General features: G+C 37.4%; 3 protein-coding genes and 2 pseudogenes across 5 annotated transcripts; 4 read left to right on the top strand and 1 right to left on the bottom strand.

The window, feature by feature from the left end:
* Nucleotides 1-5,732: 5,732 nt before the first annotated feature.
* On the bottom strand, nt 5,733-8,737 carry LOC128561659 (calcium-independent phospholipase A2-gamma-like; annotated as a pseudogene). Its single transcript, XR_008373310.1, has one exon. The product of XR_008373310.1 is annotated as a calcium-independent phospholipase A2-gamma-like (transcript).
* A 12,570-nt stretch (nt 8,738-21,307) lies between these two features.
* LOC128561430 (C-type lectin domain family 2 member H-like) lies at nt 21,308-33,863 on the top strand. 2 transcript variants are annotated; one of them, XM_053555638.1, is made up of 7 exons: nt 21,308-21,371; nt 22,053-22,169; nt 25,327-25,426; nt 29,668-29,793; nt 30,507-30,685; nt 31,204-31,310; nt 32,261-33,863. In XM_053555638.1, exons 3-7 carry the CDS (start codon nt 25,351-25,353, stop codon nt 32,397-32,399), a joined length of 627 nt encoding a protein of 208 aa, XP_053411613.1. In that variant the 5' UTR covers nt 21,308-21,371; nt 22,053-22,169; nt 25,327-25,350; the 3' UTR covers nt 32,400-33,863. The 2 variants fall into 2 exon arrangements, with proteins under 2 accessions (XP_053411613.1, XP_053411612.1); XM_053555637.1 differs by lacking the exon at nt 21,308-21,371 and having other exon boundaries at nt 21,649-22,169.
* Nucleotides 33,864-46,980: 13,117 nt separating this feature from the next.
* Nucleotides 46,981-55,605, top strand: LOC128561953 (60 kDa heat shock protein, mitochondrial-like; annotated as a pseudogene).
* Nucleotides 55,606-61,146: 5,541 nt separating this feature from the next.
* Nucleotides 61,147-62,337, top strand: LOC128561431 (cytochrome c oxidase subunit 5A, mitochondrial-like). Its single transcript, XM_053555640.1, has one exon. The coding sequence runs from the start codon at nt 61,764-61,766 to the stop codon at nt 62,121-62,123; it is 360 nt and encodes a 119-aa protein (XP_053411615.1). The 5' UTR covers nt 61,147-61,763; the 3' UTR covers nt 62,124-62,337.
* A 5,399-nt stretch (nt 62,338-67,736) lies between these two features.
* CLEC2D (C-type lectin domain family 2 member D) lies at nt 67,737-74,934 on the top strand. Its single transcript, XM_053555641.1, is given in 3 exon segments — nt 67,737-68,061; nt 68,064-68,081; nt 74,605-74,934. Coding segments are annotated over 3 exon segments (312 nt in total). The 5' UTR covers nt 67,737-68,024; the 3' UTR covers nt 74,862-74,934.
* The last annotated feature ends 32,049 nt before the right edge of the window (nt 74,935-106,983 follow it).

Genomic DNA, 106,983 nt, shown 5'->3' with positions numbered 1-106,983 from the left:
TTGAAGATTAAAGAGTGTGTAGCAACACTCACTCCACTTCCATTCTACCTTGCCTGTGTGGACAATAATTAGCTCATTCGAATGCACAACTCTTTTTTTCCTCCCATTCTGCAGGTTGTCTGTTCACTCTGTTCATTATTTATTTTGCTGTGCAGAATCTTCTTAGTTTAATGAAGTTCATCTCTTCTTATAACAATACCATCATTAATCTCACCTTAATGACATCATTTTAACTTAATTACCTATTTATTTATTTTTGAGACAGAGTCTTACTTTGTCCCCCTCAATAGAGTGCTGTGACATCTTAGCTCACAGCAAACTCAAACTCTTGGGTTCAAGTGATCTTCTTGTCTCAGCCTCCCAAGTAGCCGGGTCTACAGCCACCCGCCACAACGCCTGGCTATTCTTTGTTGTAGTTGTCATTGTTGTTTAGCAGGCCTGGGAGGGGTTCAAACCCACCAGCCCCGGTGTATGTGGCTGGTGCCCTAACCACTGAGCTATGGGAGCTGAGCCTTAATTACTTCTTTAAAGACCCCATGTCTAATACAGATGCATTCTGATGTACTGGAGGCTAGAACTTTAACATATGAATTTTGAGGAAGTGGACAACTCAGCCCATAACTGCTGCATTAATCCAGGCTAATGGCTATATTTGTCTGCAAAAGATGATTTTCTCTCTCTCTCTCTCTGTATGTGTGTGTGTGTGTGTGTGGTTTGGCATTATAAATGAATTTATAGTTCATGATATAAGATGATTATACAACAAATTTCATGACTTCTAAATACCTGAACCTACTGATTAATACAAAACATCAAATACAAACTCTTTCAAATAGTGAGTTCACTTTCTACAATTTTTTCCACAATAGATTATACCAAAATTCACAAGATTTTCAAAATTCTGATAAGAAAATGATAGTGCATACAAGTTTTAATGTGCAAAGTTCAGAAATTTCCATTGCAAACAAAATTAGGTCAGTTGCACAGGAAATACTCACCACAAAAGTTTTCACAGAAACAAATTTTTATAAATTATGGTAAATTACCACATCAACCATCAGTGGGCCTAGTAGCATATGTCTGAAGTCCACATGCTAAAATGGAAACCTGAGAGTTGTGTTTATTTTTAGAATGGCATAATTCTTCTATCATTTTTGTGTCATCAAATACAAAGGTTGGAGTTGGGAGAAAATGAAGCTGCTGGAAGTTAAATTCTCCAAGTATGAGGCAACATAATCCTCCTCTTACAAGATTCTGTCATCTAGCTAATTCTTCCAATTCTGTCATCTAGCTAAAATTTATAAGGCATATAAATTTCCTCATCTTACAAGATTCTGTCATCTAGCTAATTCTTCCAATTTTGTCATCTAACTAAAATTTATAAGGAATCTAAATTCCCAAAAGAAAGATGTGGAGCTATATACCATGCACACAAAGATAACAGGGAGATACCATAATATTTGTTGGAAGGGTTATGTGAAAAAATTTAACTATAAAATACAAATGAATAACACAAACTTAGCAACAACAAATGTAAAGCTGGATTTTCAGGAAAATAAAGAGTGAGATAAATTCTAGCTGGTGTTGTATGACTAAGTGTGGTGTGGGGTTAGTGGTGAAGGTAAGATAATTTACTTGAAGCAAAAAATAGTTCTTAACATAATACCCTCTGGTTGCACTCATGTTGTTGCAAATGACAGGATGTCATTCTTTTTTATGGGCGAATAATATTTCATTGTGTACATATACCACATTTTCTTTACCCATTTATCTGTTGAGGTATACTTAAGTTCATTCTGTACCTTGGCTGAGTGAATAGTGCTGCAAAAATAAGCCAGGCACAGAAAGACAAATATTGTGTGCTCTCAATCATATGTGGAAATTAAAAGTTTGATCCCTTGGCCTGCAATTAATCTCCCACAATAAAAATAAATAAGTAAATAAATAAATAATAATGATAATCTGTGAATGGGAAGGATTTAGGATAAAAGTAAGTCTCTTTTTTCCTACTACCTCAAGAGGTAGGGTTACCCAGTGGGGCGGGGGGGGAATGTTGATCCCTTGGAACTAGAGAATGGAATGATGGCTACTAGAGGCTGGGAAGGGTAGTGGGCAGGGCATAAAGAGGGTTGATTAATGGGTACAAAAATACAGTTAAATAGAAAGACTAAGACCCAGTGCTCAGTAGCATAATAGGGCAACTATAGTCAACAATTTTTTCTTGTATATTTCAAAATAACCAGAAGAGTAGGATTGGAATATTCCCGAACAAAGAAATGATAAATGTTTAAGGTGATGGACAACCCAATTATCTTGATGTGATTATAACAGATTGTATGCTTGTATCGAAAGATCACATGTATCCCATAAATGTGTATAATTATTAGGTGTCCATAAAAATTTAAAATAAAAAGTCACTCTGTACCCTGGGCTAGAGTGCAGTGGCATCATCATAGCTCACAGCAATCTCAAATTTCTGGGCTTATGTGACTTTCCTGCTTCAGCCTCCCAAGTAGCTAAGACTGTAGGCATGTGTCACTGCACAGCCAATTTTTCTATTTTTAGTTGAAATGGTGTCTCACTCTTGCTCCAGCTGGTCTCCAATTTCTGAGCTCAAACAATCCTCCTGCCTTAGCCTCCCATAGTGCTAGGATTACAGACATGAGGCACCATACCCAGCCAACAGTTTTTTGTTGTTACTGATGTTGTTTTGTTTTGTTCTTTTCAGACAGAGTCTCACTATGTTGCCCTTGGTTGGGTGCCATGGTATCACAGCTGGCAGCAACCTCAAATTCTTGGGCTTAAGCGATTCTGTTGCCTCAGCCTCCCGAGTAGCTGGGACTACAGGCACCCACCACAATGCCCAGCTTCAGGCAACAGTTTTTTAATTTAAAGTTTATTTAAATAACTTACAGGTGAGGCAGCTTATACCAGTAATCCTAGCATTCTGGAAGGCCTAGGTGGGTGGATTGCTTCAGCTCAGAAATTTCAGACCAGCCTGAGCAAGAGTGGGACCCCCTCTCTACTAAAAATAGAAAAACTAGCCAGGTGTGGTGGTGTATGCCTATAGTTCCAGCTACTTGGGAGGCTGAAGCAAGAGGATCTCTTGAGCCCAGGAGTTTCAGGTTATTATGAGCTATGACCCTCCAGCAGTCTACCCAGGGTGACAGAGTTAGACTGTTTCAAAAAAATATAATAAAGTTTATTTTGTCTGAGATAAGTATAGCCACCCCTACTCTCTTTTGGTTACATGATATTCATATGGATATCTTTTTCTATCTCTTTGTTTTCAGTGTATGTGTGTCCTTAAATCTAAAGTAAATTTGTTATAGACAACATATAGTTGAATCTTTAGAAAAAAATCTATTTTGCCTCTATATGCTTTTTGATTGAGAAATTTATTTATTTACATTTAAACTAATTTTTAATAAAGAAATGTTTATCATTGCCATTTTGCTATTTTTCTGTCAGTCTTGTAATTTCTTTGTCTTTATTACTCTATCTTGCTGTCTTCTTTTGTATTTGTTCATATTTTATGCATATGATTTTCTTTTTTCTTTACTTTTGTATAACTTCTATAGATTTGTTGTTGTTGTGTATGTGTGGTTACCTTGGAGCTAACAGTCTATTTTAAGGTGATAACAACTTAAGTTCAATTTCACTTTACACTTTTACTTCTCCTCTCCTGACACAGTTTATGTTGCTATAATTTACATCTATTCATATTGTGTATCATTTAAAATATTTTATAGTTATTTTTAATAGTTTTGTCCTTCAATGTTGTTTTTTTTTTTGCAGTTTTTGGCTGGGGCTGGGTTTGAACCTGCCACTTCTGGCATATGGGGCTGGTGCCCTACTCCTTTCAGCCACAGGTGCCACCCTGTCTTTTAACTTTTATGCTAGAATTAAAGGCCCACCACCATTACAGCATGGTGTATGTTAATTTTTTTCCACATGGAACAAACTTTATATAATACTTAGATAAAAGTTCATTCTAATTTGCTTAAATTTTTCGTTAAAAGTAAAACTACTATTAATCATTTAATTAAATCAATACAAGCTACTAATCTAAAATATACCTTCTAACCAGAACAAGAGAAACTCCAATGTGGGGCTAGCTTGGAGCCCCCAAACAAAAAACTCGAGCTCTCTTCTCCGATAGTTCCCAATGAGCCACGGTCAGGCTCACGCTCAGATGAATCAGAACTAAATCCTGTTACCAAAATTCATGTCCAAGATTTATTTCATGCTACTCAAGAAAGTGCAGCTTTGAATCTCCCTATAATAACCAATATTATTCTCCACAGTGGAAAATCTCCTAAAAAATTACCTACTGGAGTTTATGGTCCAATACCTCCCAGTATGGTAAGATTAATTTTAAGAAGAAACAGTTTTACTATGAAAGAATTTTGTATACACCCAAAAATAATTGATGAAGATTACAGAAGTGAAATTTTAATAATGACCTCAGCCACAAAAAATATCCAATTGTTTACTAAACATTGGGTGACTCAAATATTAATTTTACCATATCATAAGGGCAAAACAGCTCCCATTACCAGGGAAGGTGATTTTGAAAGTACAAGCAAACAGGTTTTTTGGCATACTTTTAAAAGTGATTCTCGCCCTCAATGTACTGTAGTTTTTGAAGACAAGGTTCAAATCAAAGGACTAGTTGACACCGGAGCTGTGATGTTTCTATAATTGCCTCTTACTTGTGGCCTGAGGGCTGGCCTAAAGTTAAAGTAAAAGCAACATTTGTAAGACTAAGAACAACGTATAATATTGAACAGAGCACTGTTACTTTAAATTGTAAGGAGCCGGATGGGCAAATAGCTAGCATACACCCCTATATTGCACCCATTGCTATCACTTTATGGGGAAGAGATTTATTAAAACAATAGGGGGCCATGCTTACAATCCGCATGATTTCAAAAGCTGCTAAAAATATTATGTTTAACATTGGCTATGATCCAACTCAGCCCAGTTCTCCACAGGAGCCTGAAATAACTCGAGTTGGCTGTGACAAAACGGGCCTCGGATTGCCTTCTTTCTCAGAGAATTTTTCTTAGGGGCCCCCCGCCCAGTGCTTTGCCCTTTCCTTGCAGTGGAAAACAGATAAACTGGTTTGGGTGGAGCAGTGGCCCTTCCTTTGGTAAAATTAGAAGCGCTACATCAGTTAATTGGTGAACAATTACAAGCTGGTCATATAGAACATACGACCAGCTCCTAAAATTCCCCTGTATTTAAAGAAATATGGTAAATGAAGAATGTTAACATTAAAAAGAAATATGGTAAATGAAGAATATTAACAGATTTAAGAAAAATTAATGCAGTTATCCAACCAATGGAGTCTTTACACCCTGGAATTCCAAATCCCACTTTGGTACCTAAATATTATCCAATAATTATTATTGACTTAACAGATTGTTTTTTCAAAATTCATTTACAACAAAAGGATGCAGAGCATTTTGCTTTTACAGTCTCTTCTTTAAACAGTGAAAAGCCCACTAGGAGGTATCATTGAAAAGTGTTGACTCAAGGTATGCTAAATAGCCTCACCTTGTGTCAATTGTTCCTTGATCAACCTTTAAACGAACTTAGAAAAGCTTTTCCAGAGAGCATGTGTTTGCGTTATATGGATGATATATTATTAGCTCACCCATGTACTAATAAATTACAAGAATTATATTCATTGGCATGTTCCAAATTTATTTATTTTTTTATTTCAATAATTTTTATTAATGATATGAATATTTTCCCAGTAAATTCAAACAATTTTGTAACAGAAAATGATAAACCAGAGCTAGAGCTATAAAAGTTAACATACAGAATTATCTTGAAATTTCAGGGGAAAAAGAATGGATGATTAGAACCTCGCCTTTTTTTTTAACCAAATGATGTTAAAATAAGCAAATTTTGAATAGAAAACTGTATTTGGTTCTTTCATATTTCAATTGTAGAAGTAGTAGAGAAATTCCGTTTTTCTGCATCTATTTGGGTGTAATACATTAAAAGATGGCATGTATATTGTGGAATGTAGCTAGTGAAAACATTAAATAATGTAAATTTAAGAAATTAGCTTTCCACATGAAATAAAATCAATGATCACATAAATTCAACATGATTATGATGACTACAGCAAAAATAAAAAGAGAATATGAATAGTTTTCAGTTTCTTGTTTGGCACATATATTAATAAATTTTCAAACATCAAACAATATAACACTAATATCTACTAAAACCAACTAGCACAATAATAAGATTCCTAAAGTTTAGTTAATTATGAACATCTTAGAAACCTAATTCCCACAGAATTCTGTAACCAAGCACATCCTCTGTGCTGTGCAAGCTAGCCGAAGCACCGCCTTTCTCAGGATTTGCCAGAATTCATAAGTACTTCAAAGTCTACTCATGTCAACCCCCCAAATTCCTTATTGAATTTGGTGTATTTTCTGAACATACCTTCATTTATGAGAAAGTATACACATACTCATCACAACTTTGAAAAGAATGGAAGGCCTTCATACATGTCAGTTTTTAACTTTAACCACTCATTAATTTTCTGCAGAGTTGTTTTTTCTTGATTTAATATTTTTGCAACTTTTTTCATTTTGTGTTCATTTCTTTCTATGTGCTTCATCCCTTCCAACTGCAGCTGATCCAGCTTTTCATTTCGACTTTCATCTAGAGGTATGTTTTCACACATTACAGGATTGAATCTAAAATAGGTGTCAGGAGGTAACAGACCATCAAGCATTATATGGATTTCTTCTGTATCTGTAGCACTGTTGATAACATTAGAAAGTTTGGTTTTCAAGCTTGTGTGTGTTGTGGTGTTTCTCACGTCACTCTCATAAGGTCCAGTGCCCAGGGATACTATGCACTCTAATGGGACATCTGGCCAAAGACATTTACACTCATACATCGCTAAGGCTGAAGGGTTATTCAAAAGCAAACCTCCATCTTGATGAAGATCATTTCCCAATGCATATTCTGCAAAGTAGCCTGGAGCAGCAGATGAGGCTCTGATGGCCTGCCACATTTTATATTGGCAGCCTCCCAAATAATGAGAGTTGATTCCAGGAAAGTGACCATAGTTTCTGAACACAAAAGCTTTTGGTGTTATCCCTCTGTTTACTATGGTACTTACAGCCGCTACCTTAGGACAGGTGGGATTTCTTGCTGTTTCAATCATTAGTGCAGATCCCATTCTATCCTTAAGAATATTTTCCCATGTTTGACGGTCATAAAATGCATGGCTCCAACTCATTTTGACTGTTCCAACAATGACAGTTTGTGAAAACACATCTGATCCTAATTTTCAATAAAGTTCCTCGCATTCATCCAAGGGCATATGAAACAATCCCAACATGAAAGCTAATATGGCACCTGTGCTTACATCACAAATGTAATCAAAGAGCTGATGAACTGGTTTCTGAGTAAGTTCAACCAATTTCCCTTGTGTCTGAAGAGCAACCACACCGCTTGTTCCTCCACCATCAATTGTAAGAATTCAGATTCCTCTCCCTTTCACTGGATCCATGTAGCCAATTAATGCCAAAATTTCTCTAACTGCAGCCTGAAGAGTTTCATCCTTAATTTGTCTCAGTCATAATAAATATGGAAATTCTAGAAGATGAAAAGTCAGTTCTTCAACCTGAGTAATGCAGAGCTCTGGGTCAGCTGTTCTCAATGCCTGAACTAATGCCCGGGCTCTGTTATCAATACTCACCCTTGCAATGACCTTTTCTCACTGAAGAGATAATCTTTTTTTCTCCTCTGCATTTTTGTCTTTGCTGACAGCCTGCTCAGTTTTAGCAGGTTCTTCCTGAGCTTCCGACTGACTCTTTGAATCATACTTTAATTTCGGGACAATTCCGCCAATATAACTGCCTACTAAAGCTTGTACACCTTCAGTAGGATGAGAAAGAAAGTTAGCAATACTTTGTTTAGCAGACATTGGAGGAACCTCAGGTACCCCACTGAGACTTGCAGGCTTGTCCACAGGATCTGAAGAAGATTGTGAGCCTGGCTTATCAGTCAGGATACCAGTATCTGGAGGATTTGATTTCCCTTCTTCAACATTTTTACCTTCAAGTTCTAATTTTTCCTGGAAATGTTTATTTTCCTTTTCTTGAGACATTTTTTCCTCACGTTTGAAATATGAATTAATGTGATTTGATAAAAAGTAGAATGACTCTCCAAATTTTTTGCTTATAATATTTGTATAATGAAAAAGACTTTGTTTACTTACATCTTCTTTATCTGGAACATGACTTTTTTCTTCTGGAAAAAGATCCTTTTCTGCTGATTTGTCACTATATTTTTTCAGAGATTTGATAGCTTGTTTAATGTTTTTCTGTTTTAACCAGCCACTATCTGTTACTTTTCATAATATTCGATAACTTGGCTTAAATTGAGCTAACCGTGAAATCATTTCATTCTGGTTGCCAAAAACAGCCTTTGAAACAGAGCTCAAAGTACTTTTAATACGGGACATATGAATGCTCACTTTCATAAGTCCCTTGGGAGCAGAAGTACTAAGTTTCAAAATTCCAATATGTAAACCATGGTTGCTTGGAGAGTAACAATGCTTAGTGCAAGAATGTGCTTCACTTTGGGTCCATTTACATCGTATGTTGCCTGTATGAAAACCTCTTTGTAGACTGATGTGGCTTATCCTCCAGTAATGTTTAGATGAACACAAGAAATGCAATTTCTTGCTCCTCTGCTTCCCACAAAGACTGCTTGCATTACTTTAATCAGTCATGAGGTCTGATGAGTCTTGCTGCAGAAGCTCTGGAATCTTCCCTCTGCTCTACATTCTCATTTCAATTGCTTCTATTTAGGCTTCCACCCTCACTCTTCAGAATCCTCTAAAACTCAGCATGCTCCAAATTTAAAGAGTATGGTCTTCAATTAGCAGAAGATAAAGTTCAAACTCAAGAACCTTGGGAATATTTGGGATATCGTATAACTGCTCAAAATATCATTTCTCAGAAAGTTCAGATTAGAAAAGATTCTCTTTGCACTTTAAATGATTTCCAAAAACTATTAGGTGATATTAATCGGATAAGGTCAACTTTGGGAATTCCTACTTATGCTCTTAAAAATTTATTTCCTATCCTAGAAGGAGACTCCAATTTAAAGAGCCCTAGACAACTTATGTCTGAGGCTGAAAAGGAATTACAATGAATTAAAGAACATATTCAGAGTACTCAGTTAAATCAAATTTCTCAATTTAGTAATTTCTATATTTATGTGTTTCCATTGAGGCACTCTCCTACAGGATTAATTATATAAGAAACAGCTTTTGTAGAATGATGTTTTTTACCTAATAAACATCTAAAAGAATGGAAACTTATGTACATAAAATAACATTTATAATATTAAAGGAGAGACAACATCTAAGGCAATTAGTAGGAAGAGACCCTAAGAAAATCATTGTCCCTTTAACTAATAACCACATTTCTGATTTACTCATGTTAGATACTGAATGGCACATAGCTTCGTCTGATTATATAGGAGTAATATATAATCATTTTCCCCCAGATAAGAGAATTCAGTTTCTCAAAAACACTTCCTGGATTTTACCTAAAGTAGTAAAATTAGAACCAATCCCAAATGCAGAAACATTTTATACAGATATAAATAAGATGGGAATGTCTGGATATTTAGGCCCTCGTTCTCATAAAGTCCAACAATCTACATATAATTCTGCACAAAAGGCAGAATTATTTGCTATAATTAACAGATAACCCTAACCAAGCTTTGAATATTATCAATAATTCTTTGTATTCCACCCATATAGTGCAAAATATTGAAACTGTTACTTTACCTACTAATACTAAAGAACTTACTTTACTATTTTCATCTCTTCAGCAATTGATTAGAAATAGAATTTTTCCTACTTATATTACTCATGTTTGAGCTCATTCTAACTTACCAGGACCCATTTCCATGGGAAATCAAACAGTCAACCAATTAATAGGATCAATTTTATCAGCTCAACATGAGCATACTGTACATCATACTGATGCTCAAGCTTTTAAAAGGAAACATGATATTTCATGACATACAGCACAAGTGATTGTACACTCTTGTCCTACCTGTCAACCTTTAACAGCTCCACATTTACCTGGGAGTTAATCCTAGAGGATTGTTATATAATCAATTATGGCAAATGGATGTTACCCCATTTTCACAAATTGTAAAACTAAAGTATATACATCATTCTGTTGATACTTATTCTCATTTTTCATGGACCTAAGCAATGTCATCTGAAAAAAAATACTGTAATTTCTCACTTACTAGAAGCTTTTTCAGTTATAGACAAGCCCCTAACTATAAAAACAGGTAATGGATCTGCTCACATTTCTAATAAATGTCAACCCTTTTTTAAACTACATAACATCAAACATATTAATGGTATATCTGTTAACAGTACAGAACAAGCCATATTTCAAAGACAAAATCAGACATTTAAAAAATGCTTTTAAAACAGAAAAAGGGGGGAGAACAGTATAATGTCACCCCAAGAAATAGATTATACTCAGCTCTTTCTACTTAAACATTTTTTGAACATGAATGATGATAATAAAATGCCAGTCCCAAAACATTAAATAAAAATAACAACAGAACCTATTAATCAACCAGTTTTTATTTTATTTTATTTTATTATGGGTGGGTGCATCCGGTGAATACAAGAGATAAAAGATTATATTTTCTTTTTTTTATTGTTAAATCATAGCTGTGTACATTAGTGAAATCAAGGGGTACAATGTCCTGGTTTCATATACAATCTGAAAAATTCTCATAAAACTGTTCAACGTAGCCTTCATGGCATTTTCTTAGTTATTGTATGTAGACATTTGTATTCTGCATTTAATAAGTTTCCCTGTACCCATTCTAAGATGTACCGTAGGTGTGGCCCCACCCATTACCCTCCCTCCACCCTAACCTCCCCCCTCCCTTTCCCTTCCTTGGACCTTTCCCCATATTCTTGTGCTATAGTTGGGTTATAGCCTTCATGTGAAAGCTATAAATTAGCTTCATAGTAGGGCCGAGTACATTGGATACTTTTTCTTCCATTCCTGAGATACTTTACTAAGAAGAATATGTTCCAGCTCTATCCATGTAAACATGAAAGAGGTAAAGTCTCCATCTTTCATAAGGATGCATAATATTCCATGGTAAACATGTACCACAATTTGCTAGTCCATTCATGGGTTGATGGGCACTTGGGCATCTTCCATGACTTAGCAATTGTGAATTGGGCTGCAATAAACATTCTGGTACAGATGTCTTTGTTATATTGTGATTTTTGGTCTTCTGGGTATAAACCTAGTAAAGGAATTATAGTATCGAATGGTAGGTCTATTTTTAGGTCCCTAAGTATTCTCCAAACATCCTTCCTGAAGGAACGTATTAGTGTACATTCCCACCAGCAGTGTAGAAGTGTGACCTTTCCTCCACATCCACGCCGACATCTCTGGTTTGGGAATTTTCTCATGTGGGCTACTCTTACTGAGGTTAGGTGATATCTCAAAGTAGTTTTGATTTGCATTTCTCTGATGATAATGAGCTTTTTTTCATGTGTTTGAAGATTGTGCATCAGTCTTTAGAGAAATTTCTCTTCAAGTCCCTTGCCCACCCTGAGATGGGATCCCTTGTTCTTTTCAAGCTAATACGTTTGAGGTCTCTGTGGATTCTGGTTATTAAACCTTTATAGGAGGTATAACCTGCAAATATGTTCCCGCATTCTGAGGGCTGTCTGCTTGCTTTACTTACTATGTTCTTGGCTGTACAGAAGCTTTTTAGTTTGATCAGGTCCCAGTAGTGTATTTTTGATACTGGTTCAATTGCCTGGGGAGTCGTCCTCATAAAATATTCACCCAGGCTAATTCCTTCAAGAGTTTTCCTTGCACTTTCTTCAAGTATTTTTATAGTTTTATGTCTTAAGTTTAAATCTTTTATCCAGTGAGAGTCTATCTTAGTTAGTGGTGAAAGGTGTGGGCCCAGTTTCAGTTTTTTACAGGTCCACAGACAGTTCACCCAGCACCATTTGTTTAATAGGGAATCTTTTCCCCACTGAATGTTTTTAGTTGGCTTGTCAAAGATCAAATAATGGTAAGTAGCTGGATTCATCTCTTGGTTCTCTATTCTGTTCCAGACATCTACGTCTCTGTTTTTGTGCCAGTACCATGCTGTTTTGATCACTATCAATTTATAGTACAGTCTCAGGTCTGGTAGCGTGATTGCTCCTGCTTTGTTTTTATTGCTGAGTAATTTTTTAGCTATTCAAGTTTTTTTCTGATTCCATATAAAACGAAGTATTATTTTTTCAAGATCTTTAAAATATAACAGTGGAACTTTAATAGGAATTGCATTAAAATTATATATTGCTTTTGGTAGTATAGACATTTTAACAATGTTGATTCTTTCCAGCCATGAGCATGGTATGTTTTTCCATTTGCTAACATCTTTAGCTATTTCTTTTTTTAAAGTTTCATAGTTCTCTTTGTAGAGATCTTTCACATCCTTTGTTAGGTATACTCCCAAATATTTCATCTTCTTTGGCACTACTGTGAAAGAAATAGAGTCCTTGACTGTTTTTTCGGCTTGGTTATTGTTGGCTACAGATTTATGGGTGTTGATTTTGTAGCCTGAGACAATGCTGTATTCCTTGATCACTTGTAAATTTAGTAGTACAATCCCTAGTGTTTTCCAGATATACGATCATATCATCTGTAAAGAGAGAAAGTTTGATCTCTTCTGACCCTGTGTGGATACCCTTGATCACCTTTTGTTCCCTAATTGCAATGGCTAAAACTTCCACTACAATGTTAAAGAGCAATAGAGACAATGGCAACCTTGCCTGCTTCCTGATCTAAGTGGAAATTATTTCAATTTAACTCCATTCAATACAATATTGGCTGTGGGTTTGCTATAGATGGCCTCTATTAGTTTAAGAAATGTCCCTTCTATACCAATTTTCTTAATTGTTCTGATCATGAAGGGATGCTGGATATTATCAAAAGCTTTTTCTGCATCAATTGAGAGAATCATATGGTCTTTTTTTTAGTTTCTTTATGTGCTGAATTACATTTACAAATTGACATATATTGAACCAGCCTTGAGACCCTGGGATAAATCCCACTTGGTTATGGTGTATAATTTTTTTTGATGTGTTGTTAGATTCTGTTCGTTAGGATCTTATGGAGTATTTTTGCATCGATATTCATTAGTGATATTGGTCTATAATTTTCATTTCTTGTTGGGTCTTTCCCTGATTTGGGGATCAAGGTGATGTTTGCTTCATAGAATGTGTTGGGTAATATTCCTTCTTTTTCTATATTTTGGAAGAGGTTTAGTAATACAGGTACTAGTTCTTCTTGAATGTTTGGTAGAATTCTGACATAAAGCCATCTGGTCCTGGGCTTTTCTCCTTAGGAAGATTTTGTATAGTTGATGGTATTTGAGAACTTGATATAGGCCTTTTCAACATTTCCACTTCATTCTGGCTAAGTCTTGGTAGGTGGTGCACTTCCAGGTATTGGTTGATTTCTTTCAGATTTTCATATTTCAGAGATAGAGTTTTTTGTAGTATTCGTTAAGGATTTTTTGAATTTCTGAGGGGTCTCTTGTTATGTCATCGTTCACATTTCTGATTGATGAAATTAAGGATTTTACTCTTTTTTTCCTTGTTAAGTTGGCCAAAGCTTTATCTATTTTATTGACATTTTCCAAAAACCAACTTTTGGATTTATTGATCTGTTGTGTAATTCTTTTGTTTTCATTTTTGTTTAATTCTGCTCTTATTTTGGTTATTTCTTTTCTCTGTGGGTTTGGAGTTGGGATGTTCTTCCTTCTCCAGTTGCTTGAGATGTCCCATTAAGTTATTAACTTTCTCTCTTTCCATTTTCTTGAGGAAGGCTTGCAGTGCTATACATTTCCCTCTTAGGAATGCCTTTGCAGTATACCAGCGGTTCTGATAATCGTGTCTTCATTATTATTTTGTTCCAAAAATTTGGTGATTTCCTTCTTAATCTCATCTATAACCCATCTAGCTTCCATGTTTTTGTATGAGTATGCAGACTCCTGTTGTTATTGAGTTCAACTTTTATGCCATGATGGTCTGAGAAGATGCAAGGAATAATTTCTGTTTTTTTATATTTTCTGAGGTTAGACTTATGGCCTAGGATGTGGTCGATTTTGGAGTATGTTCCATGGGCTGATGAGAAGAATGTGTATTCAGTTTCATTGGGATGAAATGTTCTTTAGATGTCTGTTAAGTCCATATGTGGAATGTTTAAGTTTAAATCTAAAATTTCTTTGATTAGCATCTTTTTGGAGGATCTATCCAGCACTGCTAAAGGGGTGTTAAAATCTCCAACTACTATGGAACTGGAGGAAATCGAGTTGCTCATGTCTGTTAGAGTTGCTCTTGTAAATTTAGGTGCGTTCTGGTGGGGTGCATGAATATTAATAATTGAAATCTCATCATGTTGAGTATTACCTTTGACAAATATGAAGTGTCCATCCTTATCCTTCCTTATTTTGGTTGGTTTAAAGCCTATTGCATCTGCAAATAGGATTGCAATGTCTGCTTTTTTCTGCTTTCCATTTGCCTGGAGTATAGATGACCATCGCTTCACCTTGAATCTATATTTGTCTTTTAATGTAAGATTAGATTCTTGTATGCAGCAGATATCTGGCTTGAGTTTTTGTATCCAGCCAGGCAACCTGTACCTCTTTAGAGGACAATTTAAACCATTCACTTTAATTGAGAATATTGATAAGCCTTTCAAGAATCCAGGGGACATTTTTAATCCTTTTGTGATGGTGGAAGTTGGAATTCGATCAAAATTTTCTGGGTGGGTTTCCTTTTGTGGTGGAGGGTTACACAGGTCTTTGTGAAGGGTAGGTGTGAGAATATTCTGGAGAGCTGGTTTACTTGTGGCAAATTTCTGCAACATGTGAATGTCGTTAAAGTATTTAATTTCTCTGTCATAAAGGAAACTCAGTTTAGCTGGATACAGGATGCTTGGTTGAAAGTTATTTTGTTTTAGGAGATTAAAAGTCGATGACCATCCTCTTCTAGCTTGAAAGATTTCAGCAAAGAGATCAGCAGTCATTGCCCTTGTAGGTGATGGTTTTCTTTCATCTGGCTGCTTTCAGAATTTTCTCCTTCATATTAACTTTAGTGAAATTGATTATGATGTGTCTGGGGGATGTCTTATTTGGGTTGAGTCGTGCTGGAGTTCTGAAACTGTCTGCTATCTGAATTTCAGAATCTCTTGGCATGTCTGGAAAGTTCTCCTTCATAATCTCATGGAGAAGAGACTCTGTGCCTTGTGAAGCCACTTTGTCACTTTCAGGGATCCGTATAAGATGAATATTCGTTTTCTTCTAACTATCCCAGAGCTCTCTGAGAGAGTGATCTGTTTTTGCCCTCCATTTCTCTTCATCTTTGAGAGTTTGGGAGCATTCAAAAGCTTTGTCTTCAATGTCAGAAATCCTTTCTTCTGCTTGCTCTGTTCTGTTACCTTGGGATTCTACTGTGTCTCTCAGATCTTTGATTGCTGTAACTTCTTGTCTCAATGTGTCAAAATCTTTGGTCATTTGATCTTTGAATTCGTTGAATTCTTGAGATATCTTTTGGGTTACTGCTTGAAATTCTAATTTGATCTTATTTGCTATTCAGATTCTGAATTCGATTTCTAACATCTCAGCTATTTGTTTGTGCATGGGATCTTGTGCTGTTTCTGCCCCATTGATCCTTGGGGTAGTTGATCTACTCTGATTATTCATATTTCCAGAGTTTTTCTTTTGATTTTGCCTCATGATTGTTTTTCACCATTGCCTCAGAATTGGGGAGGTGTCTCTCCAAGATTAGACCCCAGCGGGATCACTCTATTGTTGCTGGATCTTTTTAGGAAGTGACCCTGTGTGGTTCCTCTGCGGCTGCCCCAGCCAGGGAGTTCTGGTTGTGGAAGCAACTCCAGAGTGTGAAACCCCTGGATCCAGCAACAGGGTGGGGGGTGGTGCACATGGTTCTGAGAGTGTCTGGTGCCCAGTGACTTTAGCACAAAGGGCCCATGGCTCCAGCAGTTTCTGGCCTGGAGAAGATCTCCGCACAGAGGCAGGGAGGATACAGGAGTGAGGACGCAGGGTTGCGTGGCTCCCGCAGTTCCTGGTCAGGGCGTGCAGAGGCCCAGCGGGCGTGGGTCGGGAGTCGCAGCACAGCTCTTATGGAGGTCCAGGTGGGCCCAATCACGGTTGCGGTGCAGTATTTACAGAGGTCTGGGCGGTGCAGCCCATCAACCAGTTTTTTATAAAGATGTTAAAAAAAAAAAAGAAGAATGAATCGCAGCTCAGGTGTTGCATTGGGGAAGAGAATATGCTTATATCTCAACAGGTTCATCAAACTTTTAGATCTCTGACAAAGCTTTGAAATTGAGGGATGGCACAGAAAAGACCATACCCCCAGGCTCAGAATAAGCAACCTCTGACCACATCCACTTTGTTTTTGGCCATGATGTCCCTCTTCACTACCCAGTTAAGTGCTCAATCATATGAATATTGGACATACATCCCAAATATTCTTCTACTGAGGTGAGTCAGCTGGTTTGAACCTAGTGTACTAATTTATGTTAATAAATCCAGCCAGCTTCCTGGGCCTTATGACACTCGTGGTCCTTTAAAACCTAATAAGGAAGGAATGACATTTTTTTAATTACAGTATTGGTGTCAGTGAACCTCCCATTTGGTTTAGTAATCAGCCCCATTGTTTAACTTTTCAGTATCAAATTTGGACAAGTATAGACCATCATTCCAATGAATCTCCACAGAGAAAATGTATTTTTTAGTAGCACTTTCTATTAAAGGAACAAAACTTAATGATACTTTGGCTTCTTCTGAGTTACCTCTTTGTCAGATGCATGGCTTTTTACAAGTATACGAATGAGTGCATTGGATGAAATACAGAGGTAAAAGTGCATTCGTTATTACTAATACTTCCTATGGAAGCATCATAGATTAAAGTCCCAAGGGTTTCATGCACTCTCAGAATTCTTTAAAATCTTTAAAATGGAAAGGAAATCATACATCCATTTCCACTACAATATGTAGTCAAATAATGTGGAGTGATGAAGGATTTTCTCTTCCTTCTCCTGGCCTATCAAAATATTGTAAATAAAATTATTTATAAAAAATTGGGGCTGTATTCTGCCCTTTTCAAGCTTAGATAAAAAAATCATATCATAATCAACAAAACAAAAAATATACCTTATCTTTTACTAAAAATGCAGCTCATAATGTTCAAGCCTGTTTAAGGCTGCCTTTTGTATGGCTTAAAGGTTCTATATATTAAAATCAAACCAATGAAGAAATCCAATATTTGCAAAACTATACTGTGCATACATGCATTAACAGTTCTGTTCAGTTTGATGTTTCCAAAAAGCAGTTATATCACAAGAACAGGTGTGTGACTACTGGTTAAGCTGACCCGCCTGTGGCAAGAGTCTCCAGCAACGTTCATACTTCAGATGATTTCTGAGAAGGTCCTGAAGAGAAGCAAATGTTTCATTGAAATGCTGAGACTAAAAGCATCAAGACTCAGGACTTTGTTACTGAATAGGACCACAACTCTGAGCAGCTTTGAATAGCTCAAAGGCAAATTGACACTGAAATTCATAATGAACTTTCAGATTTAGAATAAACTATTGTTATGTTAGGAGATGAATTGATCAGTTTAAATAAACTGATAAAATTGAAATGTGATTAGAATATGTCATCTTTTTGTATTACTCCTGTTGTGTATAATGAAACTAAGTTTCCTTGGGAACAAGTGAGAAAGCATTTGTTGAATTATGAGAATTTAACCACTGATATTGTGAATTTACAAAATGAGGTTTATTCTACTTTCCAACACAAGTTGGAAAAAGTGGATGGAGATTCTATTTTAAAAGGAATTGCTGATGGAATAGAACAGTTAAATCCATCACCCCAAATTAATGGACTCATTGGAAGTTCCATTGGTTCATTTGCATTATTGTTAATTTTGTGTTTGATTTTATATATCATATGTAAAAAGTTAATCACGCAAAGAAAATGATAGACATGCCGCAATCTTTGCATTAATGATGAATGATTTAAATTATTGTGATAAGAAAAAGAAGGGGCGGGGGATATAGGCAGAAAGCCTGTATGTGCCTTTACTTGAGCCATGCTGGAAAGGCAAGTAAAAAATCCTTTTTAGAACTCTCTGTGAGGGAACAGGATAGAACTCCATAAAAAAGCCTAGAGCTTTATAACAGAGGCAGTAAATTGCCTGGGAGACAGAGGCTGGCTGAAGGTGGCAGAGGCTTGCACACAAGCAGCTGTATATCTTAGTTTGTTCTTTGAAGATGATTTACTACCTCCAGATGGTCCAGTAAAAGGTTAAGGTATTCAAGCAACCTTCTCCTCCTGAGTTCTTATCTTTGTTTTAGTGAAGTAGTTTGCCATGAGAGAGTGAAGCCCCCTTTATTACCATACAATTTCAAAAGCAGGACTTATCCTCTGTGTCCCCGCCCACATGTGAGAAACCTTCATGCAACATACATATATATGATGATCAGGCCCACTAAGTTCCTCTCAGCTTGACTAACCTTTAGACAGGTTTTTTTCCTGACTAGGACCCCTTGACCTCTCTTAAAGCATTTACTGTAGAAAACTTACTGTTGTTAAGTTCTTTCTCTCTTCACATAGAGATTTAAATCTTTCTCTCTAGCCTCTTGACAGTTTTACAACTCAGGAATATCTTCTTCAGGACCTGGGAGCCATATCTTTGAAACAATTATCAAGATAATTCCACTGTCTCTCCATCTTTGTTGGAAGGTAGGAGTTTAACTTCCATAGGTCCAATTAGCAAATACAAATGGGCAGATACCTTAATCATGTTGTGCCACCTTCTCTCTCAACATTCTTCTAGACTTTTCCACTACCACACTCCTAGGGTGTTTACAAACTCTCCTGACTTTTGTGTAGCAGAGTGGAATTCAATCTCTCTGCCTTATGGGAATAGTCCTGATCCCCATTCCAATAGTCTTGAATAAAATCTTCTCCCCTTTTCGAACTCTAATGCAGTGCAATTTTTTTTTTGATAGTGGCCTATCATGACACAAATAACAATAATATTATTGTTATAATTCTATAGTAATACTATTGTATTAGCTCCTTACATGGTATTTGCATTCTTTATGGCTCATTATTAAAATAAATTATTCCCCAAAACAACAAGTGGGAAATTTAGACATTTCCCCTATACTTTAATCTGAAGAGGAATCCTATAAACAGTAGCCCCTGTCAATGTCTTTCCATTATGTCTTCCCCAAAGCTTCACATTGTTCTACTGCTCTTCCTACTTCAAGCATCACAGTTTCTCATTTGTTAAGTTTTTATCTCTTTTCATCTAAATGTGAAAGTACTTTATCATTTTCTTCTTGGCTGTCTTCACTTCTGTATTTCCATGTTCACACTAGACTAATAGTTGTTAGTGTGGTTTCCCCCAGGACCCTGCTATAAACCATTTCAACCTACCAGTCAGAGTTATTTTCTAAAATATTAAGATAAAAAAAATCTTTACTTACAACCCTTCAACAGCTCCCCCATTGTCATTAGATAAAATATCCTCTATTTTACTAAGTCCAATAGGACCTTGCACCTTTGTGTGTGTCCAGCCTCAACTCTTACCACTTGTCCTTCTCCATACCTGTCTGTGTTGCCATGTTGATCATATTAGACCCCCCCAAAAAACTTTCTGTTCCTTGCACAGGCCAGCTTCTCCTTCCTCAGGCCTCTTGCTCCTGCTTAGTCTCAAGGTGTGGGACACTTATTCCTCAGATATTCACATTTTTCAAGGAAGCCTTCCCTGATGACTTAATCTAATGTAGCTTCCCAGGTAATTCATTACACCAACTTCATAACCTTATGAAGTTGTGCTTACATGAGAGGTGTAAGACAGCAAACACTCTTCCTCTTTTGTCCATAGCTCTTTCGTGCCCAGAGTCTAGAAGACACATGGGAACACTTATCAAATAAAAGATTGTATACATTTCCAAATGATGCAATAACACTGTCTGATGAGGTATAAAGTAGTACATTAATACTTTGTCTTGTGAATGTTTGATATACTTCAGCCTAGTAGTACAATTTTTATCTAGAGATTGTTAATCAGAGTTGGTTTTACTAGTGATCCACGCTGTTATACAGAGTGAATTTTAGTTTGCAAAAGTTCTGTGGCTTTCAGGGGAAGTCCACCCTCCCTGGATTCATTTGAAACCTACTGTACTAGACTGAAATGAAAAGAAAATGTACCACTCCATTTGTGGTAGTGTTGGTCAAACACACATCATAATGGCCAATGTATGTGCATTATAATTGGACAGATTTAGCTTTGGATCAAGCCTTCCCATAGTATCTATGTAACAATGAGAAGGTTATTAAACTTGTCAAGCTCCAATTTTCTTTAACAAAATGAGAATAATGTGAGAATTAAATGAGAGATAAGATTTTTATGATGAGAATTAAATAAAGTACCATTACATTTTGATGTGTAAAGATATCTGTTTGATCCCTAATCCATCAGAGGTTGATTATTTTTGTAATATACCAGTAAATAATTACTATAGAAATAGAAAATTTAAAAAAGACATACAAAATATAAATGCATTTACAAATTTGATTCCACAGGCATGAAATTGTACCTCAATAAATATAACCAAATAAGCATAAAATAGAAAATAAGAATTATAAAAACCATGTACTTATAGGTAACTGTCATAGAAGATTACTTCTACATTCTGAACTATGCCATTCTAAAATTGTAACTGAATGATGTCAGTAAGATGACTGACTAAAGACAACTGATGCTCTAGGCCAGGAGATGACCAAGGCAATGAACAAACAGCTCAGATTTGACTAGAATGTTGAAGGGAGAGCACTGATGGGCAGCAGGAGAGTGGAGATGCATCTGTGGTGTTTGGGAGCCCAAGAGGGCAGCAAGAAGGTGCCTGGCCTCTGTAGCCTTGTCTTTGCCATCAGGAGCCAGATGTGCCCAGTGTCAGGATGGACTTCCTATTGTGGGGAGAATGTAAGCAGATCTTCACCAGCCCCCCTTTGCAAATAATCATTTTACTCAAAAGCCAAATAATTTACATTCTATGTATATGTATTAAAAAAAAGTTCTAGGCTATGTGCTTATTTACATAACCTGAGCGTTCTGTTTTAAATAGGAAGGACAACAAAGGCTGAAGTAGAACAGGCCTTTCTGCTGAGGACAGAATTCTGAATGCAGTTCTAGGTACTAACAAGCCTATGCTTAGGTATTTAATTTTTTCTCTCTCTACATATGTAATAGTACATAATAATTACATAATAATGTAATATTGCATTGTACGGTATGTTACTTGTATGGTAACATCTGAGAAACATGGTCAAAATGCAAGGCCCTGAAATCAGATTCTTCCATGTCTGTTTTTTGGAGTTTGAGAAAGAAAAGAAATAAAAGGAAAGGAACAGAAGGTTGAGGGGGGAGAGAGAGAGAAATGAGAAGAACAGAAAGGGGAAGGGAGAGAAAAAGTAAGGAAGGAGGTAAGGGAGGGAAGGAAGGAAAGAAAGGAAAGAAAGAGAAAGAAATCCCGGACAGGCGCTGGAGTGAGGCTCCTTCTTTCCGCCTGAGGGAAGGAAGGTAATGAGACACCAGGAGCCGGCAGGTGTCCGCGCCTGCTCCGCTCAGCCGCCGCGAAGAACACAAAGTGTCAATGCCACCGCTGGAGGGCTCAGTGCTGCTCCGGCTGCGCTCCGCACGGCCATGACCTCACATCCCCGGAGCCGGGACTGGTGGGGGGGGGGCGGGGGCGGGGAGGCCGCTCCTTCGGCGGTCGGGCGAGGCTTGGAGCTGACGGGACTGGGAAGCGCTTAGATGGGCTCCAGGAATCCCAGTCCTAGGGAGGAGCGAGAGTCCAAGGTCCCTCTGTGGGAACTCCCGCGCTGCCTTTTCGTAGTGCTCCCGGGTTGGGGTGAAAGAGAAGCTGTCACCTGGAGAACAGAAAAGCGCAAAAGAATAAGGCAGCTTCTCCTGGAGCCGAAGAGAGCGGCACCAAGCCAGGGCCTTCGTAGGGGTGAGTATCTGTCCATACCAGGCCATTCGGGAGACACATCTAACCAGACGTCCAGGGCATGTTACTCCTCCCCTCAACTTGAATTAAATGAGTTTTTCTCCTTTGCGGGCATGCATTAAATTATCTACTGGCTTCATATTAGTAGAGAACATTAGATAATTTCCATGTATTATTTCTTAAAATCTCATGTGGATCTACAGTTACATCAAAATATAGTTTGATTTAAAAATAAATACCAACTTGATCTCTCATTTGGATTCAGATTTTTATTTTGAATTAGGAATCAGAGTATACTCAATACAGTACAGAGATGTTTTTTGTACCTTATTAAAGGGAAACCTGAGGCACAATAACAATTTTTAAAAGTTTGAGTAAGAAGCAATTCATGAATTGGGAAACACCAAACTGAAAGAGGTTTAATGTTCTAATTGACAGGAGTAAGCACTCAAGGGGAAAATGTGGAAGCAGAACAAAGAAATTAGTGTCTTATTTGTTCTGTTCTGTTGAAAGTCCCTATTTCTGGGCTGCTCTCTGGTTGGTTGAGCTTAAGTTCTGTTTTTCTTTAACAGAGGCAATTTCCAAGAAACCGCTCAGAGTTCAGTTTCAGTTACGTTTTCAAATCAAGCAGGGTTTAGGTCACTTCTGAAATCAAAGTGATTTTGTCTCCTTGGGGATTCTTCATGCTTGGTTTCCATTTTAATTTACTTCAACAAACTATACATATAAAGAAAAATTCTAAAGCTCTTTTCTGGCCTACGGGGTGGGGGGGGGGAATATATATATGTATGTGTGTGTGTGTGTGTGTTTTTAGAGACAGAGTCTCACTTTACCACCCTCGGTAGAGTGCCATGATGTCAGAGGACTCACAGCAACCTCCAGCTCTTGGGCTTTCGCGATTCTCCTGCCTGTGCCTCCCAAGCAGCCGGGACTACAGGCGCCCGCCACAACGCCCGGCTATTTTTTGGTTGCAGTTCAGCCGGGGCTGGGTTTGAACCCGCCACCCTCGGTATATGGGGCCGGCGCCCTACTCACTGAGCCACAGGGGGAAAATATTATTGTAGGTCAGAAGATAAATGTATCAAATTGCAAATGTGACAGTTACCAAGTGAAAGCAAAGGATTATATTGCAGTCTTTTACAGGACAGAGCTACATTTTCGGAAGTCTAGGCGTCTTGGAAGACCCTTTACTGTAAAAAAAATGTTACTGTGATATTACATAACAAAAAAGCAGTGCATTGGGCAGTGCCTGTGGCTCAAAGGAGTAGGGTGCTGGCCCCATATGCCGGAGGTGGTGGGTTCAAACCCAGCCACGGCCAAAAAAAACTGCAAAAAAAGAAAAGCAGTGCATTACATTTTTATAAAAGTATATACACTTAATCAGGAAAGTAATACTGATACTTTTGTGAATGTTATCAATTTGCTGTTTTATCAGAACTAGATTTCAGGGTTCAAAATAGTGAATTTTTTTCTCTCTCTTGAGGAAAAGAAATTGTTAGCAGTTAGTGATAGAAGGTCCAGCATTTGAAGCATAAGCTCCAAGAATGGACTTAAGAAGCTTCAGACTTACAATACAGAAAAAGGGAAGATCATAAGAGAAATTTTTACAAGGGAAGTATGTTCTTCTAGTTTATATCTAGCTTCTTCCACCTCTATTCCATCCTATAATCATGACCACGCTAAGTCTGAAAGTACAGTTTTGATTATTGATATCCCTACTAGGCAACTACCTTTCCTGGTTCCTCAGTGGCTATATCATGGCCAATCACTGTCTTTACCTTTATGACATCGCTGCTACTAAGTTTTAAACTTCCCTTCTTGATGCATTCTACACCAGTGATTCTCAGGCTTCCTTTAAGTATCATGGGGGAAGGACTTCTTCAGAAATGTAGATGCTCAAATTCCACCCCTGGAGATCCTGCTTTAATTAGTCTGTTGTACATTGGACTTGTTTTGTAAAAGTCCCCTGGTGACTCACATATGTAGGCAAGGTAGAGAATCATTGTTCTGCCTCATTCTATGTAGCTGAAATGACTTCATTTCACCTTCATCTGTTGAAATCCTGCCATTTGTTTAAAATTCAGTAAATGTGTCATCTTGTAAAATTTTTTTCCAAAAAAAAAGACTCCGTGCCCCCCCCCCCCCCACCACCACCACTTGGGCCTTAGGTAGTGCAGCTGTAAGTTCATTGCAGGTCAAGTTGGCCTCATACTATCATCATTGGCCCTTCTAAAGCCTCCGTTGTTTTATTCTCTATATAATCCCATTTTCATATCCCCTATAGGTACTCATTCTAAAGCATTTAATGTGTACTATTATATTTTTAAAACAGGGTTGTTTTTTGTTCAAATATAATTATTTAGTAAATATTTTTATTTAGCAAAGTGAACAATTACTAAAATATATCACAAGTTTATACTGGATTATCATAAAGTTTGCACCATCCTTCCATCCACCACGGTAATCATGAAATAAAATGTTGCCAGCAGTGTTCAAACCTTCTTGGGCCCCTGTTAATACCTTTTCCCCTTTTGCTTTACAAAAGAATCCTATTTATTGACTTCACAGACTACTTTGTCTGTTTTTGAACTTTATATAAAAGAAACAGTTCAAGATGTATTTTATAGTGTTTGACTTCTTATACTGAAAATTATGTTTTGAGATGTTGTTGCCTGTGGTAGGAACTTGTTTGTGCTCATTGCTGTATGATATAGTCTACCATATCAATACACCACAATATGTTTCCATTCTAGTATTAATGGGCATTTGAGTTTCCATGTTGGATACTACAAATATTGCTGTTTCGACAATTTTGTACATGTCCTTTAGTGTGCATATATTTATTTTGTGAGGGTGAAAATATTTTTATGAGTAGAATTACTAGATTATGATTCAGTTATGTTCAACTTTAATAGTAATGTCATAAAGTGTTATAAAGTTGATAGAAATATTTATTGTCCTACCGGCAGTGGGTAAGAGTTTCAGTGGTACCCTAATCCCCTTAAAAAATGCATACTTGTCTTTTTCATTTTAGCCATTGTAGGGGATATTTGGTGATTCTGTAGGCTGCAAGCCAGACAAGCTAATTACTCAAAGTTCACCGATACACACGTCATCTCACAGTGTTCATGCTCTCACTTTCCTTCCTGATCTACTTCAGACTGTTCCTCTAAGCGAGAAGATCATGGCTTCAGAGACTTCTGTGAAAATGCTTCAGACAGATCTTACATTCAGAGATTGCATGGAAGAAGGACAGTCTGGTAATGCAATTGATAAAATTTGAAAAAGTACATTAGCATTTCATAGTCAGTCTCTATATGAAAAACGTGTTTGGGTGAGAGAATTGTGCAATTTTTCATTAGTTATTATATTACTATGTATGTTACTTAAATATTTCTGGGACAAGAGAGATGAACAGTGAATTAGATGAAGAAAAGGATGAAGAAAGAAAATGTTCTTTGTGTTTCTATTTTATCCTGTAGTTTCCCAGGTCTCTGGCAACTTGCACTCTGGCAAGTCACAGTAGGATGTTAAACAGCATGTCCTTTATATGCCAGAGTGATGAGGAACACAACTCTAACAACCTCTGGAGTTGGTTTTGTGGATTATTTGTAATTTAAAAGAAGATATGAGGATCTGAGGGTGAGGGTGAGAAGCTGAAACTAATCACCAGCAAGTTTAGCATTTCAGTTTATGACAAATTTTGTAAGAAAGAAGCAAAATAAAGCGTGTGTGTTTGTAATTCAGTCCAGCAGAAAGGATCCCTTTTACTGAATTTCTTTTGCCTTTTGAAAAACTTTTACTTCATTCTTTTTCTTTTCTTTCCTTTGCCCTTCCTCCTAAATTTTATTTATTTTTGTCAGTGAAGAACATTGGATTTCCTGGAAAACAGGGTTCATATTTAAAACAAAAAGAAAGTTTGTAAAGAATGTTAATGTTTTTCAGCTAACCTTGATGATTACAAAACTAGATGTTTGACAGGAAGAATGTTACACAATGCAATTATGGAGCTTGTTTTTAAAATGCATACTGTTTTTGTAAGTTTTTTAGATCCTAAAACTGAGTTAAAACTTCACCAGCAATATAGTTTATTTCTTTGTTCTTCTGACAGATAATTCCAAATTTATTTTCCAACTAGAAATTTGAAGGAGATGTGTTTAGTGTGTACTTTTTATTTTTGAGACAGACTTTTACTATGTCGCCCTCAGTAGAGTGCTGTGGCATCAGAGCTCACAGCAACCTCAAACTCTTGGGCTTAAGTGAGTCTCTTGCCTCAGCTTTCCAAGTAGCTGGGACTACAGGTGCCCGCCACAATGCCTGGCTTTTTTTTTTTTTTTTAAGAGACAAGGTCTCAGTCTGGCTCAGGGTGGTGTTGAACTCCTGAGCTCAGGCAATCCACCTGCTTCTGCCTCCCAGAGTGCTGGGATTACAGGCATGAGCCACCACACCGAGCCGACAGTGTGTACTCTTAAGTGGCATATGAATTGGGAGGAAGACAGGAATAGGTACTATACTTGATCTTAGCCAAAAGGCCAAGAAGGGATTGAGAAATAAGAATAGGAAGCACAGTTAAGAAAAGTAGAAGAGAAATAAGCAAGAGAGAGACATGGAGCATGGACATCAGTAGGAGGAAGTGGAGACAGGGGAAAACCAAGAGAAGGCAGGGACCTGAGAGACTAGTAAGAGAGGCAAATGGGAGATTTGGGGGGAAACTTAAGTGAAGATTTACATATTGTTCTAGTAACAGTGGAAAAATTGTAGAAATCATAATGTACTGAGTTTCAAAGACACTTTTGCTTTACTGTTGAGCCAGAAAGAATGAAGGTTGAAATTTTTTTTATTAGATCATAACTGTGTACATTACTGCATGTATGGGGTATAATGTGCTGATTTTATATACCATTTGGAATGTTTACATCAAACTCGTTAACATAGTGCTCACCTCTCTTATTTAATTGTTGTTTTTAGACATTTATACTCTACTATTAATATATTTGACATGTACCCTTGCAATATGCACAGTAGGTGAGGTCCCACCGATTACTGTCCCTCAACCCGTCCATCCCCCTCTCCTCCCCTCACTCCCCTCTTCTCTCCTCCTTTCTGGGCTATAATTGTGTTCTATATTTCATATGAAAGTGTGGGTGATTATGAAGGTTGAAATTTTTATAAGGAGTCAAAACCCTAATGATGTACACTGCTTAAAACCATGCAATACTATTTAGATTTTCCTTTGTCTGAATGCAAGCTGAGGCTCCCTATTCATAGAGATCTATGTGAAATGTAGTGCTTGAAAGAAAATCATCAGGAACATTTTTTAAAGTATAAGTTACATTCAGTAAATTTGCTTTTGGGTACATTTCTATAGGTTTTGACAAACACACATTGTTATGTGACCATCATCAAAATCAAGATATAGAACTATATTCTCCCTCCCAAAAAACTTCCTTCATGCCCTTTTTCTGTGCTTGGCAACCAGTGATCTGTTTTCTGCTTTGCCAGAATGCTACCTCAGTGGACTCCTGCAGTAAACTGTAGAGTCTGACTTCATTCACTTAGTAATAATGCATGAGAATCATCCACAGCGTAGTAGGTGCCAACAGTTTATCAAAGTCCAGAGTTGGATAAGTGAAGATTTTATTCAGGCCTGCTACAATAAGAATAACACTCTGACTTCAAAAATAATCAGACATCTTATCTCAAAATCAAACAGAAACTGGCTTTTGTTTTAGCAAGAAGATAAGAAGGGTGGGTGGCACCTGTGGCTCAAGGAGTAGGGCCCCAAATACCAGAAGTGGTGGGTTCACACCCAGCCCCAGCCAAAAACTGCAAAAAAAAAAAAAAAGAAGAAGAAGAAGTTAAGAAGGGTTAGGAAATAACTTGTGGGTAAGAGAGGGTGGGGGAAAAGAACAGGTGGTAATATCTAAGGCGTTTCAACGGAAACCTTTGCTTTTTATAGTCAGATTCTGTAGATAAACTGCAAATGTGAAGTGTTTTTGCACGTTAGTGGTTTAGCACTTGTTGAAATTATAAGTGATGGGTATATCCTTCCAGTAGTTCATTATGCAAATGCAAACTTATATTCTTTTTATTTTACAAAATATGTCATGTTATACTCACCCTTCTACACTATCCTTTTTTTTTACTTAACAATATATCCCAGAATCACTATAAAGTTGTGGCTTCTCAATGCTATGGATGTTACCTAACAAACACAATGTAACCTAACCATGTGTATCCTTATATGAATCTGAAATTTTTTTTTTTTTTTTTTGGCTGGGGCTGGGTTTGAACCCGCCACCTCCGGCATATGGGACCGGCGCCCTATTCCTTGAGCCACAGGCGCCACCCTGAATCTGAAATTTTTTAAAAAAGAAAGAAAAAAAGTCAACAACCTTGGAACATGTGGATGTTCTCTGGTCCATCCATGGGGGCTAGCCTTGCCATTGCTCCATTTGAAAACTGGCACCTCATTTTTCTCATGACAAGATAGGCTGTGTGGACCAATGCTGAGGTCCCCAAGGCATGTACACAGTCATTCCCAGCTGAGGTTTTGCTACTCACCCATAACTTCCATATTTGTGGGGACTTTGGTCCTTGTACCTCCTATGTTATATTTTTTGATGTTACTATAATTGGTACTATTTTTATATTTTAATTTCCACTTGATAATTGCTAGGTCATGGAAATACAATCAATTTTTATATATTAACATTGCATTGTACAGCTTTGCTAATAACCTCCTTTATTGTAGTAGCGTCCTGGTAGATTTTTTAGAATTTTATATGCATACAACCATATTGTCTATGAATAGAAACACTTTTATTTCTATCAGTCTCTATGGCATTTAATTTTTTTCCTTGCCTTGTTGCCTCTGTTAGGACCTCCAGTAAAATGTTAAATTGGGTGGATGAGAGGAAACATCCTTGCCTTTTTCCTGGTCACTGGGGGAAAGTGTTCATTCTTTGACCATTAAGTAAGATGGTAGCTGTTGTTTCTCTGTAGATGCCCATTCAGGTTGAGGAAGGTCCTTCTAATTTGTCCAGAGTTGTTACTATGGATGAGTAAATATTAAATTTTCACATGTTTTTGTTGCATTTGTTGAGATGTTTGCAGTTTTTTCTTCTCTTAATCTATTCTGTTAACATGGTGAATAACATTGATTTATTTTCTAATGTTTCCCTCAGTACTTTTCACCAGGTTTGTGGTTATATATTATGGAGGTAACTCTGAATTACTTATGTTCCTTTTCATACTAATTTCTATACTTTTTAATTTTTTTCCTATTCTAACTGAAAGATTCCTTGGGCAGAAATTCAGTTTTATTCTGGCTAGTTTATTTGGGTCATGGCTATCATTTGTGGACCAGGACCTTTTGTGATACAGATTGGCAAAAGGAGATTTAAAGTATAGCTGAGTTTAGAGTTGATTCTATGATGAATTTAAGTTTCTGTCCCGAAGATCTTCATGAGATTGAGATTGTGATATTTGTATTTTATAGGTAAAGATCTCCAAAGAAAATGTCTGGCAGTTCTATCTCCTTTAACACCTGCCAAGGTTTTTTGTTACTTTTTCATCATTGCAGTCCTAACTGCAGGTGTGGTTGCACTTTCTACTGTTTTGTCAGGTAAGTTACTTTTTCTCCAACTTGTATGATATTCTTAACACATGTATATGGTCAGTATTATTGGAGCTCCATTATTTGCTAGGCACTATGTGAAATGCTTGAGGTATATCACTGGGCAAAATACATTAAAAAATATATATATTTATAACAAAATTATATATATATATCCATGCACATGTACATTGTATGTGTATGTCACACACACACACACACACACACACACATACACACACAAAAAGCCTACAAGAAACTATAGATTATACTTTGGTACCAAAAAATCATGTTTTGAATTCTGTTATGTTCACTGATAGGTTTTGTACCCCGTAAGAAATACAGCATAGTAAAAATCCAAGACAGGCAATGAGGTTGCCTTTCTTTTACCAAAAGGAGGAAAGGCTGCTATGAAAGAAGATGTGGAAAAGGAAGGAAAAAAGGAAAGAGTATCGTTCTTGCTATAAAAATTGATTTCCTTGAAACTGTTAGTGTCAACGTACACCTTAAAAAGTCAAGGGTCCAGGTACCCTGCTGGAAGACCACTGGGCTGATGCCTATTGTGCTTAGAATAAGACTCTTGAGTGATCAGTTAGGAAAGCAACAATCCAACATAGCTACTTCAGAATTGCCCTCAGGATAGTAAACAAAAATAAAAAAAGGAGAGAGATAAAAGAGATAAGAAAATGTATTGATTGTAATTCATTGTGATTGTCTTTTAGTGAGACAGGAAAAGGTGGTCTTAGAGTCCTCTCTGTATGCTGCCTGCCCGAAAAGCTGGATTGGATTTGGAAGTAAATGTTTTTATTTTTCTGAAGACACAAGGAATTGTACATTCAGTCAAACCTTCTGTGCCTCCTTAGAAGCCAACCTTGCTCAATTTGAAACTCTGGAGGAATTGGTAAGAAATATTTTTGAGTCCTGTTTTCTGTTACTTACTTGGCCCCCTGAGATGGGTAAGCTGGGCTAAAGCTGAAATATGAGGAAGGATCTGATTTTAGGGAAAATTTGAGGCATGAGAGTGTCTAACATTTGTTGAGGGTATAGTCTCTTCCTAGAGACTTTTTAGATAAATCTTCTTATGTAGACCTCATGGTTAACCTGCAAAATTACTATTCTCATTCTGCTAAGAAATATAATCGTATAATTTGTCATTCAAATTGGGACATTTGGAGCTTTGAAAGTAGGCATTAATTATGGTGGAACAACAGATATAAACTGAAACTTTCCCTTATCACACTGGGATATATTGTCCTCTTAATGTAATTTAGGGTCAGAGACATTTGTCATGAACTGAGAATTGAGAAGGAGTCTAACTCCAACGTGTATGCTTCCCAATTATACCATGAGACTCCAAGAGACTCAAGAATAATATGAAAGAGAAAGACATATTTTGTCATTTTCTGTGTTTTGTGATAGAATTTTCTGAAAAGATACAAAGGCCCTTCTGACCATTGGATCGGCCTTAGCCGAGAATCAGCACAGGACGTTTGGAAGTGGACAGACAATACTGAATACACCCTCTCGTATGTTTGAAAGTTCTTTTCCTTCTACCGTTGTTTGTGTGCTGTTGTATGGGTGAGTTGTGTTCATGAGATGAGAAATGTAATATCATGGGAAGCTCACTACACCATGGGGTAAGAAAAGTAAATCCTCTTTTGTGATGTGATTTAGTAGCTGTGCCTTTGGGAAAACTTACTGTGATTTCAGTTGAAATCTCTAACACGATGGTGACATATGGGATAGTACTTGCATTTATATCCACCAATTTAAAGCTTTTCTTTGCTGAAATGCCTGTTTAGAACGTAGACAGAACTGGTGGGACACCCCAAAGGTTCTATAATCCTAGGGAGCCACTGAGGAACTGGTGTCCACAAGGCTTTTGAGTTCACTCTTACAGCAGCTGCATCCACTCACAAAAGGAAAGTACCCAGGGTACCTAAAGGAATCTCCCCCAAAGTTATATTGCCACAAGGACCCTAGTAACAGTTACTTGGATTGTGAACATTTTAATAGGGTATTTTGAATGTAACTGTTACATTGGAGCAGATAAAAAGTAGGAACTCAATCATTTTCCTTAAAAGCCTACTAAGACCTTTTAGGAACTTACAGAAAATATTTTTTATTTTCACATATTTATGAAATAGTTGAGGAGAAGGCTGAAAACTGAAAGCCACTGATGGCAACATTTCATTTGGGTACAGTAGCAACCACCAGCTAAATACCTAATCAACAACATAACTGGGTTTGGTATGAATGAATAATGAACTTATGATTTTCAAGCAAGGAACCTGAAAACATAAAGGAAACGAAATACAGAAATGGTTCATCTTCCTAAGAAGCAATATTAATGACAAGCTTTTGCTCTTCTATTCATAGTAAAAAAATACGGAGTGGGGGTGCTGGAGATTATAGGAGAGGAACAAATACAAATATAGAACTTAGTAATATTTAATATGTTTTCATTTGGTTTTAGGTTTGGCATCAGAGGAGTTGGAGAATGTGCCTATCTAAATGACAATGGAATCAGTAGTGCCAGGACCTACACAGACAGGAAATGGATTTGTAGCAAGCCAAACAGTTATGTGAGCAGCTGCCAAATTACAGATGCTTAAGGGGGATGCATTGCAAATTGTTGTATATAGCTGCTGCTTCTATTTTTGTCTACCAAAAATATTATCAATATGCATCATAATTTCTGTTAATTGGAAAGATGCAAACAATTAAAGATTGAAATAATACATAGTAGAATAATACAAGTATTTGGAAGACTATGTTTCTAAATTAAATGTTTGGGTATGAGCTGATGCTTACATTTGGAATGTAGAGTACAGTAAATATCAGTGAACGCCTCTCCTTTGACCAGGTATAAAATTTCTAGATAGACAGTCTTTGCTTTGCATGCATGGAATGTAGAAGTGAATATGCTGACTAAAACCATGCAAAGTGACTTTTATAATCAGTGAGAATAATTATAATTGGTCCATGACTTTAAAAATTTGTTAACACATTCAAAATTCTCTTACAGAATTTAGTTACAAATATAAAGAGACATTTATAAAGTCCTAAGACTAATATTTATTTTTTACTCTGCAATTTGAAACATTAGAAAATCAACAAAGTACTTTTTACAATTTCTCAATGTTTGTGTTTTAAAATTACAGTGTACTAAATAAATGCATCTATAAGCAAATACCATTCTTCCTTTTACCTTTTATTAGATTTAAATACTGCTTTTATCTCAGATAAAATCACAGATATTTACTGGAACTCTTTAAACATTCAATAGCCAATTTTATAACTTCCTATAAACTGCTGAGTTTTAAAAACAAAATAATTAAAAATTTATAGAAGCGGCTACGCTATACTGATGAGTCTCAAAGAAGATGAAACAACAATTTACAATGCATCTTTTCCCTTCTGTCTTCATCAATTTGTTTTTATAATTTTATGAAATTTTGTTTTATATGTTTTAAGGCTATGTTATCAGATGTATGCAAGTATATTTCATTTAGGAAGCATGTCTATTTTTTAATGAATAGTCATTATTTACCCTTAATCATGCTTTCTGCCCTGAATCATTTTATTACACATTTCCTAATAGGCAGGAACTATGTTTAGTTCACTTCTGCATCCTTAGAGACCAGCATAATGTCAAATATACGATGTATTCCAAACATATGTCTGGAAAGAAGAAATGCTTCATGATAATAAGCCTATTTGTTTAGTTTCAGCTAATGTTCTCATAAAGATGGGCAAATTGATACACAAACATAAATGCAATGAAAAGCAAGATTTTATATTGATAAACTGTGTGTGACAAACTCACAAATGAAGAGCCAAATTGTGACCCTAACTGGCCTAGTATTCTTTCACAAACCAGTTTCAAACTCATATACTACCTAAAGCTTGTATTCCATTACTTAACCAGCTGCAACCTTGATAAAGTATAGTTATCCTTCAGCATCCCTGGAGGATTGGTTCCAGGATCCTGAAGATAGCAAAATTTGTGGATATCAAAGTCCCTAATGCAAAATGGTATAGAATTTGCATATAACATCCCTCCAAATTTGACATGCGTGGGCGGTGCCTGTGGCTAAACAGAGTAGGGCGCTGGCCCCATATGCCGGAGGTGGCGGGTTCAAACCCAGCCCGGTCAAAAACTGCCAAAAAAAAAGAAAAAGAAAGAAATTATGTGCTACGTAAATTTTCTTCTAGTGCACAGCATCCCACCTGTACACTAGAAAATGCAACATCTCAAGGCAGAATTTATTTAGAGACTCCGTGGTGCTCACATTCATTGACAATAATGTCGCTATTTTAACAATTTTAGAAACAATTAGGGCACAATAATTCATGGGATTTAAGCCATAACAGCAGCTGCTGTTCCAAAGATCTAAATGCCAATGTAGAGGAGGCAGACAGATGGAAAACGTAGACTTTGTGTGTGGCAAATGAGTAGGGAGCTGCAAGTACAGAGAGGCAGTTTGGTTTGCTCACCCTTGCTCTTCAATTAATCATCACTTTCTGTGGATTTATGTTCCAGGGATGTATGTGCTTATATATACAGAACAGCCATAAAGTTTGTGTGCAATTTAATACTTATTGATAAAAGTATTATATATTTTGTAAATATTATTTGTAAATGTATTATATATTTGTATGCATATTATTTATTTATATTTCCCATCCCTAATCTCTATTGTAAAATAAAGAATGTAGAAATTCATTTTGATTTTTGTTCAGTGCAAGTGAATGTACAACGTATGTACAGTGGTTGTTTTCAATGTGTGAAGTAGATTTAGTACTAGTATTGAAATCTTCGTAGTCAGAATCCCATGTAAAATGTTTCATTTTGTAAATGGGATGTCTTCATACTCTGGTCAGAACTAGAATTGGACTTCTCACATCGCTCAGAATATAAGGTAATCACCAGAGAGGGCAGAGAATAGACACCTCAGGAGCAGAAATGACCAAAAAATAATGGAGAGCAAGAAACAGAAAGACACCAAGTAATAAAATGAAGCAGAAAAGAAGCCAGGACTAAAAAGCAATTATATGATTATTGCAACATGAATTCAGGTGGAAAATATGGGTGGGATCACAACTACTATTTGAGACAAATGTGTAAACTCACCTTTTCCAGCCCTCTCCTGAAAATTACACAAAAAACAACCATTGGAAAATTTTTAAAGATAGTATTGTAAAAGCAAACTTGTCTGGGACCTTGGGACTGAACACCAAGCACAGTCACAGGGCATCTTGTGCCTTCTCCCCACAGCCCAAAGAAGGCCAGTATGACCAGGTACTTCATAACCCCCTAGTCCAGGCATCCTCAAACTTTTTAAACAGGGGGCCAATTCACTGTCCCTCAGACCGTTGGAGGGCCAGACTACAGTTTTTAAAAAAAAAAAAAAAAAACTATGAACAAATTCCTATGCACACTGCACATATCTTATTTTGAAGTAAAAAACAAAATGGGAACAAATACAATTCACACCACCTCATGTGGCTCGCAGGCCGTAGTTTGCGAACCCCTGCTACAATAGAAGGTTCACCCTTTCTATACCCCAGGTGACACCTGCTGACAACATGGCAAGCTCAGTAGCACCAGCAAAAGGCCTCCATTAGGAGCTTCCTCAGGTAACAAGTAGTCAGGTAAGCACTTGTTCCTGCCAGGTCAGAGGCTCCCCTTTCCCACCTAGACGTAACAACACATGGCCAGGGACACCAGCAGAGTCATGCACCCCAAAACAAGCACACTGTCTGGATACCTTTCTTTCTTTCTCTGGGATAGGGAATCCCTTTGTCCTCCTAAATGCACCACATAGAAGAGCTTGAGGAAGCTTCTCCTTTCCTCTCAAGCAACACCAGCAGGGACCAGAGGATATGGCACCTGTAAACTGAGGGGACCAAAGTAAGATTGTAAAGCCTCTGTGTTACTAGAACCACAGCCCACAAAAGTAGGTAGGAACATACATGTTAAACCTAAAATAGTATGACAGGCTGCTAAAATTAAAAGCAAACAGGATCCAGAATCTTCAAGTTTAATAGCCAAAGTGTCTAGGGTATAATAGAAAATCACCCATCATGCCAAGAACTAGTGAAACAACCTGGTTAAAAAAAAAAAAAAAAAACAACTCATAAAATTGGAATTTGGAAGGAAGTACCACAATTAAATAAAAAGCATCTGCAAGAAACATACAGTTAACCTCATATTTAATGGATAAATATTAATTTTTCTCCCCAATATCAGAAACAAAGTATGTTCTTTTTTACCACCACTATGCAATGTCATATTGGAACATTATTACACAGGCAATAAGATAAGAAAAATAAATAAAAGGCATACAGATTGAAAAGAAATAAAGAAAAGTATCCCATTCGTATATCATAAGGTTGTCTATGTAGAAAACCCCAGAATTATAACAAACAACATCCTAGCCCTAACGTGAGTTTAGCAAGGTTACAGGATACAAGTTCAACACACAAAAATCGATCACATTTCTATACTAACAACATGTGGAAACAAAATAAGAACATAATAGCATTTATAATCATTTCAAAGAAAGTAAAAAATATACATAAAATTAAAACAGGACATGAATGATGGAATTTAAAATGCTCCTTAAAAAACCTGGTAGCACACACTTTGTTCATTAATTAAAATGCTCACTATAATAAAATTACCAGTTTTTCTCCAAGTGATCTATAGTCTTAATGTCATTATTATGGAAATCCCAGCAAGATTTTTTTGAGACATAGATCAGCTTACACCAAATTTTACATGGAAAGGGAGAGGAACTAGAATTGCTATAACAATCTTGAAAAAAGGGAGGTGGAGAAAGATGGCGACCGAGTAACAGCTTCCTTGCAACTGGGCACAGTGAGTCTGGGGAGATAAGACTCCAGGCATCGCTGCCTGGTGGGATCTGCCTATGATCATCCCTTTGAGGAAATAGGGAGTCAGCAAGGGACTTCTGGACCCCAAGACGAGGACAAAAACAGTGGAAAACTGGCAAGTGGTTGCATGTGTTTGATTGACCTAATCCCGCCGGAGGCCGTAAATACAGCAGCAGTGAGACTGCAAACTGGAAAGGCCTTACCTGTGAACTGTTTCAGTGTTTTTGGACTTGGCACTCAGTTGAACTGCCTTGGGGAGAGCTTCAGCAGGACTCCGGAGAACTTTGGGCATTGTCTAGGGCCCCAGACTGAGCCACTGAGCTGGACAGAGCTAATAGTGTTCAGCTGTGGACCACAGGGAGCCATTGTGAGAAAATTGCCTCGGCAAGCTCTGCCCTCAGGATCGTAGAGCAAAGATGGGGTGGGAGCTAGTAACCTAATGACTAAGCAGCCTAAAGGCGGGTCTGAGCTGCCTTATAGCCTTAACCCTCAGGGGCAGAGTGAGACTGGTTTTGGCACACTGGAGCCTCGGACTGTTGCCCTGGGTAGAGTGCTGTGGCATCACACCTCATAGCAACCTCAAACTCCTGGGCTTCGCACTGCCTGGACCTCAATAAGAGCTGCGCCGTGACCCCAACCCATGAACCGCAACTACCAGGCCTCTGCATGCACTAACCAGAAACTGCAGGAGCCATGCAACCCTGCGTACTCCCTCCTGTACCCTCCCTGCCTCCACACTGGCCCACTAGTCTGGCCAGTGACTCTGGTAGTCGCAAGCCCCCCGGGCCCTCCCTGCCTCTGCACAGAGCCCTTCTCCTGGCCAGAGACTGCTGGAGCCTTGGGCTCTCTGTGCCAAAGTCACTGGGCACCAGGCACTCCCAGAACCATGTGCACCACCTCCCACCCTGTTGCTGGATCCAAGTGTGTCACACTCCCCACCTCCCACCCTGTTGCTGGATCCAAGTGTGTCACACTCCGGAGCTGCTTCCACAACCAGAACTCCCTGGCTGGGGCAGCCCCTGAGGAACTACACAGGGTCACTCCTGACAAAGATCCAGCAACAATAGAGTGATCCCGCTGGGGTCTAATCTTGGAGAGACACCTTCCAAACTCTGAGGACAGCCAGAGGCAACGGTGAAAAACACTCATGAGGCAAAATCAACAGAAAATCTCTGGCAACATGAATAATCAGAGTAGATCAACTCCCCCAAGGATCAATGGGGCAGACACAGCACAAGATCCCATGCAAACAAATAGCTAAGATGTCAGAAATCAAATTCAGAATCTGGATTGCAAATAAAATCAAATTAGAATTCCAAGCAGTAACCCAAAAGATATCTCAAGAATTCAACAAATTCAAAGACCAAATGACCAAAGATTTTGACACATTGAGACAAGAAGTTGCATCCCTCAAAGATCTCAGAAACACAGTAGAGTCCCTCAGTAACAGAATGGAGCAAGAAGAAGAAAGGATTTCTGACATTAAAGACAAAGATTTCGAACACTCCCAAACTCTCAAAGAGGAAGAGAAATGAAGGGCAAAAACAGATCACTCTCTCAGTGAGCTCTGGGAGAATTCAAAGAAAACCAATATTCATCTTCTAGGGATCCCTGAAAGTGACAAAGTAGCTTCACAAGGCACAGAGTCTCTTCTCCATGAGATTCTGAAGGAGAACTTTCCAGACATGCCAAGAGATTCTGAAATTCAGATAACAGACAGTTTCAGAACTCCAACATGACTCAACCTAAATAAGACATCCCCCAGACACATCATAATCAATTTCACTAAAGATAATATGAAGGAGAAAATTCTGAAAGCAGCCAGATGAAAGAAAACCATCACCTACAAGGGCAAGAATATTTGAATAACTGCAGATCTCTCTGCAGAAACCTTTCAAGCTAGAAGAGGATGGTCAATGACTTTTAATCTCCTAACACAAAATAACTTTCAACCCATGATCCTGTACCCAGCTAAACTGAGTTTCATTTATAACGGAGAAATTAAATACTTCAATGACATTCACATGTTGAAGAAATTTGCCATAACTAAACCAGCTCTCCAGAATATTCTCAGACCTATCCTCCATAAAGACCAGCATAATCCTCCATCAGAAAAGTAAACCCACCCAGAAAATTTTGATCAACTTCCAACTTCCACAATTGCAAAAAAATTAAAAATATCCACTGGACTCTCGAAAGGCTTATCAATATTCCCAATTAATGTGAATGGTTTAAATTGTCCTCTAAAGAGGCATGGGGTGCCTGACTAGATACAAAACCTCAAGCCAGATATCTGCTGCATACAAGAATCGAATCTTACATTAAAAGACAAATATAGAATCAAGGCGAAGGGATGGTCATCTATACTCCAGGCAAATGGAAAGCAGAAAAAAGCAGGCATTGAAATCCTATTCGCAGACACAACAGGCTTTAAATCAACTGAAATAAGGAAGGATAAAAATGGACACTTCATATTTGTTAAAGGTAATACTGAATATGATGATATTTCAATTATGAATATTTATGCTCCTAACCAGAACGTACCTCAATTTATAAGAGAAACTCTAACAGACATGAGTAACTTGATTTCCTCCAGTTCCATAGTAGTTGGAGAATTTAACACCCCTTTAGCAGTGCTGGATAGATCCTCCAAAAAGAAGCTAAGCAAAGAAATTTTAGATTTAAACTTAAACATTCAACATCTGGACGTAACAGACATCTATAGAAGATTTCATCCCAACAAAACTGAATATACATTCTTCTCATCAGCCCACGGAACATACTTCAAAATCGACCACATCCTACGCCACAAATCTAACCTCAGAAAATTTAAAAAAATAGAAATTATTCCCTGCATCTTCTCAGACCATCATGGAATAAAAGTTGAACTCAATAACAACAGAAACCTGCATACCCATGCAACAACATGGAAGCTAAACAACCTTATGCTGAAGGATAGATGGGTTATAGATGAGATTAAGAAGGAAATCAGCAAATCTTTGGAAGAAAACAACAATCAAGACACGAATTACCAGAACCACGGGGATACCACAAAGGCAGTCCTAAGAAATTTATAGCAGTGCAAGCCTTCTTCAAGAAAACGAAAACAGAGGAAGTTAATAACTTAATAGGACATCTCAAGCAACTGGAGAAGGAAGAACACTCCAACCCCAAACCCAGCAGAAGAAAAGAAATAAGCAAAATCAGAGCAGAATTAAATGAAATTGAAAACAAAAGAATTATACAACAGATCAATAAATCCAAAAGTTGGTTTTTTAAAAAGATCAATAAAATAGATAAACCTTTGGCCAACCTAACCAGGAAAAAAAGAGTAAAATCTCTAATTTCATCAATCAGAAATGATAATGATGAAATAACAACCGACCCCTCAAAATTCAAAAAATCCTTAACGAATACTACAAGGAACTCTACTCTCAGAAATATGAAAATCTGAAAGAAATTGACTAATACATGGAAGTAAGACACCTACCAAGACTTAGCCAGAACGAAGTGGAAATGTTGAACAGGCCTATATCAAGTTCTGAAATAGCATCAACTATACAAAATCTCCCTAAAAAGAAAACCCCAGGACCAGATGGCTTTATGTCAGAATTCTACCAAAACTCTAAAGAAGAACTAGTACCTATATTACTAAACCTCTTCCAAAATATAGAAAAAGAAGGCATATTACCCAACACATTCTACAAAGCAAACATCACCTTGATCCCCAAACCAGGGAAGGACCCAACAAGAAAAGAAAATTATAGACCAATATCACTAATGAATATTGATGCTAAAATACTCAATAAGATCCTAACAAACAGAATTCAACAACACATCAAAAAAATTATACACCACGACCAAGTGGGATTTATCCCAGCATCTCAAGGCTGGTTCAATATACATAAATCTATAAATGTAATTCAGCACATAAATAAACTAAAAAATAACAACCATATGATTCTTTCAATTGATGCAGAAAATGTTTCTGATAATATCCAGCATCCCTTCATGATCAGAACACTTAAGAAAATTGGTATAGAACGAACATTTCTTAAACTAACAGAGGCCATCTATAGCAAACCCACAGCCAATATCATATTGAATGGAGTTAAATTGAAATCATTTCCACTTAGATCAGGAACCAGACAAGGTTGCCCATTGTCTCCATTGCTCTTTAACATTGTAGTGGAAGGTTTAGCCATTGCAATTAGGGAAGAAAAAGCAATGAAGGGTATCTACATAGGGTCAGAAGAGATCAAACTTTCACTCTTCGCAGATGATATGACCACATATCTGGAAAACACTAGGGATTCTACTACAAAACTTTTAGAAGTGACCAAGGAATACAGCAATGTCTCAGGCTACAAAATCAACACCCATAAATCTGTAGCCTTTACATATACCAACAATAACCAAGCTGAAAAAACAGTCAAGGACTCTATTCCTTTCACAGTAGTGCCAAAGAAGATGAAATATTTGGGACTATACCTAACAAAGGATGCAAAAGATCTCTACAAAGAGAGCTATGAAACTTTAAGAAAAGAAATACCTGAAGAGGTTAACAAATGGAAAAACATACCATGCTCATGGCTGGGAAGAATCAACATTGTTAAAATGTCTACACTACCCAAAGCAATATTTAATTTTAATGCAATTCCTATTAAAGCTCCATTGTCATATTCTTAAGATGTTAAAAAAAATAATACTTCTTTTTAAATGGAATCAGAAAAAACCTCGAATAGCCAAAATATTATTCAGCAATAAAAACACAGCAGGAGGAATCACACTACCAGGCCTGAGACTGTACTATAAATCGATAGTGATCAAAACAGCATGGTATTGGCACAAAAACAGAGAGGTAGATGTCTGGAACAGAATAGAGAACCAAGAGATGAATCCAACTACTTACTGTGATTTGATCTTTGACAAGCCAATTAAAAACAGTCAATGGGGAAAAGATTCCCTATTTAACAAATGGTGCTGGGTGAACTGGCTGGCAACCTGTAGAAGATTGAACCTGAACCCACACCTTTCACCATTAACTAAGATAGACTCTCACTGGATAAAAGATTTAAACTTAAGACATAAAACTATAAAAATACTTGAAGAAAGTGCAGGGAAAACTCTTGAAGGAATCGGCCTGGGTGAATATTTTATGAGGAGGACTCCCCAGGCAATTGAAGCAGTATCAAAAATACACTACTGGGACCTGATCAAGTTCAAAAGCTTCTTCACAGCCAAGAACATAGTAAGTAAAGCAAGCAGACAGCCCTCAGAATGGGAGAAAATATTTGCACATTATACCTCCGATAAAGGTCTAATAACCAGAATCCACAGAGAACTCAAACGTATTAGCAAGAAAAGAACACGTGATCCCATCTCAGGGTGGGCAAAGGACTTGAAGAGAAATTTCTCTAAAGAAGACAGACACACGATCTACAAACACATGAAAAAAAGCTCATCATCCTTAATCATCAGAGAAATGCAAATCAAAACTACTTTGAGATATCACCTAACCCAGTAAAAGTAGCCCACATAACAAAATCTCCAAACCAGAGATGTTGGCATGGATGTGGAGAAAAGGGCACACTTCTACACTGCTGGTGGGAATGCACACTAATACGTTCCTTCTGGAAGGATGTTTGGAGAATACTTAGAGACCTAAAAATAGACCTGCCATTCAATCCTATAATTCCTTTACTAGGTTTATACCCAGAAGACCAAAAATCACAACATCACAAAGACATCTGCACCAGAATGTTTATTGCAGCCCAATTAATAATTGCTAAGTCATGGAAGAAGCCCAAGTGCCCATCGACCCACGAATGGACTAGCAAATTGTGGTACATGTATACCATGGAATATTATGCAGCCTTAAAGAAAGATGGAGACTTTACCTCTTTCATGTTTACATGGATGGAGCTGGAACATATTCTTCTTAGCAAAGTATCTCAGGAATGGAAGAAAAAGTATCCAAAGTACTCAGCCCTACTATGAAACTAAATTATAGCTTTCACATGAAGGCTATAACCCAACTATAGCACAAGACTATGAGGAAAGGGCCAACAAAGGGGAAGGGAGGGGAGAGGTTAGGTTGGAGGGAGGGTAGTGGGTGGGGCCACACCTACTGTGCATCTTAGAATGGGTACAGGTGAAACTTACTAAATGCAGAATACAAATGTCTACATTCAGTAACTAAGAAAATGCCATGAAGGCTACGTTGAACATGATTAGAATATTTCAGATTGTATATGAAACCAGCACATTGTTCCCCTTGATGGCACTAATGTACACAGCTATGATTTAACAATAAAAAAGTCTTGAAAAAGAATAATAAAGAAATCATTCCACATTACATTAAGTTTTATTCTATTCTAAGGTAATTAAAATATTGACAGACAGCTGGTGTTTAGATTAACTAATGGGCTTTATCCATTTCTCTCAAACCCTTTTTGTGATGCACTAGGATGAAGCAGACCATTTTCCCTCCCCTTAAAGAAACATCCATCCATATTCAAAAGATTTAAACCTAGGCGGTGCCTGTAGCTCAAGGAGTAGGGCGCCAGCCCCATATACCAGAGGTGGTGGGTTCAAACCCAGCCCCCGCCAAAAACTGCAAAAAAAAAAAAAAAAAAGAAAGAAAGAAAAGATTTAAACCCAGGCACTGGCCAGCCAGAGCCTGTCTCTGGCCAGAGTTCTATACTTAAGAGAAATGATATTATTTGAGCCTGGCATTATTTGTAGGTATTCTCCAGATCAGAGCTTCACAAGGAAGATTTTACATGTCAGAGTTTATAATATTTCCTTAAGTATATATGAATTACTAGTAAATTATTTAATAATTATACTAGCAGGTGAAGTTTATTGGGCACCTTTACCTAAATCACACATTTCATTTTGCAGAATAAACCTATCAGTCCTTTTTGTCATGACAAGGGATAAAGCAGCTCCTTCATTGTCTATGGCAAATGTATATTGTTCTGTAAACCTGTTTCTTGCTCTTACTCTGCAAATTCATTGTTCTCTCCCTCAATAAACCTCGTTTCACTCTTGTAAAAAGAAAGAAAGAAAGAAAGAAATCTGTCAGGGTGCTATGATACTCTTTTGTCCATATAGGTGTTAAGGCTGAGTGAGCTTAACTAATATGCTGTAACAGTTTGTATCATAATAATAATTTGCCATTAAATAGTGTACTGCTATGTTCTGAATATGTTTGTCCCTTCATCCTAAATCCACATATTTAAATCTTACCCTCCAAATTAAGGGGTTAAGAGGTGATTAAATTAAGAGGTGAGAGTTTGGGGCAGTAATTAGGTCATAAGGGTTATGAATGGGCTTAGTACTCTTATAAAGTCTACCATGTGGAAATAAAGCTAGAAGGTGCCATCTGTGAACCAGAAAGTGGCCATCACCAGATAGTAAAGCTGCCAGTACTCTAAATTTTCCAGCTTCCTAAACTGCGTAGTATAAATTTCTGTTATTTATACTCTATCCATTTTCTTTTTTTCCCCTCTCTTTTCTTTTTTTTTTTTTTTGAGATGGAGTCTCACTATAGCACCCTCAGTAGAGTGCCATGGTGTTACAGCCCATAGCAACCTTGAACTCTTAGGCTTAAGTGATTCTCTGCCTCAGCCTCCCGAGTAACGGGGACTACAGGCACATGCCACAATGCCCGGCTATTTTTTGGTTGCAGTTGTCATTATAGTTTAACAGGCCCAGGCTGGCTTCAAACCTGCCAGCCTTAGTGTATGTAACCGGCACCCTAATCACTAAGTTACCAGTGCCCAGCCAAATATTGGTATTTTGTTATACAAGCCCAAATGTCCTAAGACAAGTGTTTTAAAAACAATACAAATTATTATTTTGTAGTTGAGGAGGTCAAAGGTTCATAATGGCTAAAATTATGTTGTTGATAGGGCTGTGCCTCTTTGGAGGCTGAAGGGGAGAATCTGTTTCCTTGCTTTTTATAGTTTCTAGAGCTCCCTGTGTTCCTTAGCCTATGGTCCCTTGTTCCATCTTTAAAGCCAGAAGCACCACATCTTCAAAGCTCTCTCTGACTATGACACCCCTGCCCTCACATGATTAGGTTAGGTGCACTGGGATTATCCAGGATAATTTCTCCATGTCCTGATCCTTAACCACATCTGCAAAATCACTTTTGCCATGAAAGATAATATATTCACTCCAAAGCTTGGAAAATTATGACACGGGTATTTTTGAGAGGTTATTAGTCTACTTAGCACATATGTGTAAAGTTAAACAACTCTCAGTCTAGAAGAGTCAGATTTGAGTTGGGCTTGTTTTTCCCCAAAGGCTGTGTTCCTTCATATCATAATGTACTGCCTTTTCCACTCCTCACTCCTTTGGTATCACTACCATCCATGCCACTGTCAAAGGAAGAAAGGCCCAAGAAAAGTGGGAGAAAGGTCAACTGAGAATTAATAATTGTCATGATTTATCGCTGCTTCTCATAACATTTTTTTCAGTCAGTTCTTCCAATTAAAGAAAATCTAATAGTGTAGTTTTATACTAGTCACTCAAGATACCTCTACTGAGTAGTAATGGATTTGAAGGTGATTTTTCATTTCCTTTTATGTCTAGCCAATTAAGTCACTAATTTTTACCTCCTAAATACAGCCTCAATTAAAAAATTACATTTTGAAAAAAGGAAGGTATTTCTTTCATAAGTCAAATTAAAATTACTCTATCCATGTAGCTCTTTCCCTCTAAATACATGTGTGTCATACATGTCTTATGCACAGAGGGTCGCATAAGAAAGCAGACAGAGCGATATGGGTTAAAAGATATGAAATCACATAGTTTAATACAAAGTCCTTGTGACAGTTGGAAAGTTATTTTATCACCTTTTTCCTTTTATAATTTGGGCTCAAATCATCTCAAGTTCCAGGTGCTATTCTCTTCTCTCTTGGGCCTAATTGAATATAAAGTTTCCTTCAACTTGAAGACTTCTTCCTCCACTGAAGATGGGCGTCCCCTTCTCATTTAGCTAGCACTCACTCATACTTTGGGTTGTACATTTAGTTAGCACTTCCTTGGGAAAACATTCTGGCTTAGGTGCCCTCATTGTGTGCGCTCATAACTTAACTCTACTTCCTTTCACAGCTTTTAACAACGAATCATACATATCCATTTATTTTTCAGTTTCATATTAGGAAGGACATTACTATATCCTTAGAATCCACTGGGAATGATGGATGAGATCTTAGCTTTTTAAAAGTACTTAAACTGCTAAATAGTAAGTGGGGTATGCATTATCAGTATGACCCCATGAGATAACTTTTGGTTTGGTTTGCTCATAGTGAGAAACTGTTACAGCAATATAGAAACTGACAGATTTTATTAACAGACTGTGACTAACTCAACAGTGCCATGTCAGTTGATATTTGAGTTTCATGCTTCAAAGTAGTTTCAAAGCAAATAATTTGGTCATGAGCTCTATCACTTTCTGCTAACTAGAAAAAATTACTTATTCCCTCAACCAAAGAGGTCATCTGAAAAATAAAAGTAATAAAAGTCAGTTTGATGTTAAATGAAAGCATATATTTTAATCTCTTATTAATGTGCCTAGATCATGATAAACAATAATAAACTATAGTTTTATGTTGTCATGTCAGGATAATAATAGTAAAGGTAATGTTATTAATTTTTTCACCACATGGGAATTCCAAGATGATGTGAATTTTTTTTTTTGAGACAGAGTCTCATTGTCCATCTTGGTAGAGTGTTGTGGCATTACAGCAATCTCATTGTCTTGGCTTAAGTGATTCTCTTGCCTCAGCCTCCCAAGTAGCTGAGACTACAGGCACCTACCACAATGCTGGCTATTTTTTTTGTTGCAGTTGTCATTGTCGTTTACCGCCTGGGCCAGGTTTGAACCAACCAGCCTCCATGTATGTGGCCAGCACCCTAGCCACTGAGCTACAGGTACCAAGCCTTCACCCTTAATTTTTTAAATTGTTCCCAACCAGGTATTATACCAGGTGAAAAGCCTTTCAGCCCATCTGAAAATGGGCCTAAACCTTTAATGTTGTATAAAGAGCCACCGTGTGATCCTCAGTGGCTAGGCCTGGTATAGTTGTTAACAGGGGGAAGGGGGTATACAGCAATTTTGTCTTCTACATGGCCTCTATGGGTACCTGCCAGACTAATCAAACCATATCATGAGTTGGCATTAGGCAGAAAGGAACCCTCTCCTGGAACTACACCAAATGGTGATCAACAGCCCATCAGTGATGGACTTGCCAGAGATGCTGAGATTCTGGATTAAACATGGGAACCCTGAAACCCTTCACATCTCTGGAGCATGAACATCACAGTGTAAGGAAAATGTCATCACCTGGGGAGACCTAAAACATCTTGCAGATCATGCCCAAGAAATCCTGGAACACACTGGCTCCCCCATGTCTCCGTAAAATATTTTTATTTCCATGTTAACAAAGATCACAGTTAGTTCCCAAGCCAGTCAGGTAATCTTCATTATTCTAGCCATTCTAACTTCTTTATTAAGTCAGGTAATTACTGAGGTAAGTGCCTATTACATTTATATTGAGATGTTGGGCCTCTTGTTATAACCCTCTTTTCTCATTTGTCACATGGAAAGATCCAGAACCCGGCATTTCCACAAATGATTCCAAGGTTACCCAAGGAACTTGGTCACCATCCTCTGGCACTTTATGAGATTATAGTTCAAAATATTATGACAGCTGCCAGTTTAGCAGTGGGTGGCATAAGTTGACTCACAACTGGTCCCTTTTAACAGAGGACTTGCCCTCGTGTTTACAAAAATACGTTTCAACTGATCCCACTTACTGTGTTCCATTTAGGCCTTAGAGATATATGAATTACATATATCACAATAACTCTAAATTAACTGACATTTCTTACCAGATATTCACTCAAACTATGGGAGTGGGAGAAAACAGAGTTTCAGGGAAAGGTTTTCATAAGCCATTCATTCCTGCTTGTGATCATCCTCGGATAACTAACCATCAACTCCCTGCTTTAGACATAACTTGGACTTACTGTTCCTCACCAAAACTTACCAAAAATTATTTGCCAAATAATTTTGGATATTAGAAAACCGTGGACATACTGGGCCATCAATCTTGAGTCTGGCCAAATGTGGGGATTTGCTATGTCTTATGTTTATTACGAGGCTCCTAAAGAAGGGATCCTGGCCTGGCAGGGCCACTTTTAAGAATTCAGCATCCCTTCTTACAACCCTCTTATATCCTTTAAAAAAGGAAATATGGAGAATAGCTTTACCATTTCTCTCCCTAAACATTGGTCACTACTCTGAAGTTTTGAAACTATTTTATTTTATTTTATTTTATTTTGATGGAGTCTCACTTTGTTGCCCTCAATAGAATGCCAGAGCATCACAGCTCACAGCAACCTCAAACTATCAGGGTTAAGCGATTCTCTTGCCTCAGCCTTCTGAGTAGCTGGGACTACAAGCACCCACCATAATGCCTGGCTATTTTTAGAGGAGGTCTCACACTGGCTCAGGCTGGTCTCGAATCTGTGAGCTCAGGCAATCCACCTGTCTCAGCCTCCCTGAGTGCTAGGATTACAGGCATGAGCCACCATACCTGGCCTTGAAGTTTTAAACTTTAACGATTCCCGCCAATGGACAACTGAAGACAAAAACCAATGAAGTAATGTTATGCACCGCCAAGCCCTACATATTTGCACTAACTTCTCAAGCTGCCTCTATCCAATTTATAAAGAACCCTTAGGTACAAATCAGAAACTTTAACTTTCCAAGCTTGCAAAGCTTGGTTAACTCTCTGTTCTACTTAACAGAATGTGATTCAACCATGTTTACAGACTCAGGTAATGAGCTGAGACCTGGATTCTAGTTAACCTTACTCATCCCTGGATTAAAACAAATCAGTAAACAACATTAGCTCTGAGTAAGCTTTCCCAGGAGCATTTCCTTGGAATTTTCATTGCCTCTATTATCACAGCCTCTATTATTCAGTGGAAGCAGTGACCTTATCAAGGGATATTCATGCTGCTTCACAAGTGAATGGTTATTTACAAAACACCACCACTGAGCTTCAGTTTCTAACAACTGTTGACCAGGAAATTCTAAAAGGCCTTAATGCTCTTGATGCTGCAGTTTTATAGATGAGAGAAAGACAGGAAGCTCTATGAACAAAGTAAAAAACTTGTTTGTGACACTGATTACCAAGCCTTGTGTATCACTCCCAACCCCTTTAATGCTTTATAAAATTGGAATGCTGTAAATCTGCATCTGCAAAAGACTTTGAAAAACCTCTGATTCAAGAGCCATTCAGCTTTATAAAATCAGCTATTGGTGCCTGCTGTGGCACCCTGTCACCACTTGAATAAAAACAGCCAGGACACGGATTGAAGGTACATGCCTGCAAGAGGCGGGCTTCCCAAAGGTGCAGGGAGAGCCCCAAGTAACCTCTGTTGTGGCCTTTTATTGAAGCATAGTACAATAGGTGTGGGGCACCCATGTACTAGGACTACAGTGCTTAATGATTGCTATATGCTTTTTCCTTATTGCTGGACTCCCACCCTTTTGCACCCCAAATGTCCAGAGTATAACACCTGCTTGCTAACAAGCGACCCATCTTATCTCATTAACACATGCAGCTGCTTGAGGTCAGAGCTTGTCTCCAGGCTGCAAAACATCTCCATGCCAGCTAGGTGATTGTCTCACTCCCAGTGCCTCCCTCAGCAGCCTTGCCGTGGGTGTAAACTCGCACCTGTAATTATTATTATTATTTTTTTTTTGTAGAGACAGAGTCTCACTGTACCACCCTCAGTAGAGTGCCATGGCATCACGCGGCCCACAGCAACCTCTAACTCTTGGGCTTACGTGATTCTCTTGCCTCAGCCTCCCGAGTAGCTGGGACTACAGGCGCCCGCCACAACGCCCAGCTGTTTTTTTGTTGCAGTTTGGCCAGGGCTGGGTTTGAACCTGCCACCCTCGGCATATGGGGCCGGCGCCCTGCTCACTGAGCCACAGGCGCTGCCCGCACCTGTAATTATTAAATCAAGAAACAGACTACACAGGCTGGGATGGCATGTAGTGAAATTCTTTATTCAGGGTTTTGATTTTATACCTTTCTAGTCACATACACACTTAATCTATTATCTGTTAGTTTCACCATTACCTCATTTTACCTATCTGAAATTAACTTGAAAGGAAATATCCTGTTATATATCAACACAATCACTTTTGCAGTAAACATTTTCTTCTAGACACTGACTATCTCTGGGCAGGTATCTAAATAAAGATCACAAAGAAGAAAGTAGCCACAGGAGAACAGAGTTAATGGAAGAGTATCTTCAAGCGTTCACTCAGTTTACTCAGTATAAAGTAACGACAGTGTCTTTTCCTCAGGGGAGAGCACCTCTGACAATATGTTGTTAACATACGTCAACCTTCCGGCCTGTATCTCTGAGGAAGAGTGGCATGCCCTTTGATCTCAGGCTTCACGGGGCGCACAGCTTCAGAGAATGGGCTTGTGGAATTTTTAACTCCAAGAAAGTCAACTCTGCATGGGTCCCAGGGAGACCCAGGTCCCTTAAGACTCTGGAAAAAAAGCAAGCCATTTTAAACTCACACTGAGTTCACTTTGTGTGCTTGATGTAGGATATATTTATTTCTAAATATTATCCTACACTCAAGAACCAGTGTCTGCTTCTGTAAGTCTGATGCTTGGTCTCCTACACATTCCCCCCGCTCCTTTCTGTTTAAGATAGTCTCATACAGGGTAAGAGAGAACCCCACAGTTGTCTGTTTCATCTGTTGTCATCCATCAGCTTTCCTTCCAGCTAGGCAAAAAGCACAGCATCATTAGTAAAATTATTACATCAATGAAAACTAGTGGGGGTAATTAACAAAATTACATCAATGTGGCATTGAGTGGAGGAACCTCGTAATAATCCCCCCTCTCAGAAGCTCCAACTGCTGTTAAGGAAAAGGGACACTGACTGCTCTAAACTACTTCCTGCTGAGAATGGACGATGTTATGGGGAAAGCAGTTAGAGCATCAGTTCTCAACCTGGGGGTTGCGACCCCTTTTGGGGACAAATGACCCTTTCACAGGTGTCTTCTAAGAACATTCTGCATATCAGATATTTACATTACAATTCATAACAGTAGCAAAATTACAGGTGCGAAGTAGCAATGAAAATAATTTTATGGTTGGGGCATGGGGGAACTGTATTAAAATAAGGGTTGTGGCATTAGGAAGGTTGAGAACCATTGAGTTAGAGGTTTTTCCGAGGAGGTTGATCCAGGGTTCACCATAAATGAAAATCCAGGTTGATTATTTAGATGTATGGATACATACTATTCATACTTTAAAGTAAAGGCTAGATAATGATATCTTTGAAAGGAAAAATAGGTTTAAACTGTATAACTAGATAAACAATTTGGACCATGATATGTTCACTTGTATATGGTATCATCACTGTAGTTACTAGACTGTAGTGTGGTTAATGGAAGTCAAGTGTTTTGTGTTTCGCTTGTTAGGTAGCAATCTATATTTTTCAGACAAGCAAGAAACGATATGACTGTGATTTCAGCTTCCTCAATAAATACAGGTCTATTCAAGTTATTTCTTCAATGCTCTTTGGTAGTTTGTATCTTATAAGAAATTAGTTTTTCTCTAATTTGCTAAATACATAAATCTAGAGTTGGTTTTAGGGTTTTCTAATTATCCTTTTAATATTCTAGTCAGTAGCTAAAGGCTAACCCATACTATGAATCTGAAAGTAATTTTGATGCACTCAAGACAGTTATGCTAGAAACTTTAACTTAGTAGAACCACACCATTAATACCTAACACAATTTCTTTTAGCTACTAATTATGGTATCTAATTTATAATAGGATATCTTAAGTCTCCTGTTATGTTTAAATTGCATCCAATTTAAATTATGTTTAGCGTAAGACTGACCTGCCAAGCCAAACTATTGGAAAAGATTACATAAACATTACATAAGCAACATTAGTCATAGATGTGCCCTACCACACATGAACCAATTAGTCAGTTGCAAAAATCAATATCTATAGACACGTAATTGGATGTTACTTAGAAAATCCTTAAGGCTGGTGAGGTCTCTTGCTCATGTTGAGGTTTGATTCAGCAGGCAGGCAGTTGCCACTTCTCTTGCTGTTCTGTAATGATATAAGCAAAACCTCGACCCCAATGTAGCACATTACCAGATTAGCACATTATCAGGTTCCCATTCAAATATATCAGGTTTTTTTGTTTTGTTTTGTTTTTTGGCCGGGGCTGGGTTTGAACCTGCCACCTCTGGCATATGGGACCGGCGCCCTACTCCTCGAGCCACAGGCACCGCCCTGTTTTGTTTTGTTTTGTTTTGTTTTGAATAGGAAATAGGTTGTTTAAATCCCCATGCTTGTGTTTTTTGCCCTTCAGCCCTGGGTTGGGCCCAACTAATAGTTTTTTTGCTGCCAAGGTGTTCCATTCTTATCAAACAGAAAGCAGCATTCATTTGCCCAATGGAACTCACAGGGCATACACCTGAGGGTTTACATTCTCCTTGTTTCCTTTGATTACCAAATGAAAAATTGCCATTGTGATTGCTATTCCTCCTCCAACACTCCTTTCTCACACGGCCTAGCTTTCTACAATTATGGCATTTAGTAGTTTTAACTGTGAGGCTATGTACCCTGTCTTCCAACTGTTTAATCTGGGTTGCCATAATAGTTTTAAGGTATCTCCTTATCCATTTATATCACATTCTTCCTCCTTTGAGGAAGAACTAGAAGTACTCTCATAAATTTTGTGTCTTTTATTTTGCAGAAGTTTATTCAGTTTATCGTGTTTTTCACTGAAGAGCAGAGGTGATAATGAACGAGAGGACACAAGGTTTATAGTCTTGTATCTTCTAAACTCTTTCTTTTGTCTCTGAACCTTCTGTACTATATCGTTACCCTACTTATCAGTTTTGACTTGTTGTGATTCTGTTGTCAGGAAATTAGCCATTTTCTTACTGTTTGACAAAAGGTCTCACTACTTTGTAGGAGTTCTTTTGGTTTACAGAATGAGATCTCACAATTTGACAGACAAACAAACACAGACACATCACCGAGATGAACAAAATGACTCCACCTATACACTACTGTTTGCCAAACGTCACACTTAATCCAAACGCAGCTCCCCCTTTGTCTAAAAGAGGCCAAAGGTCATACTTAACCCAAGCCACCTCCCCCTTTAACTAATACTTCCTCTTGCTATTTGCTGAAGGTTTCACTTACTCTGAGTGTAGTTTCCCCTTTCAGTTCATGACCCGGTCCCAATCCTGCTGACACTGTGGCACCCCATCACCGCACCAATAGTAAAAGCCAGGACACAAATTGAAGGTACATGCCTGCAAGAGGTGGGATTCCCATAGATGCAGGGAGAGCCCCGAGTAACCTTGTGGCCTTTTATTGAAGCATTATACAACAGGTGTGTGTGGGGGGCATATACTAGGACTACGTGCTTAATGATCCCTACATGCTCTTTCCCCATGGGCTTGACTCCCACCCTGTTGCACCACAGATGTCCAGAGTATAACACCTACTTGCTAACTAGTGACCCATCTTATCTCATTAACACATGCAGCTGCTTGAGGGCTTTGTCTCCAGGCTGCAAAACATCTTCATTCCAGCCAGGAGGTTGTGTCGCACCCAGTGCCTCCCTCAAGAACTGGTGGCTGCTTTTATAAGCCTGGTGCTTGGTCTCCTACAATCAACTTACCAAACAATTAAAAAAATTACAAGATGAGGCTCAAAAACAAACCCTACAACAACTAGAGCATGTGGCTAATTGTCTGAACCCCAAAACACGGTTTTCTGGTCTCAATTTAAGAATCTGGATTTTTGGTGCTTTATCGATTCTTTTAGTAATTTGTTTTTTCTCAGAGTCCAGGTTACTCAAAACATAGGGGGTCTGGCAACCAGAAGCTCAGAGCTGATGTTCCAGAAAATCCTGTATGACCAGAGTCCAGGATACTACCCAGAAGGAGCTGCAGACAAGCTGATTGCTATCTTGTAGCTAAAAATGGAATGTTTAGCATAAAGATTGCCTGCCCAAGTATAAGATAAAGATCTCTAAAGTGAGTTAGGAAAGTCAAAATTTACTCCCTAATTTGTATTGTGTTGTAATCACACAATGTGTTTACTTGATTTCTCCTCTGTTGTCTTCCTCTCTTTTACTGGTAATGATTGCTTGGGGTGCCTTACCTAGAATAACTAAATTAACTTTATTCTCTCAGCATGATTCATGGATTTTGCTAAATAAAAGATCCTTGAGAGCTCTTTGGTGGGGCTGTACTTGCTAAGTTGCACTACCCACGTGCTGCTACCAATGGTCTATTCCTGTCACAGGGCTCCATCGCTTTTTTTACCTGATATAACTGAGTCAGAGTCTTTTCTTATGTCAACTGCTCTCAGTGTAGATTCTGGAAAAGGTAGTGGGGACCCAGGTCCCCACACTTGCTCTTAAAATTGTCAGTGGTTACAATAAACCCTTGGTCATAATTGCTGATGATACTGATGGAGAAGTTCTAAGTACATTTGTTTTGATTAGACTAAAAGTTAGTATTAAAGCTGTACCAGTCAAAGGTCCAAGTTTTGGTGATAATAGAAATAACCAGCTTAAAGACCTGGCTATTGCTACTAGTGTTGCAGTGTTCAGAGAAGAGGGGTGGATGATAAATCTTGAAGACATTCAGCCTCACGGCTTAGGAAAAGTTGGAGAGGTCATTGTGACCACAGATGATATCATACTCCTGAAATAAAAATTGAAAGCCAATTCAAGAAATCATGGCTGGGTGTTATGGCTCATGCCTGTAATCCTAGCACTCTGGGAGGCTGAGGTAGATGGATTGCCTAGTTCAGGAGTTTGAGACCAGCCTGAGTAAGAGTAAGATCCCATCTCTAAAAAATAGCTGGGTACTGTGGTGGGTGCCTATAGTCCCAGCTACTTGGGAGGCTGAGGCAAGAGGATTACTTGAGCCCAGGAGTTTGATGTTGCTGTGAGCTATGATGCCATGGCACTCTACTAAGGGCAACAAAGTGAGACTGTGTCTCATCAAAAAAAAAAAAAAAAGCATTGAGCATTTAAAGATAACAACTAGTGAATATGAAAAGGAAAGACTGAATGAACATCTGGCAATCTTTCACATAGATTAGCTGTGCTGAAGGTTGGTGGAACAAATGATGTTGAAATAAAGGGAAAGAAAGGCAGAGTTACAGATGCTCTTAATACTACAAGAGCTGCTCTTGTAGAAGGCATAGTTCTGGGAGGGAGTTGTGCCCTCCTTTGTTGCATTCCAGCCTTGGATTCATTAACTCCAGCTAAGGAAGGTCAAAAAATGGATACAGAATTTCTCAAAATTCCTGCAATGACCATGGCTAAGAATGCATTGATGGAGAATCTTTGATAGTTGAGAAAATTATGCAAGTTCCTCAGAAGTTGGTTATGATGCTATGATTGGAGATTTTGTGAATATGGTGGATAAAGAAATGACTGACACAACAAAGGTTGTAAGAACTGCTTTATTGGATGCTACCACAGTGGCCTCTCTGTTAACTACAGCAGAAGCTACAGTCACAGAAATTCCTAAAGAAGAAAAGGACCCTGGAATGTGTGCAATGGGTGGCATGGGAGGTGGAATGGGAGGAGGGAAGTTTTAATTCCTAGAATAGCACTTCATCACTAATGAACTGTGACAGGAAGCTCAAAACTGTGTTTCTCACCAATAACTGTCATGAACCAGTGTGGTGAAGGAGAGCAAATCAGAGTGGAATTGGTGGGGAACGAGGAAAATACAGCACAAGAGCAGACGTGGAAACAAAGGATGGGACTGGGAGGACTGACTAAGCTGATGGCTACAGCCAGCCCCAAAGCACAATATCAGCTTTATAGTATCTCTACAGGATTGTCCAGGGGGAAGTAGCATAGACAAAATGGGGAAATAGCATAAACAAAAGACATAATTTTGGTCTTACAGTACAATAGGAAAATTTAAATGACTTTAACAAAGGCAAATCATCTTCTTAATGGTTTCTGCTCAACTTTGTTAACATACGATAAGGAGAAAGAAGGCAGAGATCTCAAGAATCTCTGCATAGATAACTATAAAAAAAAATGGTTGCGTGACTTCTGGCCATGGGAGCATAAAGAAAGGAAAATGGCTGTTTTGGGAATAGAGGAGAAGCAGTTGGGGGTTTATTCTCTGAATGTTCCCCAGGCTGTGAGGGCTCTGCCATCTCACAGCCTGCTCTCTATAAATAACTTCACAGAAGTTAGTTGAATAAAAGGCTGGCTGATGTTTAAGAAAATCACTATAACCATCAGTTACTGGTTTCAGTTGACAAATATAATGGTTTACTGCTGTCATTCATCGTCCATGCCTACAGGTAACTTACTTTGTATTTTTTTTTTATTTCAGATTAATGTGAGGGTACAAACAACCAGGTTACAATGTTTGCATTTGTTATGTAGAGTCCCTCTTGTAGTTGTGTCCCAAACCCAAGAGGTGTGCTATGTACCCTTACAATGTCCCATTAAATGAGAGCACACCAATCCTCCACCCTCCTCCCCCAACTTGTATGGAGTTTTTCTCTTATGTGGTCATGTATTAGATTGTCTACTGGCTTCATATTAATATTGAGTACATTGGATAATTGCTTTTCCATTCTTGTGATACTTTACTAAGAAGGATGTGATTCAATTCCATCCAGGTTAATACAAAAGATGCAAAGTCACCATCTTTTTATGGCTGAATAGTATTCCATGATATACACATATCACATTTTGTTAATCCATTCCTGTGTTGATGGGAATTTAGATTTTTTCCACATCTTGACAATTGTAAATTGAGCTATGATAAACAATCCAGTGCAAATGTCCTTATGATAAAATCATTCCCCCCCCCACCCCAGGTAGATGCCTAGTGATGGAATTGTGAGATCAAATAAGAGGTCTAATTTGAGTTCTTTGTGGATTCTCCATATTTCTTTCCAAAAGAGGCTGTATTAGGTTGCAGTCCCACCAGTGGTAAAAGTGTTCCCTTCTCTCCACCTCCATTCCAGCATCTTCAGCTTTCAGACTTTGTGATGTGGGCCATTCTCACTGTGGCTAGGTGATATCTCAGGGTGGTTTTTGATACAATCTGGTTACTGACCCACCTGGGAAGGATCCCTTTCCTGGAAAGCATGTCTCTCCCAGGAAATAGTGAACGGACCAATCCAGGCCCCTCTAACGTTGTCCCACCTACCTGCCCAGGTAAAACTATGGACAGACCAATCCTGGCTGCCCTAATCCTTTAAATCCCTGTCTCCCTAGTCAGGAATCTCACCCCACCTGCACTCCAGGTAGAATAAAAACCATTTTCATTGCACTAATTGGATCTCTGTTTTCCTTTTGTTTTGCATCTCAGAATGATTTTATCCTCGGGTCCAGAACCCTTCAGTTATTTTTATTTATTTTTTGAGACAGAGTCTCAAGTTGTCACCCTGGGTAGAGTGCCATGGCATCAAGCTCACAGCAACCTCCAACTCCTGGGCCAAAATGATTCTCTTGCCTTAGCCTCCCAAGTAGCTGGGATTACAGGCACTGGCCACAACACCCAGCTATTTTTTGGTTGTACTTGTCATTGTTGTTAGGCAGGCCTGGGCTAGATTTGAACCCACCAGCTCCCAGGTATGTGGTTGGCACCCTAGCTGCTGAGCTACAGGCACTGACCAACCTTTCAGTTTTGATTTGCATTTTTCTGATGATTAGGGATGATGAGCATCTTTTTCATGTTTGTTAGTCATTTGTCTGTCTTCCTCAAAGAAGGTTCTGTTTATGTCTCATGCCCAGTGATAGATGGGCTTGTTTGCTCTTTTTTTGTTGGCTAATTTCAGTTCACTGTAGATTTTAGTTACTAACCCTTTGTTAGATTCGTAATGTGCAGATATCTTTCCCCATTCTCAGTGTTGTCTACTTGATTTACTTGTTGTGTCCTCAGCTGTGCAGAAGTTTTTCAGTTTAATAAAGTCCCATATTTTGTATTTTTGAATAAAAAGACATTTATACATTCCTTATAATGAATGCAAGAGCCATGTGCCAATGTACTGCTTTCAATTTAAATCACTAAAGCATTTTTACTACTATTCTGTTAAAATCAGAATTTTATGATGGCAAAATCTAGTGTTTGCCATCACCAGATGAGAAGTTAAGAAGCAGCCTTTCCATGGAGAGTAACAATAATTGTGTACAAAGTAGAGAAATATCCAATTATGTGACAACCTTTGTAATAAAAACTTGTTTAAAGTTAAAAAAAAAAGATTTTGGATAGAAGTCAGAGAAGTAAGAGATCATTATTGGGGCTACCTTTTTCTTAGGGGCAGCTTTACAATAGGTCAGAGGCTGACATTCTGGGCAGAAGGCTGAGATAACAGGCATTCTTTTTGGGAGAGATAAAAATCTCTTCCAAAACACTTGAAGGGCTAAAATCCCAAAGAGTAGAGAGCACTAAAGAAATGAGACCAATATTTTTCCCTCAAGTCATTTGCTAAATTATTAAACTTCACAGGAAGAGAAGCTAAGAAGAAAAATGTGAAAAACATGCAATTTTTGTCAACTGCATAGTGTTGAGGAGATAAAAAATCAAATTTTGGCTCCAACAAAGAGAAGCAGTTTTAGTAGAAATCAGGCTTTCTACTAAATCAGATGGAATTACAAAATGGCTTTATCTTGGGTCCTAGGACAAACTAGAAATTATGGAATAGTGGAAGAAAAGGTGCATAGAATATTATAAAAATTGAAATTTAAGCCTAAATCAACATAATCTCTATTGGATTAAGGAAAGAACTACCCAGAGTGGGAGATACATAGTTGACTTCTCAGCAGAATGCCCCACCTCAATTCTGAGGTAACCAGGGAAAACACCTGCAGATGGGCAATTCTGGAGGCACTTGCCTGGTCAGGATGCTTCAGGCATTTCAGAGTCAACAGCTAAGAGGGATTAAACTCTTTTGAAATGTAGTTGACCTAGAGAACGTTGTTTATTTTCCCTACCTGAACAGAACTGGTTTCTTCCTCCACATGTATTACACCACTGGCTGTTTACCAAACCTCTGCAGTATACCCTGGCTTTCTCTCTATCCAGTCTTCCTGAAAACTTGGGATTCTTTCACCCTACTAATAGAGGATTCTCCCATTCAAGGTTGCACAGGGATTCCCCATTCTCTAGGCCCAGGTGAGCTCAGAAATCAGACCTCTCTCTCTATGCACAAACAGGCTGCCTTTTCCAGGCCACACCCTCTGGACTCTAGCAAGGTCATAAACAAGCAGTCTGAAACATTTGGGGCAGGGAGTAGGGAGTACACCCACTAATCCCTTCCCTTAGATAACTTTGCCCCAGTGGAGAAGGGACTGCATTCCATTCATTTGTTAATACACTCATTAAATTTGAAAAAATATTTTTCTAACTACCAAGTCCTGGCCAAAAATATAATATATACCCCTAGACAAAGGGCCCATGTGAGAGACTTCCAACAGGTCTGACCCTTTGCCTGAAGCTCTGGTGCTTTTTACCCCTTCTGTATTCCCTTCTGTCTAATGAAAATCCTGTCTTACCATTGCTCTGTGACCAATGACTGAAAGATTCTGGACCCAAGGAAGAAAGATTATTCCAAGGCACAAAACAAAGGAAAACAGAATCCCTGGTCTGTAGAAATAACGTGGTCTTTATTTCCATGAGGATGCAGGTGGGGGGGAATCAAGAAAGGAATTCCACATGGGGGTTATGGTTGATGGGGATTTAAAGGGTTAGGGAGGGCAGAAATTGGTGGCATTCCTATTTCCTGGGAGGGACATGAGTCTGACCCTTCCTGGGTGGGTCATGAACCTGATCCTTCCTGGGCAGAGCAGATCTATTTGGGCAGGGACATCTGATTCTGTCAAGGACCTACAGAGGAAGAAATTAAAGTAACACTATCTTTTGCATATGCACCTTTGTTAAAAATTAATAAAACCCTACAGAAGAAGCCAGGAAGGGGCTGCATTATCTTGGTCTACCCAGCCTAAATTAGTGTAAGCCATCTCCAGGCATCCTCAAACTTGTTCTTCCTTAAGACTGGTATTGAGTTAGCTATTTCCAGCATCGTTTCCCAGCTGGCATTCAAATGAGGTTGGGGTTCATGTGTACCGACCCTTAATGCCCAATTTGTCTACCTATGAAAGAATAATGTGAACATTTCTGGCCAGAAAATTTTATATTATATATGAAACTATATGCAACCAGTACATAGACAATACTTACGCAAAATTTCCCTTTATTGTACAAAGAGGGAAAATAATTTTTAAAAATAATTTAAAAAAATAAAGAGACACAGATATGACTAAAGTATTAAAATTACTGACCTCAAACTTAAGAATAATTGAGATTAATATACTCCAAAGAATAGCTGAAAAAAAATAAAATTTCATTAGAGAAGTGGAATCTCTAAATTAGAGTCAAGTGGAAATCTTATAACTGAAAATGGAATAGTAAGAATTAACAATAAAACTGTAGGGATCAGGGGAAAACCTGCCCTTTTCCCTTGATCCGGTTTGCTGAAAGATCAACTCCCAATTATGGTAGATTTATAAGAAAAAGGTTTTTTTCCAAATACCATGCACATGGGGGGAACCACGGGAATGATTGCCCAAAGTTTCAGTGATGGTCAGAGACCTTTATAGATGCTTTTGGAAGGGAGGGGGGAGAATGTGGAAAGTATAGGTGCAGTAACTGGTTGCTTGGGGGGATGTGTAGACGGCTGAAAATATTGATTTGTAGTTCAACCTGAGAGACAGGTATTGTTCTTCAAAAGACCTTGGGGCTGGACCTATTAGCATGTAGTAAAGAAGTCAGCAGCCCTTTTTGATTTTCAGTCAGGTTACTCAGGTTTTATGTAGACAGAGGAAAGGCCTCTTCCATTGCTTTCTGATCATGAATGGCCTTTAATTCAAAATATTCTTTATACCAAGGAACCATATTTTGGGGTGAAATTTCCTTAGCTCCTTCAAAACAGACTTAAAAGCAGATTGAGATCAACTGAAGAGAGGATTATTGAAATACAATATAGGTCAGTTAAAAGCCCAAACTGAACCACAGAGAGTCAATGTTGAAAATAGCAAATAAGCAATAAGGACAACAATGAAAAGATCTAATATAAATGGAATTTGTGTCTCAGAAATTGATCAGTTGGAGGACAAGAAGAAAACTATACTTGAAGAGACAATGGCCAAGAAATTCTCAAAAGAGAAGTAAAACACCAAGTCTCAGTTTTAAGAAGTTTAGCAATTTTAATCAAGATTTTAATCTCATCTAGTAAAGTCACAGTAAAACTGCTGCAAAGCAAAAACAAAACAAATCCAAAAAACACAGCAAAATGAAAAAGTTTTATCCTCTTCAGGAAAAGTTATAATAAAAATGACCAGTTACTTTCTGATGGAAACAATGGAAATCATATGAGATCTGACAATTAATTGAGAACTTGACACTGCTCACTTAAGTTGGCAGTGCTGTACAAACAGCTTAGTTCATTTTCACAATCTTTGTATGTGGTGTCTCACAGTTGTGTTAATGTCAATGTGTGGCCTTGCTGGTGTACATTATTGTTGTGGTGGTTTTTTTGTGTGCCCTTGCAAGAATGTGGAAGCTTGCATTGGAGAAATGAACATTAGTAAATTTCTTCTTAAACTCAGCAAGAGTGGAAGTGAAATCAGGAACATGGTAGTTCAAGTTCATGGGCATAAGAAAATGGTGCTGTACAAATGGATTAAATGTTTTTCTGAGGGAAGAGAAAGCATCGCTGAGGAAGAGAGGTTAGGGCAGCCAATAATAAGCAGAACTGATGGAAACGATGCCAAAATGCATTGAATTGTGCATCAAATTGTCTGCTGACTATGAGAAGCATAGCAGACCAAGTAAATATCAATAATGAAATAGGAAAGCCGGCCCGTGAGCTCTCTCCCTGCTTCTCTCCAGCTTGTTCCTGCTCACTACCATCGCTATCATGCTGGGCACTGCTCTCCGCCGCTGCCTCTCGGGCGGCCCTGGAGGCCTCCTGCACCCCGCCCTGGTCCCCAGCCCCACCGCCGCTATCCACTCAATTTGCTGCTATTCCCCTGGGTCACAAGAGACAGATGAAGAGTTTGATGCTCACTGGGTGACACACTTCAACAAGCCAGATATAGATGCCTGGGAATTGTGGAAAGGGATGAACACACTTGTTGGCTATGATCTGGGTCCAGAACCCAAAACCATTGATGCTGCTTTGTGGGCATCCAGACGATTAAATGATTTTGCTAGTGCAGTTCGCATCCTAGAGGTTGTTAAGGACAAAGCAGGACCTCATACGGAAATCTACCCCTAGGTCATCCAGGAACTTAGACCAACTTTAAATGAATTGGGAATCTCCACTCCAGAGGAACTGGGCCTTGACAAAGTGTAAACCCCATGGATGGGCTTCCTAAGGATTTATTGATAATACTACTTGATTGTAAACAGTCACCTGGAAATACTGATGATAACATATTACCTTATTCAAACAAATTTTACTTTATTGAATACCAAACCATAATGGTAACTTGGACTTTAATAAAGGGAAATGAGTTTGAACTGAAAAAAAAAAAAAAAAGGAAAGAAAAAAGAAATAGGAAAATCTTAACTGAAAGTCCTGGCCAACAACTCCTGGCTCTTGTATCATGACAATGCACTAGCTCACACAGCACTGTCTGTAAGGGGCTTTGTTTTTAGCCAGTTAACAAATAACTATATTGGAACATCCTTCCTACTCACCTGATCTGGCCCCCAATGACTTTTTCTTTACCAAAAGATAAAGGAAATATTGAAAGGAGGATATTTTGATGACATTCAGGACATCAAAGGTAATATGATGACAACTTTGATGGCCATTACAGAAAAAGAGTTACAAAATTGCTTTGAAGGGTGGACTCAGCACTAGTATTGGCACTTAGCTTCCAAAGAGCAGTATACTTCAAAGGTGACTATAGTGACATTCAGGTACGTAGCACTTTTTGTTAGGATGAATTAAATGACCTTAATCATCAGACCTTGTTGCACAACAAAATTACATTTTTTAAATTGGTGAAAGTAAAGAACAAAACAATCTAGTTTTTATAACTGGTGAAGAGAAGTTTCAGAGGTGAAATCAAAACAAAGACATTCCAAAATATCTAAATCATAACAGGATTTATCACTACTAAACTCATACTAAATGAAATAGTAAAGGGAATTTTACAAGTAGAAAGTGATTGTAAATGGAAACATGGAAGTATAGCTAAAGAAAGGGGAAATGAAAAGGGTAACATAGATTAATATTGTACAAAATAATAATGAAAATATATTGAGAGGTGCAAAAATGCATGACCATAATAAAATTGAAGCTGGGAAGGAAGTAAAATGAGTGAAGGCATTTTAAGGTCCTACTATTTGGGGGGGGAGTGGTAAAGTACTAAAATATATTAGCCAACATTAAGTCAAGGATATTATTTTAATCTTAGAATAATCACTAAACCAATCATAAAATAGCATTGAGCTATCACATAATGAACATGCTTACTACCAATACACAAACTCATATTCTTCTCTACAGAAATTGAAGTGCTTACAAAAATTGATTACATGGTAGGTTATAGGGTGGCGCCTGTGGCTTAAAGAGTAGGTGTCCGGTTCAAACTTGGCCCCCGCCAAAAACTGCAACAAAAAGAAAAAAAAAAAAACATGCTAGGTTATAAAGCAAGCTTTAATATATTTTATGGGATTGAACTAATTCAGAATATTTTCATTAACCACTGTGGAATTAAGCTACATATCAATAATGAAAAGACAACTTGATATCACAAATATTCAATTATTTAAAAGATAAGTAATACACTTTGAAATGCCACCTCGTCAAATAAAAATAAAAGAAGACATATCTTAAAGTGGATGAAATGAACACAAGATAGAGTTCATCCTCACTATTCTCCGAATTGTATTTTCACATTCACCTATGGCTAAAATGTGTTTGTAACCACAAAATCAACATTTATTCAGTGAGTCACAGAATAGTAAAAACTGAGTTGCTTGATAAATCTATTTCCAAGCTGAGGCAGAACAAGATGATCCTCTGCCTTCTAGTTTCGGCTTTCATACTATAAACATGTCCTTTTGTGTTGTCTATTTAGGGGTACATATTTTTTTTGCATTTTTGTGCTGTATTTTGGTGATTGTACAGTTTGCATTGGCTCCCAAGCATAGTACTGTTGTATTGCGTTGTGTACCTAAGTTTAAAAAAGGTTGCAATGTGTCTTACAGATAAAATACATGTATTAGACAAATCTTTGTTTAGGCATGAGTTACAATGAATGATCTTGGACATTATTTTAATGTTGATGAATTAACAATATATACTAAATAGATGTCTATAGACAGAAACACATATAAAACAAAGTTATATATTGATTGGTTAATGAAAATATTGTGGCCAGAGGATGGTTGGAACCTGTACTTCTCCTAACAACAATGGCTCAGTATTCACTAATTCACTGTTTGAAGTGACTTCATGGACTGTAACTACCACAAATAATGACAATCAACTACATCAAAATTTGCACAATCAAGTTAATATTGTGCCTATAGAGAACTTAATAACCTTAAATGCATGTTAGTAAAGAAGAAAGGACAAACATCAATGAGCAAAACATCTATCTCAAAAGCTGAGTTAAAGAATCCCCTCAAATAGAAAAAGGAAATGTTATAGACAATATTAGAAATTAAGAGAATAGAATAAAGCTAAATGTAAGCATACCCTATGATCCAGAAATTCCACTCCTAGGTAAACCCCCAACAGAGAGGTATGACATACACTTACCAAAAGGCTGGGACACAAATGTTCAGAACTGTTTGTTCATAATAGCCAGAGTAGAATCAATCCAAATTTTCATTAGTAGTGAACAAATAAATGGATAAATAATAGGTAAATAAATGTACTCAGCAATAAATGTCAACAAACTACTGGTACTCACCAACACAGCATAGAGAGAGGGAATCCAAGCTTAATAGAATGTTGTCTCTTTTTATATAGTAGCCCTGCCTTATCCATGGTCTTAGTAACCTGTGATTGCAGTGCAATACTTTTAAATGAAAAATTCCAGAAATAAACAATTCATAATTTTAAAATTGTGTTCTGTTCTGAGCACCATGATGAAATCTCTTGCTGACCCACAAAATGTGATTCCTTCCTTTGTCCAGTGGATCCACACAGTAGAGACTGGCCACCACACGAGGCACTTACTGGTTGTCTTAATTATCAGATTGACTCTCATGTCATTGCAGTCCCTGTGTTCAAGTAACCTTTATTTTATTTAATAATGTCCCCAAAGCACAAGAGTAGTGATTCTGGCAATTCAGACATACCAAAGAGAAGTCATAAAGTTCTTCCTTTAGGTAAAAAGGTGAAAGTTCTCAACTGTCTTTCTTAACTTTTTCTTCCTTGTAAAAAAGGAAAAAAAAATCATAGGCTCGGGTTGCTAAAATCTATGGTAAACAATCTTCTATCTCTGAAATTGTGAAGTAGGAAGAAGAAATTCATACTAATTTTGCTATCATATTTCAAACTATAAAAGTACTTAGTTAAGATGGAAATGGCATCAAATTTGAGCATAGAGGACATGGACAAAAACATGTTCTGGATGATGGCAATTGGGTTCGTACTACCCTCAGTGATATGGTTTGGATACTTGTCCCCTCCAACTTTCATGCTGAAATTTGATTTCTAATATTCGAAATGGAAATGAATTGGAGATTGTTGGGTCATGAGGGCATAACCCTCATGAATGGCTTGTGGTGGCCTCTGCACAGTAATGAGAGAGATTTCGCTCTATTTGTTCATGCAGAGCTGGTTGTTTAAAAGGGCATGACATCCCTCTTTCTCTCTCTATTTCCTTCTCACGTCATGTGATCCACTTGTAATCCTTTGCCTTCCTTGATTAGAAGCTCTCTGGTAGATGCTGGTGCCATATCTGTTCTTGTATGGTCCACAGAACCACAAGCCCAATAAATAAATCTCTTTTCTTTATAAATTACCCTCAGGTATTTCCATTATTGAGAGATGCAAAATGAACTAAGACATTTGGTTTCAGGTAACCATGTGGGGTGTCTATGGACCCTGAGAGTAAGAGGCACTACTGTATAAAGTTAAAGAACAGGCAAAAGTAATTTGTGGTGTCAGAAGTAAAGATGATCTTATTTGGGGTAATGAGGGTGACAAAACGTGAGTAAGCATATGGTGTGTTGGTATTGTTCTAGGTCTTGATCCGGACGTTTGTTATATTTCATGGTAAATTCTTAAACGTCTGTTCACTTGTATGCTTATGATCTGTGCACAGTATTATAAGTTATATTTCAATTAAAAAAAGCCTTGTCAGAAGTTTAGAAACATGATAGCAATTCATCTGATCAGATGCTACTGCTAGGGAAGTCTCTGCACTGCTGGAACATATCAGAGAGAGCAAGAAGCTGCATATTGTTCATGTCCATTTTTTTGTAACACTGAACTCTGGGGAGTAGTTGATGAAACAGGTATAGCAGTAACTTCGTGAACTATCTCAAAAGATCCTGCAGTAACTGGGACGATGGGCATATGAGCCGTTACACTGCCACAACGCTTTAATTTCTAGTGCAGAAGGCAAAGGTTTCCCTTTGAATGGCCTTTGCAACAAAGAGAGAACATTGGGTGAGGATGGACAGAGAATGCAAGGGAGCTGCTGCAAGGAGCTAGGTCTGTTTTTACATATTCTTAGCTTAATTATCACTCTACTATAAAAACATTTTCTAACCCCATAGACCAGGTTAGATTTCTCATTTTCTATGCTTTTTTTTAAATTTTTTTAGAGAGAGGGTGCCTCACCATGTTGCTCAGGCTGGAGTGCAGTGGCTACTCACAGGTGTGAACCCACTCCGATTACCACAGGAGTTTTGAGCAGCTCTGCTTCTCACTGGAAGGTTCACTCCTTAGGCAACCTTGTGGTTCCCCAGCTTCCAGAAAGTCAGTATGTTGCTGCTGAACCCAGTGCAGGCACTTTTTTTTTTGAGACAGAGTCTCAAACCGTCACCTTGGGTAGAGTGCTGTGGCTTCATAGATCACAGCAACCCCCAACTCTTGGGCTTAAACAATTCTCTTGCCTTGGCCTCCCAAGTAGCTGGAACTACAGGCACTCGCCACAACCCCCAGCTATTTTTTTTTTTTTTTTTGGTTGTAGTTGTCATTGTTGTTTGGCAGGCCCGGGCTGGATTTGAAACCACCAACTCAAACGCCCAGAGTGTATGTGGCTGGCGCCCTAGCCGCTGAGCTACAGGTGCCAAGCCAACAGACACTTGATCAACATATCCAGCTACAACCCAGATCTCCTGGCCTCAAGTAATTCTCTCACTTAAACCTCCCTGAGTAGCTGGGACTACAAGTGCATTGTTATTGGTAACAGTATCTTTCTGTAAGTATATTAAAGGTACCTTTTGTATGTATATTATATTTCAGTGATAAGACAGATTACTGAAACATTCATAGTCTTTCATATATTATATAAAGAGAAGGTGTATACCTCTTTCAAAAATAATATTTTTGAGGGCGGTGCCTGTGGCTCAAAAGAGTAGAGCACTGGCCCCATATGCCAGAGGTGGTGGGTTCAAACCCAGCCTCAACCAAAAACTGCAAAAAATTAAAAACAAACAAACAACAACAGAAAAACAAAACACATTTTTTTTTCATGAGAGTGAGAATGGATTTTGATACTGGAATTACTGGGTTGTTTTTCTCTTTTTTTTTTACTTGCTAAAAAAAGGTCTAACCTCTCATTTCCTCTGAGAGCAACTTCCTTCCTTTTAATAAATTCTTATTTTCTAAAATAACATTATTTTGTACTCCATAAATATATACAACTATAATTTGTCAACATTCAATAAACTTTTGAGAAGTTAACAAGCATTAATTTCTCTTGTGATAATCAAGAGAAACTACATTAGAGATGTAGCTTCAACATTTTTTCTTTTAAATTCTTAAAACCCCCTTAAACTGAGGATTTCTATTTCATTCGTTCCATTAGCTATATTTAATTTAAAAACTTCATATTTTTACACATAGAGCAAGTCCTAATGTGGCACTTTCATTTTTCATTCCTTGGGTTTTGCTTTGGGTTTGTTTTTTTTTTAATAGTTCTCAGAGTGGAGACTGCGAAGACTATGCCTTAGGTTGCTCATAGAAACTTCAGGCAAAATGCATGACAGTGATAAAGTCGAGGAAAACTTTGCACCAGATTGCTGGCAAACCCAGGTAAGAATCTGGACCATGTGGAGTGAGTGTGGTACCTGGGGTGGGAAGATAGAAATGGCCTCTAGTTTCTACAAGAAAAATGGTGAACAAGTAAAGAGTTTTTCAATCCTAAAATCTGAAACACCTCAGAAAAACTTACTGCTACCTAACGACTCCCCCCTCGTTTGCTTAGTAAAAGTTACTCACTGTCCTCTTGTTTACTGCTCTATAATTGCCTCTCTATAGCTGGTAGTTTTTAAAGAATTATTTAAATTCAGATATTTTAAGATCATAAAACTGCCACTTCTATAATATTCTACTTATATTCTCAGTTTCAATGAATAAACATAAGGACATGTTCTCAGTGCCCAGGCCGGCAACTATGAGGCACCATCTAGCCCACAGGGCCCCTTCTGCCCTGATCCAGCTTTGCCCCCTGGCTAATCTGGAAGAAATTGAACCCTCCAGTCATCCTGTTTTCTGTCTTTATACCTGGTAAGTTAATTAAAGATAAAAAAAATCTTATCCTTTACAGCCATTTTTGATGCCAGGTAACCATGTGAGACGTAGGAGGACCAGAAAAGACATCAGAGATAGTGCCTACACTATGGTTTCAAAACACTTTTCAATTACTCAAAACCCTTAAAATTGTGTTATGTTAAATGAGTGACTTGTAAGATGTAATACTTGAGCTCTCTATCATTATTTGGGAAACTGAGTCTTTTCTCTATCAAAGAATAGCATTTTTGTTTTTTAAAAATCTTCTAATTATCAGTTTGGCCATCCTATTTTATGAAAAATGGTTTTGATACCAGAGGTTAAATAGAATGGAGAATAATGCTGTTGTGTTTGTAGATTGTCTGGGCAGGTTGGAAGGATGAAAGTTTTGATGAGAAAGAGTAGAACAATGTTATATAAGAAAGGATCTTGTATGGTAAACTTTTGTACTGAAATAGAATAAAAAGTGAAAGTGAGGACAAAACAGAAAGTTCAGCATTTGTATAGACTGTGAAGATTAAAAGGGAATTTATGAAGGAATTTAAATATTATCCAGTTTGCTATGCTTTATAAAATTTGATTAAAACAACAAAGTTTTCTTGAAATATTAATTCAATGTTGATGGAATTACATGACCTGTTTTTCTTTAATTTAAAAGTCACACTATCGGAGGTTTGTTTTTTCTTTCACCTTTTCAGTAACTGGCCTGAAAAAAAAGAATTTAATGTAATTCTTATCTTTATTCCTCTATAAGAAGTTCTATTTCCTCCCTCTGGCTTCTTTCTTGATTTTGTTTAATCTTTGATAAAGGGGAAACTGAGGTTTATGTGAACTTTGTATTTTCAATTCAATATTTCTGTAAACCTAAATTACTCAAATATAAAGTCTATTAATTGATAAAAATAACTTTTAAAAACATTAACTTAAATCTAGCTAATGTTTCCACAATGGAAGAACTATTGAAGAAAAGTACAACTGTCTACTCATAGATATATCTAAATGAATTAGCTGGGAGTGTGAACTACAGGCAAGAGAAATTTATATATACCTTTAAATTGTTAGAAAATGAACATCCTTATTGACTACTGACATTGTCTGAGAAAGATCTTTGCTAAGCGTCTCAGAAGCCCTCATTTATTCCTTGCCATTTATAATCCTTTCCTTCCATAAAGAACACTAATTTCATTTTTCTTTTTCTTCCTTTTAAAAAAATTATTATTTTAGATTAACATAAGGGTACAAATGATAAGGTTATATTGTTTGTGTTTGTTAAGTTCAATTTGTGACTGAGGTCTTCACCCAGAAAGTGTCCTGTGTCCCCTTACATTATGCCCTTTGAGAGCTGACCAATTCCCTTCCCTCTTCCTCTCTTCCTTTCCCTCCTCCCTCTCCCTCTACTTGAATTTAATTGTGTTTTTCTCTCATATGGGAGGTATAGTTGTTTCTCTATTGGATTCATACTAATATTATGTACTTTACATGCTTGCCCATTCTTGTGATACTTTACTAATGACAATGTTCTTCAACTTCCTCCTGGTAAATAAAAAGATGTGAAGTCTCCATCATTTTTATGACTGAGTAGTGTTCCATGCTATACATACACCACAGTATATTAATCCATTCATGTGTTGATGAGCACTTGGGATGATTCCATGTCTTGGTGATTATGAATTGAACTGTAATAAACATTCTAGGGCAAATGTCCTTATGGTAAAATGATTTTTTTTCTTCTGGGTACCTACAAATGGGAATTTGAGATGAAAAGAAAGATTTGCTTTTAGCTCTTTGAGGATTGTCCATACTTCTTTCTGTAGAGGCTGAGTTAGTTTGCAGTCCCATCAGCAGTGTAAAAGTGTTCTTTCTTCTCCACATCCAAATCAGCTTCTCCAGCTCTGGGACTTTCTCACTGGGGTTAGGGGATATCTCAGGGTGGCTTTGGTTTGCATGTATCTGATGATTAGGGGAAATTAACATTTTTTCATGTGTTTGTTGGCCATTAGAATTTCTTCTTCAGAGAAGGTTCTGTTCATGTTTCATGCCCACCATTAAAATGGGATTGTTTGTTCTCTTCTTGTTCAGTAGTTTGAATTTTCTGTAGATTCTGCTTATCATCCCTTTGTCTGATTCATAGCATATAAATATTTTCTCCCATTCTGCAAGTTGTCTATATGATTTAGTTGTTCCCCTAGCTGTAAAGAAGCTTTCCAGTTTGATCATGTCTCATTCTCTTATTTTTGGTGTTGCTGCAATTGCCAAGGGGGTCTTCTTAAAATCTTTTCCCAGGCCAGTGTTGTTAAGAGTTTTTCCCATGCTTTCTTCTAATATTTTTATTGTTTTGTGTCTTAAATTTAAGTCTTTTATCCAGAGAGAGTTAATTTTTATCAATGGTGAGAGGTGTGGATCCATTTTCAGTTTTCTACATGTGGCTAACCAGTTCTGCCAGAATCATTTATTAAACAGGAATTCTTTTCCTCGATGTATGTTTTTGTTTGGTTTATTGAAGATCAGATGGCCACATGTGGCTGGGTGTATCTCTAGGTTCTCTTTTTCATTCCATAGATCTATGTTTCTATTTTTTTTTTGCCAGTACCATGCTATTTTGATAGCTAAAGACTTGTTATGAAGTCTGGTAATGTGATGCTTCTAGATTTGTTTTTATTTCTTAGAATTTCCCTTGGCTATTCAGGTATTTTTCTGCTTCCGTGTGAAACAAAGTACTATTTTTTCAAGTTCTTCAAACTATAACCTTGGTACTTTGATGGGATTGTATTAAATCTGTAGATTGCTTTGGGTGATACGGACATTTTAACAATACTGATTCCTCCCAGCTATGAACATGTTATATTCTTCCATTTATTAACATCTTCTGTTATTTCTTTTCTCACAGTTTTATAGTTCTGTAGACATCCTTCATATATTTTGCCACGTATATGTCCAGGTATTTCATTTTCTTAAAATTATGGTGAAGGGTGTTGTGTCTTTGATTTGATTCTGAACTTGACTGTTATTGGAGTATATGAAGGCTACTAATTTGTGGAAATTGACTTTGTGCCATGAGACATTACTATATTCCTTGATCACTTCCAGGAGCCATATAGTTGAGTTCCTTGGGTTTTCTAAGATCATATTATGAGCAAAGAGCAAGAGTTTGACCTCATCTATCCCCATTTAAATACCCTTGACATCTTTCTCTTGCCTGACTGCATTGGCTAGAACTTCCATCACTACATTGATGGGCATCCTTATCTGGTTCAGTTCTGAGTGGAAATGCTTTCAGTTTTACTTCATTCAGTACAATATTGGCTGTGAGTTTATGTAGATGGCCTCTATTAGTTTAAGAAATGTTCCCTCTGTGCCTATTTTCTTAGGAGTTCTTGTCAGAATGATACTGAATTTTGTCAAATGATCTTTCTACATCTGTTTAAGAGGATCATATAGTCTCTGTTTTTGCTTCTGTTTATGTGGTGAATTATATTTATGGATTTATATATGTTGAACAATCTTGCTCCCTGGAATAAAGCCAACCTGATCATGATCTTTAAATATGTAGCTGTATTCTGTTTGCAGGATATTATTAAATATTTTTGCATTGATATTCATTAAGGATATTCTTCCTGTCATTTTCCTTTTTTGTTGGGCCTTTTCCTGATATTGGTATCAGGTTGATGTTTGCTTCATATAATGTGTTGGGGGAGGGTTCCTTCCTTCTTTATGTTTTAGAATGGTTCTTTAATATACATACAAGCTCCTCTTTAAAGATTTGGTAGAATTCTTATGTGAAGCCATCTAGTCCAGAAGGTTTTGTATTATTGATGCAATTTGTATAATTAACATTAGTTTGTTTAAAATTTCTAACTGTTTCTGGTTGAGTTTAGGAAGGTGGTGTGATTTCAAGTATTAGTCCATTTCCTCTACATTTTCAAATTTCTGGGCATATTTTTTTGCAGTAATCAGTAATGATCTTTAGTATCTCAGTGGTATCTTTACTATATCCCCTTTTTTTGTTTCTGTTTAAAGTTATTAACAATATTTCCTTTCTGCTTCTAGTTAATCTGGACAAGGGTAGATCAATTTTATTAATATTTTCAAAGAACCAACTTTTGGTTTCACTGATCTTGTGAATTGTTCTTATGTTCTCAATTTCATTTAATTCTGATTTAATGTTGGTTATTTCTTTTCTTTTGCTAGGTTTGAGATTAGATTATTGTTTCTTTTCTGGCTCCTTGAGATGGTTCATTAGGTTGTTGATCTGCACTCTTTCTTTTTACTTGAATATGGGCATTAAATGCAATAAATTTTCCTCTTAAGACTGCCACTGAAGTATCTCCATTTTGATAGTTTCATTATCATTTTGTTTGAGGAATCTAATAATTTCCTTCCTTATATCTTCCTGATTGAGCTGTTGTGCAGCATAAAGTTGTTTAGTTTCCAAGAATTTATATGGGGATGAATACTTTTGTTGGAGTTCCACATTTATTCTGTGGTGGTATAAAAGATACATGGTATAAGTTCTATTCTTTTAAATTTGTTGAGATTTGATTGGTGCCCTAAGATATGAAAAATTTTGGAGGATGATTCATGGGCCGACAAGCAGAACATAACTCAATTTCATTGGGATGGAATATTCTGTATATGTCTGTTAAGCCCATTTGCTCTAAAGTTGTGTTTAAGTCCTTTGCATCTTTGTTTATTTTCTGCTTGGAGGATCTGTGCAATCTGTCAGATGGGGTGTTGAAGTCACCAATTATGATGTTGATGGAGATTATATTGTTCATTTTAGTTAGGGTTTATTTTTAATATCTGGGAGCATTTAAGTTGGGTGCATAAATTTTTAGCATTGAAATGTCTTCTTGTTGTATGCTTCCCTTGACCAGTATATGGTGTCCATCTTTGTCTTTCTTTATTTTTGTCAGTTTAAACCCAATCGTATCTGCAAATCAGATTGCAACCCCTACTTTCTTCTGATTTCCATTTACCTGAAAATTGTTTTCCAACCCTTTGCCCTGAGTCTTGTTCTTTCGTTAATGACCATCTTAATGAGGATTGCTTAAGGTCAGGAGTTCAAGACCAGCCTGAACAAAGTGAGGCCCCTTCTCTACTAAAAATAAAAAGAAAATACCCAGGTTTCTGGCACACTCCTATAGTTCAGAAACCCAAAACCATAACTAATGAGATATGACTCATTGGGGTTTTTTAGTATGAATTTCCCTAGTAAGTGAGGTTGAGTATCTTTTCTGGTACTTAATGGCCTTTTCTTTCTTTCTTTCTTTCTTTTCTTTTCTTTTTTTTTTTTTTTTTTTTTTGAGACAATTTCACTCTGAGGCCCTTGGTAGAATGCCATCGTGTCACAGCTCACAGCAACTTCAAACTCTTGGGCTCAAGTGATCTTACCTCAGCCTCCCAAAAAGCTGGGACTATAGGCACTCACCACAGTGCCTATAGTTATATATTTGAGAGACAGGGTCTCACTCTTGCTTAGGCTTGTCTGGAATTCCTGAGCTCAGGCAATCCACCCACCTCAGCCTCCCAGAGTGCTCAGATCACAAGCATGAACCACTATTCTAGGCCCTTAATGCCATTTGTATCTCTTCTTTGGAGAAATAATTATTCAAGCCTTTTGCCCATTTTTGAAAAGTTTTTTTTTTTTATTTAGTTGTGGGACTTATTTATATGTCATATATATATCAACTCATCTAGGGCACTTGGAAAAAATATCTGTTCTCTAAAGCTGGCCATAAGCTGTATTGATATTTTAAGGAAAGATAACATTGTTGAAATCCAAATAGGCATATATGTGACCCAGAGACAGCTTAAAGCATTAATAACTCCCTTTTGAGCTTATCCACAACTGAAGGCATCAGTTTGCATCTCAGTTTTGCCATTTACTGTGTAATGTAAGCAATGATTTTCAAAATCATATTTCTCATTTGAAAATGTGTATACTACATTTAATATGTAGTCCTTAGTAGGAGTGTTGAAGAAAAATATTAGTTCTTGGTAATTTATACAATACAGTATAAAAGTAAGTCATTTTTTGAATTTTCAGCAGTTAGAAATAACTGCAATCAAAAGCCAGGAGCATATCTTGAAGCTGCATGCCCAGAAAGCTGGATTGGTTTTCAAAGGAAGTGTTTCTATTTTTCTGATGACATCAGGAATTGGACATCGAGCCAGATATTTTGTCATTCACAAGATGCTAACCTTGTTCAGTTTGAAACTCCCCAGGAACTAGTAAGGAAATTGTTATGGGTAGGAGCAAAGATTCAGTCCTGTAAGGAAAAGTTTCTTTATGGAAGTGTCTAAGAAAAACAGGTTTAGACACTTGCTTTCTCATTGGTTTTTTAGCATAAGGAGAGTAAATCCAGCAGGTATTACATTCTACATTGAGTCATCTCTAGTTACCTTAACATTCATGGCAGGGACATGCCAAAGAGAAAGCCAGACCATTTTTTGACTTGTTCACCAGAACTATGCAATAGGGATTAGAAAATTATAGGTAAAAATACATTTTTAAGTTTATATGAAGTTAGAAACATTGCTTCAAAAGAAATCAAACAAGTCAGAGAAGATGGAGATAGGAAGATCCAGGAATCTGTCCCTCCCCCTAAATGACCATTAAACTATCAGAAACTGTACAGTTAGTACTTAGGAACTTTTTAGTCTAATGGAATACTTACAGCTTCAAAGAAACAGTTGAATGAATAGGCTCAGAAATTCTGGTTAATTCCAATAAATTTTACCCTTCCACTCAGTCATATGTACTGTTTCCAACACCTGATCATTGCAAGGAGCCATAGGGACTGCTGCCCATGTTCCTAGCATGGCTTGCTGAATCAGGGAAGATGACAAGGGCCTTTTACCCTAAATATAATGGTTATTGCTGATTTCTGCTTTGGATTGCTGATGGAAAGGCACAGAGCTGGTCTATCATTGTTTCTTTTCTTCTTTTTTTTTTTTTATTGTTGGGGATTCATTGAGGGTACAATAAGACAAGTTACATTGATTGCAATTGTTAGGCAAAGTCCCTCTTGCAATCATGTCTTGCCCCCATAAAGTGTGACACACACCAAGGCCCCAACCCCTCCCTCCGTCCCTCTTTCTGCTTTTCCTCCCACCCCCCATAGCCTTGATTGTCATTAATTGTCCTCATATCAAAATTGAGTACATAGGATTCATACTTCTCCATTCTTGTGATGCTTTACTAAGAATAATGTCTTCCACTTCCATCCAGGTTAATACGAAGGATATAAAGTCTCCATTTTTTTTAATGGCTGAATAGTATTCCATGGTATACATATACCACAGCTTGTTAATCCATTCCTGGATTGGTGGGCATTTAGGCTGTTTCCACATTTTGGCGATTGTAAATTGAGCTGCAATTAACAGTCTAGTACAAGTGTCCTTATGATAAAAGGATTTTTTTCCTTCTGGGTAGATGCCCAGTAATGGGATTGCAGGATCAAATGGGAGGTCTAGCTTGAGTGCTTTGAGGTTTCTCCATACTTCCTTCCAGAAAGGTTGTACTAGTTTGCAGTCCCACCAGCAGTGTAAAAGTGTTCCCTTCTCTCCACATCCACGCCAGCATCTGCAGTTTTGAGAGTTTGTCATGTGGGCCGTTCTAACTGGAGTTACATGATATCTCAGGGTTGTTTTGATTTGCATTTCTCTAATATATAGATATGATGAACATTTTTTCATGTGTTTGTTAGCCATTCGTCTGTCATCTTTACAGAAGGTTCTATTCATGTCTCTTGCCCATTGATATATGGGATTGTTGGGTTTTTTTCATGTAGATAGATTTGAGTTCTCTGTAGATCCTAGTTATCAAGCTTTTGTCTGATTGAAAATATGCAAATATCCTTTCCCACTGTGTAGATTGTCTCTTTGCTTTGGTTATTGTCTCCTTAGCTGTACAGAAGCTTTTCAGTTTAATGAAGTCCCATTTCTTTATTTTTGTTGTTGTTGCAATTGCCATGGCAGTCTTCTTCATGAAGTCTTTCCCCAGGCCAATATCTTCCAGTGTCTTTCCTATGCTTTCTTGAAGGATTTTTATTGTTTCATGCCTTAAATTTAAGTCCTTTATCCATCTTGAATCAATTTTTGTGAGTGGGGAAAGGTGTGGGTCCACTTTCAGTCTTTTACATGTAGACATCCAGTTCTCCCAACACCATTTATTGAAGAGGGAGTCTTTCCCCCAAGGTATGTTCTTGTTTGGTTTATCGAAGATTAGGTGGTTGTAAGATGTTAGTTTCATTTCTTGGTTTTCAATTTGATTCCAAGTGTCTATGTCTCTGTTTTTGTGCCAGTACCATGCTGTCTTGACCACTATGGCTTTGTAGTACAGACTAAAATATGGTATACTGATGCCCTCAGCTTTATTTTTATTACTAAGAACTGCCTTAGCTATACGGGGTTTTTTCCGGTTCCATACAAAACGCAGAATCATTTTCTCCAAATCTTGAAAGTATGATGTTGGTACTTTGATAGGAATGGCATTGAATAGGTAGATTGCTTTGGGAAGTATAGACATTTTAACAATGTTGATTCTTCCCATCCATGAGCATGGTATGTTCTTCCATTTGTTAATATCCTCTGCTATTTCCTTTCTGAGGATTTCATAATTTTCTTTATAGAGGTCCTTCACCTCCTTCGTTAGGTATATTCCTAGGTATTTCATTTTCTTTGAGACTATGGTGAAGGGAGTTGTGTCCTTAATTAGCTTCTCATCTTGACTGTTATTGGCGTATACAAAGGCTTCTGCCTTGTGGACATTGATTTTATATCCTGAAACATTACTGTATTTTTTGATGACTTCTAGGAGTCTTGTGGTTGAGTCTTTGGGGTTCTCTAAGTATAAGATCATGTCGTCAGCAAAGAGGGAGAGTTTGACCTCCTCTGCTCCCATTTGGATTTCCTTGCTTTCCTTGTATTGCCTAATTGTATTGGCTAGAACTTTCAGCACTATGTTGAATAGTAAAGGTGACAGAGGACAACCTTGTCTGGTTCCAGTTCTAAGAGGAAAAGCTTTCAGTTTTACTCCATTCAATAAAATATTAACTGTGGGTTTGTCATAGATAGCTTCAATCAGTTTTAGAAATTTGCCCCCTATGCCTATACTCTTCAGTGTTCTAATTAGAAAAAGATGCTGTATTTTATCAAATGCTTTTTCTGCATCTATCGAGAGGATCCTATGATCTTTATTTTTGCCTCTGTTAATATGGTGGATAATGTTTATGGACTTGCGTATGTTAAACCAGCCTTGCATCCCTGGGATGAAACCTACATGATCATGATGAATGACTTTTTTTTTTTTTTTTATTGTTGGGAATTCATTGAGGGTACAATAAGCCAGGTTACACTGATTGCAATTGTTAGGTAAAGTCCCTCTTGCAATCATGTCTTGCCCCCATGAAGTGTGACACACACTAAGGCCCCATCCTCCTCCCTCCTTCCCTCTTTCTGTTCCCCCCCCATAACCATAATTGTCATTAATTGTCCTTATATCAAAATTGAGTACATAGGATTCATGCTTCTCCATTCTTGTGATGCTTTACTAAGAATAATGTCTTCCACGTCCATGCAGGTTAATACGAAGGATGTAAAGTCTCCATTTTTTTTAATGGCTGAATAGTATTCCATGGTATACATATACCACAGCTTGTTAATCCATTCCTGGATTGGTGAGCATTTAGGCTGTTTCCACATTTTGGCGATTGTAAATTGAGCTGCAATAAACAGTCTAGTGCAAGTGTCCTTATGATAAAAGGATTTCTTTCCTTCTGGGTAGATGCCCAGTAATGGGATTGCAGGATCAAATGGGAGGTCCAGCTTGAGTGCTTTGAGGTTTCTCCATACTTCCTTCCAGAAAGGTTGTACTAGTTTGCAGTCCCACCAGCAGTGTAAAAGTGTTCCCTTCTCTCCACATCCACGCCAGCATCTGCAGTTTTGAGATTCTGTGATGTGGGCCATTCTCACTGGGGTTAGATGATATCTCAGGGTTGTTTTGATTTGCATTTCTCTAATATATAGAGATGATGAACGTTTTTTCATGTGTTTGTTAGCCATTCGTCTGTCGTCTTTAGAGAAAGTTCTATTCATGTCTCTTGCCCATTGATATAAGGGATTGTTGGCTTTTTTCATGTGGATTAATTTGAGTTCTCTATAGATCCTAGTTATCAAGCTTTTGTCTGATTGAAAATATGCAAATATCCTTTCCCATTGTGTAGATTGTCTCTTTGCTTTGGTTATTGTCTCCTTAGCTGTACAGAAGCTTTTCAGTTTAATGAAGTCCCATTTCTTTATTTTTGTTGTTGTTGCAATTGCCATGGCAGTCTTCTTCATGAAGTCTTTCCCCAGGCCAATATCTTCCAGTGTTTTTCCTATGCTTTCTTGGAGGATTTTTATTGTTTCATGCCTTAAGTTTAAGTCCTTTATCCATCTTGAATCAATTTTTGTGAGTGGGGAAAGGTGTGGGTCCAGTTTCAGTCGTTTACATGTAGACATCCAGTTCTCCCAACACCATTTATTGAATACGGAGTCTTTCCCCCAAGGTATGTTCTTGTTTGGTTTATCAAAGATTAGGTCATTGTTAGTTTCATTTCTTGGTTTTCAATTCGATTCCAAGTGTCTATGTCTCTGTTTTTGTGCCAGTACCATGCTGTCTTGACCACTATGGCTTTGTAGTACAGACTAAAATCTGGTATGCTGATGCCCCCAGCTTTATTTTTGTTACAGAGAACTGCCTTAGCTATACGGGGTTTTTTCCGGTTCCATACAAAACGCAGAATCATTTTCTCCAAATCTTGAAAGTACGATGTTGGTATTTTGATAGGAATGTCATTGAATAGGTAGATTGCTTTGGGAAGTATAGACATTTTAACAATGTTGATTCTTCCCATCCATGAGCATGGTATGTTCTTCCATTTGTTAATATCCTCTGCTATTTCCTTTCTGAGGATTTCATAATTTTCTTTATAGAGGTCCTTCACCTCCTTCGTTAGGTATATTCCTAGGTATTTCATTTTCTTTGAGACTATGGTGAAGGGAGTTGTGTCCTTAATTAGCTTCTCATCTTGACTGTTATTGGTGTACACAAAGTCTACTGACTTGTGGACATTGATTTTATATCCTGAAACATTACTGTATTTTTTGATGACTTCTAGGAGTCTTGTGGTTGAGTCTTTGGGGTTCTCTAAGTATAAGATCATGTCGTCAGCAAAGAGGGAGAGTTTGACCTCCTCTGCTCCCATTTGAATTCCCTTTATTTCCTTGTCTTGCTTAATTGTATTGGCTAGAACTTCCAGCACTATGTTGAATAGTAAAGGTGACAGAGGACAACCTTGTCTGGTTCCAGTTCTAAGAGGAAAAGCTTTCAGTTTTACTCCATTCAGTAAAATATTAACTGTGGGTTTGTCATAGATAGCTTCAATCTATGAAGTTTGACATTTGCCCCCTATGCCTATACTCTTCAGTGTTCTAATTAGAAGAAGATGCTGGATTTTATCAAATGCTTTTTCTGCATCTATTGAGAGGATCATATGATCTTTATTTTTGCCTCTGTTAACATGGTGGATAATGTTTGTGGACTTGCGTATGTTAAACCAGCCTTGCATCCCTGGGATGAAACCTACTTGATCATGATGAATGACTTTTTTGATGATAAGCTGTAATCTATTGGCTTGGATTTTGTTGAGAATTTTTGCATCTATATTCATGAGTGAGATTGGTCTGAAATTCTCCTTTTGGTTTGGGTCTTTTCCTGGTTTTGGTATCAGGTTGATGTTTGCTTCATAGAATGTGTTGGGGAAGATTCCTTCTTCCTCAATTTTTTGGAATAATTTCTGCAGTACAGGAATAAGCTCTTCCTTGAAGGTTTGATAGAATTCTGGTGTGAAGCCATGTGGACCAGGGCATTTTTTGGTTGGAAGCTTTTTTATTGTTTCTTTGATCTCAGTGCTTGAAATTGGTCTGTTCAGGAGGTCTTTTTCTTCCTGGCTAAGTCTAGGGAGAGGGTGTGATTACAAATATTTATCCATTTCCTTCACATTGTCAAATTTCTAGGCATAGAGTTTCTGGTAGTATTCAGAGATGATCTCTTATAGCTCTGTGGGATCGGTTGTTATTTCCCCTTTGTTATTTCTGATTGAGGTTATTAGAGATTTTACTTTTCTATTTCTCGTTAGGCTGGTCAATGTTTTATCTATTTTATTTATTTTTTCAAAAAACCAACTCCTTGTTTCATTAATTTTCTGAATGATTCTTTTGTTTTCAATTTCATTGATCTCTGATTTGATTTTGGATATTTCTTTTCTTCTATTCAGTTTAGGCTTAGATTGTTCTTCTTTTTCCCATTCCATAAGATGGCATGTGAAATTGTTGATGTGTTCTGTTTCTGTTTTTCGAATGTAGGCATCTAAAGCAATGAATTTTCCTCTCAAAACTGCTTTTGCAGTATCCCACAGGTTTTGGTAGCTTGTGTCTTCATTGTTGTTCTGCTCAAGGAAGTTAATGATTTCCTGTTTTATTTCTTCCTGCACCCAGCTGTTATTCAACAGAAGATTGTTTAATTTCCATGCCTTTGTGTGGTGTCGAGCTTTTTTGTTAGAGTTGAGTTCCACCTTTAGTGCCTTATTGTCTGAGAAGATACAAGGTAAAATTTCAATTCTTTTGATTCTGTTGATATTTGTTTTGTGTCCCAGGATATGATCAATTTTGGAGAATGTTCCATGGGGTGATGAGAAGAATGTATATTCTTTATCTTTGAGATGGAGTGTTCTATATGCGTCTATCAAGCACAGTTGTTCTAGGGTCTCATTTAAATCTCTTATATCTTTGTTTAATTTCTGTTTAGAGGATCTGTCCAGCTCTGTAAGAGGAGTGTTAAAGTCCCCTTTTATTATGGTATTGTCAGATATCATATTGCTCAGACTGAGTAAGGTCTGTTTCAAGAATCTGGGAGCATTTAAATTGGGTGCATAAATATTTAGAATTGAAACATCTTCTTGTTGTATTTTTCCCTTGACCAATATAAAGTGACCATCTTTGTCTTTTTTGACTTTAGTTGCTTCACATGTATCTGAAAATAAGATTGCAACTCCTCTTTTCTTCTGAATTCCATTTGCCTGAAAAATTGTCTTCCAACCCTTGACTCAGAGCTTTAATTTGTCTTTTGAAGCCAGGTGTGTTTCTTACAGGCAGCAAATGGATGGCTTGTGTTTTTTAATCCAGTCAGCCAGTCTATGTCTCTTCAGTGGGGAATTCAAGCCATTAACATTTATTGAGATAATTGATAAGTGTGGTAGTATTCTATTCATGTTATTTTGTGAGAGTCCATTGCTTAGTTTTATCTTTTGCATCAGTGTTGTGGTTATGTTCTGTCCTTTAATTTCTGAGTTCTTACTTTGCTGCTGATCCATTGTGGTGGTCAGTGTGCAGAACAGGTTGAAGTATTTCCTGTAGAGCTGGTCTTGTTGTGATGAATTTTCTCAATGTTTGTATATCCGTAAATGATTTGATTTCTCCATCAATTTTGAAGCTTAGCTTAGCAGGGTACAGAATTCTGGGCTGGAAACTGTTCTGTTTAAGTAGATTAACGATAGATGACCATGGCTTCTTGCCTGAAAAGTTTCATTAGAGAAGTCTGCGGTCACTCTGATGGATTTGCCCCCGTAGGTCAACTGGCACTTAGTCCTGGCAGCTTGCAGAATCTTTTCTTTTGTCTTCACTTTGGACAGGTTCATCACAATGTGTCTTGGAGAAGCTCGGGTAGAGTTGAGGCGACCTGGGGTCTGATATCCCTCTGAAAGCAGTGTGTCGGAATCTTTGGTGATATTTGGGAAATTTTCTTTTATAATATTCTCTAGTATGGCTTCCATTCCTCTGGGGCATTCTTCTTCCCCTTCTGGGTTTCCTATACCTCGTATGTTGGAATGCATCATAAAGTCCCATAATTCTGACAGTGAACGTTCTGCTTTCTCTCTCTTCTTTTCTGCCTCTTTTACTATCTGTGTTATCTCAAGAACTTTGTCTTCTACCTCTGAAATTCTTTCTCCTGCCTTGTCTAACCTGTTGCTGATACTTTCCATTGCATCTTTAAGTTCCCTAATTGACTGTGTCAGTTCCTTTAGCTCGGCTATATCCTTTTTATATTCTTCATATCATTCATCTCTGATTTGATTCTGTTTTTGGATTTCCTTTTGGTTATTTTCCACTTTATTAGCAGTTTCCTTCATTGTTTCCATCATTTATTTCATTGTTTTCATCATGTGTATTCTAAATTCCCTTTCTGTCATTCCTAACATTTCTTTATAGGTGGAATCCTCTGCAGTAGCTACCTCATGGTCCCTTGGTGGGGTTGTTCTGGACTGGTTCTTCATGTTGCCTGGAGTTTTCTGCTGATTCTTCCTCATGATTGATTTCTTTTATCTGTTTCCTTGCCCTAATTTTCCTTTCACTTCCTCTTGCTCTTTAAGTTTTCATGCCTGTGGAAGTTGAGGGTGGGTTTAGACCGATTGAACACACGCGACCACTTGCCGGTTTTCCACTGTTTTAGTCCTCCTCTTGGGGTCCAGAAGTCTCTCACTGACTCCCTGTATCCTCACAGGGGTGATGATAGGCAGATCCCACCAGCCAGAGATGCCTGTGGTCCTATCTCCCCAGACTCACTGTGCCCAGATGCAAGGAAGCTGTTACTCAGCCGCCATCTTTCTCTCCTCTGGGCTTGAAATTTGGGCTATCATTGTTTTGTTTCAATCCCCATTAGCTAAAGTTGCTTCTAGAGAATTTAAGTAGATAGTATGTGCATTTTTCTTCCATTTTTGTAGATAGAAATTAAAGAACATTTTTTTCTTGGTAACTGATCACCAGAAATTTCAATGACTACATAAAACAGGGAACAAATACTTTGCAAAATGTTTGCAAAAGTCATGAGTGAATAACTACAAACCCCAAACAAGCAAGATTTAACAATTTCCAAAAGGCATAATGAGTAAATTAGCAGATCTCCTATGACATAATACTCATAATGTCCATTAGCCCCCCAAATTATGAGATAAATAAAAGAAAGTATCACTCATTCATTGAAAAAAAATAAAAGAAATTATGCCTGAGGAAGCAAAGCTCAAATATTAAAATTATTAGTCAAAGATATTAATTAAATTGTCTTAAATTTGTTCAATGATCAAAGAAAGTAGATGAAGAGCTAAGGGAAATCAGGAACATAATATATGAACAAAATTGGGATAACAATAGGAGGTATAAATTGTAAAAAAGAACTGAACAGAAATTCCAGAGCTGAAAAGTACAATAACTGAAGTAAAAACTCACTGAAGAAATTCAACAGCACCTTTGTGCATAAAGAAGGAAAAAATAGAAAACTTGAAGATAAGATAATTGAAATAATCCAGACTGAGAAAACAAAAGCAAAAGAATGAAAATAAATAAACAGATCATGAGTTACCTGTGGAACATAGTTAAGTATACCAACATATTGCATTATGAAAGTCCCAGAAAGAGAAGAGAAAGAGAAGTAGCCAACAAAATTTTAAAGAAATAATAGCCCATACTTCCCAAATCTGAGGAAAGACATAAATATGTATGTCCAAGAGATCCAATGAACTCCAAATAAACTCAAATAGATCTGCATTGAGATAAATTATAGTCAACTTGAAAAAACATATTGCAAGGCGACAGTAACCAAAGCAGCATGGTACCGGTATAAAAGTAGACACATTACTCAATGGAATGGGATAGAGAACCCAGAAATAAAACTTTACACCTGAAACAAACTGATCTTTGACAAAGCAGAAAAACATGTACTGGATGTACTGATGTCTATAAGTACATACACACCATGGAATACTACTCAGCCATAAAAAATGAGAATTGCAGCAATTTGAATGAGAATGGAAGACATTATCCTAAGTAAAGTATTTCAGGAATAAACAACTAATACCATACGTACTCAGTTATAAGTGGGAGCTAAATAATGGGTATGGATGGTCATACAGAGTTGTATAATGAACTCCAGAATCTCAGAAGGGGGACAGGTGAGAGGGGAGTAAGGCATCAAAAATAATCTATCAGGTACGATGTATACTGTTTGGGTGATAGGTATGAGGTCTGAAGGTTAAGTTTGGAAACTTGTCCTTTGTGCTTCTTTTGGCAGCATTGTCCAAATAGTTCAGTAAAGTTTCATAGCCTTGGTATATCAGTGTCTCATAGCTGTGTTCATGTTGACATCATATTGGTATAGTGACTTGGTATATCATTGTCTCACAGCTGTGTTCATGTTGACATCTTATTGATATAGTGACTTGGTATATCAGTGTCTCACAGCTGTGGTCATGTTGACATCTTATTAAATGTTCTATGTAAATGATGAGTTGCTTCTCTCTCATAGTGACTAACTGAGTGGCATTCATTATTGTAGTTGGGTTTTTTTGTATACTGTTGCAAGAATGTCAGAGATTGAATTAGAGCAATGAATAAACATTAATTTTCTTGTTAAACTTAGCAAGAGTGGAAGTGAAATCATGGATATGTTACTCCAAATCTATGCGGATAATGCCATGAAGAAAACAGTAGTGTACAAATGGATTAAACATTTTTATGAGGGGAGAAAAAGCATCACTGTTAAAGAAAGGTCAGGGCAGCCTGTAATGAGCAGAAATGATGAAAACATTGCAAAAATTCATCAAGTTATGTATTAAAATTGTCAGCAGATTATGAGAAGCATAGCCAATCAAATAAACATCAATAGAGAAACAATTAGGAGAATCTAAACTGAAAATCTTAGCATGAAAAAGGTATGTACAAAAATGGTCTCAAGGGAGCTCACTGAGGAACAAAAGCAAAAAAGGTTGAAGTTTGCTGACACCTTTTGGAGAGGTAAGATGAGTTTTTGGGCTGTGTTATCATATTGGCTGTACCAATATGATCCTGAAATAAAGTATCAAAGTGTTCAATGGAAGTCAGCCAGTTCTCTGTGACCAAAAATTTCCATCAGTCCAAATAAAGAATCAAAACAATGTTTTTGATATCAGAGAGATTTTTCTTTATGAATTTGTACCAATGAATAGTTAACTAAGTTTACTACTTGGAAATGCTGAAAAGGCTGGATGAAAAAGTTAGACAAAAATGATCTGGACTTTTCACAAACTCATAGCTCTCGCATGATGACAATGTACCAGTTCACACAGCACCAGCTGTGGTTGAGTTTTTAGCCAGTAAATAAAAAATTATATTGAAACACTCTCCCCACTCACCTGATCTGGCCCCCAAAGGCTTTTTTTTTTCTTTACCAAAGATAAGAGAAATATTGAAAGGAAGATATTTTATGACATTTAGGACATCAAGAATAATACAGCAACAGCTCTGATGGCCATTCCAGAAATAGAGTTCCCAAACCACTTTGAAGGGTGGACTAGCTGGCACGGGTGCATAGCTTCCTTTGGGGAGTACTTTGAAGGTGACCATAGTGATATTCATCAATAAGATCTGTATCACTTTTTCTAGGATGACTTCATGAACCTAATTGTCAGATCTTGTACACTAAAAGCCCTGACTTCACCACTACACAATTAATTTGTGTATTAAAAAACCACATGTAACCCTAATCTATTGAAATTTTAAAAAAGGAAAAGAAAAATTCTAGAAAGAATTCTGAAAACAGCAAGAGAGAAGCAACTCATCATTTACACAGGACAATTTAATAAGATTAATAGCTGATTTCTCTTGAGAAACATGGGGATAAGAAGGCCATGAAATGATATGCATTTAAAGGTATGAGAGAGAAAAAACTATAAATCAAGGATTCTGTGTCTGTCAAAACTATCCTTAAGGAATGAAAGAGAAAGTAACACGTTTCCAGAGAACCAACAACTGAAGGAGTTTATTACCACTAGACTTATCCTCAAGAAATGCTAATGAGAATTCTTTCGGCTGAAATGACAGAAAAGTAGACAGTAACTCAGAGCCAGAAGACTAAAGAACACTCATAAAGGTGACAACATAGGTAAATATAAAATCCAGAATTACTGTATATATAGTATAGTTTGTAAATTATTTCTTTCTCATACATACATAAATGTGTATAGATAAGTTATATATATAATATATAGATATATAAATAAAATACATATACAAATTTAATTTTATATATACATATTTTGTATATATAAAATACATACACAAATTTAATAGGTAAATGCATGAAACAATACCTATAAATGTATGTTAATGGGCATACAATGTATAAAGATTCAGTTTGTGGCAACAATATAAAGTAAGATGAATGTATTAGCTTGCAATCCCCCCAACAGTGTAAAAATGTTCCATTCTCTTCATATCCATACCACCATCAGCAGCTTTGGGACTTTGTGATGTGGGCTGTTCTCACTAGGGTTAAGTGATATCTCAAGGTGGTTTTCATTTGGTTTTCTCTGATTATAAGGGACAATGAGCATTTTTTCATGTATTTCTTGGTCACTCATCTGTCTTCTTTGGAAGTTTTGTTCTTGTCTCTTGCCCACTGATAAATGGGATTGTTATATTTTTGTTGATTGGTTTGAGTTCTCTGTAGTTTCTAGTTACCCCTTTGTCAGATTCATAGCATGCACTATCTTCTCCTATTCTGTTTGCTTTAGTTGTCATACCCTTAGCAGTGCAGAAGCTTTTTAGCTTTATCATATCCCATTTATTTATTTTTGGTGTTGCTGAAATTGTCAATGGGGTCTTCTTCATAAAATCTTTTCCCAGGCCAATATCATCTAGAGTTTTCACCATACTTTTTCTAGTTTTTGTTGTTTGTGTTAAATTTAAATCTTTTATCTAGCGTGAGATAATTTTTGTAAGTGGTGAGAGGTGCAAGTCCATTTTCAGTCTTCTACATGGCACCATTTATTAAATAGGGTTTCTTTTCCCTAGTGTATGCTTTTGTTGGTATATCAAAGATCATGTGGCAATATGCAGCTGGTTTCATCTCTAGGTCCTCTGTTCTATTCTATAGTTATGTGTCTCTGTTTTTATGCCAGTACCATGCTGTTTTGATCACTATAGCTTTGTAGTATTACAAGTTTACTAATGTGATGCCTCCATATTTGCTACTTCTTAGAATTGCATTTGATATTCAGGGTGTTTTCTGATTCCATATGAAATAAAGTACTCTTTTTTTCAAGTTCTTCAAAGTATGATGTTGATTTTTTATGAGGATGGCTTTAAATTTGTAGATTGCTTTGGATAGTATGGACATTTTTACAATATTGATTCTTCGTAGCCATGAGCGTGATATGTTTTTCCATTTGTTAATGTCTTCTGCTATTTATTTCTCAGAGTTCATAGTTCTCTTTGTAGAGATCCTTCATGTCCTGTGTTAGGTATATTCTCAGGTATTTCATTTTCTTTGATTCTACTGTGAAGGGTATTCTGTCTTTGATCTGATTCTCAGCTTGACTGTTATTGGAGTATATGAAGGTTACCAATTTGTGACATTGATTATATATGCTGAGGCACTACTGTATTTCTTGATCACTTCCCACAGCCTCATGGTTGAGTTTCTGGGGTTTTCTAAGTCTAAGATCATATCAACAAAGAGCAAGAGTTTGACCTCATCTGTTCTCATTTGAATACCCTTGAAATCCTTCTCTTACCTGACTGCATTAGCTACAACTTCAAGCAATATGTTGAATAGCAGCAGTAATAGTGGACATTCTTGTCTGGTTCCAGTTCTAAGTGAAATGCTTTCACAACCACCAAAATGTGGAATCAGTCCATCAACCCATGAATGAATTAATAAGCTGTGGTATATGTATATCACAGAATACTATGCAGTCATAAAGAAATGGACACTTCACATTTTTTGCATTAACCTGGATAGAGTTGAACAATGTTCTCCTTAGTAAAATATTATAAGAATGGAAAAGCAAGTATTCAATGTATTCATTACTAATATGAAACCAGTAGGTGAACAACTACATACCCATGCAAGAGAAAAACACAATTCAATTCAAGTGGGAAGAATGGGGAGGAGGGAAGAGGAGGAAGGGGTATTGCTAAACTCCCACCTAGTGGCCACAATGTAAGGGTACATAGCATGCCTCCTAGGTGAAGGGCTCAACTACAACTTGGACTTCACCTAACAAACACAAACAGTATAACCTAATCATTTGTACCCTCATACTAATATGAAATAAAAAAATCAATGTCAATTAGGGTCATTAAAAAAAAGAGGGATGGAAATGTACAAGCTCAAAATGTTTGTATAGTTATTGAAGCTATACTGACATTATTAAGCTAGGTTGTTATAAGTTTAATATGTTAATTATGATACTCAAGATAACCACTAATAAAGTTACTAAAAATATACAGAAAAAGGAAAGAATAAAGGAATAAAAATGATACATTAAAAATCAACTAAATTCAAAAGATAGCGGTAATAGAGGAATTAAAGAATAAAAACACGTAAGATATAAGAAAACAGATAAATGGCAAAAGTACATCCTCTTTTAGTAATCACATTACTAAAAGAATTAATATATCTTTCTAAAAGGCAGACATTGATAAATTGGATTAAAAAAAAAACAAATTAAAAACCAGAGCTCATTTATATGTTATCTATCAGAGACTCACCTTAGCTCTAAGGACAAAACATAAGAAGATCATCAAATAGTAACTGAGAGTCATTGGGTGGCTATTTTATTGTCAGACAAAACAGACTAAAGTAAAATAATTTAAAATACCATTATATATTGATAAAGTTTGACATACAAAGTCAGTATAACAGTATATATATATGTATATATATATATACACACACACACTTAATATCACAGCCCTAAAATGTATAAAGCAACAATTGACAGAATTAAAGGGAGAAATGGACAGTGCTACAAAAAGTTGGAAAAATCAACACTCCACTTTTATCTTAGATTAAAAGACCACATTTAAGACCAATAAGGAAACAGAGAACTTAAAGAACACTATAAGAATTATCCCTGAGAGATGTTTACAGAACATTCTACCCAAGAACAGCAGGACATGGATCCTTTTCAAGTGCACATGTAACATGATCTAAAATAGATTATATATGAGGCCACAAAATAAGTCTTAATAAATTTTTTAAAATGTAAAATTATGCAAAGTGTCCTTTGTAATCACAATGGAAAGAATTTAGAAATCAATACCAAGAAAAACTTGAAAGTGCACAAATAGGTAGAAACTAAACAATCTACTCTTAAATAGCCAATGGTCAATGAAAACATCACAAAGGAAATTAGAAAATACCTTGATACAAATAAAGTGAAAATACAATTACCAAGATTTATGCTATGCCATGAAAATAGTTCTAAAAGGAAAATTTACAGCTGAGAATACATACCTTAAAGACAGGGAAAATCTCCAATTGACAGCCTTCTATACACCCGAAGGAAGTAAAAAAAGTAGAGTGAAGGTAAAAGTGATCTGCATGGCTCAATAGAGTAAAAGATTTTCCTAAGAAGTCACTGAATTCACAAATATTTATAGGAAAATATATGTGTAATTATACTGAAATTCAGAACCTATAATCATAAAAAGGACCCTGTATGTGTTGACAAGGATTTGTAGCAAAGGAAATCAGCCTACACTGCTGGAGTGAGGATAATTTGGTACACTTACATTAGTTTAGGGTAATTTTTTAAAGTTGACAATATCTTACTCTGTGGCCTAAAAATGGCATCCCAGAGCAGGTGCTAAGAATGTCAAAATAACTCCAAACTTGAAATAACGCTAATGTCAACAAACGTAGAGTAAACTGTGGAATGGTCATACAAAGAGATAGTATGCAGAAATAAAAGTAAACAAATAGTTATTAACTTCTCTCAGTTTTAAATTATCTTACCTGGCATGATGGTAAAGCACACCTATTCTCCATGTAGTATTGAACAATACAAAATAAAAAAGAAGAAAATTATAAGAGCAGTTAAGAATACAGCATATAATCAATAGTTTCTTCCGGGAAAAACTGGGCAATATCAAGTTGATAAATACCTTTGTTGTGCTTTATGGAAGAATTTCCTGTTGAGATATAAAAGTGCATCTGACCATTGGATCAGGCTGAGCTGAAAACAAGGCCAAACCTGGAAATGGATAAATGGTACTGAATGGACAAGATGGCAAGTTCTGACCAATCTGAATTTACTTTGCCTGAAATCTAAAGTGTTCTCTAGTTACATGTTTTTTAATTTTAATTTTAGTCATAAAGAAGGATTCCACCAATGTGTAAGCCACAAGGTTTTTGACCAATTCCTCAAATTAGTCCAAAGAGTGTCATGATAAGGTAAAAACATGATTCCGGCCTCATCCCATTCACTTTGAACAAACACACAAATTTATTTCTTACCTCTACAACAAAATTAAGTTGTCCTTGCCCTTTTGATCTCAGAGTTGCTGTTAGGATTAGACGTTTTGATGTACTATATAATTGTACCTTCTAAACTTTGAAAGATTATACAAATGCAAGTTAAATTACTATGTAAAGCTATATAGCAGTGTATCAACTATGTACAGTATCTTGTATAAATCTTAGCCTGTTTAGAAAAGGATTACCAGTGACATTAATAAAACCTCTTATTTATCATAAAATCATAATTATAATATTTTAAGATGGATAAAGTTTGGCATTACAGAATTCAATCTCAAACATATATTTATAGGACGTTTTGATTTCTGAAAAGGTTTTGGATGATGCTGGAAGACTTGGATTCACACAATTTTACCTTACAGTTGAAAGTAGAGAGGGTTTTAAAGAGCTGGTTTGTAATGATCAAGTTATCAATTTGAAAATACAACTTTATTTAGCAGGAAAGGCACTGGAGGCTTTGAAAATCAGCCATTCTCATTAGATTTTGACCTTGGACAGAAAGCTAAATTTCAGAAATAGGAGAGCATCTTAATTTATACGTGTTGTATTTACCCTCCCTAGAAGAGAGTGAATGCTTTATAAATAAAATGCTTCATAAATAAAAGTTGATTTAGAATTAACACTTATTTCTCCCTTTACAATACTGGAATAGTAATATTTTTCTCTGCCTACTTTTCAAAATGTTTAACTATTCAGCTGTTGGAAACTGCTCATCACTAACCAGTGCCAGTCACAAGACTCAACTAGTTTCTCTATTTTTAGTAGATGCAGAGTCTCACTCTTGCTCAAGCTGGTCTCAAACTCCTGAACTCAAGCAATCCACCAGCCTCTACTTCCCAGAGTGCCAGGATTACAGACATCATAAATGAAGATGTATTAATGGCTAAGAAACTTATGGAAAACATGATCAACATCTCTAACCATCAAGGAAATGTCAACTAAAACTATGGGAAAGTGTCTTAGTGCCTGTAACTCAAAGGCTAGGGCACCAGCCACATATGCCAGAGCTGGCAGGTTCTAACCCAACCTGGGCCTGCCAAAGAACAATGACAACTACAACCAAAAAATAGCCAGATGTTGTGGTGGGCACCAGTAGTCCCAGCTACTTGGGAGGCTGAGGCAAGAGAATCGCTTGAGCCCAAGAGTTAGAGGTTGCCACGACATAGTGAGACTCTGTCTCAAGAAAAATAAAAATAAAAATAAACTGTGGGGAGAAAACTGTGGGAAAGAAATCCTTATGGCCCTGACACAAGTACAGACATTTGGAGAAACGGCTGGTGAGAAAAAGTGATAGGGTCAAACCCCACCCAAATAGGGTGGACCTGCCTAAAAGAATCAACTTCCTACCCTCTCCCACCAGATGTCCCAACTGGGAAAGGAAAATGGGTCAACCCCCACCCTTACAACAGATGTCCAACCCAGGAAAGGGAATGTCCTGACCCCCACCTTCCTGACCTTTAATACTCCCATTTGCCATTACCCATGAGTGGATTTCTTCCAGGTTGGAAATCTTATCCACCTGCACCTAGGTGGAATAAAGCCATTTTAATTGCACAAACCAGGCCTCCATTTTCTTTCTTCTAATGCCTCAGAATAATCTTTCATCTTTGGCCTTGTAACCTTTCAAAAAGTAGGCCAGAAACAAAACTGTATGATCTCAGTAAATGCTCTCCCCATCCCACCCCCGGAATGCTTCAAGGCCAGTGTTCCTGTGAAACAACGGAACAGTAACTTTTACACTGGCCTGGGCTGGCATCCAGTTAAGGGAATAACTTCTGTACTTTCCATAAGTGCAAAAATTAGCACCTCTGCAGAAGAGATGACTCCCTCTGGGAACCCTGTCCTACATCTAATGCTACTGATAAAGGATAATAAAAGTCTCTTTAACCGTGTAAAAGCTGAGCTGACTCCTGGTCAGACTCCGCTCTTTTTCTCCACTTTCTCTCCTAATAAAAGACTTTCCAATCCCTGGATTGGCCTTCTCTCCTTTTTACGGACCCTACCCAAAACTCTACTTCTGGTCCCCTCGAAAACCACAATGAGATATCACATAACTCCAAGAATGGCCTGTTTCAAAGTTCACAAAACAACAGATGTTGGATGGTGATGCCAAAGAATAATGACAACTACAACCAAAGAACAGATGTTGGATGAGATGCAGAGAGAAAAGAACACTTATATGCTGTTGGTGGGACTGTAAACTAGTACAACCTCTACAGAAACTGTATGGAGATACCTCAAAGAACTTAAGGTAGACCTACCATTTGATCCATTAACCCCACTGCTAGGTATATATTCAAAGTGAGATAAGTTTTGTGAACCAGAGTGTGAGGGAACAAACCAGAGTGAGAGGAAACAAACCAGAGTGAGAATGGTGGGGAATGAGGAAATAAAGCGCACAAGAGACGAAGCTAAGACTGCAGCCAGCACTGAACTGTGAAAACAGCTTTATTATATAGTATCTAAACAAGGTCCCTTACTTTAACAAAGTTGCTTACTAGAGGGAAATTGACATGAATCTAGCACATAAAGATTAACGTTAGGGAGGAAAGGCTACTCCTTTTCTGCAAAAGATAAAAAGGAAAGTTTGCAAGGGCTACCTGATTTCTGGCAGTGGAGAGAAGCATGCTGTTGTTCTAAAAGAATGTTGTTCTAGGAGGAGAAGCAGTTGGGCGTCATTCCTTGAATGTCTCCCCAGGCTGTGGAGGCCTTGCGGCCTCACAGCCAGTACTCCATAGAAGAGGTTATTTTATAAAAATGACACCTGCACTCAAATATTTATTGCAACTCAATCCATAACCACAATCATGTGGAAACAACCCAAGTGCCTACCAATACATGAATGGATTAATAAAGTATGGTATACGCATAGTATGGAGTACTACTTTGCAAATGGCAACCTAGCATCTTTTTTGACAAGTCGGATAGAACTGGAAACCCTTCTTCTAGGTGAAACATCACAAGAATGGAGAAACAAACACATGTACTCAATACCAAATTGGAACTGATTAACACTTAAGTGCACATATGGAAGTAAATCTCAATGACAATCAAACTTGGAGTGTAGGAGGGGATGGATAATTCACACCTGTTGGGTTCGGTGGACACTTTCTAACTGGGGGACACACTTATAACCTTGACTTATTTTGAGCTGAAAACTATGTAAACAAAACATGAGTATTAAACCTGAAATTTAAAAAAATTCAAAAAGTAAAAATAACAAGCATTAGTGAGGACACAATGAAAAGAGAATGCTTGCACATGGTTGGTGAGAACGAAATTTGGTGCAGTCATGGTGGAAAACAGTATAGAGGTTCCTAAAGAAATTAAAAATACAACTACCATATTACACAGAAGTTTCTCTTCTGAGTATACACCCAAATGACACTTGCAGTCCTGAGCTCATTGCAGTATTATTTCCAGTAGCCAAGATGTAGAAATAATTGGTGGATAAAGAAAGGGATAGATAAATGGATAAAGAAATCATATCTAAACATACTACATATATGAAAGTGACATACATAGAAACAGAGTAGAATTGCGGTTACCAGGGGCAAAGGAAATGGAGAGATAGGACAAAGGCTACAAAGTTGCAGTTACATCCAGTGAATAAGTCCAGATAGCTAATGTACAGCGTGAGGACTGTAATTTATAATACTGCATTGCATACTGGAAATTTGGTGAAAGCAGATTTTAGGTATTCTTACCATACACACAAACACACAAAAAGAAAGATAACTATGTGATCTTATGATTACATAATATGTTAATTAGATTAAGTATAATAATTATTTCACTATGTATATATCAAAATGTCTTGCAGCATACTTTAAATATATTCAACCTAAAATGACACATGATAAATTGCTACTTAAGATTGCTATTTATATTTTTTCATTTTAATTGCAAAATAGTACAATATGATGTTTTGATAAATATATATATTGTAGAATGAGTAAAAGCTGGTTAGCATATCCGTCACCTCACATACTACTTATGTTTCGTGGTGAGAACACTTGAAATTCATTGTTTTAGCTATTTTGAAATATATAATACACTTCAACTATAGTAGTTATACTGTGCAATAGACTGCAAAAACTCATTCCTCCTAACCGAAACCTTATACCCTGTTAGGGTGTAAGGTGTGAACAACATCTCCTATTTTCCACCCCTAGTCACAGTTTGCTTTTTTTTTTTTTAGTTTCTGACTAATATGAGGGTATATACAAACCAACCAAGTTGTCGTTGGTTCTTTTACCCGAGAACTGTGTTATACACTTGCCCGTTGTTCCCTCTGGGTAAGAACTGGCCCACCCCTACCCCCACTTCTTGAATTTAATTGAGATTTTCTCTCATGTAAGCAAATTGTGGCTAAACTATAAGCTTCAAATTAATACTGAGTACATGTGATGATTGTTTTGCATTTTTGTGATACTTAAGAGACTGTTCTCTAGATCCATCCAAGTTGAAACAAAAGACACAAAACCTCCACCTCTATCTGGCTGAATTATATACTCCATGGTACACATATAAACACAGTTGAATAATCCATTCCTGTATTATACAATGGTAAAAGGACTGCCTCAACAAATGGTGTTGGGAAAACTGTATATGCACATGCAAAAGATTGAAACTGGACTCTTCTCTCACTCCATATACAAAAATCAACTTAAAGTGGATCTTGAACATAAGGAAAATTAACAATTGAAGAGACAACCTAAAGATTGGAAGAAGTTATTTGTAAGTCATTGTTGGGGCTCAGAATCTGATATCCCAAAATATGACCTTTTGACACTCTGAGCTGAAGAAGCAGCCCAAGTTCTCTCTGACAACCCCCCATCCTTTGTCTCTTCTCTCAAGTTCCCTTAGTTGCCTATGAAAATAATTAATTGGGGTCCATTCTGTGAGTTTTCATTAACTGAACTCATTATAGGAAGAATGAAGTCTGCCAGTTCAGCTGGACCAATTTTTTGTCACAGCCATTGTCTGTTTTACGGAAAAACTAGCTGCATGTGGTGGAATATTCCTGTAGTCCCACCTACTTGGGAGGCTGAGGCAGGAGGATTGCTTGATCCCAGGAGTTTGAGGTTGCTGTAAGCTAGGATGCCCATAGCACTCTAGCCTGAGCAACAGAGTAAGAATCCATCTCAGTGAGAAAAAAAAAAAAAAGGAAAAGCACAGGAAGTTAACACCTCACATGGGTCAAAACGTTTCATTCTCACCTATTATTTTTGAAGAAAAAAATGAAGATAAACTATATTTCAGATTATTTTTCCAAGTGCAAGAATATGTTCATTTCAGTTCCTCTTTTAAATCCTTCTCCAATGTAATTGCTTTGTTTGCAGTTCAGTTTTTCCATTTTAAGATATCTAGGTTCAGACTAGTGATGAGGACTCCAGATAATTCCAGGAAGTGGTGATCTGAAAGACCAGATGTTTCCTAATCCTGAGGTTGATGCCCTTTTGTTCCCTAAATTTATGTAGTTTTGTTCTTAGCAGCACAATTTAACAAGGCAAAGACCTTGGCAAACAGTGTGGAAAAACACTCAGGCCCAATTTCCTGACAGTGCTTGGCTAGTGCTTGGAGAAATTTTCTTATCTTCAGCTTTGCTTTGTTTTGAAAATTTTTAAAAACTAGACCTGAATTAACCATTTAACAAATGGTGCTGGGTGAACTGGCTGGCGACCTGTCGAAGACTGAAATTGGACCCACACCTTTCACCATTAACGAAGATAGACTCTCACTGGATTAAAGATTTAAACTTAAGACATGAAACTATAAAAATACTAGAAGAGAGTCCAGGGAAAACCCTTGAAGAAATGGGTGTGGGCAAGTATTTTATGAGGAGGACCCCCCCGGGCAATTGAAGCAGCTTAAAAAATACACTACTGGGACTACAGGCGCTGAGCCAAAAACCAAACTTTTAAAATGAAAAATATCTCAAGTTTGATAATATCATTGAACTCTGTTATTCAGAGCAGAGAATACTAACATTCACTTTGCAGATTGACACGGACATGGTGTTGACAATCTGAAGAACTGTGTTTAACAACTTCACACAAAATGGAGAGATGAAGAGTTGACAAAAATGAGAAAATTAAGTGCTATCTATGAGTGGAGAAACTCAAATGTTCATACCGTGACCCAAATATTTTTGTCTTCACAAATTTCCTACATTAAACCTAGGAAACACTAGGAAAGTAAGATAGTACTAAGAGGGGGCCCTTAGAAGGTGATTGGATCAGGAGGTTGAGCACTTATGATTGGGATTAGTGCCCTTAAATAAAGGCTACAGGCCAGGCATGGTTGCTTATGACTGTAATTCTAGTACTTTGGGAGACAGAGGCGGGAGGATTGCTAGAGGCCAAGAATTTGAGACCAGCCTGAGCAAGAGGGAGACCCGATTTGTATAAAAACAGAAAAATTAACCTGATGTGGCCATGTGTGCTTGTAGTCCCAGCTACTGCTACTTGGGAGGCTGAGGCAGGAGGATTGTTTGAGCCAAAAAATTGAAGGCTACAATGAGCTATGATGATGCAGCTATTACTCAAACCCAGGTGACAGTAAAAGACCACTTCAGAAAAAAAAGCAACTAAAGAGGCTACAGAGAATCCCTTACCCCTTCTACGTACAAATACAAACTGAATAGGTGCCTTTAATGAGGAAGGGCCCAGACCCAACACTGAACCAGCTGGCACCTTGTTCTTGGACTTCCCTATCACTAGAACTGTAAGAAATAAGTGTTGTTTATAAGCCACCCAGTTTATGGTATTTTTGTTATGGCAGCCTGAACAGCCTAAGATGCTTCATCTACCAGGAGGCTAGAAGAGTATAAGAAAGAAATGAGAGAAGCATATGTGAAGAACTCACAAGGTGGATATGATACCATTACTAGACCTGAGCCATGGGTTTCTCTGACTAGTGCCAAGGACACCATAACCACAAACACAGGAAATTTATTTGCTGTGATCTTTAGGGTTTATTTTGCTGTGATTTTTTGTTTGTTTGTTTGTTTTTTGGTTTGGGGAAAACCAAAACAAGGGGAAAAAAGAAGAAGAAAAATTTGAGTATCAGAGGAGAGAAAGATGGCGGCTGAGTAACAGCTTCCTTGCATCTGGGCACCGTGAGTCTGGGGAGATAGGACTCCAGGCATCTCTGGCTGGTGGGATCTGCCTATCATCACCCCTGCGAGGATACAGAGAGTCAGCGAGAGACTTCTGGACCCCAAGAGGAGGACTAAAACAGTGGAAAACCGGCAAGTGGTCGCGTGTGTTCAATCGGTCTAAACCCGCCCGCAACAGTAAGTTCAGTAGCAGTGAGACTGCAAACGGGAAAGGCCTTACCCATGAACTGTTTTGGTGTCTTTGGACTTGGCACTCAGTTGAGCTGCCTTGGTGAGAGCCTGGGCGGGAATGCAGAGAACTTTGGCCATTGTCTGGGGCCCCAGTCTGAGCCACTGAGCCATACGGAGCTAATAGTGTTTGGATGTAGGCCACAGGGAGCCATTGTGAGTGATCTGCGCCGGCAAGCTCCGCCCTCAGGGTCACAAGGCTAGAATCCGGGTGGGTGCTGGTAACCCAGCACCGAGTAGCCTAAGGGTGGGGTCTGAGCCGCCTTGCAGCCCTAACACTCAGGGGCAGAGTGAGACCATTTTGGCACACTGGGTAAGTGGATAGCCACTTCAGCAGTGATTCCAGCGACAAGCACTTTCCCAGGAAGGCTTCTGCTCAGCAAGTTTACAAGTTCAAAGTGCCTTTTAAGTGGGCTGAAGAGAGATTTAGGGTGTCTACCTGCTGGGGTTTGAGAAATCAGCAGCCTCCAGTCGTATCAGAACTGTGATTAACATCTCATACCCCAGAAGACCACGTGTTGCCCAGACAATATTCAACAACATATACATACTGCTTTGTTTTTGGTTGTGTTTTGGGTTTTTTTGTTTTTTGTTTTGTTTTGTTTTTTTTGGTTTGGTTGTTTTTTTGTTTATTTTGATGTTGTTCTGTTTTTTAATTTCAACCTTTTCTGTACAGATCTTTTTTCTTTCTCAATTTTTCTAGTTTAATTACAATTTCCCATTGCTGCCTTTTTTAATAACTAGAACTTCATTTTTGCTACTGTTTCTACTGCTATTACTTGGTTTTTCACCCAACTTTACCCCATAAAGTTTTCTGTTTGCTTGTTTTGGTTCAATTTATAGCATTTTTGTCTTTCCTGTCTACCTGGTGGAGGTGGGATACTGTGTCTGATCAGGTAAGCAAAGAGCTGCTGACCTCAAGGGAACCACCCAACTGGGCACCCCCAGAAAGTGGGGTTTTTTAAAGGTTGTGTCAAAGTACCCTACGGTACACCTATATTGCTCTGTCTCCCTATTTCTGTGCCTCTCTTCTTTTTGTCAATATTCCTTTTACACATCCCCTCTCCTTTCTCTATTTTGTTTTTCTTTTCACTCGGTCCTCCTTTCTTTCATTCCTTTCTTGCTCTTCCACCTTCTCACTCTTGTGGTCCTGTAGCAAAAGGACTCATCTAACCCTTAGTCCACACGCACGAGAACTTAAAGAGCAAGAGGAAGTGAAAGGAAAATTAGGGCAAGGAAACAGATAAAAGAAATCACTCATGGGTGGCGCCTGTGGCTCAAGGAGTAGGGCACTGGTCCCATATGCTTGAGGTGGTGGGTTCAAACCCAGCCCTGGCCAAAAATCACAATAAATAAATAAATAAAAAATAAATAAAAGAATTGTTTAAAAAAAAAAAAAAAGAAATCACTCATGAGGAAGAATCAGCAGAAAACTCCAGGCAACATGAAGAACCAGTCCAGAACAACCCTGCCAAGGGACCATGAGGTAGCTACTGCAGAGGAGTCCACCTGTAAAGAAATCTTAGGAATGACAGAAAGGGAATTTAGAATACACATGATGAAAACAATGAAAGAAATAATGGAAATAATGAAGGAAACGGCTAATAAAGTGGAAAATAACCAAAAAGAAATCCAAAAACAGAATCAAATCAGAGATGAACGATATGAAGAATATAAAAAGGATATAGCAGAGCTGAAGGAACTGAAATAGTCAATTAGGGAACTCAAAGATGCAATGGAAAGTATCAGAAACAGGTCAGACCATGCAGAAGAAAGAATATCAGAGGTAGAAGACAAAGTTCTTCAGATAACTCAGATAATAAAAGAGACAGAAAAGAAGAGAGAGAAAGCAGAACGTTCACTGTCAGAATTATGGGACTCTATGAAGAGATCCAACATACAAGTTATAGGAATCCCAGAAGGGGAAGAAGAATGCCCCAGAGGAATGGAAGCCATACTAGAGAATATAATAAAAGAAAATTTCCCAAATATCACCAAAGATTCTGACACACTGCTTTCAAGGGATATCGGACCCCAGGTCGCCTCAACTCTAACCAAGCTTCTCCAAGACACATTGTGATGAACCTGTCCAAAGTGAAGACAAAAGAAAAGATTCTGCAAGCTGCCAGGACTAAGCGCCAGTTGACCTACAGGGGAAAATCCATCAGAGTGGCCACAGACTTCTCTAATGAAACTTTCCAAGCAAGAAGACAATGGTCATCTATCTTTAATCTACTTAAACAGAACAGTTTCCAGCCCAGAATTCTGTACCCTGCTAAGCTAAGCTTAAAAATTGACAGAGAAATCAAATAATTTACGGATATACAAACATTGAGAAAATTTGCCACAACAAGAACAGCTCTACAGGAAATACTTCAACCTGTTCTGCACACTGACCACGAAATTGGATCAGCAGCAAAGTAAGAACTCAGAAATTAAAGGACAGAACCTAACCTCCACACTGATGCAAAAGATAAAACTAAGCAATGGATTCTCACCAAATAAGACGAATAGAATACTACCACACTTATCAATTATCTCAATAAATGTTAATGGCTTGAATTCCCCACTGAAGAGACATAGATTGGCTGACTGGATTAAAAAACATAAGCCATCCATTTGCTGTCTGCAAGAAACACACCTGGCTTCAAAAGATAAATGAAAGCTCCGAGTCAAGGGTTGGAAGACAATTTTTCAGGCAAATGGCATTCAGAAGAAAAGAGGAGTTGCAATCTTATTTTCAGATTCATGTGGATTTAAAGCAACTAAAGTAAAAAAAGACAAAGATGGTCACTTTATGTTGGTCAAGGGAAAAATACAACAAGATGTTTCACTTCTAAATATTTATTCACCCAATTTAAATGCTCCCAGATTCTTGAAGCAGACCTTACTCAGTCTGAGCAATATGATATCTGATAATACCATAATAACAGGGGACTTTAACACTCCTCTTACAGAGCTGGACAGATCCTTTAAACAGAAATGAAACAAAGACATAAGAGATTTAAATGAGACCCTAGAACAACTGTGCTTGATAGATGCATATAGAACACTCCATCCCAAAGATAAAGAATATACATTCTTCTCATCACCCCATGGAACATTCTCCAAAATTGATCATATCCTGGGACACAAAACAAATATCAACAGAATCAAAAGAATTGAAATTTTACCTTGTATCTTCTCAGACCATAAGGCACTAAAGGTGGAACTCAACTCTAACAAAAAAGCTCGACCCCACACAAAGGCATGGAAATTAAACAATCTTCTGTTGAATAACAGATGGGTGCAGGAAGAAATAAAACAGGAAATCATTAACTTCCTTGAGCATAACAACAATGAAGACACAAGCTACCAAAACCTGTGGGATACTGCAAAAGCAGTTTTGAGAGGAAAATTCATCACTTTAGATGCCTACATTCGAAAAGCAGAAAGAGAGCGCATCAACAAGCTCACAAGCCATCTTATGGAATTGGAAAAAGGAGAACATTCAGTAGAAGAAAAGAAATATCCAAAATCAAATCAGAGATCGATGAAATTGAAAACAAAAAAATCATTCAGAAAATTCATGAAAAAAGGAGTTCATTTTTTGAGAAAATAAATAAAATACAGAAACCATTGGCCAGACTAACGAGAAATAGAAAAGTAAAATCTCTACTAACCTCAATCAGAAATGATAAAGGGGAAATAACAACTGATCCCACAGAGATACAAGAGATCATCTCTGAATACTACCAGAAACTCTATGCCCAGAAATTTGACAATGTGAAGGAAATGGATCAATATTTGGAATCACACCCTCTCCCTAGACTTAGCCAGGAAGAAACAGAGCTCCTGAATAGACCAATTTCAAGCACTGAGATCAAAGAAACAATAAAAAATCTTCCAACCAAAAAATGCCCTGGTCCAGATGGCTTCACTCCAGAATTCTATCAAACCTTCAAGGAAGAGCTTATTCCTGTACTGCAGAAATTATTCCAAAAAATTGAGGAAGAAGGAATCTTCCCCAACACATTCTATGAAGCAAACATCAGCCTGATACCAAAGCCAGGAAAAGACCCAAACAAAAAGGAGAATTTCAGACCAATTTCACTCATGAATATAGATGCAAAAATTCTCATCAAAATCCTAGCCAATAGATTACAGCTTATCATCAAAAAAGTCATTCATCATGATCAAGTAGGCTTCATCCCAGGGATGCAAGGCTGGTTTAACATACGCAAGTCTATAAATGTTATCCACCATATTAACAGAGGCAAAAATAAAGATCACATGATCCTCTCAATAGATGCAGAAAAAGCATTTGATAAAATCCAGCATCCTTTTCTAATTAGAACACTGAAGAGTATAGGCATAGGTGGTACATTTCTAAAACTGATTGAAGCCATCTATGACAAACCCACAGCCAATATATTACTGAATGGAGTAAAACGGAAAGCTTTTCCTCTTAGAACTGGAACCAGACAAGGTTGTCCCCTGTCACCTTTACTATTCAACATAGTGCTGGAAGTTCTAGCCAATGCAATTAGGCAAGACAAGGAAATAAAGGGAATCCAAATGGGAGCAGAGGAGGTCAAACTCTCCCTCTTTGCTGACGACATGATCTTATACTTAGAGAACACCAAAGACTCAACCACAAGACTCCTAGAAGTCATCAAAAAATACAGTAATGTTTCAGGATATAAAATCAATGTCCACAAGTCAGAAGCCTTTGTATACGCCAATAACAGTCAAGATGAGAAGCTAATTAAGGACACAACTCCCTTCACCATAGTTTCAAAGAAAATGAAATACCTAGGAATATACCTAACGAAGGAGGTGAAGAACCTCTATAAAGAAAATTATGAAATCCTCAGAAAGGAAATAGCAGAGGATATTAACAAATGGAAGAACATACCATGCTCATGGATGGGAAGAATCAACATTGTTAAAATGTCTATACTTCCCAAAGCAACCTACCTATTCACTGCCATTCCTATCAAAATACCAACATCATACTTTCAAGATTTGGAGAAAATGATTCTGCATTTTGTATGGAACCGGAAAAAAACCTGTATAGCTGAGGCAGTTCTTAGTAATAAAAATAAAGCTGGGGGCATCAGCATACCAGATTTTAGTCTGTACTACAAAGCCATAGTGGTCAAGACAGCATGGTACTGGCACAAAAACAGAGACATAGACACTTGGAATCGAATTGAAAACCAAGAAATGAAACTAACATTTTACAACCACCTAATCTTCAATAAACGAAACAAGAACATACCTTGGGGGAAAGACTCCCTCTTCAATAAATGGTGTTGGGAGAACTGGATGTCTACATGTAAAAGACTGAAACTGGACCCACACCTTTTCCCACTCACAAAAATTGATTCAAGAGGGATAAAGGACTTAAATTTAAGGCCTGAAACAATAAAAATCCTCAAAGAAAGCATAGGAAAAACACTGGAAGATATTGGCCTGGGCAAAGACTTCATGAAGAAGACTGCCATGGCAATTGCAATAACAACAAAAATAAACAAATGGGACTTCATTAAACTGAAAAGCTTCTGTACAGCTAAGGAGACAATAACCAAAGCAAAGAGATAACCTACACAATGGGAAAGGATATTTGCATATTTTGAATCAGACGAAAGCTTGATAACTAGGATCTATAGAGAACTCAAATTAATCCACATGAAAAAAGCCAACAATCCCATTTATCAATGGGAAGAGACATGAATAGAACCTTCTCTAAAGATGACAGACGAATGGCTAACAAACACATGAAAAAATGTTCATCATCTCTATATATTAGAGAAATGCAAATCAAAACAACCCTGAGATATCATCTAACCCCAGTGAGAATGGCCCACATCACAAAATCTCAAAACTGCAGATGCTGGCATGGATGTGGAGAGAAGGGAACACTTTTACACTGCTGGTGGGACTGCAATCTAGTACAACCTTTCTGGAAGGAAGTATGGGGAAACCTCAAAGCACTCAAGCTAGACCTCCCATTTGATCCTGCAATCCCATTACTGGGCATCTACCCAGAAGGAAAAAAATCCTTTTATCATAAGGACACTTGTACTAGGCTGTTTATTGCAGCTCAATTTACAATCGCCAAAATGTGGAAACAACCTAAATGCTCACCAACCCAGGAATGGATTAACAAACTGTGGTATATGTATACCATGGAATACCATTCAGCTATTTAAAAAAATGGAGACTTTACATCCTTCGTATTAACCTGGATGGAAGTGGAAGACATTATTCTTAGTAAAGCATCACAAGAACGGAGAAGCATAAATCCTATGTACTAAATTTTCATATGAGGACAATTAATGACAATTAAGGTTATGCTGGGGGGGGGAGGAAAGCAGAAAGAGGGACGAAGGGAGGGGGGTAGGGCCTTGGTGTGTGTCACACTTTGTGGGGGCAAGACATGATTGCAAGGGGGACTTTGCCTAACAATTGCAATCAGTGTAACCTGGCTTATTGTACCCTCACTGAATCCCCAACAATAAAAGAAAAAGAAAAGAAAAAAGAAAAATTTGAGTATCTAATGCTTGACCAAGTTGTTGCTGTAAAAATGATTTTTATATGTCAATTGAAAAAAGGTGAAGTAATAGTTTTGTTTATAGCAGGGATTTTAATGTAGAAATCATCAGGTTCATCCTATAAAATGTGGCTGGGCAAGAAAAGATCTAGCTCTTACATCAAAATTTACCAGTGGTTGACTGTTGTGTAACAGGAGAGAAAAGTTGAATAGGAAACCAGAAAAGTCCTTGAGCCATGCTTGATGCATTTGAAATGATACTTAGTAGCATTTGTAAACAACAGATATTCCCAGATGACAAAAAATAATGAAAATCACATTAAAACCAGACTTCAAATAACACATAAAATTGTATTGGCTTCTGTCTCACCACTGGGTTCAGATGCCCTTAATTGTTTAGCTCATAACCAGAGTGTTTTCATATTGGCTAGATGCAGTGGCTCATGCCTGTAATTCTAGCACTCTGGGAGGCCAACACGGGTGGATTTCTTGAGTTCAGAAGTTTAACATCAGCCTGAACAAAAGTGAGACCCATCTTTACTAAAAAAATATAAAAACTAGGCAGGTGTAGTGGCACATGCCTGTAGTCTCAGGTACTCAAGAGGCTGAGGCAAGAGGATCGCTTGAGCCCAAGAATTTGAGGTTGCTGTGAGCTATGATGATGACACGGCACTCTACCCAGGGCAACAAAATGAGACTCTGTCTCAAAATAAAAAAGTTAAACAAAATAAAAAGAATAAAATGTTTTCTTGTCACAGAAAGCTTTCTCATAGAAAGTATAGGATCGTCCCTCTTTGCCCGAGCCAGGTATCAGTTTAGTACTTTCAGCTCTGATCTGTGCTTTCCTTACTTCCTCTCGATTATTGGGCTAGAACATTTGAGTGTTTTTTTCCACACTTGCAATGAGCCGATGTTAAGCTTGTGAATAGAGGATGCCAGAGAGACATTGTGGGAGAAAGGGGCTTCTCTGGGCTCTGATTTGTTTTGCCTTCTCTTTTGGTTTGTTCTATACTTGGACAAGGCATAAAATTAACACAAACAGTGTTTAACAAACATGTGATAACAAGCAGAAACAAAACCAAAAACTATTCTAGAGTTGGAATATCATTTGCCATAAAAAGGAATGAATTAGTACATGCGACACTGTGGCTAACCCTTGAAAATATTATGCTAAGTGAAAGAAGCCGAACACGAAAGGTCACATGTTGCATGATTCTATATACATGAAATATCAGAATATCAGGTTCATAGAGTCATATGAGTACTGGTGACTGACAGAGACTTGGGGTGGATGTGGGGAATGGAGAGTAACTGCTTTGTAAGTATGAGGCATCCTCCTGACCAATTTTGGAACTAAATAAATGGGGTGGTTGCACAACATTGTGAATGTATGACATGCCAGTAAGTTCTTCATTTTAAAATAGTTAATTTTATGTTACTTATGTAATTTTATGTCATTTTACGTAATTTATTTAATTTCACCACAATTTAAAAATAACAGACTATTCTGAAGTGATATTTCTATAATGTGGAAAAATCCACACTGAATGTGCGTTCACAAATAGAAAATGAAAAGCATCACCTAGGAAAGTCAATAGAAACAGCAAACAGGAGAATTAGAATCATAAGAACCCAAGACAATGTTAAGTAACCTCAAGCATTAAAAGGTAAAGAAAAAAGAACAAGAGTCTATGAAAAAAGAACAGGGGAATTGTTAAAATAAGTAAATGGAACTTCTAGAAATCAAAAAATATGATAGTTAAAATTTGTAATGATATAGTGAACAACTGAATGAATTAAACTGAAGGGAATCATCAATGTAATGGAACTTAAAGCTGAGGATATAAAGAGATTAAAAAATATGTAAGCGATTAAAAAAAAAGTTGGATGTACATAGATTAAGAAGATTAAAAAAAAAGTCTAATGAGAGTGCCAGAAAAAGTAAATGACATTGTAAAAAAAAAGTAGAGATAGGTAATATCTGAGGGGCTAATGACTAATAATTTTTCAGAATTCTCATTATTAGCTAACTAAAATATAAATTGTTACAATTATATTTAAAAATATGTCAATATCTAAGAAATGTAAAGAATGTGCACATATCAGAAGCCTATAATCCTACAGGCAGTTTTCCACTAGA

Source organism: Nycticebus coucang, chromosome 12 (genome assembly GCF_027406575.1).
Source record: "Nycticebus coucang isolate mNycCou1 chromosome 12, mNycCou1.pri, whole genome shotgun sequence".
NCBI lineage: Eukaryota > Metazoa > Chordata > Mammalia > Primates > Lorisidae > Nycticebus > Nycticebus coucang.
Note: the sequence above shows the minus strand (reverse complement) of the source record. Positions and strands in the feature narration are given on the sequence as shown.

Coding starts and splice junctions, on each gene's coding strand:
- LOC128561431 (XM_053555640.1), top strand. CDS start 61,764: ATGCTGGGCACTGCTCTCCGCCGCTGCCTCTCGGGCGGCCCTGGAGGC.
- LOC128561430 (XM_053555638.1), top strand. CDS start 25,351: ATGGCTTCAGAGACTTCTGTGAAAATGCTTCAGACAGATCTTACATTC. Junction 29,794..30,506: donor ACTTTCTACTGTTTTGTCAG/GTAAGTTACTTT, acceptor ATTGTCTTTTAG/TGAGACAGGAAAAGGTGGTC. Junction 30,686..31,203: donor TTGAAACTCTGGAGGAATTG/GTAAGAAATATT, acceptor GTTTTGTGATAG/AATTTTCTGAAAAGATACAA.